At 48.6% G+C, this 121896-nt stretch overlaps 3 protein-coding genes across 6 annotated transcripts; 2 read left to right on the forward strand and 1 right to left on the reverse strand.

The window, feature by feature from the left end:
* Positions 1-26257: 26257 nt before the first annotated feature.
* Positions 26258-70531, forward strand: SCHIP1 (schwannomin interacting protein 1). Of its 4 annotated transcripts, XM_064457893.1 has the most exons (8): positions 26258-26329; positions 26449-26991; positions 60073-60191; positions 63357-63474; positions 64128-64325; positions 64889-65012; positions 66540-66633; positions 68104-70531. In XM_064457893.1, exons 2-8 carry the CDS (start codon positions 26467-26469, stop codon positions 68153-68155), a joined length of 1230 nt encoding a protein of 409 aa, XP_064313963.1. In that variant the 5' UTR covers positions 26258-26329; positions 26449-26466; the 3' UTR covers positions 68156-70531. The 4 variants fall into 4 exon arrangements, with proteins under 4 accessions (XP_064313963.1, XP_064313967.1, XP_064313964.1 ...); XM_064457897.1 differs by lacking the exon at positions 26258-26329 and having other exon boundaries at positions 26537-26991; positions 60073-60195; XM_064457894.1 differs by lacking the exons at positions 26258-26329; positions 26449-26991 and adding an exon at positions 32555-32900.
* A 13504-nt stretch (positions 70532-84035) lies between these two features.
* On the forward strand, positions 84036-87205 carry IL12A (interleukin 12A). Its single transcript, XM_064455885.1, has 4 exons — positions 84036-84293; positions 85742-85849; positions 86096-86200; positions 87038-87205. Exons 1-4 carry the CDS (start codon positions 84036-84038, stop codon positions 87203-87205), a joined length of 639 nt encoding a protein of 212 aa, XP_064311955.1.
* Positions 87206-87462: 257 nt separating this feature from the next.
* On the reverse strand, positions 87463-101105 carry LOC104042902 (caspase recruitment domain-containing protein 8). The gene is made up of 16 exons (XM_064457898.1): positions 101011-101105; positions 98440-98471; positions 98121-98174; positions 97494-97544; positions 96985-97014; positions 95797-95844; positions 95667-95710; positions 95481-95530; positions 94486-94706; positions 94148-94398; positions 93357-93491; positions 92945-93083; positions 92422-92475; positions 92228-92311; positions 90849-91118; positions 87463-90053 (listed from the first exon to the last, which is right to left on the reverse strand). Exons 1-16 carry the CDS (start codon positions 101037-101039, stop codon positions 90034-90036), a joined length of 1512 nt encoding a protein of 503 aa, XP_064313968.1. The 5' UTR covers positions 101040-101105; the 3' UTR covers positions 87463-90033.
* Positions 101106-121896: the final 20791 nt, after the last annotated feature.

Genomic DNA, 121896 nt, shown 5'->3' on the forward strand with positions numbered 1-121896 from the left:
GCGCTAAAAACAACATGCTACTGTGAACCACAGTCAACCAAAATTAAATGGAAGCATATAAACAGAGCTTGCAGTAAATGTTAATGCGTTTTAATCTGCTCTACTACCTACCTGCCAATTAAATTTCACAATACGCTTGTAATAATGAAATAAAACATGACAATAAGTATACAGCAGAGTTAACCCTTGAATGTCTGACAGACAGAGGTATGGGAAGAGCATGCCCTCTACCACTGACCCAGAAAACGTTTAACAGGGTTGACCCCATGGCTGTGCAAGGAGACAGCCATGCTGAACTGAACATTCTGAGCAAATTATATCTTTTTATTTACAAAATTATTATTACTGGTTTCTAAAAGCCTAAAATGGATGAAAAAATCTGCCAACTTTGAAAATTTGGGGGAGCTGCATAGTCACTGGTGCTAATTACATAGTTACAACATGAGCAGAGTGAGCAGACTGAGAAGGCAAAATTTTAAGTAAACAAAAATGACAGTGGGATTTAATTAAAACACAAGGAACTGCATGAAACCTGTGAACTTCATGTAGCTGCTAGTTCTTGCCAATACCATGGGTGATGGAGAGAGGCTGAAAAGGCAGCAATAGCAAGAGATGAGTTTTTGTCTGTCTTCTGTCCCCCCTTCCCTTAAACTTGAGCAGCAAAGGCTGAGAAGTGACTTCAGCTGGCGCCTGGCTGGCAGGACAGCAGGGTCTGCTCCTCTGTATGGGACCCGAAAGGCTCAGTTTGGGGAGGCTGCTAGTGGGAACCCTGGAGCAGATGCTGCTGCCCATAGCAGAGCTGCTGTTGCCCAGGTCCTTGGCAGTGGTATGGGAGTGGATGATGTTGCTGGAGGTGTCATGGCTTCACCCATCCATCTTTAACCTGGTTGCACTGTGGGATGGGGAAAACAGCCCGTGTCCCCTCATTCAGGTGGGGACAACAGCGATTCAATCAGTTTCTAGCAAAAATCATTACTTATTTCTGGGTGACTTATTCGGCACAATTTGCAAACCTTTTAACTCTCCAACAGAAGGTTTCTGTAGCTCTGGGGATAACGCCATAAAATGCCCCTGGAGTAAATTCAATCCCAGCAGCCAGACTTCCTCATGGTTATCATCCCCTTGACACACAATCAATGTCCCCTGAGACAAGCCTGGGCTGCGCTGCCCTTCTGCCACTTGGGGGATGCCATGTGTGCCAGCCCCACAACAAAGGAGCCCAAAACATGGGTGCCCCCTTGCAGCCCTTCCCTCAGCCAGGCCAGCACCACCAGCTCAGCAGTTTTAAAAGTGACTTGCTGAAATATGCATGCAGATTACTTCAGGGCAAGTCAATTTATGCCAGGTTGACTTAGCGCAGCCCTTTGATTAAAGATACTGAAAGACGATGCAGGCTTCCTTCAGCAATAGTCCCCTGAATGAGGACATGGGGTTTGGGTGTATGTTGCCAGAGATGGCTGTGCTCATGCGGTGTGGGTGTGCATGGCCCCAGACCCTCAGTGCCTGGTCCTGGTGATAGCTCGATAGCCTGCACCTTTCTGCTGCCACCTACACCTCTGCCATGCCTTTTCCCCCCTTTCTGCACATGAAAGGTGAGGGATAGATGGCACAGGAGAGGGAAAGGCTCTTTAGAGCTGATGGTCTGTGTGTGGCTTTATATCCTTCAAGCTAACATCAGGAAACCTCTCTCTTCAGTGAAGAGCAGCAAGCACAGAGATGGCGAGAGGCAGTAACCACCCAAATACCACGCTACTGAGATGAGCAGCTTCTTGCAGAGGCCAAGCCAAATGTATTGCCCAGGTGTCTTCTAGATGACAGCCAGACCTTTTTCTTTGCCTTTCTCTGAAGCCTTGGTGACGGGTGAGAGCGAAGACCATAGCATCAGCTGCTTGCGACTATGGGTTGAGGTAAAATGGGGGAGTTTTGTGTTGTGTTTCAGATGGCATGAAGAAGGAAAAAAAATAGGAAAAGCTGTGGATCTAGGGCCCAGGGAAGATTATATCCTGGGTGAGATGGTGAGGACCACTGCGGGGAGAGGGGACCACAAGGAGGTGAAGCAGCACCTCCCTGGGCACGTGGCACAGCATCCTGGCATCTAACCCACCCTGCCAGCATTAACACAGGAGCCTTGGGGTGAAATGATTGCATTACAACTGCAGAAGTGAACATACATATCTCATGGTGGCCTTCAGTTCTCTGAAGAGATTTCCACCTCTCTCTTGCCCCATTCCCCATGTCCCTGAACCTTTCCAGCCCCAGGCACATGCCAGTGCTCCAGCAAAGGATGCTGCTGACTTTTCCCCAGTGTGTCTTGCCCAAGTTGCAGCTCTCCCAGCCCTAAAATATCTCCACGCCTGAACATTTTGCTGATGGGAAATTGTGTTGGTACAGCACTGTCTCACTCCCAAGAAGCAGCATCAGCTGTGAATGCAGCGCTTCCCAGCCAGGCGTAATCAGTGCATTCACAGCCTTTCTTTGGGTTACTTTCATCCTCTTCTGCTATTCCAAATTTTGCACAGGCTTCTCATTACCCTGGCGGTTAATAGCAGCTTCAAATGCAAATCCAACAACACAAGGGTGAAATTGTGGTACACAAAGAAGCTGGGCTCCTGTGCCTGCCTCAAGTGCCTCGTCCCACGGCTGTAGAGGCAGGAGCAGCCCCGGCAAAGCACAAGCACAGCCCTGCAGCTGCCAGCAAAAGGGAGAGGTAGGAAGTCTCTCTGTGGAGGAGCTACATTTCAGATATACACTGAAACCAAAACTCAGGCTTCCTTGCTTTGTTAGAAAACTCAACAAGAGTAGAAATGTTTACCTGTCGTCTTAATTTTTTTTCTTTGTAGTTATTGCCCAAAATAGGCTTATAAGTGAGGGGTTCCTGAGCACAGCAGCATTTTGGGTTTGCAGGCCCTGCTACACAGAGCCCAGCAGACATGGGAGATCCCCCGCACCTGAAGGGGAAAGAAGGGCTCCGGGGGGCTTCACGCTGCTGAATCTATGTGATCATCATGCTTTTTTTTTTTTTATTAATATTATTCAGTACCTTGAGTATCAACTTAGCCTCCAATCTATAGGTCACCCTCCTAAACCCTGGCTGCTCTGCTGTGCAGAACTGTGTGGCTGCAGGATGGAACTGGTGCTGCTGCTCTCCAGCGTGGCAGCTCCCTGACCATGCTTGATGGTTTCTTCAGGACTTGGGCTAAAAAACAATTTGTGATCTCCCACAAGGCAGTTGTATGTTATTTGTATTATGAGATTAGCTCAGGAGCCTGCAGCATCCCAGGGGAGGAGGATGCTATATTTTGGATGCAACAAGGAGTGCTGTACCCAGCACCAGGCTGGAAGGGATGCAGGGTGCTCATCCTCTCTGATGGGGGGCACCTAAACCTGGCAGGGAAGTGTACAAAAGCTGGGCTGGACTTCTGTACAGCCTCTTCCCCCGGCTACAGCTCTGCTGCCTGCAACCCATACCCAGCCCATCCCTCCCTCCTTGCTTTAGGCACTGTGATGGGCTTGCCGGCAGCATCTGTGCGGGTGGCTGGGAAGGCAACATGCTCACAGCTGCTTGAGTGATTACTTTGGGGAGTATGAGCACTGGCCAAGATGTATTCAAGGGATGGACCTGGGAAGAGAATGACAGCATCAGCATCAAGAAAAGCTTTTTAGCTGCAGAGATGTTTGTGCTCCACTCTCCTAAGGAATTAGTGGAAACCTATTATAGGAAGTCCTAATCCTGTATTGGAAAGGTGGGATTAAGCAACCCAAAGAATTGCTGCCGTTCGGGGTGGTCATGCCCATTGCCCTGATGGGGCCATGGCTGCTGCCGGACCCTGCATGGGAAGGAGCAGCCCCAGCAGCTCTGCACCTCGGCTGCAGGCATGGTGTCTTTGGTTTGTACCCCGACCCTGCCTCTCCCCACCACCATGGCAGCCGCCAGCCCAGGGAAGGGCCTTGCTATCACTTTACTTGTCGGTCACTAACTTGTTGGGACCATTCAGTGAAAGTTATTAGGTGCATGCTAGAAAATACTGAAATATGTAATATCTTAGTAGACCTGGTGACAGAGAGAGAAATGAGCCAGCGCAACTACTGCTCAAATTTAGATGGAGGATTCAGGTTTAAAACCCTTTAGCTGGGGGAACAAGCTTTGCTGTTTTTAGGTGCCTAACACTTGAAACTCTGTCATTTCTACCTCAAGTCCAAATATAGTAGGTTATGCACCAAAATGCTTTGTATTTTATAGTATCTTATGTTTTGAACTCATAGCACATTATGAACAATTCATTAATTACCTCTCACAGCACTGAGCGAGTCGGACAAACTGGTCCTGTCTAAAGGGATGGGAGATCTGAAGCAAGGGAAACATTTTTATGAAAGCATGTAGGCAGCCAACAAAAGACAAGGTCCTCCTCCCCACATCCCACCTTTAATCACCTTCAGTAAAATTAGGGCGCAGCTCCCAGCCATGCTGGTTAGAAATTACCTCTCGGTTCACAATCATTGATTTCAAAAATGCCAGTAAAATCTGAGAAATATTTTCCTGAAGTTTTGGACCCCAGGGCCGGCTCCTGCTTGAGCCAAGGACAGCTTGTCCTAAAGTGCAGCTTCACACTTTCAGCCATAGTAAAAGTCAGTGTAAACATTTACAGTAGTCACGTCACAAGAAAACCCACAATAATTTAGCTGTTGGGAAATGTGAAGTAATTTGCCAGATAACTATGGGCTGGAGCAGGCAGCCACTGCTTGCATAGCTTAAGTAAATTGTGAAATGCCAGTATTGGCATGGTGAAGAACAGTCCCAGCTAGAGGTCAGGCATGGTCCTGCAGGGAACATGGGTGCTCGCCCGGCCCCAGCCACGTGCCTGGCTACCATCACACCGCTGCCTCTGGCTGCACAAAATCAGCTGTTGGCTGGTTATCAGCTAGAGAATAAGACATGCTTGCAATAAACTGGGGGTGTAGAAAAGCTCCACAGAGTCGTCTGTGGGGCAAGAGGCTGCAAGGATACAAGTGTCCATCTGTCCTGGGCATCATGATGCTGAACAGTTCAGGTTCTCAATGCATTTCTGTTATAAAACCAGTTTGGGTTCCTATGTAAAATCCACAAATGAGGGAATCTTGCTGAACTTGGTGGGTTATATCTGTTCCTATTTCAGCTAGATTGGAGCTGCAGCACCCTGTGCATCTCACACCCAGGGTGCTGGGGTGCCTGGGGCCGAGGCAGCAGCCAGGTGCCCTTTGCTGAACTGAGCCCCCATCTCCCTTCATATACTTAGCAATGAGTCCATCTCAAGTACAGAAAATAATTTAAGGGATGATGAGAGCAATGAGTTCAGGCTGTGATTTTATTGGCAGAAGTTCCCTGCTGCTGAAATGTCATTTCCCTCTTCAGATAACATGACAGAAATTTCAGCCCTTCCAGCCTTGAGTCAAGCAGCAGGAGCCGAGAGAAGCATCAGCCTCCCGGCAACCAGCTAATTGCTCTACCCAACTTTCAGTTAATAAGTATTGTCCATGGGAGAGAGAGGACCCAAGGGAGCCAGGGGCTCAGCTGCTGTGCCCGGGGTCCTAGCTGGGCTCCATGCAGAAGGAGTAAGGATCCTCTGGGCTGTTTAATTCATTTGCAGACCCCAGGGCAAGTCTGGGATCATTGCAGACTGCATCACTGGGCAAAGCTCCAAGGACAGATCCTGGTGTGAGCTGGAGGGATGCACCCACCAGGCAGCACTGCAGGGGGCAGAACCTGGCCTGGCCACCATCATCAAGAATGCCACAATTTGCCATCAGCTTTACTTAAAAGGGATGAAAACAAGCTCTTTTATAGAGTTCACAGCATGATTACCTTCCTCGGGTTTTTTTCTTATGATGCTGGAATTCTACCCTGCCTTCCGTCACCAGCCAGGCTTGCAAGCTGTGAAATACTGCCAAAAGTGTGAGCTCCAAACATGGTTTGCACTGCTTTAGCTAGAACCAGCCGGCACTATCCCTGTTCCTGGAGCTGTTAAAGTGGTATTTCCCACCAGGAAGGGCGTGTATTAGGATGAAGACATTTTTTTTTTATTTAGTAAATCAGATGAATGCTAATTAATATAGTCACAACCGCATTATTTTGAAAGCGGCAAGTCATGTAGGAGAAAAGATAGAAGTCCAAAAGATAAAAAGTCATGACATATTAATGATTGAAAATGTATGCTGGAGCTGGCAGAACAGAAACTATTATGAATAATTCAAATGAGACAGGATTTCCCTTGCAAGGTCGAGGCATGTAAAAGGGAAGGCTTTTGGAAAGAGCAGCTTCGTATTCTCCTGGCGTTGCCGACATATCTCCATCCATCTGGAGGGTTAAGACAAGTTCAAGCATCGTCCAGTCGTTCGGAGGGGAGATTATATTGGAAACAATTGGCACCACGGCTCCTTTGGTGGGACATGACAGCTGCTGGGAAGAGTTAAGCCAGAATCTTTGATGCCAAATGAATTAAAAGTCTATTTTTCAACTCAACTGGCAAGTCCCGGAGGAATGGCCAACGGCAGGCAGGGGAAGGAGGGAGCGGAGCTCTAGGCAGCAAGCACAGGGCTCTGCCTGGCCCGACAAGTGCTGGGATCTCTCACAAAATGGCTTGAAAGAGGAGCCCAGGGAGGAAGATGAATGTGAGTATGCTGCAATCGAATGCTTTCAGGCTGCACTCTGTTTTCACACTGGCCGGTCTCTTTTTTTTTTTTTTTTCCCTTTAGCCATCTCTGTAGAAACACAGTTAGCGAGACAGATCCTTTAAATAATGTCCAATCTGAATGCCTCCGAGTGCGACTGCCCATCTGGCTCACCACCTCACAGATAGTGTCGTAAACTGTAATGCAGTTAGGACAATCAGGACTTCACCCGTTTTGATATAATGTAGGTACAAGTGAAAATTATCCTGTACCTTGTCTGAATGAGCTGAGACACAACAGGATTTCTATAAGCACTAGGAGAAAACTAAAGGACAGTGAAGATCTCAGCGTTTCTGATTTCAGAGCCCCAGCACAGCCCGAGCCTATCTCTTGCTGCTTTTCAGCAACTTGCAAAGACATTAGGGGATACGCAGGAAAATGTATTAGCTAGTGCTTTGCGTAATCAAATGTATCGCAACTTCCAGTCTGAAGCGTTTGTGGGTGCATCTTCTATTAACCAGCAATAGCAACAGCTACAATGTAGATGTACTTCAGGCAAACCTACTGGATCCTTGAGAGAGATCCTAATTCACCCTAAGTCAATATTTTTAACCTTAACTTGATTTATGTGATGAATTGTACAAGGACTGTTTCTTAAATAGTGTATAAAGGGTAGTTGACGGCTTTCTTGGTGTGACTTTAAGCTAGCAAGGGTGTCTGGAAATTTTAAAGAAAATTATTCCAGCACCATTTTTAAGCTGTGGTCGTTTGTGGGTATAAATGAGACCCTGCAAGCATCTAATTGCCTCATAGGAACCTTTTTGGACTTGGATATCTCATTGCAACACATTGTGCTCAGACAGGCAAAAATCTACCTGCAATTCCAAAGTGCAAGGGGCTGCAGATATTGCAGTTATTTTTGGTATTTGGCTGTGTTTGTGACTCAGCATCTTGAAACAAGCAGCTGCCCAAAAGCAGGCATGCAGAGAGAGGTGGGAGGCAGGCGGGAGGCCACGGTCAGGTCTGTGGGGCTCCCTGGGGACTGGTGGGGCATGCAGACCCTCCATGGCACAGCCTGGCTCCGGGCATCCCTCCCTGTGCCTCTTGTGGGGGGCTCTGGCTTCAGATGCTGCCCTGCACTCTGGGGAAACCCCCATTTCCCCACCAAGGGAGGGACTGAGCCGTTCGGTGTGTATGCTGCATCTCACAGATATGCTCCATCTGTACGGTGTCAATGGCAAGGGGCTGACAGCAGAGAAACCACCTGGGGATGGGCAGAGCAACGAGATCTGCCTGGGAGAATGGGTGTCCACCCCAGGGATTTGGGGGGTGCTGGGCAGACAGTCCCATCCCCCATCCCCTGTCCCACCCCTACTCTTCTTTGCGTCTGCTTTAAACAGGTTTTGACAAGGTGTGTATTTGACTCCTTTCAGCAGGGTATTAATGCTCAGGGCTCTTAACAATAAGTAAATTGGGTCTTAAGTGTCTCAGGGGGACCACAGCTTCAGATCAGCTGAGGTACTGTGGGAAAATCCCACATATTGATACTGCTCGCCACTCTGCCAAGAGCCATAGGAGTGATATTTAAGTCGTTTTAATGATTCAGACAAGACATGTTCACATAATCACGCTCTTGGTAACAGCTGGACCATTTTGAGCTAAATTCGTGATTGGAAAACATGGCTCCAACCTTACTCATGGCAAAAATGATCCTGCCTGTGCTGTGCACCACTGACCACTGCCCAGCATGGGGAAGCCAGCGGGAACCTCACAAGCAGGGAAAATTAGAGTAACTCTTGTGGGGAGGGGAGGAAACAATCTCAAAGGGCTGAGCCCTGGCAAGTCTGTGCATGGAGAACTGATGCTGGAGCTGTGCATGGAGGAGAAGTGATGCTGCAATTACCTGCTGCCTGGAATAACCATGTGTACCCTCAGGAAGCAGCCTGCACGTCACTCCTCTCTGCATGTGATCCCTGGAAAGCTGTGCACACACAACCTGCAGAAACACGTGGGCTTCTGGGCTGTATTTGGGCAAAAACCTGAGGGGTGGAGGCTGCAAAGCTGAGCTCTGGTCCTGAGTCTCTGCAAACCTGCTACATACTCTGGGGAAATGGCATTTCTTGGGCTCCTGACAGCACAGCTTGTCCCTGCTCCTGCTTTGTCCCCTTTTTTGGAGATAGGGACACAGAGGAACCGATGTTTGTCAAGCATTTTCTACAGCAGAACAGCTGCAGAAAGGGAGACTGTTGCTCCTCAGCTGTGGTTAGCATCCCTTGCCAGCGTGCTGGAGGTCCCCTGGGCGGAACATGGATGCCATTGCCAAGGCTATCATGCCTAGGGTGGAGAGGGAGAAGGTGTGATGCTCCCTCTGCCCAAGCCCAGAGCCAGCCCCAGCAAAGGGAGCAGGTCCCCCCGGCTCAGCATGGCTCTGGCTCCCCGTCATGAGGCAGGAGATGCTCCTCCATCCACCCCAGCCATGAAGACCAGGTCTGTCCAGAGGCATTAATAACTACGGCAAAAATGAAAAGGAGCTGGCTGTGAAAGTTGTTCCTAATTGGATCTGTAGGCAGCTATAGAATCATAGAATCATTTAGATTGGACCTTATGATCTTAAAGGTCTTTTCCAACCACTTACCTAGCACTGCCAAGTCCACCACTAAACAATGGCCCTAAGCACCACATCTACATGCCTTTTAAATATCTCCAGGGATGGTGATTCAACCACTTCCCTTGGCAGCCTGTTCCAGTGCTTGACAACCCTTGAGGTGAATAAATTTTTCCTAACATCCAATCTAAACATCCCCTGACACAGCTTGAAGCCATTTCCTCTTGTCCTATTGCTTGTTACTAGGGAGAAGAGACTGACACCCACCTTACTGCAACTGCCTTTCAGGTAATTGTTGACAACAATAAGCCTCCTTTTCTCCAGGCTAAACAACCCCAGTTCCCTCAGCTGCTCCTCATCACACTTGGTCTCCAGACCCTTCACCAGCTTTGTTGCCCTTCTCTGGACACGCTCCAGCACCTCAATGTCCTTCTTGTCCTGCAGGGCCCAAAACTTAACCCAGGATTTGAGGTGCAGCCTCACCAGTGCTGAGTACAGGGGCAAAATCACTGCCTTACTCCTGCTGGCCACACTATTGCTGATACAAGCCAGGATGCTGTTGGCCTTCTTGGCCACCTGGGCACACTGCTGGCTCATGTTCAGCCGGCTGTTGACCAACAGCCTCAGGTCCCTTTCCGCCGGGCAGCTCTCCAGCCACTCTTGCCCAAGGCTGTAGCATTGCATGGGGTTGTTGTGACCAAAGTGATACAGCACTTGGCCTTGTTAAACTTCATACAATTGGCCTTGGCCCATCGATCTGGCCTGTCCAGATCCCCCTGCAGAGCCTTCCTACCCTCAAGCAGATCAACACTCCCATCCAACTTAGTGTCACCTGCAAACTTACTGAGGGTGCACTCGATCTTCTCATCCAGATCATTGATAAAGATATTAAACAGAACCAGTCCCCCGCTGAGCCCTGGGGAACACCACTTGTGACTGGCTGCCAGTTGGATTTAGCTCCATTCACCACAACATTCTGGGCTCGGCCATCCAGCCAGTTTTTTACGCATCGAAGAGTACACCTGTCCAAGCCATGAGCCGCCAGCTTCTCTAGGAGGATGCTGAGGGAGAGAGTGTCAAAGGCTTTACCAAAGTAGGTCAGGTTGGTCAGGCAGGGCCTGCATTTCATGAACCCATGCTGGCTGGGCCTGATCCCCTGGTTGTCCCGCACATGCCATGTGACGGCACTCAAGGTGATCATCTCCAGCAGAACCTTCCCCAGCACCAAGGTCAGAATGACAGGTCTGTAGTTCCCTGGATCCTCTTTCCCGCCCTTCTTGTAGATGGGTGTCCATCTGCTAACCTCCAGTCAACTGGGACCTCCCCAGTTAGCCAGGACTGCTGATAAAGGAAAGAAAGTGACTTGGTGAGCACCTCTGCCAGCTCCCTCGGTACTCTCAGGTGGATCCCATCCAGCCCCCTGGACTTGCGTGTGTCTATGTGATGTTGCAGGTCACTAAACGTTTCCCCTTGAATTATGGGGACTTCATTCTGCTCCCTGTCCTCCAGCTCAGGGGGCTGGGTACCCACAGAACAACGGGTCCTACTACTAAAGACTGAGGCAAGGAAGGCATTAAGTACCTCAGCCTTTTCCTCATTCTTTGTCACTATGTTTTCCCCCACATCCAATAAAGGATGGAAAGTCTCCTTAGCCCTCCTTTTGTTGCTACTCTATTTATAGAAACATTTTTTAATTCTCTTTTACGGCCGTAGACAGACTAAGTTCTAGTTGGGATTTGGCCCTTCTAATTTTATTCCCGCATAATTTCATTATATCCTTGCAGTCCTCCTGAGTTGCCTGCCCCTTCTTCCAGAGGTCAGAAAGTCTCCTTTTTTTCCCCGATTTCCAGCCAAATCTCTCTGTTTAGCCAGGCCAGTCTTCCCTGCTGGCCTGTCTCTCAGCGCATGGGGACGGCCTGCTTCTGCACCTTTAAGATTTCCTTCTTGAAGAATGTCCAGCGTTCCTGGACTTCCTATCACGGTCCACCTCTACCTCTGACCTCCTTAAAGGGGGTCCCTAGGAGCACTGCACAGGTAATGACATTAATAAGCTTATACTCAAAATGGGAAGAGCCTGGTGTCATGTGCTGTCCATCTGTCCATCCTGCCTCAGCCTTAGAAGGGTTTTTCCTCCCCACCCTGCAACAGTTACTTTCATTTCCTCCAGCCCCCAGCATCCAAGCGCTGCGTACTTCTTAATTCCCATCCAATTAATAGCACCCAATCTCATTCCGAGGCTAATCTCTTTCCAATTGTATTGCAACATAAGAATTACACGCTTTTTGTTTCGACAGCTGTGATAAGGGGAGGAAGCTGCCTGTGCAAGGAGCTGCAGGCGGACGTGCCCCAGGCATGTGCACCTGCCTGTGTCCCTGCATCCGTCCAGTTTTTGTTGCAAAGCCTCCGGGTGTATGAAATATGGGAAAAGCAGCTTCTGGAAAAAAGTGCTGTCTTCAGCCATCCTCACAGGATGTGTCACCTGAGCTGGGCAGCCTGGAGCCATCCTCTTCACCACAGCAAACCCTGGGCTGTCAGAATTGCACTTTCTTGGGTGCCAGCAATATTCCCATTTACGTCTGCCCAAGGAGCTGCAAAATACCTAAAGCAGAAAGAGAAAAATCTCTTCCTATGGTGTGCAACAATCTTGGGTTCCCTTAAAAAGCATTTGGGACAAAGCAGACTATTTTTAAGCATTATGTCCCTTTAGAGAGACACGCAGTTTTATGCAGCAGTCCAGTGGAAAGCATTGGTTTGCACCTACGGAAGCAATTCCCTATTAGCCAGCTCCTTTTATCTTAAGCATGTTCTCATTACTTACAGGTTTTCACTGTTAAATGGAAAAGCTATCAAGTGTGCTAAAGTTTATAAATGAGTTATTCAAGAAGCACAATGGTAAGAGCACCTGGGGTGCAGGGCAGGGTGAGACCAGCTGGCTGGCATCTGGGGTGGGTGCAATGGGTCCCTCTCCCTGGCTGAGCTACAGGGAGGGAGCAGAGGATGTTATGGCTCCAGTCCCGTCTCATCTTGTGCATGTTTGGAGGGCAGTTCTTGCTTTTTCTCAGAAGGAAAATCATTGAAAACTACTGTGTGAATTCTGTGTTTAAAATAAGAAAACAAGATTTTTCTGTGAGAGCAGTGCAACTTTGAGACCCCAGAAATCGCACTCACACAAACCAAGGTACTCTGCAACCCTCTGTCTGAAAGAATAACTGTAGATTAAATATCATCTTGGAAAAGTGATAAGGGTTAGTTTACAATTTAAAAAAAAACCTGTCAAAGTAGAAGCAATGCTTGGGCTGTATTTTGTGGAGGATTTGTTGCTATGAATAGGAAAGGGACTCGGTTTGGAGGGCAAAGCTAAAGCTGAGCTCAAGTCACACTGCTGGCTCTTGGGGCCATTTCCAGACGTGCCAGCCCCAGGAAAAAGCAGCTTTTGGCTTTCAGGAGCATGTCCCAGGCCCTGGTTTATGGGGCTGTCTGTGGTGGGCCCCAGCACAAGCAGAGGCATTGGGAACCAGTCCCCACCATGCTGGGGTGGCTGGGGGCATCCATCCTCCATTGCAGGGACAGTGTTGTTTCAGTGCTGATTTCAAGGCATTAATTTTTTTTCCCCGTGAGTTATTTTAGGACATCTCCTTTCTCCCAGCCCAAGCAGCCATGCACTAAGCATGCTCAATTCTCCTTCCCTCCCATAATTAATAACAAAACCTCCGGCAAGGCTTAGCCGCTGGTGTTAATTGGAGCACAGCACGGGCGATGGCAGCCGGCACCAGCCCTGCTAAGAGGATTATTCACTTTCTGTTTCACCAACTTCCAGTTCCAGTGGGAAAACCAGTGGCACGAGGCTGTTGCTGAAGCCCAGGCTGCAGTTTGAGCTATGGGGACATAAACATTCACCGCAGCAACGTGCTACACTGTCCTACCCTTTATATAGTCTGGGTTGGTCTTGGGAGTTAACGTCAGGTTTTTACTTCCATAAAATGTAGGATCAGGCTTTATGTTGCTGAAAGGTACTTCTGTTCCTTCGCTCTGCTACCCGGCTTTCTTGCAGAGGAATGCAAATGTTGGTCCCACGCTTTCTTGCAGCACAGTCAGAAATATCCAACCCACCCACTTTGCAGTTTAGGAATAGCTGAAGATGGAGTTTCTGCCTTGCAAGGGTCCTGTAAAATAAACAGATGAAGCTCTCAAGAGCTGGATTAAATCTACCACTTCTTCTGAACTCCTGCACTCGGTATGTTGACTATTAAGGCATTTAAATAGACACAGTTGGTTTATTCAAGATATTATCCTGGAATGACTGTAGGGAACTGAATCTGCCGTCTGTTTGGGAGCCAGCCTCTCCCATTAGACAGAGCAAAAGCCTAATGCCAATTGCTGAGCCAAAATATCAGCACCTGTATCTTGGTTTTCAGTATACACCTTGAAGCCTTGCTGGGAATAGGAGTAGGGAGAGCTGCCTTCAGCAATAACATCTCTCTCCATCATACTGACAACTTTTCTTCTTCAGTGCATCACAGGGCTTGGGTCAGGGAACACCGAGAGCTTATGTCAGTGATGAGCCTCTTCATGGATGCATGCAGGAGACCACCTCTTGCCCCATGGACACAGATGAAGTTAAAGGACTATATTGCCTGTCACTGTACCTTACGCAGGAGGCAGCATGCTGTTGGGTGTACACAGCATGCATGGTGGTGTCCCCTGCACATCTTCTTGCAGCCTCCCGCTCCCTGTCCCCAGGACTGGAGAGGATCTGCTTTCCCATCCCAGCACAGGCAAGCTCAGAGGTCATGGTAATGATCCACAGCCTGCCAGAGCTGCAGTGTAAAGACCTGGAAATTATCCCTGTGCACCAATAATCTAGACTTTTAATATGTACCGTGTTGTTCCCTCTGTGATAACGTAGAGCAGTCTTGTTCTGTCCTGCTGCATTGTGCCAGTGTGTCACTGGTGAATAAGCAGCCAGGAGCTGGCAATGATGTTGCTTTATGCCTGAAGCTTTGCCTAAAGTGAGTTACAGCCTAAGACTCACTAGCAATACGTCTGTTTAAATAGTGCATGTATCAGAAATAGATCTTTTCTCTAAAGTAATAGGTCATTGCAATTTGCTTTCTATTTTTGATGTCCTACCCTGGCATTTGTGCACTGAGTTCAGCAGCATCCCTCTGACCTGCTGCTCTGTAATGAGAGCTTTCAGAAGCAAAGCTTTCTGATTCTTGCTCTTCCATGGGGGTGGGGCGGGCGGGGGAAGGCATGTTTCTCTGTCCATGCAAACAGTGGGGGCCTTTCTGCCATGGAAATGGCTTTGGCCTGACACCACACACAAGGGGAGAGGTTGGAAAGATGCCCTGTCTGGGCAGGGCAGCTGAGCCACAAGCACCTGGGACCCTCCAAAACCCCCCAGCCTTCAGCTCTGCCTGCAAAAGCTTACCATTCCTTAGCCTGATTTAAACCCCCTTTGGCAAGAGTTTCTGTACCCATCCTCTGCAAGGAAAAATTGCTTTACAGGATCAGAGGGAGGGGGGGACTGTCGGTACCAACATCCTCTCTGCTGTCGCCACTGCCAGTGACTTCCCGGCACACTTTCTCACGCCCCATAACCACTCGTAGGCAATGCTTCCACCCTGTAAAAAGGGCAAAGGTTTGCTTCAGTTGTGAGATTCAGCCTCAAAGCCATCCCTCATTTCACCTGGCTTTTACCCATGTGCCCACCCGGCAAGTCCTCAGCAGGGATGGAGCTGCCTTCCTCCCCACCAGCACCAGTAAAGGAGGTTAACTCTGAGCCTGCCCAGGGGAGGGGCCAGGCTCCAGGACAGCAGGAGCTGCTTAGACTGCAAAGCATAGGTGGGATCTTGGGAAGGAGCAAAACAAGCAAGGCTCTTGCCTACGAGGGTAAGGTTGCTCACCGTGGCTGTAGGACAAGGCTGCTCCCATTAATGATACACTGCAGTAATTGTTTACTTGCTTCATTGCTTCAATTTCCAGTGCACAGATATTAAATAAGACTCCTTAGAGGAGAGGGGAAAAAAATCTCTTGGAGAATTATGTTCTGGGAAATCCTATAGAGAAAACCATAAATTCATCAGATGCATTTTGTAAAAACAATTAAAAGTAATTTAACTTGACACCAATAGTGTTAAACAAGATTATGAAAAGCTGAAAAAATGGGCTTGCCATTTAATAAGATAATTATATTTTGTAACTATCCTTTTTATATTTTCCAGCTGCTATTGCAGAATATTCCTCCCATCACCTGCACCCCATGCATGCGCCCACTTCTAGGTTTCTTGAGGAATAAGGCTCCTGGAGCAAACCTATTGCCCATCACCCTGGGGATTTGCTGCCAGCCATGCTGCACACCAACACGATCTTCACCAGCCACCCCAGCTCCAGGGAAGCCTGTCCAGCTGGCATCAAGCAATAAGTTATAGATGATATAAATCAAGTAGCAGAGCAAGACTGTGGCTCTCACAACAGCTCCTGTCTCTGGCACGAGGTCATGCAGGCACAGCACCCACCCTGGCGTGTCCCTCCCTGTTTACTTGGGTGCTATAAGCCCTAGGGCTCTGCCTGTTGCTCAGGGCTGGGGAGATGCCGTCCCCATCAGCAGGAACTGGTGGCCAAGGGCAGAAGAGAGGTCACAAGCTCCACCATGCATGCAGCAAAGTCACTACGTGGTCAATGTCCACCCACGCCCTTGTCGCGTTTTGGGGGCTGGAAAAGCCACAAAATGGGGCCGTTTGCCAGAGCAAAGCTGTTCTCGGAGGCCCCAGCCCCGCACTTGAAGGCAATCAGCTGAAAAGAGCAGTGAGTGATGGAACCAAGGAAAGACAAAGCACATACAGTTGCTTTCAGGCTAATATGTAGATTTATGCAGAAAACAAATATAGAGAGATGCATCTGTTGCAAGCAAAGTATAATTCATCATCAGGGAATAGGACTTGTTTCCTCACAGCTACATTTGCTGCAGTTACTTACTTTATTTTCCCCGGTTTTGCATGTCATGTGGATTTTGGTTTGGTGTTTTGGTTGGTTTTTTTTAAAGTTACATTTCTTACTTTGAATACAAATGAGTACCAAAATACTCCCCAGTGCCAGGTGACCAGATTCCTAATGTGGTACTTTAGAAATCTATGGCCATCAGCTCTTCGGTATGTTTTGCAAAACCAAGTGGGTAAAAAGCCAGCAATCGGTCTTTGAATGAGTGCAGAGCTGTTAGGTGTGATAACAGACACGGCTTTCCTGGCCTTTTTGTATTTGCAGTCTGTTTAGTCTTCTGCAACCCAAGGGATGATGGAGGAAAAGCTTTCTAACTGAAAGTTGCCCTCTAACAGGCAGCTGTTATGCATACACATGTATTTTGGAAAGTAGTTCCCCTTTGGTGCTTGAAAGGAAGCTGTGACTACACAGCTGCGGGTTCTGACAGCCTTTACTGCCTCTTTGGGCCCCTTTGCTGCTATGGGGCTGCTCCACGGGCACAGCACCCCGAGCCAGGTTTCAGGGATAACTGCAGGGAGATGCTCAGGGAGGCTGCTGGCTCTGCCCAAGGCCACAAGAAATGGGTCGGTGGTCTCAGTGATACCCTTGTAAATAAAGGTTTCAATAACCAAAGCAGAAAGGAGAGCAAAGCAGGGGCATACCACGGACAAGCCCGCACTGCCCAGCACTGTGCTTTCTCTAGCAAAATAAATAACAGGAAAAGATGTGGAGGAGAAGGCAGTGCAGCGAGTTCAGTGTCGTCCCTGAAATTTAGAAGGAAAAAAAAAACCCAACAAACTGCAAACAATTCATTCTTAGACTGTTTATTGAGCTGTTATGTTAATATTGCATTGCTGCGAACAGCTGTATTAAGCATATCATAAATCATTAGAGAAAAGCAAAGCAGCAGTATGTAGTCCTGTAAACCTGAACTGCATCTAAATGTATATGGGCTTGTAAAGGTGCAGAGACAAAGAAATAACAAAAGATAATTGCCCTTGACTGGAAACTGGGAATCAGCAAGAGTTGTAGACTCAAAATTAAATGGTAATTGAGCAGATTGATGGAACCTGATCCAACCCTTTGAAGGGCAACTGCAGAAATATCTCTTTCAGCAGTAACTGCACCTTTTCCTCTCCCAGTTCATAGGTTCCCTCTGCGTCCCAAGCTCTGGCTTTAGGCTGGGTCTATTTATATGTGATCTGAATCTACCTCTGAGCTGAACTGAACTAAAAGAGTGGTGAAAGGATGGTAAAACTTCTTGGGAAACATTATGCATGGGAAGAGATTGTCTAACTGCATAAGGAATATCCTAACGTTATTTTCCAAACCACTTTCTGTGACTCTCATTTAATAGGTTGGGCAAGAAAAGATTCACTCTAAGATATTTATGATCCCAGAAAAAAAATCTCAGCCCTAAATCAGGCACTGGGCTGGATCACCTGGGGTGCAAAAAGAAGTTGGGAGAAATCCCTGAATGTTGGTTCTTGCTTTAAACATTACCAGCTTCAGCTCAGCCAGCCAGGACAAGACCTGCTGGGACAGCGATGGAGCCGAGTGCTGTCCTCCCTGTTTTTGTTAATAGTTATCTTCAAACTCCAGCTATGATAACCAGAGGCCCCTGAGGCAGATATCACTGTCCTCGTTGAAACTTAATTATGGGGCCAATTCCTCCCCCATTCACACAGCCCTCACCCCACACCTCTTCAGGGCAGCAGTGGTTATGTGCAAAGAATCACGAGCAGGAGGGGTTTCTGAGCAGAAACACTGCATAGCCTTCTCTGCACATGTTGAAATTTGTGAGTTAATGCATTCAGAGTAACCAACATAAATATTAAGATGTGGCAGTGCCATTGTGGACTCTTGCATTTGAAATATTTCAGCTATTTCCTACTTGCATTCCTTACCCACATGCCTTCAAAACCAGTTTATAAAAGGGAATTTTTTTTTTCCACAGCCTTGATGATTACACTGAATTCCAGTGGCCTTTTGACAGATAAGGAGGATCCTTATTGACCTTGCTTTTTGTTTACCCTAAGTGTTTTACTGGCTCTCCTGTGCCTGCCAGACATAACTGCCACAGGGAAAGCCCCATTAGGACGGAGAGCAGAAGGAAAGGAATTCACAGCCTCACCAAGTGTCAATCAACCCCAGCAATGTGTCCTTGCTGGAGAAATATGGGATAGCAGGCTTATTTCTGGCTTGGCTGAGAGGAGGAGGAGGGATGATTATCAGGTTTCCTAAGGTACCAAGCACATCTGCATCAACCCATCTCAGCTTCCCAGTCCTGGTCCTCAAGATGACATGTGTCACCCCCGAGGACAATGGGATGTGTTGGGTGGTGGTGTGCTGGGCATGGCCAGGGTGGGGTGGAAGAGATGGACATCCACATCAGGAGTGAAAGGAGAAGGAATAAGCAGAACTCTTCACCTGGAGATAACCATTTCCTGAGCAGTCCTTGGGGAGTGCTGGCGCCGGACTGCTAATAACTTAATTGCAAGCCATTTACTTCTTGAAGGGTATTTTTTGGCAATTGCCTTTAATGCACCTTTGTTAAAGCAATGAGGCAGTATTCACTTCCTACTGATTTCAGCATCATTTGAGTTTACATATATTCAGGTGGTAATCCCTGCCTTGCCGAAGCAGTGATAAAACTTCTGGTGTGTATATCAGCACATTTCACAGTGTTTGGGAATAAAATTAGTTATCCTGGCTGGCTAGTTTGGTCTCCTGAACAACAGATGTCAAGATATTTCAGCAGTTTTCTCTCCTACTCTATTAAAATGGCCAAGAAATGGTTTTAATTTAAGGGATTTTTTTCCTTCCTTGTTTTCCCCTTCATAATCCACTGAGAAGCAGAAAGGTGTGGTGAGTGCTTCTGAAAACAGACATGTGCCCTCTCTTCTTCCTTCCTCCCCGTTACCTTCTTGAGTATTCCCCAGATGTCAGGATGTGAATTTGTCATTTAGTTTGGTCAGAGATGCATATAAAAAGAGTTAAATAAGATATGTAAGGGAGGTTGTTTTAAAAGCTTGCCCCTTTTCGTCTGCTCGGTTCATGTGATGTTGCCCTTCCATTCATCCTCCAGCCCACAGCCAATTATTTAGAGGAAAAGCAGTTTGGACAGGGACTTTTTTTTATTATTCTTTAAGTTGTACAAAGGATAGGAGACAAAGTGGTCTTCGCAAGTGTGTGTTAGGATACCAGTAATGGCTATTTTTGTAGCCTCTGTATAGCTGCAGGGGTATTGACTTGGCCAACATACACAGCAGCATCAGTCCCCATGCTGTGACCCCGCTGGTGCGGGGAAGACCTGTGGGAGGTTTGTGCTCCTCTGAGCCTCAGCAAGGGAGCTCGGGAAGCCCTGGCAGGGGATGAGCCACCCAAGCTTTTCTTGCTGTAAAAATTGCATCTCAGCATGGGGAACTGGGGCCTACCAGAGCCAAAAAGATGAACATGACCTGAGAGGGGATTAGTGTTGAGATTGTGCCATTATTCCTCTGTTACCACCTCTGTTACCTCCTCTGCCAGCAGAAGAGCTTTAATGAGAGCATAATCACTCAGACTCTTGGTGCCTCGTGCAATTTCCCTCCTCCCTTATCCTCTCTCTAAATTAAGCAAAGGATTAATTTGCTAAATTTGAATAGTTAAACCTGCAAATCCAAATAGTAACGTACAAAAGCAATTCCCACAAAGCTTTTGCTTGCAGCCACGGAAGCTGCTCTGTGCCATGCCCTCCAGCTCCCCCGAGGGAGGTCACAGCTGCCCAGGGAGGGGTGCAGCCGGCCAGACCCTGTGCCTGTGCTCCGCCAGGCTGCAGGTGAGTGCCCCACCCTGTTAATTTTCAAATGAAATGGCATTACTTTGTGCGTTTCAGGGGTGGTGTGTGTTTGGTTTCTTGCTGTAGTCTCAGTTCCAGGGATGCACAGGACTGGTTTGGAAACATGGAGCAATGCAGCATCCTTGGGCTTCTAACTCCTGAAGCCAAACCATCGGGGTTGTGGCATGTGATAGGGCTAACATGAGCATGCAGGGACTGCAGGGTGTTATTTGTGATTTTTAGGGAGGATATGACCTTTTATCTATGAATAAGCAGCAGTAAGTAAAAAAAAAAAAATTCAAATACCAGATGCAATGCAAGTTTATACTGAATGAAGCAAGTCGGCAGCATGCAAGGGCATTTGGCTGCTCAAACTTTTAAGAGTTTGTGAAGGTGTTGAGAACCACACTGCATGGGGCTGGTGCCAGGGCTGCATCAGTGGTCTGAACATGCACCTGCTCTTCTGAAATATTTACCCCTTTGAAGGGATCACAGAATTTGTGTTCTGATCTGTGGACAGTTTTGAAGGATTTTCATCATGATGCCCTTCCCCTGCTACTCTGAAGCCAAAGTAATCTTGTTTTCTTCCTTTTCTAGTATTATTTACTGGGCGGGGATATAAATGGGGTCACACAGCACTTCAATGGGGCTCCAACACTCCCTGAAAACAAAGCACTGAGCAAAATCCCATCACGTCACCCAGGTGTGGGGGAGTGCAGCCACCTCTTCTTCACTTGGGACAAAATGATGCAAGAAGCCCCAGTTGGGTGTGATCACAGCTACTCCCAGAACAGCAGAAATCCCATGAGGTGGGAAAATCTTACACTTGCGACCTTGTGGTCAGTATAAGAAAACTTAGTGCAGGGAAAAAATAAACCAAAGCATCAGTGCCCAGCTGCACGGGTGAGCAGGAGACGGCAGAGACGTGGGTATAGCCTGTGGCACATAGCACCAAGACAGCTGATGGAGGGAATAGCACCTCTTACATGGGTATATTTGTAAATGTATTATAGTCATCACTTCTGCATGAGTGATACATTCCTCTTCCCAGCAGCATTTGAGCTTAAATTTGACCTTTTTTCATTCCTCTGCCTACTCTAATGTATTTTAAAGGCACCAATGTGCCAGCTCGGTTGTATCTGGTACTCTGAGCATCACCTGGGAAAACAGCTGAATAACACCAACTGCAGCTGAACATGACACTGAGGATACCCCAATGTCCCCAAGTTGTGGCTCAATCCTCCCGCAGTTGCCCACAGCCCTCCAGTAGCTGGCAGTGGGACCATGGCGGGGCTTGCCCGGCTCTCTCCCATGCGCTGCAAGATGTGTGTGGGAGGCTGGCATGGCTCGGCGTGGCTCAGGCAGGCAGCAGGCCAGGGCTGCCTTGCACAGGCATTTGTTAAATCTCTCCAATAGAGCCTAGAAAGCATGAGCAGTACCTCCCGGCACTAGCTTGGGATTCGGCTGGCAGCGGGGGATTAATCAAGCAAAGGGTACTAATAGGAAACAGCGACAGATGTCAAGCGTGTGGTGCTCCTATATATAATTTGGCCTTAAAACACAAATTCATGAGTTCCTGTTTGCTTTTGTAATGTTGGAAGGTGTCTGTCACCATGGTATCTGCGTGCTGCAGGCAGGACAGAACCAGGCTCTCCTCCACACCAAAAAAAGCAGGTTTTTCCTTGGAAATGGTGTAACACCCATCCTGAGCTGTGGGGAGAAGCTGGGGGTGTGCATGGTGCATGGGATGGTACTGCTGCGAGACTCCCTGGATGGAGGCAGCTTGTGGGCTCTCTTCCCTCCTCCTCCTCCCCAGATGGTGCCGGAGCGGGGCCATGGCACGCTGGGGACAGCTGTGGTTGGGGACAGCTGTAGTTCCTGGGATGGGGAGTATTTACCAAAGCGGATATTTTGAAGATGCCTCAGAATTAAGGCAGTGATGTGAATGAAGCCAGGGACCCTTCTGGCTCCTGCAGGCTTAGGAAGAAGAAACCACAGCTATTGCACTTGGCTTACACTTTATGCAAAAGCTGGCAGATGCATTATTTGTAATGAAAGATTAGAATACATCCACAGCAAGTTCAGCAAGACAGACCCACAAAATGTGTGGCAGAAAACATTTGTGGAAGGGGAATGGGTGAAAAAAATCTCCTGAATAAAAATGGCCAGTTTAGGGGCCAGAGAGTATATTGTCCATCCAATGTTTGGAGGCCCATGCTCACTTGTGTGTGTGTTGGGATCCAACGCAGATTCCAGGCAAATGCTGACAGCCTTTCTCCCGCCCATGGGATGACAAAAACCAGAAATACTTACAGAAGTCTTGTACTGGGAAAAGGAGATGTGCATTGATCTCAGAGCAGTGCTTTTCCTTTCTAGGGTAGTGGGAAGCACAAATTCTTTGCGTTCGGAGGAAACCGCACATTCCTGTACTATCTCAGGGCATGTAGGTCAGCATCATTTCCCTGGCAAGTCCCCACCTGTATAATGACGGTGCCCAACTCTGCGTGGAAGTCAATTAATGAGTAATCCTCCCAGAAACCCCAGCCAGACTCTTAAGGTAAATGCACAGTTTCCTTGGACCATTTGTGGGTCTAATCTGGGGTTCTAAGTGGGCTCCAGGCTGCACAGGTAAAAGCAGCAAACCCGTTTGCTATAAGGAACACAGTCCCGTTTCAACCGAAAGTACCCATAGGATGCAGTTTTGTCCTCACCCCTTACAGCTCAGCCCAAACTGAACTAGCCCACCTGCAGATCCTCTGGTTAGGTTTCTCTCCAGAGAAAGCACTCTGGAGAGACTAAATCAATGAGCCTGGCAGGAAAGAGAGGCTTTCAAAGCTGGGAAAAAATCCAAACTTTTTAAAAAGTCACAATCCAAAAGCATTCTGTTAAAAAATATCAGATCAAATGTCAGCATTAGCTACTGAGTGTGCTTAAAGCCATCACTAGCTGCTGCCTTGAGTAATTATCTGAGGACTGACTGATGCCAGGAACTCAACAGTGTTCTGGAGCAGATGGTCTACGTGGTCTTCTACTCATTTCTCATCACCTGCATCAGTCAGCATGTCCTGTGCGGGGGTGCCTTAGGTTTGGGAGCTCAGGGTGGAAATGAGGGTGCTGAATGGTAGGTGAGATGAAGACCCAGCTGGCGGAGATGTTCTTGTACTTGCATATTTGGATGATGTCTGTGGAGGCCAGAAGGAGGCAGCCTGAGGGTGGTTGCGACTTCCCTGCTTCCCTGTCTTTCTCCTTCCCCACCCCAAAAGCTTCAGCAATTTCACAGGAGAGAGAGCATTCACGTGGAACACATTTTAGAATGGGGTTAGAGTAGTACCAAAATGAAATAAATTTAATAGCTTACGATAATAAGCAAACTGGCTTTTTAAACAGCCCTGCATTCATCCAATGAAAGTAGTATCTTATTTTTAGGATATATTTCTGTTTCAGAATAAACTCAACATGCCTTGTTTGTATTAAAGCCTCCTTTGCACTGAATAAAATAACTGTAAAGCACTTACTTTCATCTACAAGGGCTTGTGTTCACACTCTTCACCCTCTAAAATTCATACGAATTTCAAGTTTTTCATTGCGTTGGAGAAGCAACCTATTTGATGTAGGCTTGTAAAAGAGAGAAATTACATATGTGTTTTGAATAACAATATCTGGTTTCTTCTTAGAAAGGGTCGAGTGGAAATATACTCTCCATATATAATTAGAAATGTAGAGGGCTTACTTCAAGATTAAAAATTATTGCATCTGTTTGCAATGAAAAAAAAGGAATAAAAAAAAGATAAAATTAGAAAATCATCAAACGTGTATTCTTGTTAACCTCATGAAGAATGCCATTGTTTGAAGACAGGGTGGCAGGCTGGCATTTGCAAACTGTGGCAGTATGGAAAAACAGTGCTGGGGAGTCAACTCTGTTGGGCTGAATGATGATCACAGCGGCTGAAATAACCTTATTCCACCCAGAACAGGCAAATTTGCAATGGGAGGTGACCACCACCCATATCACACCCCTCTGGACACCGCAGACTGGCGCTGCACTGGGAAATTCAATGTGCTACGCAGGAGGGGAGCTCTCTCATCTTCCACAAGATGTTATCAATGCACTCATCGCATCGAAGAAAAGAAATCGTCCTAATCAATCAGGCACACCATGAAATCCTATAAATAAAGCCTTCCGCAGCCTGGGACTGCCAGAGTGGAACCAATCAGGCAGCTGCTCCGCTTTGCTCAGCAGATATTCACTTCTTAGGGTGATGGTGATATTAAAATACACTCAAATAAAGAATTAGACCCTGGAAAGTACGTCAAATGCCATCCCCCTCCTAATCTTACAGGTGTGCAACTGGTAAAAGCTTTTGCCAATATAATCCATTTCCAGGATCAAGGCTTAACTCTTGCTCCCTCCTATTATTTGCTGGAATGACTTTTAAAACTGCATTTTGCACAGCTACTAATTTTATGAGTGCCAACCACAAGTGCCAGCAGCCTGGGAGGCAAGCAGGGCCTGAGCAGGGAGGAGGGATGCAGCCTTGAACATGGCTGCTCTTGGTTAACATGAGAATAATTTGGGTTAATCTGTGCCAGTCACCTGGAGAGCACCTGACAGAGACACTTAAGCAGAGAGTTTAGTATCACCTTGGCCAAATAAGCCGCATTTTGCCATGTATCATAGTCCCATTTTATCCCTCCCAAGCTGTGGCTAGGAGCCAGGGTCTCCCACCCCATGGGGCACCCTTACATGGGAGAAAAGCAGGTGTCTCCATGACACCTAAAATGTTTCAGCCCAAGTCTGTGCCCTGGCTCCCGACAGGTTACACCAATCTCTTTACTTTCTGCCTCATGTTGTTGGTTTCTTGGTACCTGGCATGAGTTCCTGGGACTGAAACCATGATCCTCCATGGCACTTGGTCACTGCTGCCAGAGAGAGGAACGTCGAGTAACACTCATCACCACAGTCAGCGTCATCAGCATGGGCATATCCTCTCCCTGCTCCTCCGGTGCAGGTCTGTCATCTCCGCGGGATGAACAGCTGCATAGCAATGAGATCAAAAGTCCCAGCAGTTAACCGGCTGCAGATGTTTCCCTCCTTCCCCTCCTCCCTTTACCCTGTTTGGAAGAACTGACAAGCCCAGGCTGGACTGCCTGATGCAGGCAGGGCACCAGCTACCAGAGCAGGGAACCCTGGAGGACAGATCCCCCCAGCGCTGCCACCCTAGGCCAGTACACACACACACTGGGTGTCTGTGCTATGTGCATGCTCCGGTGCGCGTTGGAGCTTGGCATCGCCCTCACCATCACACCAGCAGGATATTTTTAAACCCCACACAACCTTACAGATGTGTTTCTTACACTTCTTTCCCTATTTCTGCCAAAAAATAAACTCTCAATCCAATTAAATGTTTGAACTTAATTATAATTAAGACCAGTTCCTGGCTCTCCCTCTGCCAGACCCCAGGGCTGTAAGAAGTTTACCATCCCCTATATTCTCCCCCACTGCATGTGCTGGGTTGGGTCTCTGTAGGTATCTGCCACCCGAGGCTCAGAAGCCAGCCGGGTGCTGCCGCGTCTCCCAAAGACCGCACTGAAGGTGCTTTTCAGTTTGATTAATGCTCTCGATTTCGGCCACGCAACATTAAAAGGTCTTCTTTAAATGAATTTTGGAGTGGGAACGTTTGCATGTTGAAGGTGGCTTCAGTGACCCAGAATGTATAAATTAAATTACGTTTGTTAGTAGAGTTATTCATGGGCCTTTCTTAAGTAGTTATTTTAAAATACTACCAAAGAAAGGAAAGAAATTGATGCGAGCGAGAGGTGGTCATCTGTAACGGGCGCCTGTCGGCCCGCGGGGGTGCGGGGTGCAGGACGCCGCTCGCGTGGTAAATCACAGCCGAGCCTCCCCGCACACGCGGGCACCCTGAGCCTGACGCAAAGCGGTGCCGGGAGGTGCCGACACCACCCCCCCTTGCCAAGCGATTTTTCGCCCCCGGGAGCTGTATCCCCACGGCACAGGCGCCTTTCCCGCTGGGAGGCGAGGCCCCGCGCTGCCCGCCCCGCAGCCAGCCCAGCCTGCGGAGGGGGCCGGCCCGGGGGCAGCCGCCGCCGTGGCGCCCGGAGCCGGCTCCCCCCGCGGCGGCAGCGGGGAGCGCCGCCCCCTCCCCTCCCACCGCCCCCCGCTTCTCCCGGCTCCGCCCGCGGGGGGCGCTGCGAGCCGGGGGCCACCGCCTCCCGCCCGCCCGACCCGGGGCCGCCCCGCGGCGGCGGCAGCGGCGGCTCCGGTGCGCGGGGGCGGCCCCGGCGAGGCGGGCGGCCCGCCCCGGGCCGGCGGTTCCCCTGCCCGGCGGGCAGGGCCGGTCCCGGTTTCTCTGACGCGGCACCTCTCGCTTCTCTCCGGCAGGACTCCCGGGAGGATGGGATGGATTTAGGGAGCGACGCCGGCAGCAGCCGCTCCAGCTCGGAGTCCAACTCCAGCAAAGCCACGCCGTGCTCGGAGGGCAAGTCCTCGCCGTCCCCCAGCAGCCTGGACCTGGCGGCGCTGGAGGACTCGGAGGAGGAGGAGGAGGAGGACGGGGGCTACCTGCCTTCCCCGCCGGCGCGCCGGGAGCCGCCGCGCTGCCCCGCCGGCGATGCCCGCTGCCGCGCCGCGCCCGCCCGCCGGAGCGGCTCTCCCTCCGCCGCCGCCGCCGCCGCCGCGCCCCGCCGCCCCGCCGCCGCCCGCCCGCGGCCGCACCAGCACCAGCGCCCGCCGCCGCTGCCCCCGCAGGAGCGTCGGCGCGGCGGGGCGGCGGGGCCGGGCGGGCGGCGGGCGCGGCGGGGCGGCGGGGCGCAGCCCCCGCGAGAACCGCAGCCACCGGCCATGGACTGGGCGGCCCTGGAGAGGCACCTGGCGGGGCTGCAGTGCCGGGAGCAGGAGCGCGGCCAGCGGGCCAACCCCGCCTCGGTGAGTCGGGCCGGGAGGGCGGGCGGCGGGCGCGGCTCGCCCTGCGGCCGTGGGGGGCTCCGCCGGGGGAGCTGGATTTGGCGGGCAGCGGGGGGACCGAGTTGGGGGATGCCCTCGCCCGGGACCGGCAGCCGGTGGCGCTGGGGGCGGCGTGGGGTCGCGCTTGGGGGGGTGGGGGGTGTAAGCGCCCCCCACGCCGGCACGGCCGTGACTCCCGGGAAGCGGGGGGCTGGAGGAGGTAACTTTCCGGAGCATCTTCGGGCAGCGGCGGCTGCCCTGCCGTCGCCCCCGTGGCTCCGGGGATGGGGCAGCAGCTGGTGCCGGTGCCCGGCGGGAGCGAGGTGCCTCCGTACGGCTGGGCCGCCTCGGAGGCGGCGTTCCCGGGAGAGGCTGAGGAATAGCACCGTTCTTGCTGGCGGGGGGCAGCGGCAGACTAGGGGTGTACCTCCCCTTTCGTAAGGGATGGTGATGAGAACCTGGTGTTAGCCAAGATGACACCCCCAAACGTGTTTTTACAGGAAACCCTGTAAATTGTTACGCGGTCGTGTTATTTACAGAGTGTTTTAGAAATTGTATGTAACTTCTGAGACGCAGCGATGGTTAGATGAACAAGCACTGCACACGCGCTTGTGACACCGCACCGGTTGAGACTCTTCCATAATGTATGAATTAAAAGGAATCTACAAAATCTCCTGAAACCGCTGCAGGAGCCCTCGGATGTTGATGACACACGTGATGAGAGATGTGTGCCTCACCACCCACGCCCTGCAGCCTCGCCGCTGGCATGCTTGATTTTTTTTTATCCTTTTTTTTTTTTTTAAGGCATTCTATCCCCTTACTTCCTGTGAAGTCATCTGGCTCGGGGAGGTGGGGATTTCCCCCGAAATCCTTGAATTACAACTAATTGGTGAGAAATATGGGTGGGTGCTGGTTATGATAAATAAGCTGATAGAGGAGCGGGACAGCTGCTGCGCAGGATACTTTTTCCAAAGCCCGAACATTGTAGCCGCAGTGCCCTGAGGAACTGACAGGTAACATCCTTAATTACAGTCATTTGTGCAGAAGCTCACCCTAAAAAAAAAAAAAAAAGGCTCATTTTTGTGGTTTGGGAGCTTATTTCTGCAGCGTTATCTGATAAACTCTTGCTGCCTTGAGCTGCTGGCAGCATCAGCAGTGCTGGAAACTCTTTGCCTCTGGGTATGTGCTTAACCAGGTGAGGTGTCACCTAAGGAATTTTGCCTGTTCACCTCTGTAAGGATTTTCCTCCTCCATCCTTCCGGAGCACAAAGGCACTATAAGGCATTCACGGCTGCCTCACGCCCAGACTTGTCCTGCCCCAGAGTTGGGGTTTACAGGTTGTGCCGTGCAGCACAAGCACCCAGGTGCTCCTCAGCAGTGCATGGAGCCAGGCTGAGCCACAATGAGTGCCTGGCTTCGGGCATCGAGCAGCCCAGCACCTTGAGAACGCCCCCCATGGGTAGGGCTGAGCTCAGTCCTCTTAGACTCACAAGCAACTGGAGCTTCCTGCTGTGCAGGCATCAGTTTTTCACTGTATGTGGCCCTGGAGAGACTCCTTCCTTAACCCTCCACCCAACCAGCAGTTCTGGAGGCACCTGAACAAGGCGGCTTTCGGTTTGCTTTCGTCTTCACTCCTGTGATGACAGGATTCCCCTTCCCCTGGTGCACTAGGAAGAGGAGGGGGTATTCCGTTTCTCACCTGGGGGGAAGGGAAGGAGCTGTTGACAGCAGCCCAGACCCTGCTGGGAAGACGCATTTTGCCTCCTGGCCAGCTCAGAGGTGTGTGATGCTCCCCGTGGTACCACTGTCCCCTATTGCGTGGTTTGGGCTTTCTGTAGCACTCAGACCTATGCCCCACAAGCTGCAGAGACTCAGTACCTTCAAGCCTCACTAAAACCAGACTGAAGAGAAAAATCTCTGGGTTTGTTTTTCTTTTTCTTTTTTTTTTTTAATCTTGCCCCTGACATTTTCCTGTGGTTCAGTATCTTGCTATTTATAACAAAACCTTGCCTTGCCCTGCTGGAAGCCCAAGTGTTTGTAAACATGAAAATCATGAAGTGAAATCAGCCAGGAAGCAACTACAGAGAAGATGGACTAGCTTGCTCCAACTGCTAGCAGAGGAGAATATTAGGAAAAGGGAAATTTCAGTATTATTAGGCCTTGGCTGGTATATATTAAAATGATCTTGTCACTAGGGATGTGATGTGAAAGCAGCTGTTGCTCTGAGTGGAAGTGTTTCTTGGGCTGCTTTATGTTACCAGGAATCCAGCATAGATGTTCTATTAAGAAAAATAAAGTCCTGAGCAACTCCTATGAAATTAGAGGAACAGAGAGCTCTTTCCACTGTCAGTACCTATATTTAATTGCTGTTTATCTTGCTCCAACAGAAGGCAGGGCAGAGGCTACCGCACTGGGATAGGAGTAATCTGTCCTGGCTCCGTCTGGCCTCAGCTTTGCAGCCTGGCTGGTGCTGCACTCCTCACCATCATGTCAGACGTGGTGCTGGGAGAGCAGCCCTGCTTGCTCTTGCCGCTGCCTCCTGTCCCTCGCTGGCAGTGTCTGAAGCTGGTTTCGGGAGTTTCTGGTGACCAGCAAGCTGCAGTGACCTGTGCTGAGTCCTTGCAAGCCTTCAGTGACCTGCACTGAATCCTTGCTGAGGGGTGTTGGTCAGGCTGGAGTCACAGGAAAAGGAAATTCAGACTTCTAAGGAAACGCTAACATGGTTTTAGGAGGTCTTCTAGGCAAGGAAGATCTGGGCTGAAATGCAAGGAGGGATTGGGAGGGCTGCAGCTGGACTAGATAAAGCATTTAAGCTGAAGAGGGACCTTTGGTCACATCTGTACATGCCGAGATCTGCCCAAAGTCGCTGGGAAGGTCAGAGGAAGTGAATATTCATTCCGTGGGAATGGTTGTTTAGCTTCCAGATGCAATCATGCAACACAGACGAGACATGAGGACCAAGGCTGATTCCTCAGCTCACAGACAGGATAACGGTGGCTGAGAAGCTCCTACCAGGAGCATTTGGGAAGAGGATGGCAACTTCTGCTTGGTGTCAGCAGCCCTGTTAAATGATGCTGGTGAGAGAACCACAGGAGCAGCCGTGCTGGAGATGCTGGGCTGCAGGTCTGTCTATCCTGGCCATGCCACGTCCATGGGCAGGTTGTTCTCAAGATGTGGGCTTGCTGTAGTACCACCCAAGTCCCTAATGCTGCATGGGTCTGGTGGCTTTGGGAGGGTTCATGTGGATCAGGTACCTATGGGAAGAGGATGTCTAGAAATGGAGGATGTTTCCTTCTTCCTCCCCGAGTACGGGCGAAATGACTGTTTCTGGAGCTGCAGTTGGGCAGATAAGCTGCCTGCAAGCCCAGTGGATTGTGTTAGATGGCTCTTGAGTCTGCTGGACATCTACCTAAGAGAGCAAATGACATCTTTTCTGGAGGCAGTTTGTGCTTATAAGGTCTGTCAAAAAGATGCTTGGACAAATCTCATCACCCAGCTGTGGGAAGACTGCCTCCCACATTTTTTTCCCTTTGCTCAACTCCTGGCTGCATCTGAAGTGGTAACAAATGTGCCATGAGATGATTTATGGTGCTTAGGAGTTGTCGAGGTGCTTAGGAAGCAACGGCGCTCTGCTTGCTGTTTCACTAATGGCTCTAATAAAATCCAAATCAGTGTTAATGGTTCTAATATTCTTTCCATTGCATCTCTGAGGATGGAAATTACAATCAATAGGATGTATTTGCTGAAAATAATATCTGGAAATTCCACAGTCGATTAAAAAAACACTTGCAGGAGAGGAAATGGCTCAGCCAGCCGACTCATCCCTGTAAAGACACTCGGGTGCTTGTGACAGTCAGTAGATGGATGACACTACTGAATGAATTTTGCTGCCCACAAAGTAGGCTTATTGCAGGCAGTGGCGATAAAAGCTCATCCCTGCAGCCTCCAGGTCTTCTGCAGAAGCCTCCTATATAGGTAAGAGTGCACTGGAGCCTGTGTTTTCCCTTTTCATCACTAAAATATTCCTACATACACTGTCAAGACAGATAGATGCCCATTATCTGGTACCTTTGGCAGTACATAGATAGCACAGAAGCACCGTCTGCCCAGACACATAACTTACCCTCTGGCATGGGGGCTCGTGCATTTGCAGTGTGTTAGGAAGTTAAGTTTCTTTCCTTCTGACTCGTTTGGTCCTTGAGGCTGTCTTGAGTTAGTAGAGGTGGGCACGGTTCTCCTGCTTCACTCAGAGCTGTGTTTGGTCAGTGGCCGGCTGCCCGCGGAGGTTTGCCAACTGCTTTGAGGAAGACCGTGAAAGGCAGCAAAGAGCAACGAGAGCTGTCAGTGGCAATCTTAAATTCTCTATCTGTAGGTTGGAAAAGTTTTAGGTTTGCATTTTAAAACAGTTGGAGACCTCTGCGAAAGGCTTTAAGGGCTCACACAGGAGGTGCCAAAAGCTAGTAGGATGGAAGTTATGGACCATGTAAATACCTTCGTCTGCTGGTGGCTTTATTGGTGTCTCCTCTCATGGCTGCTGAAATTTGAGATTAATTCAAAGTATATATTACAGTGCAGGATTAAATCTTTAAATAATTGGCCATGGGCAGGGGTCTGTTTTTGATGAGGGCAGCTCTGAAGGGAGAGCTGGGTCAGAGCAGCCATGGTGGAAGGAGAAATGGCAGACCACGTAGGTGAGGGGGAATAGAGGAACGGAGCAAGCAACGATGCTTCTGTGCCTGACAGGTGCTGATTAAAGCCCTGCGAGAGTATCAGTGTAGTAGGGCTGTTGGGAACGCAGGCCAGGATCAAGCGCAGAGCCTTGGTGTTGCATGTTGCAAAGCTTTGGTCTACCTCAATGTGTTGTCCCTAGCATTTAGAGAGCAAATATTTACTTGAAGATTTGCAGTGAATTTGTTCTCACTTAAAATAAGTAATAATTGCTTGACTGAGCTTGCTTAAAGTGTTAGGTTCTTTATCCCTAGATGATGTTTGATGTTGTCTTGGCTGCAAGTGTTGGGAGCGGGGAGTATCAGCCAGGGCTTTAATGCCTGAAATCAATTTTCCCCAGACAAGAACTGTCGGTGCATTAACTTCTGACACACTTGATTTTCAAAATCAAACTTCCGGCTTGCAGGAAATTGCATTTCTGTCATTCCTACAGTGTAGAGGCCCGGCAAGAGCTTCTCTCTTCACCTGATGGCTCTTTCACCTGTTCAATATGACCATTTAACTCTGCATCGGGCAACTGAAGAAAGTCAAAGTAGTGATGAGAGAGGTTCTTTGGGGCAGTTTGTTTTAAGGCTTAGCTGATATGAAAAACAAACCTTTTAGCTGTGGAAAATACTGTCATTTCCGTCAAACCAGAGGTTTGTGTTTGCTTTGTGCCAGCGTGCCTCCAGTGTCCCTGGGCACGTGGGACCTGCGGGGGTGTATCACAGTGAGCGATGTACCGCTGCTGTGTTCTCCTGTGGATGGATCAAAGCAGCACTGTACTTTGGCCACTTTCCACCCAGCTCAAAGGTTAGATGAGGCTGGCGAGATATTAATGATTCTGCCAAAGTGTGCAATGTTGTTAAGCTAAGAAAACATCTATAGGTACTCTAAAATGCTTGTTGCTTGGAGAGCATTGGTAATTACATAGATGGGAAAGATGTATGTTTGCTGCTTCTGAAACTGGGCCAGGCAAAATGCCCGTGATTAATAATCTTGAGCAAAAACTTTATCTCCATTGCTGCTGCAGAGCCTTTCATTAAAGAAAGTGCTAAATACATGGGGTGACAGCATACGGATTCTTTCTTGATGAATGATTCTCCTTTACCTGGGTATTACTATTATGCGAATTCCTCTGTGTGATGGACCCCAGCAAGCTGGCAGTGCTTCCCAGTCGATTGGTAAGTGAATGGTTCATACGGGATATGGAAACCACCAAAAAAACCTGAGAAAGTTGGGTTGCTCTACTGCTAATTGCATTGCAGGCAATGGTAAATCTCCCTTCAAAGTGCTTGTACGCAATACCGGAGAGTGCTATTTGTGCTGCTGGCTATATAAGGCCAGTGAGTATATTTTAAGAGAGTATTTTTGGTATTGGATATAGTAAGTAGCAAATGCTAAAGATTTCCAAAGAGAGAAGTGAGCCTTTATGCAAGTCGCAATTTTGATCGTCTCAGAACATAATTTTGTTGGTGTAATCTTGAAATTGAGGAATTGTGCAGTCTGGAGCTCTGTACCTCTCCCCTTCTGCGCCTTCACTAATACTTTCAAATTCCCACTTAAACCTAAATGAGTATCTTGGGTTGAAATCGCAGTGGGCAGCAGTAACACTTATTTGATAGGATAATAATTATGTACTTACGCATCTGTTTCTTGCATATTGGGTGTGATAAATGCAAGGGTCGTGGTTGTTAATTCTCAGAATTGACCTGTGCTGTGTAAAACCTGTTATTTTTACTACTGAAGGACAGCAGTTACTGCGGTTGCGCTCTGCCTGGCAGTGGAGTAGGATGGGGTGTCTGTAACACCTGGCACTAGGGAAAATAATGCTGTATGTGGAGAGAGAAATTATAGGCAAGAGGGTATTTAAAAACCATCTGAAGAGAAACTGCAACTCAAACTACATTGCAGATCTACCAAGGAGTACTCGAAAGCCAGGCTAGCTCCATCCCAGCACTGACTGCCAGAGCTGCTGCTGACAAAGCCTTTCAGGAACAAGTATTAAACTCACCAGGCCCTCAAACTCTCACGGGCACACAGAAAAGGTAATAAAATAAACGTAACAAGCAGAAAGTGATAGGGTTGAAGTCTGACCAGGCAGAGATTGCTGAGGGAGCTGGAATGGCAAGCGGTGATTTGCTGAGCACAGAGCAGCCCCTCCTGCCCCACCGGCATCGGCCCCGCACAGTGGGTAGGCGGGCAGGCAGGCAAGTGGTCCTGGGTCTGTCACGGAGAAGTCTCTGCCCCTTTCGTGATCCTGCATCTGTAGGGCAGGACCATCTTCAACTCCAAAGCTAATGGTCGTAGTTGTTGCACAGGGGCCTCAGGCATGTCTGCTGAAACTCCGTATTTAAATATTTTAAATAATACTCCAAATACCCCCAAAACCTTACCAAGTGTGTTTGTATGAACAGCAGGATTGGCTTAGCAGTGATACGGACAGCAAGAATTGTTGTGATTTATTTCCTTATTTCTCTCTTCCTGGATTTAGGGCGGTTTTGCATTAACTGGCTGCTGGTTGCAAAATCAAGTGCAACACTTGGTTATTCTTCAAATAATTCTGTGGCATAAGAGCTGTAAAGAAAGTCAGAGATGGGTTCTGGCTGCATTCAGGGTGTCATTTCTCCTACTCCTAACAGCAAAAAGACCAGTAAAATTAATTTTGGTGGTGTAAAGCTGGGTCCCCGTCTCCTGCAAAGGTAGGTACGCTTGGAGACCTGAGCCAAGCAACATTCCTGTGATTATCTAGTATTGTAAACAGCATCTAGAGAGAGATTTTCTGGGCAGAACCAATCCATACTGCTTCATGGTGTGCCTCAGATAGCTCCTTGATGTTGTTCGTGTAGCATTGATATGAGTTGCTCCAGAGTGGAGATGCCACCTAAAGCTTGTGTGCCTGCTGTGTGCACCAGAGCCCAGTCCTCTGCTCCCTGCGTGTTTCTGACACTGCTGCCTCTCCTCTTCTAGTGAACATGGGCGTCCTGTTCTCCAGCATAACTTCTGTTATCAGGGGAAGGAGCACCTCGACTTTCAGTGCCTGTAGGACAGGGAGCAATAGCAGTGAGCGTGCACTGCCCGTGTGCAGGCAGGGCTGGAAGGGCGGCATGATGCGTCGCTGTGATGGGCAGGCAGAGCCATGGCACGCTCTCACGCTACTTACTCGCTGTGCCCATGCATGGGCAGGCAGCTCGGCGCACAGACGTCTGTGCACAAACATGGAAAGTGGGTTTGCAAGGCATACTTGAGAATTGTTCTCTCATCTTAAGAAAGCAAAGGATACACAGAAAGCCAAAGTGAACTTCCCTGCACTGTGTGATCTAGTTTGAATATACTTTTATGTGAAATAAACCATTTGCCAATATTTTGGCTAAGCTGCCTTTGAGAAGGTAAAATAAGCTTTCTGACCCCAAAACCAGTTTGTGTTTGGATGCTGTACAACTTCCCCTAGTGAAATAAAACATTAACTTTCTTGTGTCAGGAGACTTCAGTTTGGTAACTATTTTAACAAATAAACTTATACTCTTAGCGGTACAAATTACTGAACTTATCACATGGCCAGGATGCAGCAGTGCAGCCCAAAGGTTTAAAAAGAGCACCATTTTGTATTTGGTGGGGAAAATGGACTTTTATGATACTTTTTGAGGGGAAAGCCTGTTGGGAGTGTGTATACAATTCCTAAGTGAAGCTACGGAAGTTGGGGTAACCACCACTGGAAGGGAATCTGATTTCCCAGTTTCTCCCAATGTCTCACTATAGGTATTTCTTTTTTGAAGCAAATAGCTGTTTAAAATAATCACATCATCTGATCAGTTTAGTGTTGTTCAAGGCTGGCCACCTCGGACCGTGAGTCACTGTGGCTATGGGCTGCTCCCCCAGAAAGGCATCCCCCAGCCTTCACATTGCAGGTGCAGGGCAGAATAACACTGCTGAGGAGCGGCTGTAACTTCTCCAGCAGCGGGGTTTGGTCTATTTTGGCTGTTAAATCTGCAAATAATTCCACCTTTGCATGAGAAGTTTCCTTAGCTATAACTAAATGATTTGAAAATACTTCCTTCAGCTCGCTCTCTAACCTGGGTCTGCAATCAATCCCGCTTCTGTAAGCAAAGCGCTGATGGCTTCGGTGGAAAATGAGTTTCACTCTTGCAATTATCTGCAGTTGTTGCCTTAGACGTGAGATGCTACATAATCGCTCTTCTCCTCAAGGGTTTCCAGCTTTTTCAAGTACTTGTATCATTTTGGGGCACTCCGTCTTTCCCTGTCGCGCCTATGGAGTCATTTGCGTCACAGAAGTGGTAGATCTTACTTATGGCACCAGTCTGAGTTTCCTGCTCAGTGATCTACAGATCTCCTTTAAATGAGAAAATCGTGCTAAGGCCATTTATTTCAGCTTGTCCATGCTTTGTTAAAATGAAATCCGAGTGCTAGGCTGGGCTGGAGGAAATAGCTGCAGTTCAGAAGGGTTGGGGAGGAAAGGGAAGTGCCGGGCTGAGATTTAATCTTCTCTCAGCTGGTAGACGGCAACGCAAAAAAAAAGAACTATATTACAGTGCTTAATTCTTTATGCATACAAAAGCTGCTAGTCTGTACAGTCCATAGGGAATTGAAATGCTTTTAGTGAGTTATTAAAAATTTAATCTAAACTTTTTATTTAATGTAATTCCTATATTGAATTTATTAAAGAGGGACTTGGGGAAATATCAGAATTCTGTACCTGAGTCATGTGTGGCCATCCTCTTCTGTCTCCATTGCCTGATAGGAGGTTGATGATAAACCGTTCTTAGTGGTTTAAAAAAAAATTAATTTGTGAATCATTTTTCCTTACTGAATTCTCTATGCTGTGCATTTGCATTAATGCATAATACCCAATAGCTTAGCATATATCCTGGCACAATCAAGCTGGCCTTTTCTTTCTTCTGCTTTCTCATCTGTTATTTCTCAGGTTGAAAATCATAAAGTCAGCTTCTGGCTGTGCCTTGCAAAGATGAAAGAGGCCTTTTCTTAGGAGGAAGACTCCCAGCTTGTTACTTCTGTAGGGTGACGTGGGAGCTGTTGGGAGCAGCAGGGAAACATCCTGTAGCCTTGAAAAAACACCTCCGGGACCATTATCGGTTGTCTGCTTCTGGGAAGGGCAAAGTACATGAAAATCAGGGCCTGTGCCTGCAGACCAGACCTTTGTACAGCCTTGTCCGCCTCTTCTCATGGAAGTCTTCTAAAATGCATCCTCAAATGACCAAAATGGCTAATATTTCCATAGTTTAATAATTTTTAAATTGCACAAAAAGGTTGCTCAGGAGCTTATCCAGTCCTCTTCCCTGCACAAAGCCTGGATGAACTATAGGGAGGTGATTCTGTCCCTCTGCTCTGGTGAGACTCCCCCCCTGCAGTGCTGCGCCCAGCTCTGGGGTCCTCAGCACAGGAAAGATGTGGAATTGTTGGAGCGGGTCCAGAGGAGGCCACAAAAACGATGAGAGAGGGCTGCAGCACCGCTGCTACGAAGAAAGGCTGAGAGAGGTCACTTATTGCAGCCTTTCAGTACTTAAAGGGAGCTTGTAAGAAAGATGGGGACAAACTTTTTAGCAGGGCCTGTTGCAATAGGACAAGGGGTAATGGTTTTAAACTAAAAGAGGGTAGTTTAGATACAAGGAAGAAATTTTTTACAGTGAGGGTGGTGGCACACTGGCACAGGTTGCCCGGAGAGGTGGTTGATGCCCCATCCCTGGAAACACCCAAGGCCAGGCTGGACGGGGCTCTGAGCAGCCTGATCTAGTTGAAGACGTCCCTGCTCATGGCTGGGGGGTTGGGCTAGATGGGCTTGAAAGGTCCCTTCCAACCCACACCATTCTATGGTTCTATAACTGTTTCCCCCAAAATATCAGTCCAGGCTGTCCATAAGACATGTGGATGAAGGTTTCCCACATTTTACAGATAGTACCATCATACATACGTATGTGTGTGTGTATATATATATATTTTACTTGCCATTCCACATCCCAGCCCTCTGCACGGCTTGGTCTGACACGAAGCAGAAAGCTGTGTTGTCTCTAGGGAGCTGCGCTGCCGTTTCAGGATGACTCTGAACTCCCATCCTCTCCGGCAGTTCGTTCACAGTCCCTCCTACCTTGTTATCTGTACGCTTTCGTACTGATGAAATTATTTGGATATAGAATTAGCTGAAGGTTAATATCATTGAAACTGCTGATACTAATAATAGATGCTGGAGAGCTGCTACAGTATCCAAAAACTCTTCCGAGGGCTTCAGCGGCTGGGCAGGGCTGAGCCTTTAGGAAGCCACGTGTGAACGAGTCCAGAGCCTGCCGCCAGCGTTGCCTGTAGAATATAACACACTGCTTAAGGTATACGTGTTCATTAGTCTTATTTTTGTGTTTTGCACTGGACCAAACAGAACTGGAATCAAGGCTGGAGTAGTTTGAGGTCTGGATCCAACCCTGCAGATGTCCCTGCCTTGAGCCCCAAGGGACAGCATTTCATCCCAGAGATAAAGCACCAGCTAGCTTGAAGTAGTAACTGTAGCTTTATGAAAAGTATTTTTGCTTGTTAAAGTAATGTATTTGGAGGAAAGCTAGTAAACAAATAACATAGCACATGTCTGGTGGAGAAATAACAGCTTCTGGTAAAGTAAACTTTCCACGGTGAAGGCCACCAGAAATATCCCAGTACCCTGGACATGTTGCTGCTGTTTCCAGTGCGGTGATGAGTATTCCTTGGAGAATACCCAGCTGCGGCAAAGGAAAGGGCTCCTCTGCCCCCAAAGCAGTACCCTGAGACCCGGGGTAATTTATTTTATAACTTTAAGCTGTAATTGATTTGCTGTAGCAGCTAGCATTCTCATTGCCATCTCTTTTTCCTCCCATGCTCAGGTGTTTGGTATCTCCCGTTCCCTTTCTCCTTTGTCCCCTGAAAATCAAGCTGTGCCGGGGCCTTTGGGCCAAACCTGGGCTCTGCTCCCTAAATGGGGTGCCGATGCAAGCTCCAGCACAGCCTGTGCCACCCCAGACATGCAGAAGCACCACCCCAAGCAAGGGCAAACAAAATGCCAAATAATTGCATTTATTGTAAACCGCTCTGCTTTGCATTCTCCGGGTTGGTGCATCAGTGGCTCTGCGCAAAGGGTGACCTGCCAGGTGCCAAAGCCAACTTCTCTGGAGCAGCTGGCCACCGTGAAGAGCGAGGACAGACCATGCAGTTTTTCTGACCTACAGCAGTAGCTCTTTGGGCCAAAAGGCATTTTACCTTTGTGTAGTAGAGAGCTGATTGAGAGGAGAACCACAGCCAGCCCAGGGGAAGGTGAGCAGGGAGGCCATGCAAGCTGCTTTCTCCAGAGATGCTCCTTGGCATGGAGATGCTGGCGAAGGGATGACTATGATTCCTTGGTTTACAAACTAGGACTCCTACCTGGCTGTTGCTCTGGTTTCATGTTAAAATGCCATTTATTAGCCCTCTGGTCTGGATTTGCAGCTCCCAGAGGAGGTGATGGAGAGAGATGATGTGCAGCAGAAAGAAAACGCCTTCCCTGAGCATTTTCTTTCTGTATTTTTTTCCCCAGCTTCTTTCAGACTGATAGTTTTGTAAAGTCCAAAAATATAAACCATAATTTCTCTGTAGAGGGAGTCTGAGGCCCAGAAACAGCTTCTGCTTAATGGCATATTGAGAGGTTGTGCTGATACCTCATTGCTGGGGAGTTCCTGAAGCTTTGCAAAAACCTCACTGGGTTTGTTTGCAAAAGGTAGGGCTTAGTCCTAGAGCCGCCTCAGCCTACCCTGGCAGTTCAGGCGTGTGATGGTGGATTTAATGTCCCTGACATTAAATGCAGAAGTTCAATATACCATTAAATGCAGAGGTGTGGTAGGGCATGGGTTGGCGTGGGTACCCCAATTCCCCCGGCCAGCTGCAGGGGCTGAAATTGGGCCAAGGCAGGGGTTTTATCTGCAGTGCTGTTCTCTTTTCCTCATCATATTTGACTTCTTGTTTGTCTTCACAAGTGTTGAAGTACTAAAACCTTTTTTTCACTGCTTAATTATCTTTATTCCGTTCAAAACTGAAAATGATATTAGAATAGTACACGGAGCCTGAACGCATTGTGTGTGCATTAGTTCTGCTGGAAAAGGGGCTTGGAGAGATGAATGCTGTTTTGGATGAATGTGATGCTTGGAGAAGCTCAGAAGGCAGCCCCTATCATGAGAACAAATGGTAATTCTCTGCATTTTGGCCTCAGGAACAAGGAGCCAGTGTGTGCAAATGCAGCCCCACTGTGCAGAGATGATGTGCTGCTCCCTGCTCCCCCCTCCCAGGTGTTTTGAGCACTCCCAGGAATTTTCACATTTGAGGTGCAGGAAAGCTGCAGGCGGTCGCTTTGCTGGGCTGGGGTGTCCAGGTGGACAAGCCATGCAAAGGTATGACTTTGGGTGAGGTGGCCCTGAGACGTACCCTCAGCACCCACCGGCCTGCAGCAGAGCATGGGTACAGAGCTGCTACACATCTGCTACACATCTGCTGGGCTGAGGGACTGGACGATGTCGCTTGTATCCCCTTGGCAAGGCGATGGCCCTGCTTGTTTTGGTGCTGACTGGGTGAAGCGTGGCAGAACCAGTGTGAAGCTGTAATTACAATTAACACCAAGGGAGAAGATGGGGGGAATGGGGTCGGTGAGGCTGGTACAGCCAAATGCTGCTAGAGCAGCCTTGGAGGGGGTTCCCACCAGTCTGAGCTGAGTTTGGTTATTGATCCTTCTGTTGTCCTGTGCCTTCATCCCAAGATTAAACACTGCACGTTGCACCTTACCCTTTCTGCTCATCCAAATTAATCTTCCCAGGAGCAAGCATTGCCTTTGCTGCATGCTTCCACCATCAGTGATTTCATCATCACTCAACTCAAAGGCCTAATTTTGACACAAAGGTGGTGTAAGTAAAAAAAAAAACAAAACCCTATAATAAACCCCTCACATGCCTGTCTGTCAATATTGGTCCAATTCCAGCAGACACCCTAAAATGAATCACCCATGATCTTTATTCTGTTTAAAGAGTTGTAGAAAACAATATTCCGTATTATTAGTAGAAGCTGGAGGCTGCCAGAGCAACTCTGCTCAGAGGAAAAGAGTGCCTGAGGCAGAACAGGAGAGGGGAAAAACCTGATTTAAGAGACAAGAGTCTTTCTCTTGCTCATATATGGTGCTGCTCTGCCACCAGGCAGCAGCCCTGCGTGGCTCCCTCGCTCCATGACTAATAAGGCTCAGCTGGGATCCACCCTTGCTTATCCTGTTATTTTTAGCTTTTTCCAGCCTCATGCTCAGTGTGCCTGCCCTACCGAGGGGTATAACTTCATGTCTTATTTTAAATACTGGTTTTGCAGCCTGGCAGTCTCTTGTGGAGGGCTGTGGTGTCAGGAACAGGCAGGGATGGGGTGTCTTATCGCCGATGGTGTTGTTTTTGGAGCTTGTAACTGATATCCATTGCAAACTGTGCCATGTCCATTAAGTGTAATCAGCTTTCTGACCTACAGACTGCTGCAGCACAAGAGGATTGTTTTTTTTCCTTTCTCAAGTAACAGTGGGGTTGGGAGTCAAACTCAGAAAATCATCTTTGCATCCATTTTCTTAAAGGCTGAAAATTTACAACAAACCTAAAGCAAGAGCCAGGCTTTACTCACATAGACCTGGGTTTGTTCCCACACAGTAATCTCATCCTTCCAAAAACCCCTGATCTTGACAAGGCAGGGGTTTGAACCTCTCTGAAGGCTTATTGACTTCTGGAGAGTTGCGTGCATGGTATAAGTAGACCCCAAAACCAGGAGTGTATTTCTGCCAGGCTGTGTCAGTAAGCTTGGAGTTACGGACATCAGACTTCAGAGCTGTGTGAAAAATCCCCTTCTGCCTATTTTTATCCTGACCATGACTTAGAGGGAGGTTTGTCTCTGTAAACTCATGCTTTTGTTGAGCAAGCATTTAAAGGACACTGCTGTTACCTGTTTGTATTAGTACATTCGTATTTATGGTATTTGGCTCTGACTGAAAGAGAAAATATATTTCATTTTGAGTTTGTACTATGGCTTGTTTACTTCTTTAGCCTGTGAGTCCCTGTTCTGTGCTTTTACCATCCATTTTGCAATTAAAATGAGTTGCAAAATAAAGCCAGCTCATAAATAAACCCTCTCAGCCATTCGCTGCTGGAAAGCACGAGGGGAATGGAAAGGGATGGAGGGGCTCAAGGTGACCAGTAGCAGGATAATCCTGTCCCTACCCACAGATGCTGCCTTCTGACTCCCATGGGGTCAGTGGCTTAACTAGAGTCGATAACTTGGCACCTAATTTTTGCGATCAGATGACCATCGATGCAGCCTGTTGGTACGCACCGTGCTAAAGGCAAATTAATCGCCCGTATTGAAATGCTGGTCATACTGCTGTCTGCCTGCCTGCGTGGCCGGACTGGAGTTTCAGGGACTTCGCCACAATTAAAAGGGCTTAATATTTCATCCAGAAATTGCTTTTGGCCCCAGACCAGTAGCTTAATGGTTGCTAAGTGTTGAGCGTGGGACATGGGATTTCTGTGCATGCTTCCAACTCATCAACATTTCCACATAATTCCTGCTCTCCCCAGTCTGAGGAAGCTAAAGGCCACCCTGTCCTTCATCCTCTCAGGGAACATCTCTCTTCCCCTTCCCCCTCTTCTCGTATCATTATCTTAGCTCTCCTCTGATCTTCTTCAGAAAATGCATCAACTCCTCTCCCTGCCTGTTGTTAGAATTCAAGGGTGTGTAACAGGGGCCCAATGCAATTTTGGTTTTTTTTCAAATATAACAAATTTCTAGTTGAAAAATGAAAATGAAAGAAATAAATGGGGGAGGAGGGATTAGGAAAGCCTGCCTGCAAGCTGTACACAGCAAGCCTGAATGTGCTGCACAGTGAGGGGAATTTGAAAATGCATAACTGCATTATTAGCTCCGTTAAAAACATCTACCAGATTTGTATCAAAGAGATCTGATGAAGATGTTATTCAGAGCTCACTCATCAGAAGAAATAGCTTTAATGATTTTGAGTTATTATCTATCAATATTTATACAGCTGCAGATTTGGAAATCTTTTATGCAAGATCTCAAATGTTTTGGGGAGCCGCTGGGTGCCTCCCGCTGGTGCCAGCATCCCCTCACCCAGACGTGGCTTGGAGCAGAAAATGGGCTTTTGAGCTGAAGTTGGGGGGCGGGGGCTGTTGGCGGGTCCCCCTTGTATTTCAGCTGGTGGCGTGCCGTGCCAGGCACGATGCCCCGGCTGCCGGTGCCTGGCTGCTCTTGGTGAAGGCAGGAGGATGAGGTCGGGCGCAGCTGGTCTGGGCAGCGCTGGTGGGTCATGTCTTGGTCCTTTGGCCAGCTGGGGATGCTGCTGGGGGTCAGCTATCCCTGGGGCTGGTTTGCACGTCAGCCGTGGGGAGAGCTGGTGTGCAGGGTTTGATTTTGGTTTGGTTGAGGTGATGTAAAAATAATAGGCTGTGACTGAGAGACTTATTATTTATGCCAGCTAACCCCAACCCCCCTGCTTGCATTGAACATCGGGTCTCCTGTATGGCACTGTCTGTCTGTACAGGCCAAAAATGCTGAAAATTGTTTGCAGCTGATGGAATTTGCTGTAAATCCGCTCCCAAATGGACAGACATAGCGCTGGAGCGAGGTGGATTGTAACATTTTGGTTTACTGATGCTAATACAAAAACTTACAGGTTAACATTGTCCTGCTGAAAAGCACGTGTTCTCCATAGCATTTTGCATACCATGAATATTGCCTTTCAAAAGGACAGCTTATTCTTAAGAATATAAATAAAATTGCAAGGAGGTGGCTGTAGCTCTTCTGTTGCCATCTCCCTACCCTCCTTAGGAGCTGGTAGTTGAAATGGTTCTCCATTCATTAGCAGTAAATACTTGGTGGGCTATCATAGCTACTCATCATCAGACCGCTTGGAAATTCTCTATTAAGCATATGTGATCCAGCTTAAAAATTGTACAATTGAAAATTAAGCCCGTGCAACTGTATCAGTGAGTCTTTCTAGATGAGCTCCATGGAAAAGTCTCGTTGTTTACCTTATGTGTTGTCACTTTCATATCACCAGAAAGTTATAAATACTTGGGTGACTTAAATTATTCACTCCAATTCCCTGTAAAGTGTTTGACATCCTGTGCATCAGAGGTATCAGAATGTGAAATTACTGTAACCTTCTGTTCCATGTTTTGAGGGAAGAGAAAATCGTGGTTTGATTATGTAATGGCAAGGATGCCGTCTGTGGGGCGTGTAGAAAATTGACATTTTTGGATCAGTCTCTTACCACTAAAAATGGAGCATGAGACTGTTAAAAGTGCAAGATGTGCACTTCAGCAACAAAATAAAAATGCAACGGGTACCTTTCACAGTGCTCCTTAATTCCTTGGCCACATACGAGTTCCAAAATAATAGAAATTCACTATCATGTGGGTTTTCCCCTGCATTTCCCTGATAATGTCATATTTGGTCCTTGGAGGAACAAGAAGAGTTTTATTCCAACATTTCAGCAGACAGGTTTTTATCCTAAAAATTGATCAGTTGGTATCCCCGTGCTTCAGGAGGGTTTTGTAACGCCACTGCTAGTAAAGGACTCCAGAAACCTCCATGGAAGTAAAAGCGTCATGGAAGAGGGAAGGGCACTGTTTGGATTCTTAAACCATCAGAGGTTTATCCCCTTGTAGAGAAGAGTTGCACATCCAAAATGATGGAAAACACCTCAGCATCATCCTCCTTAAATAAAAAATTAATAGTCTGAAGCATTATATGTGTATGTAATCCAAACAAATATTCCCCTTTCCAAGCAGATGTCTAGTATTAACTTATTAAAAAATAATATTTTTCTTTTTTTTCCTGCTAGATTTAAACCTGGAAAAGCTTTAGCTTGGCTTAAAGAGGAGCTAAATCCATCACTCCTAGTAAATCATCAGCAAATAAAGCTGAAATCCCATGATGCCATATATAATTCCCGCTTCCCTGCAAGCTTGCTGTGCCTGGGCAAGCCCACAGACTTGGGGTCAGCGGGAGCATCCCAGAGAGGCCGGTGGGGCTTGCTCAGGGTGGGCTCCCTGCCTCTCCCTCCGCTGTGCCCAAGTCATGTGGTGTTCATCTTCTTCCTTATTTTTACCTGGTACATGATCCAGCTACATATTTATTTTGAGGTTTGAAGGAAAAAGCATATTAATTTAGACTAGCTTTTTGTATCAACCAAATGGGTTGGCCAATACCAACCTGAAAAATAAACTTCCCAGCTCAACCTGATAAGGTCCCCCGAGGAAGGACTGTGGGCAGGAAAATGTTTCTGGCGTTTTCTTTGGCATTAAGGAAACCCATCACTAGCCTGCCTTGTTGAAGGAACGAACGCTGCTCCCACTACCCTTTGCTTTCCCCTTACATAGTTTTTGGGCTGAAGGGCTGTGCGAGTCCTTGCAGCTGGTGGGGTTTAGGAACACAGCATGAGACACGTCTGTGTAAAAACAAATGTGTGGGACAGTGAGAAATTACAAACTCATAAGGAAAAGGGCTGTCTGTGGCTTCCGTGTGAGTAATACGTCCGGGCTCCTTCCCTTCCCTCCCACGGCGGTGAGAACGTGCCCCGCTTGGCTGCCCTCTGCTCCGAGGCAGCATGAATGGGAGGGTTTGGCGTTACTGCAGAGCTTTATTTTTTTTCAAGGAGTGTTTTCCCTGAGTACGAGTGATGATGGGAGGGTTGATAACCTCCACGTATAACCCCCTCTCCCTTGTTAATGATTTCCTTGGTCCTGGGGCAGAGGCTCAGCAGCCCGGGAAAGCACAAATGGTTGCGATGGGGTCAGGCAGGGCCAGCCTGCCTGGAGGAACGGTGCTGGCTGCATTTGCCACCTCGTGCTGTGAATATGGGTGGCGGAGAGGGCCAGGGTTTGGGATGCACTGTGGGACCCAGCCAGGGGGCTTTCTGTAAGTTTAAAAAAGAAAAAAAAAAAACAACCCACAACTAAAAGATGTGCACAGAATCAGAAATTACATATTTTCCCCTAGAACTGGAGATACCAGGTATTTTCTCCTTCTGTAGGTGGATAATTAATTAAATCCTGTTGTTTCACAAGAAGAATTTCAGTGTGTCTGGTAGAGCTCTATCTTTCTCTGCGGGGCAGCTGCCCCAGTGATGTGTCCGTGGGGAGTAAGTAGAGGAATGCTGCTGCCTGTGCCGTGGGATTGAATTTCTCATGCCCTCACCCCTATAGCCCTGCAAGCATCCAGCGCAGCAGGACTGGTTCGTTCCTGGTGGCCCACCATAACTGCAGTGCAGGTCCAGCCAAGAGGGACCGCAGCAGGTCTCCTGCCCTTAAGAAGCATCTCCACAGACCCTCTGGAGGAGACCTGGGGTGGGGATTTGAAGGGAAACGTTTCATGCTAGTGTCCCCAGCTTGGTGTTAGGCCCCCAGAGATGTTCTCCAGAGCTTTCTGAACCACACGTTTCTAGTTCAGAGCTGGTTTTGAGGAAAGCTTCAGGAAAAATTGTCAAAATCGTCTCATTAAGTGGTATAGGACACCCTAAATTAGCGGATGCCTCAATAAGAAAGGCAAAAGGAGGCAGTGCAGGTACTCCCTGTGTTTCTCTTCCCAGCTGTGAGGGGCTGTTAGGGGACGCCGGAGGTTTCCTGGGGCTTCCCGCTGGGTTGTGCCTGTACAGAGAGCAGCAGCGCTCGTTCACCGCCTTCATCCAGGAGCATCATTTCCCATTGACCCACCTGGATGACTGCCAGAAGCCTTTCACTCAATTTAATCACTCATTGCTTTAATTATTACCTGCCTGCCCGCCTCATTTCTGAACGGGTAAATGCAAATGGATACAGAACGGAGGAGCAAATTTGAGAGGTTGAGGGCCTTTTCCACCTGCATCACAGGTGCATGTGGGGCTCCCTGCCCTGGAGGGAAGAGCCTTGATGCAAACGGGTGGCTTTTCTGCTGCAGGTGACAGGCTAAGCCAAAGATAGTGCGCTCTTGGGTCATTTTGCAAGAGGAATAAGCTGCTAAATAGGTTGAGGGGGATTTGCCCGGTGCCGCACCACACCTGGGTGCGGGGAGGTTGGTGCTCCCTGCTGGAGATCTGCGGCACACAGAGCGGCTCTGAGTCACTGCTGTTATAGATAGACCTGCACGTGGGAAGTGGGGGGTAATTTCAGGAGTTCTCCTTGTGATGCACATAATAAACGGCATTAGAGATTACGTAATGTGTGGAGCTGCTTTTAGCTTGCCACAGATACTTCTCTAAAGCAAGCCCAAGATTCGGGCAGTATATTGAAAAGTGGGGATTTTTTATTTTGATGTTTGGAAATAGCTGCCAAGCTGAATTTGATTCTTTGCAGATGCAGCAAAAAACAGGCACGATTTCATCCTCTCTTAAAAACTTATGCAAAATATAGGGGGTTTTTTTCATTTTAAACTAAAGCGCTTTTTTTTTTTTTTTTTTTCAATGCTCTACTCCTGTAGGGGAGAGGGCATCGGGGAGGAGGGTTGGAGCTGAGGTGGGTCTGGAGGTTTCTGCCCAGCCATGCAACCCAGCTGCACGGGGACTCAAGGGATTCTCCATCCGCCCACAGCTGCTCCAGCCTGTTTGCAGGGGTGAGAAGCTGGGAAAGCTGGGGCAGAGCGGTAATCCTACAAAGGCCTTTTTTTCTAGAGGCACATCTGGTGCAGGGAATCAAACCTGAGATGCCCTGTGAGCAAGTGTTTCTGGGTTTCAGTCATGTGCGTTTCTGAACTTAGCCACAGCTGGCTGCGACTGGGAGCACAATAAAGCCCTTTTTGATGAATGAAGGAAGGCGAGGCATGGAGTTTCTTTTAGTTGCAAGCAAAAGTGCTATTGCCTGCCTGGGTAAGAGTTCCCAGTGCATGGTGTGAGCCCAGCCTGCAGCACCGCCGTCGCTCTCTAGGTGTTTTGGTGCCCAGATGGGTGGTGTCCAGCCAAAATCAGGGCTTGAACTTGACACTTGCTGCATCCTCACACCCTGTGCGCCAGGGCCAGCCTGACCCCAGGCTCTTCCAAATGAGGGTATTGGGGTACATGTATCCCCTGGAGAATGAGTGGTGAAGTTGAACTGAGCTGACTTGAGCTGAGAACCCAGCACTCAACAGGTTGCAAATGCAGAGAATTGGAAACTCATTCTTTCCAGTCTCTCCTATTAGGGACTTTCAAAATAGAAAGCACAATTAGGGTTCGGTTCCCTCCACGTGTCAGGCCACCAGCCTGAGCTTGCAAACAGGGAAGTTTTTGCAATTTTGGGGTAGCAATGGGGTGTTCTGCAAATGGTGAATTCCTGCAGGGTGTGTAATGATGGAGGGTGCTGCAGAGGGGCTTCCCAGCCCCAGGACGGGGGGGCTTCACTTCCCTTAGGCTGCAAGCGCCATCTAAGCCCACCCAGCCATCGTCCTGCAGAAAGACTCTGCAGAGCCAACACTGCATATTTGCTTCATCTTCACAGGCCTTTTCTTCAGAGAAATTAGAGAAGAGACTGTTGAGGGGGGAGAAGGGCATTGGGGCGAGAGCAAGCGTTGCCTCCCTCCAGCCCCAGCACAACACTTCCCTGTGCCCAAAACCAGGTCACATCTGTGGTCGGAGTGCCCAAGCAGGTGCTATGGGAGAGGGCTCCGCGTTCACCCTCGCTGCGGGGTGGAGGTATAATTAGCTGGAAATGTAGGGCAGAGCGCTTTCCAGAAGCGATTGTGCTGTATTTCTGCAGCAGAGGGTAAAAGAAAGGTATCTTTCAGCTCTTATTTAACGGCTCGGTGTCTCTCGGTGTTTTGAGGAGGTGACACAGGCAGCTGCCTGCCTTGGAGCCGCGATCCATCGCCGGGCCGGAGCCGGGTCAGCTGCGGAGCGGGCCCGTTCCCAGGGCCGGGGGGGGAGGGCCGCAACTGCGGCGGCCGCTGCATCGCCCCGGGGCTGCCCTGGGGGGACGGGGACGGGCCGGGGCTTCCCCGCCATAGTGTCTGCGCGGGGAGAGCACCGACCTGGGGGGGAAGTTATTTGTTGTACCCCCCCCCGGCTCTTTGTGCCGCCAGTGCAGCTGGCGGCGGGGGCGGGACCGTCCCCCCCCCCCCACCCAGCCCCGCCGGGGCCGCCGCTGCGCAGGCGGAGCAGCGCGGCAGCATCCATCTTACCGGCGGGCGGCTGGCCTGGGCTCCCATCCTCCTCCTCCCCATCCTCCTCCCCCTCCCCCGCCGGGACCGGAGACCCCGCGGGGCGGCGCGGCGGCTGCAGAGCGCTGCCGGCTGGGCGGCAGCGGCGGATGATGCTCGGAGATGGTACACCAGGAAAACTGCTCCTACCAGGTAAGGGATGAGCGCGGCCTGCCCCCCCTGCCCTCCCCCAAACCCGAGCTGGCCCCGGGGGGTGCGGGCAGCCCGGGTCCAGCCTGCTCGGGTTTAAACCGTGGGCTCCTGCCACCGAGGCATCCCGGGGCTCGCAACGCAGCGGGATCAAAGCAGCGGCGGCGGGGAGAAGCCGGCTGCCCCCGGGGCTTTTGTGCTCGCCATGTGATGCTCGCAGGCGCGGCGGCCGCCGGGGATGCGCTCGCCCGGCGGAGGGCGGGTTTGTCAGGGGGCTGCCCGCACCCCGCTCGCTGTGCTCCGCTGCCCGCACCCCCCTGCCCGCACCCCGCTCCCTGTGCTCCGCTGCCTGCACCCTGCTCGCTGCCCGCCCGCCTGGATGAAACTGCTCCGTGTAAGTGAGCGAGCCGCGGTTTTGCACTTCTGGAGTTGCGGTAGGAAAGCGGTGTAAATCTGAGACTAGAATAAATAGAATATTTCACTGCGCTTTCCAGATTTATTGGAAGCGTGAGAGCTGACCTGCAAGATAATTGTTCTCAGATGCGGTCTCGTCGTGGTTCATGCCGTTCTGCTCAATAATCCATGCAAGAACTGGTGATGGGTTTGGGGATGAGTGTTTCCCTCTCTGAGCATCCACCACAGCCACCCCCATCCCTGGGGGGGCTCTGGGGCCTGGCAGCAGCACGAGAGGAGGCAGCACCGATACCAGTGTTGGCTGAGCAACGTCAGGATTATTTTAGTGCGGCAAGTGGGAGCTCTTATTGTGGGGTGGGGTGGGCTCTTATTGTGGCTTCATTTCCCTCTAAAGAGAGGGTGGATGCTCTTGGGTGCACCTGCATGGGAAATGGCATGTTTAGGGCTTGATGGTACAGCAGATTATTAAATGCACAAATGCCTGTCCATCTGCTATGGTGATGCTGAGAAACGTGTTTGCGTACGTGCGGTGGAGTGTGTTTTGCAAAATAGCTAACAGGCATTCCCAGCGGTGGAGCTGGACCCTTGAGAGATGTGGCTTTGCTCAGGACAGTGGCTCATCCTTGTTTTCCCTGCCACTGCATTTAAGTCAAACTTCAATCTGGATTTTAAGACAAAATATGTCATATTGCAAAATATATCATGAAGGGAAAAGATACCAAAGCATACGTATGTACAGAGAGAGAGAAGAGTTCAAAAGATTTTTCACTGAATGTTTTCAAACTAGCAAATGGTTCTGGAATTGAATTGCCATTTTTAGCTCCTGTGCAAGAAAAATCATGGGGGTTTTCAGCCTCTGTTTTAGGGGATCTGGTTTTTCTGCAGCTCCGAGCCTGTTGCTTTCTAGTGCCTTAATAAATGGTGCCATTGTTTCTGCGCAGCGGATGTTTTCCCAGCATACTCGTAGGAACGCAAGGGTTAAAGGTTGCGCATTGTTTCCCGGGTGGAAGCTGGTCCGTGGTGGTGGGCGAGCAATGAGCGATGCCGAGTGCTGCTGCGGCTGCAGCGCAGGCCTGGCCAGCATCCCTGCATGTTAATGTGCTGGGCTTGCTGCGATGGCAGCGCTGCTGCCTTTTATCTGCTTTAATCTGCTTGCTTGTTTATGAATTGGTTTCTCCTCTCCAAACCAATAAATATTAGAGTGAAAACAGCCAGAAAGCATGCAAATTGCAGAAGAAAGTCCAGAGAAAGTGTCTTTCAAATGAAATCTGTTTCAAAACCTTCCTGCAACACTGCAAAGATTAGGAGCAACCCCAACCCCCTCCCAAACAAATTAACCTAAAGGCCAAGTTTTAATCCTTTTGTGGCCAGCAGTCCTGTGTTTCAGATCAGACTGGAAGCCAGAAATGATAGGATTTTGGCGGCTGCCTGGAGTGCCCCGGGGGAGAAGGGTGGCAGCGTGTAACTCTGCTTTCCTCCCTCCTCGCACCCCTTTTTTCTGAAGCTACTAAATAAACTAAAAATAAACCAAATAGAGGAACAAGCCAATGCATGAGAAAGGCTTGTGTTTGTTTTGGAGAAATGCAGCAGAAAAGCTCTGACATGACCACGTCACGTCTGGGACGTAAGCTCCGCGTCAGGGAGGGCGCTGGGGACGGGGCGCAGTGCAGGTGGGTACTGAGGGAGGGGAGGGTACTTCTGTCGTATGCTGTGCCTTGCCTCGAAAGTCCTGTTTCACATCATAAATGAGCGGGCACTGCTGCTCTCTGAAATTCGGGTGGCCATAAGTCCTCCTGGGGTTTTGGATGTGGTTAAGTCAGGTTCATCACTTTGAATTTAGGCCAGGACCTCGATGGTCAGGAGGACCCAGCACCTGACATCTTTCCGTGGCTTCATCCTGGAGTCATGCAGGCTGCTGCCACTCTTTGTGCTGTGTATTTTTCTTTTAGTTATTTCTCTTTTCTTATTTTATACTGATTTATTTTCCTGTGCCAAACATTTTGTTTCAGGCTTCATATTTCTTCTACCGTTTGACAAGCAAAATGTCAGCTCTTGCACAGTGGGTAATGTTTTGGGAGGTCCTGAGCTCACACAGAATAAAAGGCCAGCATGCAAATCCAGGCCTTAACACAGAAATAAAGGTTTTATTCTAATGTGTGTATTAGCAGTGCTTTACTGGCCTGCAGCCTTAGCCAGTATTTCAGTTTGCTTTGTAAATGTGTATTTTCAGCATTGCCCGACAGGCCCACCTTTTCATGGAGGAAAACAGGATTCTTCGGGCTGTTGCCGGCTTTGTCTATGTTTCTTTGCCACTGCCATACAAGTGGATAATATGTCTAGATTTATATCATCTCCTTGGGTTGATTTCTAATGTGCCTTTAAAAGTGGAGAACCCCCCTGGCAACCGGTGCCCCTGCCTAAGGCAGGAGTCTCCAAACAGGCAGTTGCCTGTGGGAACCAGTTTTGGCTCCGTGCGCTGGCATCAGTCACGGTCTGAGCTATCTGTTGGCGGGAGGGTCGCTCTGGAGATGTTACTGGGCTTTACACGTGCAAAGAAAATAAATAGGAAAAAAATCTGATGTAAAAAATGAGATTTTATTTGCTTAAAAATATTTTCTTAGGCAGGTCAGGTTGTGTGGTGCATCCTGCTCAGCCCTTTGCTTGGGACCTGCTCAGGGTGCGTGCATCAGGGTCGACTCTGCTGCTCTGGTGATGCCAGGTTTGTGTGTGGTTCCTATGGGGGGGTCTGTTAGAGAGACCCCTATAGTGGGGAGGTGCTGCTGTCACTGCGGGTCAGGCTGGCTGCCCAGGGGATGGACCAGGCAAGGCTGGCCAGCACCCGCCGCTCACAGGGTCTCACCAAGCACTGAACCATAGAAGTAGTCTGTAAACGTCACAAGATTAAAATATGAAGTGCTCATAAAAGAAAAAAAAGATACATTCTATTAGGTTTATTTTGGTTTATATCTTTCGGGTTTTGTAGGCTTTCATGGTGCGTAGAAATACCAGACTGTCACCATCTTTCCTTTAAAGTGAATACAAATTCTCATGGCAGATAAACCCCAAGACAGGCCTTGGAGAAAACCTCAAATGGCATGAAAGCCACCGCGGAGCGCTGGCAGAGTTGGAGAGCTGCTGGCCTGGCCTCTCCCCTGTGGCTGCCACGCTGGAGGGAGGCTGCGGCATGGTAGCACAGAGGAACTTCAGTTCGTGTGGCCAAGCACACTGACCCTGCACCCCAAACCACTTGCAGTAAATTAAAGTAAAGCCTGCATTATAGAGGGCTGAGGGTGAAGGCCTTCTTGTTTAGACAGAGATCAAAAAAAAGCTCTGCAAAGTAGGTGGGAAGCACTTGGTGTGCTAAAGCTGAGGGAAGCATCCTCAGAGGGAGGACATGGTCCATCTCATCCCTAAATTTGGAGGGACTTACTGTAAATGCCTTGTACTGGCTGCTCTGCGCTGGAAGCGTGTTGTGTTGTGAAGGGACTCTTCTGAAGAGATTTATTCCAGCCTTTACAATAAAATAAATGTTTTATAATAATTCTAGCAACTCGAGACTTCTACGAATCTGGAATTCACCTTGATATCCTGGCCTGAGCGCCCCATGGCGGTGAACACCACTTTGGCAGGGAGGGTGCTCAGAGTGCTTTCACTGAACTTTGCTGGGAGTTTTGGGGTTTTGTGTACCAGTTCAGTAACCAGTGGGGTGTGGGGGCTGATCCACTACAGAAAGGGGGCAGGGGTGGTTTCCTCCCCTAATGGAATATGCCCCAACAGCACTGAGGGTGTTTTTCATTGACTCAAGCAAATGTTACATGTGCACAGTAGAGTTAAATTTAGCTGCTTGCTTGTCCATAAGCACTCCATGCGTGTTTAAAGCACACAAAATTCAATGTACCCTATTTTCTTACCTTGCTTAAGAAGGACTTGAGCACTGCTGTCTCCGGCCGGGGTGTTCCCTGCAGCACTGTGTCTGTGGCCGTGTGTTCCTGCCATAGGGACACCCCAGCTGACCTGCTTCAGATACGCCCATTCTGAGCTTTCCCTTCATGCTATAAAAAGAAAAGCAGGCTCTCTCTCCCCTCTGCCAGTGTTGGTGTTGGCTGCTGGAGGATCCGCCTCAGCGGCTGTGGCTGTGGAGGCTGGTTTCCTTCTGATGCGATCTGACATGAGGGGAGTCCTTGGCCAGTGATGCCAACGTGGAGTGGACCTGACAACATAGCCCTGTGATTGCTTTTCTGTTTGTTTAAGCCCTGTACATACAATAGATGATGTGTGTGTGTTTCAAGTGGAGGCTGGTTGCCAGAGGGACGGTTGTGGGTGTTTGTTGGGCAGGCTGTGCAGGCAGCCCATGGTGGCCTCTTAGATCATGTGGAGAAGGGGCTGTACATCAAAGGGTTTAGTCCCTGCACTGAGACAACCACGAAATTAATTTGTCTTGTGTTTTTGATATCCAGAGTCTAAATTGGCCTTTTCTGTGCTAACAGGGAGATGTCCCACAGAGGGGTGCAGGGTTGGGTCTGGTCCTGGCCACCAAGAAGGGCACCCAAAATATGCCTTCAGCAATGGTTACAGGGGTGCAGGGGCTCCAGCCGTGCTTCTTAACCAGGCTTGGTTTTCTCCTGTTGCCTTGAATGGGGTGGCTGCTGGAAGCAGCGTTTTCACTGGAGACTGGGACCAGCTCTATGGGATCCACTCAGGGGATGCCCCTCCATGAGGCCGGTTCTGGAGCATCCCAGCTCAGAGGGCAGGGCAGAAATGAGCTGGCCTGAAACCTGGAATGGAGAATAAAACATTTTTTTAAAATGTGGGTGAAAAGTGCTAAATATATTTCCATTAGGCCATGTCACTTCCTACCTTTAGGGTTGACTTTGATGTCAGTTTGCAGAGGGGTGGCTTGCACGTAGCATAGGTTCACGCAGCATCCCCCCTCTGCATTGGGTACTACAGGCACAGCGGGACCGGTCTGGGGCTCACTCACTGTCTCAGGCGGCTGGGGAGCAGGTGTGGGGACATACCCTCCGGCAGACAAGGGCAGAGTGATGCGGGGACTTGTCCCAAACTGGGGGGGAAGCATGTCGCAAATTGTAGGCTCAGCGCCCAGTGCCAGCCCCATGCTCCTGGCCACCACATCCTTCCTCTTGGGCTACGGGATACTTTTTTTCAGATTTATTGTGTGAGGATCTATCCCCAGGCCTGGGAGAGGAAGTTAATTTAGCAATGGCAGGAAAGGACACAATGAGTCAGCGGTGGAGGGGAACTAAAAATAATGAAATATCCAGAGAACAACTTTGTTTCATTTGGGAATTATAGTTACAAAGCAGCATCCTGGGACAGGAATGGAATTAAACAATCCTGTTAGTGCTGTTTTTTCCTGAAACTTCAGATTAGAGTAGTGTTGTGATGCATAATTTGTATGTTGTTAGAGCCAGTAATCTGACTATAATATGCATTTTAGCTGAAATGGTGTCAGCATGACTTGGACAAACCATTTAGACATGTAAGCTTTGTAGGGCTATTAAAATTATTCATCTAGCATGCAGTATAACTGTGTCACACCAGAAATCAGTGCTTTTGTTGCTGGTGTGCCACGTTTTGAGGATCACTGAGAGACTGTGGCATAAATTCTATCTTTCTAAGGATTCCCTATAGAAATGCCTGCCCTGAGCATGTGATCTCAGCCTCTCGCTGCCTACCTAGAGCTGATCTGGAGCAAATGTTGTGCATAGTGATGGGTGCGACAGAGATGAGATCTCGGCAAGGACTGAGCAGGATTTGTGGGGGTTTGGGAGACAGCGGCTGTGTTGTGAAGCCTGATCCTCTGGGCAGGACTGCTGGAGGCACAAGATGGAGCTGTAAGCAGTGCAGGTTTGGGGGCTGCTGAGCCCGCAGAGCCCCTTGGGAGCTGGGAACTGGGATGGTCAGCCACCACCCAGGCAGTGTGGTGGTCCCCAGGCTCTGCAAGCCTGTGGGATGGGTGGTAGGTTAAGGCTGGACACCTTTTTGAGCTATATTGGTTAATTCCTAGAAACTTTTTTTTGCACCTCAAAGAGCTGGTTTAGCCAAGAAATAGCATCCTGGGGTCCTTTCTGGTGTTTTTTTGTGTAAAGACTGAAAACTGCATCTTGTGGTTGACATTGCTGTGACTGTCCATCCTCGAGTGTCTGTGCGACGGCTCAGGACTGTTCCAGCTCTGCCCGGCTTCACAGCCCTGGCCGTGGGCAGCTCCTCTGACCGCTGGGGTTTCATTAGGATAACTTTCACAGTGAAAACCCCAGGAAAAAGCCCCTTCCTCCTGCCCCCTCTGGCCGTGACTACACTGTCAGGCTTGGATTTTGACATTAGACACCGGGTTTTTTCCTGCCCTTGTGTAGCCAGCGAGGACTCGGGGCTATTTTTATCTGGCGCTGGCAGTGGCTGGAGGAGGACGCGGCTTCCCTGGCCCGTGCAGCCCTCGCCTCCCTCTCATCAGCTGGCCAAGGCTCCAGCACTGCCGTTGACTTTATTAGGGAAAAGCAAGGTGCTTCGGAGTGGCCAGGAGGCTGGAGGGGCTGGGGAAGCATCCCGGCCAGGGGACGGTGGGCTGCCGCAGGTCTTGGCTCCGGAAGAGAGCACTTGATCGCATGGTGCCGACTGAAGAGCAGAGGAAGGACTGAGATGCCCCAGCAGGAGTGTTTCACCGGCCACGTGAGGACCCGGGAGCAAAGGAGATGAGTCGGGAGGGTGATAGCATGGGTGACGTCATCAGGAAAGCAGCCTTGCCAGCTGGGGAGGGGAGTTATAAAAAGGTAAGGGACAAAAAGGAGCCTTTTGTCTGACAACAGTCGCCCTCTCAGCAGGAGGGGGACCTGTCAAAATGCTGCCCAGCACCCTCCCAGGGCACTGGGTTTCGGGTGCTGGAGCAGGGAAGTGCTTGGCAGTATTTAATGCACCAGTGCAGGGCAGCAAACCTTCCTCCCTCTGCATTTCCATAGCACTTTATGATAAAGAAAATGTAAAGAGATGTCTCCAAATGCATTCTCGTACCTCGAGACCCCTGGGTTTTAAGGCAACTTGCCACGTGGCTTGAGATATACAATTTTGACTTGGTTTTGCATTTACCAGTAAATCCGCCGTGAAGAAAAAGGAGATCTTTGTAAATCTAAGAATAGCCCTTGTACTTTACAGAGATAAAATAAGGCACTGCCTATGGGTCTGGAACTTTAAATATAGTAATTGTCCGTGGCTGGTAATGACAGACCCTGGCAAAAAATGGCTGTGGTGGCCCAGCTGTGTCCTGGCACTCCTGGATGGGGTCAAGTACGGGCTGTGCACCCTGTTTGGTGCCTGTGGATGGCCCCGGCATCCAGCCTCCCCTGGCATCCAGCCTCTGCCGGCCTCGCTGCATTTTAACCCCTCACATCACAGTGACACTGCCCAGCTGGGACGGGCCCTGCTGAAGTGTTGCTGGCACCCGTTAATCTGTTATTCACTGGGTAACTAGACTCTTCCCTCTCCAAAAAGGCAGCACCTTAGCAAAGCACGCCTGGTATTCAGTCCGGGTTTGGTACCCAATCAGTACAACTCCAGAAGTGCTGTCAGCAGCTGTTACTAGATGCTGGCTGCTCTGCCCAAGGTGGGGAGTCTCAGAGCACAACAAGGAACCTGGCAAATCACTGCTACATCTCAATGCCAAATAAATCTTCCATGTGCAATTTTATGTGCTGTTTCGGGTGCTGTCTGTAATGAGTAAAGGCTGCTAGTACAGGTGCCTGCATGCTAAATAGCGTAGAGTGGTACATGGTGAAAGAGCAGTCCAGCTACTACTTAAGGGACAGAAATAACACAGTACGGACTATGATTGGTTTCCCAGAAAACTGCAGAGATCTTGTGCCCGCTGCCGTGGGTGTCCACTCTCCTTCCTGCATCAGATCGGTCAGGGACAGCCTCTGGCATCAGTGGTACCTCTGTGCAACCCCAGGGATGGGGTTGTGTGGGAAGAAGGCATATATTGCTTAAATTCAGGCTTTCTCAACCAAAAATTTGGCATTTTTTGGTGTTGAGGTGCCGCAGCGTGTTGGGGATGGGCTGGGTGTCGGCACGTGTTGGAAGTGGGTGACAAAGAGCACAAATGGTTTTGTCTGCAAACACCAGCAAGGTGATTATTGCAATAGATTTGTAAACAGCAACAATTATAGCAGGCAATGGGGCTGGGAAACAGTGTGCTGAGTCCGCTGTGGGGAAAGGCTGAACCTCTCCTGGCAATTTGCCTTTACTGGAACAGTTGTGTAAAGCGTTTTACGTGTAGGCAGTCACAGCCACAATCTGACATTGTGTTTTTATTCATGTACTTAAACAAAAGTAGCTACTGACCCTTCTGAATTGGAAGGTCAACGGTAAGAAGGAAAATATCTGCCTAAAACTGTTTTGTCTTAAAAATAAAAAGCCGTCTTTTGTTTAAAATAATTGTCTGAATCAGACTTCAGCTCTACACCAGACCCCTCTTTCAGAAATACATACATTTTTTAAAATTCAGTGTCAAAATACACGTTTAAATAACATGGGGTTTTGGGTTTTTTTGCTAGTACCTTTGCATTTTGAGTATTTGATCCATTATTTTTTATATACCAAGTAAGTATATTTGATAGTCAAAAAAACACTTGCAATTTTCCATTGCAGTTTATAGTTTTCAGTACCCAATTCAGGATGTATACTGCAGCTGTTGGGTAATTTATCTAAAGCCTAAAGTCCAGTTCCCTTAGGTATATTATATTTCTTAGTAACTGTTCCGTATTTTATAATAACAAATAGGACTCCTGATTTCTTTATGTTCATTAGCCTGTGTCTGGTTTATAGAATGGGATATTCTGAGCTCAGTCCTGGGGGAGCAGTGTTACTTAGTATCCTCAGTAATGACCTGGTGGAGAAAACAAATTGCACATTGATTAAATGTACAGATGTCAAACCAGGAGCGGTTGCCATCTTGGTGGGAAATGGAGCAAAATCTAAAAAGATCTGGAGACACAGCCCCATCTGAAAGGGGTAAATATGTGAAAGTGTATTTATGTGTATTTTAATGCAAAGAGTAGTAGGTTTTGGCACATACAGAGTAGGAGGGTATGCTGCTGAGGGAGGGAGTGGTCCCAGCCAGTGTGGAGGGTGGGATGTGCTGTCCTGGCCAGGCAGGAGGGGGTAGAGCTGCACTTTAGGTTCCTGATTTCTGTTGGAACACAAATAAAATCAGAAGTAGATGGGAAAATGTGGGAGAGGATCGTTTGAGTAGAAAAAACGGGGAGGCTAAGTATCCATGGCTTCATGAAATATTGATGCACTGAGGGATGCAGCTGGCACTCACAGGGGAGACACCTATATGCATCGTGAGATGGGCAGCACAAGGAACTGGCACAGGCAACCCTTTCTCTGCTCTCAGTCCATTAAAAAACCATTTCTCACTCATTTTTACTTTTTTTTCACTGTGCTGCCATCACGGGCAGGGCTGGCTGTCTTTTCTTCTAAATCCATCTGCCTTCACGTGACTGAGGCATCAATTATTGAAACCTGAAAAAACAAAGTAGAAAAACATAGCTGGGTGGTCTGGGTAGAACATCAGAAACTGGGAGCTGAACCTGAAAACTCAATATCACTTGATGCCATGGGGGTTATTTTTAGTATTTTAAATATTTTAAATGAAAGAAGTTAGGTTACAAATTAAGTATGTATTTTGGTAAGGAACTGACAACATAATGGGCAGTGTGAAAATGTAATGTATGTACTCAGCGCTGGAGCTGGAATTAAATTATTAACTATTTTAAGTTAATAATTTGCATTTTGTTATATCTCACTTCCTTGTATCAAAAAAGGTGCTTTAGTTAGACAGGTAAAATATGGGGAGCACAGTTATATTAACTAACACTGTGGAAGTAGCCCATGCTTCCCTGCTGTGTTTTCTTTTGTTGTGTATTCTTGGTAGGGTATTTTGTGTTATTTTAAAATGAAACGTTTGAGGCTTCAGAATGTTCCTTCTATCAATAACTTGCTGCCTTGTATGAATTTATTGTCAGTGTTGGCACATAATCCATTAGTGACAGAATCAGGATAGTATTGGTACTAATTTTGAATCTAGATCTGTGATTTTCATTTATTGCACATTGATTACAGTCATTTCTGTAATCATTGATCGGTCCTACATTTCAATTCACTTTGTAGATTGCCCTTATTCAAAAACCCGTATATATAAAAATACATTTTTAAAACTGCGGATAATTTGATGGCAATGGTTAAAAATACAGCTCTAAGTATGTTGGCAGAAGAATTTTGTAGTTTTGGAGGCTCCTCAGGGGGTTGGAAGATATTAATGGTGCAAGTGTGGTCTTGGTAGCTGTAATGTATATATTAGGTATATATCAGATGTTTGTGTGTATAGATACATATAGATATATATCTCTCAATATGTGGAGGGAGAGAGATGCAGATGGGCTTTTCCGTTGGGATGGGCCGTGTGGCCCACCCAGTTGGGCATCGTGAGTGCACAGGTGGGGCTGGTGGGACAGCTGTCCTTCCTGCACGCTGGTGGGACTGGCAGCTTCATCCTTTCTTGTCGCCCTTCCCTTTCAGGCCCAGAAGAATGAGCGTGAGTCCATCAGGCAGAAGTTGGCTCTGGGCAGTTTCTTCGACGATGGCCCGGGACTTTATACCAGCTGCAGCAAGAGCGGCAAGCCAAGCCTCTCCTCCCGGTAAGCCAGCCGGCCTCGCAGCCCAAAACCTCTTTGGAGGCTGAAAAGTGTGAGATGCCTCCAGTGGGACATCCTGAGGCCCTTTCTTTCAGAGGATCCCTCAGTTTTTACTTGCAGCCATATTCTTGAATTTTCCTTGTTTTAGAACAGCATCTTATGCCCCAAACACCATCGGTATATGTTATGTAAATAATTGTAAATAACAAGCTAAAATATTAGGTTAAAACTGTATAGAATAGATATTTGGACGCTCAGCATGTAATCCAAATGAGATGTATCTTCCTGAGTTAGGTTTCCTTCAGGTTTTCATCTAGGATCTCTGTCCTGAGCAGAGCATTGCCTTCAGAGTTGGGCAGACCAAGAACAGCGGTGGAAGTACCACGAATGTACAGCTGGAGTTATTGTTGTGAAAATAGTTGATTAATTTTGTTTTCCAAGGGGTTCTTTGCATTCAGTTGCAAAATATTGAGAACGTTGATGTCTGAATGCCTGCTTTTAATGCCAGACCTGTATGTCCAAAGCAGAGCAGGGCTCGAGGATGGTCCCACAGTCCCGCTAGTCCTGGGTCAGGCAGCATGGTGATGGTGAAAAACCACCGGTTTGGGAAAGTATATCTTCCTTTAGTGTCTTGGGAGGTGGCAGCTCATTGGAAACAGATGTGATGCTGCTAGCTAGCCCTGGTGACAGCAGGGCAATGGAGAGCACTCAGGGCTGCAGTTAATCTTGCACACAGAAAGCACCAGAGAAGGGGAAAAAGTGAGCTTTAACGTGGCTCACTGCCTCCCCCCCACATCCACATGCTGCACACAGGTGCTGCTCACTGGGGCTGGGACATTGCAGAGCACAGATACCTCACTTATTCTGATTTTTAACATTTCTACATCAAATATAGTCCAGAAAGGCTTGTTTATATATGCTGCTGCTGGGAGTAACCCGTGGCACTTGGAAAGCATCAAATGCTTCCCATGTTGGGAGTGGAGATCTACCTGTTGCCATGGTGTGGGGGGAGAAAAAAAACCTTAGAGAGGCATAAAACCAGGAGGAATACTGTTATTACACCAGAGAGGTACAATTGTGAAATTAAATTGAACTGCAAGTCATTTGAAAGGGAAAACAGTTTTGCTCTGTGTAGTTACAGCTAAACCAGGAGCTGCTATCTTGTAATTATAGCGCAGGTCTAATTAACGCTGCGTGGCAGGGTTTGGCAGCTGTGCCACGAGAAATGACCAGCTGTGCCTGAACGCTTCGATGTTTCATTAATATTTATAGTCCAGGCGAAGCATTAGTATTGCACACTGCCTGTTACAGGACCTACAGGAACCTTTGGAGAACGACTGCTCTAATTTTTGTGCTCACATATGAAATAAAAGAGCATAAATTGCTGCGTTTCAGGCATTGGGGTCATGCTCTCAAGAGGCACATGAGTCACAGACCCACATTTTGCACTTGCTCTGCCCTTTCTGTGTGATGTAAGTTGAAGCTGAGCCAAGGGTGCATCCTGCTCCCTGGCCAGAGTACCCGTGTCTGTCCACCATGGCTCAAAAGCTTGTGCGGAACGATAGAACAGAATCATGGAATGGTGTGGGTTGGACGGGACCTTTAGAGCCCATCTAGCCCAACCCCCCAGCCGTGAGCAGGGACATCTTCAACTAGATCAGGCTGCTCAGAGCCCCGTCCAGCCTGGCCTTGGGTGTTTCCAGGGATGGGGCCTCCACAGCCTCTCTGGGAAACCTGTGCCAGTGTTACACCACCCTCATCGTAAAAAATTTCAGTTATTAATGCTATCTATTTTATGGTAATAATGAACAGAAATTCCACTAAAATAAACGGAAAATAAGAGTTTTCTACCTGTAAGTACTGATATAAGCCCCCCGTGTTGGGAATGAGGAATAACAGGCAGCAGAACATGTGTGGGGTCTTGCCCCATCTTCAGCAAGTAGTGGTTGATCATGGTGCTCCAAGGAGGCTGACAGAGGTGACCCCAGTAATATCTAGTTTCTGGGGTTAAGTTTTCATTAATTTGGAAGATGAGCAAAGCCTGAGCACATTTTGTAGGAGGCGGATGAGCCTGATCCTGGTGGCAGGTGCGTGAATTGTCCTGGAGAGCCTGGGACACATGAGTGCGGCTGGTGGCTGTGGAGCTGCTCTGCAATGTGAGCATCAGTGGGGGCTTTCACGGACATCCTCTTGTCCAAAAAATCCATTCCCGTGTTTGCTCTCGGAGGCTGGTCTGAGCAGAGGGAACCGTGGGGTCCACCTGGATCTTGGTGTGCCATGCTTTTCCGTTGGCATCAGCTGGTAAAGCGTGTGTTACATGGCTGACGACCTGCTCCGCGGTGGCTTTGGGGCATAATGTTATGTGAGCGAAAGCTGGGATGCTCTCAGCTGTAGAAGTGCTTTTCCCTCTCCCAGCCTGCGCTGGGATCCCCCTACCCTGAGCCACTGCATCCGGAGAAAAACAATCCTGGGGAGCTGAATTTGGGTGATCTTAACTTGCCCAAACTAGGCAATGAAGCAGAGGGTCCGGAAAACACAGTAATAATCTCTTGCAGTACAGTGGTGCCTGTTGGCCACAAACAGATTTACTACCTTTCTGAATAAATAGTTCCAATCATTAACACATTATTTTATATAATAGAATAATATTATAGTTAATGTAGTATTCATCTATATAACTTATTCTGTATATTTTATATATTAATATAAGATATATGTTTTATATTTACTTTACATACAATATTTTATTTAATGTAATAATATAGCCATCCGTGATGAGAAAAGCCCTGCAGTATCTCAGCAATTCTGAAGTTCATCAATAGATGGTGGTAGAAGCATTATCATTACCATGCCACTGAGTTTCCAGTCCCACGTAGAGCTCCCACTCAGAAATGGCAGCGCTGGGCGGCAACAGGAGCTTGCCCATGTCCTGCCGCCACAGGCTGGTGGTCATGGCTCAGCTTCTGGGTGGGAGACAACCATCATCTTAGAAAAATGTGAAAATGGTTATATTTTCCTGAGGCCAATACATTAGGACAACAGCATCCTTTCAAAAGCTCAGAGACTCGCTGCTGACAGTGCTCCAGCATCTCACCCGTGCAACCCATCAGCACGGTGGGGAGAGCGGCGCGAGGGGGCTGCGGTGTCACCTCTCCTTTTCCCCTGCAGATTACAAAGTGGGATGAACCTGCAGATTTGCTTCGTGAACGACAGCGGCAGCGATAAGGACAGCGATGCTGATGACAGCAAGACAGAAACCAGCCTGGACACACCATTGTCGCCCATGGTAGGTCCGAGAACCCATCCCACAGAGGCTCCAGAGCATGGAAACCATGAAGCCATCCGTAACGGAAGCTGATAAAGAGCTGATCCTATTAAAACAGCAATGCTAAACCCCAGAGCAGCATCTTTATCCATCAATTAAAGAAATGCCAAGATGCTGAGAGGGAGATAGCAAATTGCCCCTGGCTTGCACAGAGCTGCTGTAGAGCAGATGCCTTTGTGTGAAGGTGTTCCTACTTCCTTCCTCCCTTTCTTTTTGGCTCTGATAACTATCAGGGCAGTAATGGATATGACGCAGTATCAGCTCCCATCAGCTTTCCTCTCCTCTCTTTTCCATTGTGTGTATAACACCGCAGCCCCAGATGTTTTCTTCCAGCTTAACCATTCTATCCCTTCACCACCTATTGATCTGGTTGGCTCCTCTTTCCATTTGAAGTGTTCAAGTTGCTGTTAATAGTCAAGGGAGCCTATCTGGGAATTACTCTGATTTTTAAAGATAATGTCGTGGATTAAAATTTTTAAAAAATCTGTGCTCTTCACCTTTTCTGTAGAAATGATGCCACTTGTAAGTGTGCAAAAATATGTTAACAGCGACCTCCTTTGCTGTGGCACCGTTGGGGTGATGGTGCTGTAATGGCTGTGTGTTTACTTCTCTAGAGCAAGCAGAGCTCATCCTACTCCGATAGAGACACGACGGAGGAAGAGTCTGAGTCCCTCGATGACATGGACTTCCTCACCAGGCAAAAGAAACTCCAAGCTGAAGCCAAAATGGCCTTGGCTATGGCAAAGCCCATGGCCAAAATGCAGGTCGAGGTCGAAAAGCAAAACAGGAAGAAATCGCCGGTAGCGGATCTTGTAAGTGGGGGCCATGGGACAGTGCAGGGGGGTAACACCAGCCCTTTTGCTGTTTGCTTTTGCTTATTGAGATGCACACAGTGGCCAGCAGTGCTTGTGCATGGTGCTTGCAGCCATGCAGAGAGGAGCAGTGGAGACAGGGACTGGCTGTCAGGAGTTGAAGGGTCAACACAAGTTGTCTTATCAGGGCGTTATGGGAGTGGGATGGATGCAGGGAATGAGATGATGAAGCTTGGAGGTTGTTACTGCCTGGAGGTTGGCAATGACATGATGCCTAAGGCGTAGTCTGCGTAGCCCATCTTGGCCCGAGCTGGAGCACTCCTGCCTTGGTACAACGCTGCTTGCAATAGCCCTCACCTCCCCTTGCATCAATCCACTCCTGATGCTGGTAGATCTGAAGATTTGGGTCAAATGTCATGTGGATGTTTCAGCTCGTTTTGGTGCTCTCAGTGTGGTCCTTGAGGCAGGCTTGTGAGAGGGTCATGCCTGCAACGCAAACTGCCGCTGTTCAGGTATATAAGTAATTAGAAGAAAACAGTAAAAAATTGAAAATGTCTTTTCAGCTGCCACATATGCCTCATATAAGTGAATGCCTGATGAAGAGAAGTTTAAAACCCACTGATCTAAGAGACATGACTATCGGGCAGCTACAAGTGATAGTCAATGATCTCCACTCACAGATAGAAAGTAAGTGATACTTATTTAATTATTCTTTGGTATGTCCTGTTTAATTAAGAACAGTTCTCCAGGATACACATAGAAATGTTAATAAATGTATAATAACATGAATATATGGAAGAGGGGCACCACATGTCATGGTTTAAGCCCAGCCAGCAACCAAGAACCACACAGCAACAGAAGCTGGAGATGGAGTCCTCTCCAGATTTGGCTCCTTCAGCCTTTTTCTTTCTTTTTTTCAGTCTCTCCTAAAGCTTGGCTCCCTAAGAGAGGAGGGTTGTTGCATTGTGCCAGTACTTAACACCCAACTTGTAACTGAAAACCTGGTCGGGTAAAAATAGTCTTGGGAAGTCTGCCTGTCCAGGAAGCATCTGCCATTTGTGGCTTTATGGCTATGTCTTCATGTGACGCTATGCCATGGCATTAAAACCATCCGTAAGTGGAGAAGCCCTCCAGTTTAGCAAGCATCCCGGGGTAAATCCACTCTTGCAGCGCTTCAACACAATTCATGGGTCCTTGCGTTTGCTCACAGGAACAGTGAGTGCCCTGCTGCCTCACCTGTCTTTGCTCCATCCAAAAGTTCCAGGGGTTTTTTCCCCCAAGGGATCTCCATCTTCCAATTAATTAACAATTTTGGGAGTAGACTTCTCTGGCAGCTGTAGGTCAAAAAAAAGGTTGGTTGGGAGCTGCTGTGCTGCTCCTTCCCGACTTGTGTTGGTTAATTGGCATCCCTTCTGGAAGCAGCCCTGCTGAGGCTGCAGAGCTGCGCCGTTGAGTCGTGATCTGCTATTTTGTGCTGCAAAGGCAAAAAAAAAAAGTGCTCATTAATTAGCCTCATTTTAGACAGCACCCAAGTATGGGAGCGTAAGTGTTAACGTCATTAACACTGAGCTTGCTTCCCAAACTGAAAAGGTGTTAAACCAGTATAGCTGTGTTTAAGCAGTCTAAACACCAGCTCTGGCAGCGAGTGATGGGCAGGTACAGCCTTCAGGGGAGCCTGTGCTGGCAGGTTAATTTTTCACATGGTCCTTTCTGTTTTCTTCTTCTTCCCCACTCTTTGACACAACCCAGAGCAAGAATCCAATGTCACGAACACCCCTCTTGAGCAGAGGGAGCAGGTTGGACAGTAACCCCAAACCAGGACAGGTGGGCAGCATTCCCTGCATTGCCACAGGGAATTAAAAAGCTAAATCTGAGGTTGCCTGGGTGAGTGGCTCGGCAGCTTTCTGCAGTGTGTTTCTTGCTCAGGGTTATTACCCAGAAGTGAGTGAAAGCTGAACCAGCAGGACCCCAAGCACTGAGAAATTCGTCTTTATTTTTGCTGCCGCATTAAGCTATTTCAAGAGAAGGACCTGCTTGCATGCAGTGGCAAGGGGCTTACAGTTTATCCTAGAAAACATGCATCCTTTGGGGAGGTCCCTCCTGATTCTCCACACCAGTTTGTGTGTGATGCGGTGGGGAAGGATGATGTACAGGTCCCAAACCGGGGTTCCCTGGGCCATCACAAACTCTCATCCCCTTTTTCCCTGGCACCAGGCTTGAACGAGGAGCTGGTGCAGCTGCTGCTCATTCGGGATGAGCTGCACACGGAGCAGGACGCCATGCTGGTGGACATCGAGGACCTGACCAGGTGAAGGAGGCTTCTCGGGGTATTTCTCTCTCCTCACAGGTCCCAGCTCACTGTCAGCAGTGTGTAGGGTTTTTCTTTTAGCAGACTATCAGTAGGAAGGCCTTTGCCATCAAAGGTAGGTAGAAGGTGACACTGCTGGCTGCAAGGCACACGTTCCTCTGCCGAGCACTGTATGTGAAGAGGGAAGCAGGGCTGAGCAGGACACTGCTTTCTCCTGCAAAACAAGAAGTCAAGGCACTTGTTCTGGAGACCAGCAGCAGCTTCCAGGAGCTCCCCAAACACAGGTGTTGGTGCATGCTCTTGAATTGGCGCTTCCCTTTCCGAAGCTTGAGAAGAGCCTGGGAAAGAGCAATGCTGCAAACCCCCAGTGCGTCCAAGGAAAATCCAGGCAGCTCCCCGTGTCATCCCACCCCTCTCGCTGGGGTGAGCAACAGCCAGTCTGCCTCCACCATCAGGAGGATTTGACTGACAGGAGAATTTCTGAGTCTTTTAAATATTAATGTTCAATAGCTGATAAAATGGAAAGCCTTACAGGATATAGGCAGGTCTCCTAACGGACTCCATCTCCTGGGCAGCAAGGCTAAAAAGGCATTTTCCTTTGAGATAACTAATGATGTGCTGCAGAAACACTAAGTAGTATTGAAAGCTTTGGGGGAAAAAAGCTGAAAAAGGTGATACTGGTTATTGTCAGCGCACAAGGACTGCAGTTTCAGAATTGAGCTTGCAAAAAATGCAGCCTAAATTTGTTTCTAGTTTACAATATCGTGGTGCTGCATAGCAGCTGGTTGAGATTTGATGGTGGTCTGCCTGGAAAAAGTTTCTGCCAACTGGGGTGGCCATGAGGGGTTTGGGGAGCGCTTCTTGTGCTGCCCACGGGGATGATGGCCCAAGGGACAAGCAGGCAGGTTATCACTTCTGAGTCTTGCAAGACATCGTCACCGCTTTTCTTAACGAAGAGCAAGTGCTAAAAGGGGGGGGGATTTGGGATGGGGGATGGAGCTGGGTCAGTAGACAAATGCCAAAGCCACCTCACATCTCTTTCTTCTTCTGTGCTTCGGGAAACACTTTGCTTCCTAGGTGTAATTAACGGCAGTTTAGTAAATAAAATTGTTTGGAAGGCTGGTCAGCATGGTGGGGGCTTTGGTTCTTCCCATCCCAGTATTGTTAGGGGGGAGAGTATGCCAGGCATCCCTGCAGGAGAGGAGGAAGTGATCCCAACTGACCTGAAACTGCTCCGGAGAAGGGTTTCCTCTCCCCTTCGCCCACCTCCTAGTCTCCTCCTGTCAGGAAGGAGCCCAGGCAGAGACCACACATCCCTCACCCACTGCTTGTATTTTCCTTGAGAAAATGTTGGTTTTGGTTGGCTGCCAGAGCAGCACGAATGCTGGCTTGGAGCACAGCCCTGCATGTGGTTTGGGTTTCCACCTCCCCACAGCACAGTGAATAACGCAGCATCTTTCCTCCCCCCAGACACGCCGAAAGTCAGCAGAAGCACATGGCAGAGAAGATGCCGGCAAAATGAACCCCGGAGCCCCGGGAGCAGAGCTCGAGCGAGACTTCATTTTGCTTCTGTGTGTGTCCAAGCGCTGATGTCCACGGTGGCGCACAAGAAAACCAGTGTTAGTCATTGACCATGTCTGAAGCTTTATGTCCAGTGATTGGCCTCTGCTTCTTAATTTATTTTAATTTTTTTACTTGTGCCACTAAATATCAGGCATTTTAATAATATTATTACAAAAAAGTGTACAGTACTTATAACATTATAAATCATGGGTGAGAAGAGAGGGTAGTTTAACTTTATTTTTGTTTGTTTAGAGATTTTCAGTTGAACGATATTTTACCATTGACTACTTTTTTATTCTTCACTGTAGTTTTAAAATAAAGAAACTGTACTTGACGGTGCTATACAAGTCAAAAAAATACATGCCTGCCTCGTAGTGAAGTTGTAGCTTTCAGTAATATGTATATTTTAATCAGTTTTCAACATTTTGTGAATGTTGACTACCTGACATTCATTTTTAGATGTGCTATTAACATTCAGTTGGATTCAGAGAGTTACCTTGAAAGTTTTATGTATAAATATGTAAAATAAAAATTTAAAAAATTGTTTCATATGATACGTCTTTTTGTTGCCTAGTGGTTGACTTTGGTGATGCACCAGTAATGTATTCCTCAAACTAAATGTGCAATTCCTAATTTGTCATCACCAGAAAGAGCCTTTTTTTTTTGCCTATCACATGAAATTACAGAGAGAAGACAGGATTTTTGTAGAGTTATTTATTTGTAAGTTCATAATGTATGTATGACCTGGACTTCAGAGATTCTATAATAACATTCACTGGGCCCTAATATTGTGACTATTGTTAGAATCAGCAGGCACATACTGTAGATGGGTTTTTTTTTTTTAATATATTTTATTGTCTGGGCTAAATATTTAAATGACTCACCAATGTCAGAAATAAAAAAAAATCTATGTTAAAAACCTAAGCAGCATATTAAATGTATTACATACGGTAATTACTCACCTCTCTGCCTTTGGGCTAAGTTCCCCGTTAGCAGCTGTGTTCATCAGCTGAGTGCTGGATGTGTCGTCCTCTGCGCGTACAGGAGGAGGGACACTGGGAGATTAATAGATCTGTCTTCATCCCTCATTTATTTGATTTAATGCTGAAACATCTGGGCCATCCCCTTCCTAAGGCTGCCTGGCTGTAGCCAGCAGCAGACACACATCACGCGCACCAGCTTTTTACATTTTAATTCTTTTTTCCTCGGCAGCAAATTCATCTTAGCGAAGGGGCTGGCTAATGACTTATTCAGGGTGTTTTCAGGAAAGCATGAGCTGCATTAAAATTTCATCCCCCGCCAAGAATGTATTTTACAAAATTACTTTTTTTTTCCCCCCTGTTTTTGCAGAAAGTACAGGTTACGGAAGCGCCAGCCCTCGGTGGGGTTTGGTGGGGCTGGGGTGGTGGGGGCGGTTGGTTTAATTTAGGGTTGTTTTTTCTTTTGCCGGGAGTTGCTCCACGGGGCTTCCAGTGGACAGTCCCTGGCCCAGAGCCCCCGTGGGGGAACCACGTCCCTGCTGGGCAGTGTACCCGAGCAGGAAGCTGCACTTGCCCCCAGCTTTTGGAGAAAGATGCTGGCATGGGTTAGGCTGCAGAGCCCTTCCCTGCAGACCAGATGATATAAATTCCTCTTATTTTGCTTTTTTTCAATCTATGCAGAAAAAAATAAGTAGGTTGGGGTAGTTAGTTTCCTTATATATAGCTCTTGGCTGGCTTGATGCTGTTGCCTGCATGTTGGGAGACCTGGATTTTATATTTCTGCTCTGTAAAATGCTGTGTTTGCAGCGCTCTGAGACCAAAATCATCCCCACGGGCACAGAACGGGTACCTCCATCAGAAACTGCTGTTCAGCTGTCGGTGAGGAGGTGCCTGCCACTGGATTTAAAGCATGAACAGCAAAAGCCCCAAATACAAAAAGGTTGCTCTCAGCTTTAAAAAAAAAAAAAAGCAAGCAAGCCCCCGGGTGCTCCTGGGGAACCCCGTGCCCTCCACAGCCACCCCTACAGCCACCCCCACAGCCACCCCCGGCACCGTGCTCGGCATCGCCCCTGCCAGCATCCAGCTTGTGGGGCACAGGGGTGAGGCAGTCTGGTCAGGCTGGAGTTTCGTTCCCTTGCTAAGTGCCTTTAACTTGCTGAAGAGACTAGTTATTCCGGTCACCTATCACTGGTTTTCCCCCTTACATCCTTAGGGGACAGGTTTGTTTTAAGAAATAAGTGTGTTTCTGGGTAACTGCATCTCCTTGGCTCTGCGTCCCATGTACCGAGGTGTCGTGCTGGTGTGTATGATGGCAATGCTGTGGAATTAATGGATTAAATGACATTTTTAAAAGAGATGGGTGTTCTGTGGTTTCTGAGTGGCAGCTGCTGCCCTGTCACAGGCAATATGTATTTTGTCACCAATTTCTTTCTGGGTATTAGTCCCACTTTGTAAGTCTCTTGTATCTTCCTTACTGGAATTTTGGTTCCTCCTCCCCTCGTCCCCACAAAACATAAACCATCATGCACAGCACTCTGTGTGCAATGGGAAAAGTACCTCCCAAGACTAGAAGTCACCAAAAATACCTGATGCAGTCAGCAAAAACACCTACCCGCCCTGCATATGCACAGGGCTATGGGGCTGGGGGTCCCGCAAACTACTCGCATGGCCCAGCCTGCTGCCCACCGTGCATCAGCCACACTTGGCTGTAGCTAATTATGTACATCCATGGGGAATAGCTGCTCCTCCAGCATGGGATTTTTGGGTGTTCCATCTTTGGGGAGAATTTGGGGGGTTTGTGCTGCCTTGCTTTTTTTTTCTTTTCTTTTTTTTTTTTTTTTTTGGTTACTTTTTTCTTCCATGAATGGGGGCATTTACGCGGTTCCACTTGGGACTCCCAGTATCAGTACTGTAACCATGGAGCCGAATTCCCCAAAGGAGATTCAAAGGGCTTTCAGTCAGAAGGTTGCTTTCAGGGAGTGAGCTCAGCAGGGACAGTAATAAGCAGCTTCTGTTATGACAGTGGCCACTGCTCCACCCCGGGGGACCAGGCTTCAGCATCTGACCAGTGGGTGCCTGAAGCAGCCCTCATGCCTGGTGCCCATAACTGGGGAGTGGGGTGTAGAGTATATTCATTTGGAGAAAACATTCAAATGACTAAAAAGCCAAAGGATCACACAGGGGTATGTTGGACAGACTGGGGCAGGCAAACGTCCACCAGCATTAGCTGCTGACTGCAGTGATGCTGCCTCCAGAGATCAGCGGGCCTTCAGCAAACACATATATAACCCATAGCATGGGGGAAAGAATCATAGACTTAGTAAGGTTGGAAAAGACCTCTAAGATATTCAAGTCCAACCATCCACCCAATACCACCATGACTCCTAAACCATGTCCTGAATTGCCATGCCTACACATTAATTCTTTTTAACACCTCCAGGGATGGTGACTCCACCACCTCTCTGGGCAGCCTGTTCCAATGCCTGACCACTCCTTCAGTAAAGAATTTTTTTCTAATATCCAATCTAAACCTCCACTGGTGTAGCTTGAGTCCGTTTCCTCTTGTCCTATCACTAGTGAGTTGGGAGAAGAGACCAACACCCACCTCACTACAGCCTCCTCTCAGGCAGCTGCAGAGAGCGAGAAGGGCTCCCCTCAGCCTCCTCTTCTCCAGGCTAAACCACCCCAGTTCCCTCAGCTGCTCCTCATCACCCTTGGTCTCCAGACCCTTCCTCAGCTCCGTTGCCCTTCTCTGGACACGCTCCAGCACCTCAATGTCCTCCTTGTCCCGAGGGGCCCAAACCTGAATGCAGGATTTGAGGTGCGGCCTCACCAGTGCCGAGCACAGGGGCACCGTCACTGCCCGGCTCCTGCTGGCCACACCAGTGCTGACACAAGCCCAGGTGCTGTTGGCCTTCTTGGCCACCTGGGCACACTGCTGGCTCGTGTTCAGCCGGCTGTCAACAAGCACCCCCCAGATCCTTTTTCCTCTGGGCAGCTCTCCAGCCACTCCTCCCCAAGGCTGTAGCGTTGCCTGGGGTTGTTGTGACCAAACGCAGGACCCGGTAATTGGCCTTGTTAACCCTCATACAGCTGGCCTTGGCCCATCGAGCCAGCCTGTCCAGCTCCCTCTGCAGGGACCTCAATCAGGTCGACACCTCTGCCCAGTTTGGTGTCATCTGCAAACTTACTGAGGGTGTGCTCAATCCCCTCATCCAGGTCACTGATAAAGATATTACACAAGGCTGGCCTCAACACTGAGCCCTGGGGAATGCTGCTTGTGACCGGCTGCCAACTGGATTTAGCTCTGATCACCACAACTCTCTGGGCTCAGCCATCCAGTCAGGTTTTTACCCATCGAGGAGTACAGCCGTCTAAGCCATGAGCCGCCAGCTTCTCTAGGAGGATGCTGTGGGAGACTGTCCAAGTATCAAAGCGCCAATGACAGTGTCAAAGGCTTTACAAAAGTCCAGGTAGACAACATCCACAGCCTTTCCCTCATCTACCAGGTGGGTCACCTGGTCAGAGAATGAGATCAGGTTGGTCGGGCAGGGCCTGCCTTTCATGAACCCATGCTGGCTGGGCCTGATCTGATGGTTGTCCTGCACTTGCCTGGTGAGCTCATTCAAGGTGAAAGAAAAGGAGGCTGGAGAGCTGTGAAAAATGGTTGCAAAAGTGTGTTGTCTCCCCTGGCTGGCATCACCAGCTGAGACCGAGAGAGCATGGGGTAACATGTGGATGAAATCTGTATCACCCCCTTCTCCCTGCCGGGCCCTGGGACTTGCATGGCCCCATCACACACAGCCTGCGCCACCAGCACAGAGCATTGCCAGGGTCTGGGCAGGGGTGTCAAAACCACAGGGTGCTGCCAGGCTCACCATCTGCACATCACCCACAATCTTACTGGCCAGTGGAGCAAGGGAGAGATGCAGAGCTTTGTACATCTTGGAAACAGTTTTGGAGCTTGTTTTGGAGGTTTGGGGGTTTTTTTAGCAGCTGTTGCAACTTTTTTTTTTTTTCTTTTTGCATGCTGCCTGATTAGCTGGGCAGGAAAGGACCTGCTCCTCAGCATGCCATGCCCTGTCTTGATCGAACTCCCCTCCACCACCACTTTCCTCAGCCAGTCCCACCCATCCAGGGGAAATTCTGCTTGCTCTTCCTTGCCTTCCACCAGCTTGTCTCACAACATAATGTTTCTTTTTTTTTTTTAAGGCTGTCTCTTGGTCCTAAACTCACCTGTGCTTGAAAAGCATGAACTGTTGCATTAAAAAAAAAAAAGAAAAAAGAAAAAATAACATTCTGATGTCTGAGGTAACATCCTGCTGATGTTAAAGCAGATGTGCTTTATGAGCCAGATGCTACCTTTCAAACAAACCTTGTGGCTTGCATTCCCCTTTTATTTTTTTCCTCCCTTTTTTGTGAACCTACCTAGTAGCTCTCTGCCATGGAGGAGCAGCGCTCACTGTGCATGGGGCATGCTGCACATCATCTCACTGGGCACGTGGGTACCACCACAGAGTGTGAGCATGTAAAACCACGGCAGAGCATGCACACAGTCTTTTACTTTCTATTTCAGCCATCAAAAGACAAGCACTAACAAACTTAGGAGAATTGTCATGCGCGGATTCAGATGAGAAGGATTGGCGCGGTGGGACACAACCCTGTGCGTGCTGCCTGCAGTGTCCCTGCTTCCAGCCCGTTCGAGGATGTGCCCTGTTGGTTTGCACTGCTGCCGGGGAAGGTGATTAGCACAAAGGAGCTGATTTTTTTACCTCTTTAAAGCAAACCTGTCCTTGCACAGCCCCGAGGGAGGATCAGCTTTGCAAAGGGCATCCCCAAGGAAAAGCCATCAGGTTGGGGACGCTTACGGTCCGACTAGTTTCCCTGCAGAAGCCTACACCCGCTCCCGGGGAGTTTCTCTTCCTTCTTATTGTAAAGCAAAGTGAAACCCATGTGTGGGACCCTTCATCCTCCACCCGCTGCTCCAGAGGTGACCGGGGACATCCTGCACACTGACAGCAAAGTCACTGGGTTCTTTGCCACCAAGTACCCGGTCTTGTGCTAAAGCAGCATTCCTTGGTCACATGTGGTAGGGTTAGACCTCCCCTCATCTCTTACATCAACCATCAGCTCCTTTTTAGTGGTAAAATATTATTTAAATTTTTTCATCTCTTGACTATGGGGGGAAAAAGGATCTATGCAAAATAAATTATCTTAGTTCTCAATGGTGCATAAGGCTCTGACCCATCACAGCCTCTTCATGACTTAGTATTCCATGCCAAATTGGGATGTTGGCTTTATTGCTGATGGAGCAATTGCTAAAGACTGACGGCAGAACCTGGCCACCATGCTGGTCATTGCCGTACCCACTTACCCCTCAGCTTCCTAACAACAGCACATTTGGGGAAGAAACATGCCTTCAAAAGAAAAGTGAAATAGTTATGGCTGTATGAAAAAAGGGAATTGCAGGGTTTCATGTGGATCTCCTGAGCTCACAGCCTGTGGGCAGCAGCCGTTTCCAGGCAGCTGCCCCAGCACTCCTCCGCTGCTCAACAGTGAAACTGCCGGCAGAGCTGTGGGAGGAGGAATTTTCCCAGGTGTTGGCCTCAGCCCACCCTGGAGGTAGGGCTGACACCCTCAAGCAGGCACTAGTTCAGAAAACTCCCATCAGATACTCAGGGAGTTTTGCTGGAGTAACCAGTGTCACAGCTGCAGAGGACCGAAGCCCCCAGAGCAAGAATAAGAGCTGGCAAGGGGGTCTGCAGAGCTCTGCTGATCCAAAACCACCCAGAGATCTATTTTTGGGAGCAGAGAAGAGATCCACATCACTGTGTCAGACCACTTGTCCTGTACCTTCCTGCTGCCTTGGAACATGAGGTCTGGGGAGAAAAGGGACACCAGCCCCCACATCTCTGCACAGGTCAAGAGCCTGAAGCAAATGTTTTGGGTTGGAAGCTGTGGCTAGAGGTTGTGCATTCATATGTGGGGTGGTTTTGAGTTCAACATCAGGCCAGCAGCCTGCAGCTTAGCACAGCCCACTTGGAAATGGTTTAGGTCTCGTGCAAAGCCCTTGCAGGGCCAAGCAGCTGGAGGTAACCATGAGCAAAATGAAGCCTCTGGGCTCTCGGTGCCTTCGCCAAGGGAAGGACAGCATCTGAAAGTGCCGCAGGCCCCATCCATGTAGAAGACAAAGGGTTTCTTCCTCCTCAGGTTGGAATTTGCTTCTTGTAGTGAACACCCAGCCACAGCCTGGGGAAACAAGACTGACTTTGTCACGGTTCCCAACACATGTTTTCAAGTGACACCCCACCCCCCACCCCACCCCATTTAATTTTCTGTTCGCTGTATAAAATCCAATATTGCAATTTTTTTTCTTAACCAAAACCTGGAGACAGCTGAAGACTCTTTTGTAGTGCTACCATACATTTTCTCCTCTCCATACTCTGTCTCCTCTATGCTAGCAGTAACAAGCTAGTTGACAAGCAGGGCCTGCCCTGGTGCTGGGACATACAGAGCAGTTGATGCTGCCTTGGCCTGGGAGGAAAATACCCAACCTGAAAGTACCAGCTCTTCTGCCAGTCCTTGCCCAGCCTTGCAGCACCCAGTCATCTCCGCTCCTCCCTGCCCAAGCCCCCTTCTCCACAGGAGCTGCTTTACCTTATACCTCAGCTGTGACCCTGACCCCAGCACACCAATTCCTCTCTGCAGGATGTCTTTAGGGTGACGTCCCAGACCAGTCCCAGGGCTGCCCCGCTGTGCGTCTCAGGGCTGTCCCCACACTCATGTGCTCAGCAAGTTTCTTTACGGGCAGCAACTTCCTCTTCCAGCACAGGAGGACCCAGATGTCAGCCGTCATGGGGCGAGCCGCGAGCCCAGTCGTGGATGAGAGACTGACCCCTGCAGTGCCCTGGAGGTCCTCACAATGCCATAAATACATGAACAGCAGCTTCTTTGGATTAGCTACAAAGCCTTTGTTCCCTGACAGTTAGGGCTTCATAGCATGTACTGCCTAGCTAGCTGTGCACAATAGGTGACATGTATGTGCCAGGCTATGGTGAGAGATAAAAGAGGTTCAAATATGTATGAGATGACCTCAAGGGAAGAATCATTACACACACAAGGAAAAAAATGAAATCTGACATGCATGAGCATAGCTCACAGCTCTCCAAATTGCTCTTTCTGATTTCAGAGGGCTGCTCCTCCCGCATGTGGGGCACCACAACTGCTGCCTCTCTTGGCTGTTGAGAGAGAGGGCTCTGTGTGCTACCCTGCCTCAGCGCCCTTGTTAATGGGGCTGTGATGAACAAAGCCTCTTCACTGCCGAGGTAAAGCCAAACATAGCCAGGGAAACCTCCTGGGGCAGCAGCTCTCCCGTGACTCACGGTAGATCCTCGTGAAGGGCTCTTGGTGATGTGTGTCAGGGTGCCAGGCATCCCCACCACCACCCACAGCTGGTTTCTGCACCCCCTCTTACAACAGGCACCTACGACAGCACAACCACCACAGCACCTGGTGTCCCCAATCACACCCAGGTAGATGCGCATCCTTGGGCTCTGCGGTGGAGCCAGCCACGCCACGCTTGCCCTAGCTCATGGAAATGAGGGATTATTCTGCCTAACAGAACAACACAGCCCAACCTGCCCCACAGCTGTCACTGGGGCTTCTTTTGCTTTCTCTGCACATGGGCAAAATGCAGCTCTCCACACTTGCTGGCAGGAGTGGGCCAACACATGCAGTTCCTGGGACCCGATGGGGAATCTCCTCCTTTGAGCAATCACACGGGCTTTGGGAAAACCTTACATATAATTATACATCTTCAAACAGTTTAAATGTGCTGTTTCTTTCATGCTCTAACCAAAGCAAATCCAGAAATTTCTGGTTTGAGTATTTTGAAATTAGAACAAAATTTGTTGCATTTACATTAAAAATAATTTCACAGGTTAAATCTCTTAAGACTTTGTCACGTGACCCATATTTTGCCCATTGACCACTTGCAGTGAGCAGAGCTATAGCCACAGCCCAGCCTCACACACAGCACATACGCGGTGAGAAGGTCTGAGCACGCAAAGGCAGGTGCTGGACTCTGTACCGTCAGCTTTCCTTTGCCGATGCTGAAGCATGCAGCCAGATGTGAAATGAGTCATTAACCCACCGCAGAGCCCCTCATTCATATTTAGTGTAAGCCAGCTAAAGAAAAGCAGTGCTCACCCCTGCAGAGCTTCAGTCGCCCAGCCTGCGTCAGGAGCTCGCATCAGCTGGCTCCCCAAACCCACAGCGGATTAAAGCTCTGCCAGGAGAGATGTACATCCCAATTGGTGGCAGTTAACTAAAATCAGGTTTGTGGTAGCGAGCAAATATTTGTGGTATTGAAAGTTGGAAGTCAAATGGCACTTGCTCACACATGTAATCCGTACTTTACTCACACATGTAATCCTTACTCCTGCAAGCACATCAGCTGCTCCCTCCTAGCAACCATTGCAGGACCCAGGATGTCCCTCCAGCCCATGCTGCCTGTGCCTGGCAGACAAAATACTGCCCTGTGATGCCACAAGTCCTGGGTTCTGCCCATTGAGAGACATTATTTTATTCTAATAATTGCTTTAGTGGAAAGGACCGGTCCCTTTTCCACCTTTCCCACAAACACCTAGGGGATACAATCTGCCTTCGGTCAGGGCTTTATTTCTCTGAGACTGCATTACTACATTTTTTTTTATGCTTACCAAGGTATTACAAAAAAATTAAACATGTCCCTGTATAGAAACTATCTGCCAGAGGAGCACTCAACCTGGAGGAGGAGTGGCATGGGAAGCCAGCAATGCACTCCCTCCCACCCATACAGCACATCACAGCGTGCTTCACCCCGGCGCAAAAACCTGGGCAGAGCATTTCCCAGGGGGTTGGATGCTCGAAGAACTCTTACCAAATAAGTGTTCTTGGGACTGGAGCTCAGTTCCCTCTCTCGATGGGGAATGCTCTAACCATGAGTCATGCCAGCAGCTTTCTGGGTATCCCCAGGCACTCAAGACCTGTGCATCTAAGTAGTCTTGGGTATTGAATCATCGGCTGGCTCAGCACCAGTGAATGCTTTCCCCATCCTGCTTCTTTAGGGTGGGGTGAAGGGTTGAATCCATCACTAATGTGATTCAGACAATCATGTTGCATCAAAGAAATGTAAAAAAAAAGCTGTCCTGATGCATTTCCTCGTCAACCAAGATCAACGCTCCTGTTTCTTTCCTGAGTGCATTACCACTGCCAGGTGAAATGGTGAATACAAAACCAGCAAGAAGAGATCAAAACTACAGTCACCCCTTGCTCCCATCACAGTTATCCTCCTGCCTGCCCATCAGGTCAGAGCCACAGCAGCTGAACCCATGACAGTTTTTGCACTCCCAGACAGGAGATAAAAGGGACAGATGAAAGAACAATAAAAAACCACCCAGAGATGAGAAATGTTGCAGTGGGCGGAAACAGAAAGCAAGAGCAAAAGAAGGACCATTGAAAGTGCCGGCAGCCCGGCAGTGCTGCATTCAGCAGAGGCTAGACCTCCCTCCCCGCACACAAAACCACAGGCACCGGTAGCACCAGTCACATTACTCAGCGGGTGTTTTCAGGGCTATGGGAGCAGAGAGGACAAAGAGACACGGGAGGCTCCTATGGGGCTCCTGAGGTCCCAGGGTGATGGGCAGGAGGGGCACCACTGCTCCATACTCTGATAGAGGGACCAGGGGACTGATGTGGTGCCCCAGCCCTCGTCAAGCACCCCTCCGCACTGCAGCACCATCCAGCCCCGTGAAGGTACTCACAGGAGGTTTTTATTTCTGTTAGTGTCATAAAACTTTAAAAAAACCCAGAGGGCTGATGAAAAGTTTTACCTGCATCACCAACCCCGTGTCTGTGGGTAAGGGTTCCTGGATCTTGCCCACATCTTTTCTTTCCTGAAAGTATTGTAAGCAATCCCTTAGAGTGACAATGCTGAGTTGGGTGCTGACGGTCCCTTAATAGACAGCTTTGCAGTTAACCTTGCAGTAAACACAGCCAGTTTATGATGAGGGGGAAAAAAATCAGCTCCTACATCCAATTAAAAAAGCTGCTGGAAAAAAATTGGGATACAAAAACGTACCTCTTGTCTTATCTTAGGCATATGTCGATTCAAAAAAACCCTTCCTTTCTCCCCATGTTCTAGGATGCTTTTCAGACAATCCTCCCATTTCAACATGAGAAGTTACCTATCCAAAACTTAACCATTCAAAATACCTGCATGCCTTTTTGGGAGCTACAGCACTTACTTAGCAGTCACCACCAGTTCCATCCCTTTCCTGGAAAAGGTTGTACCCTGCCATGTGGATTCGAGTTTTGGAGCAGAGTCTGCAAATAACACCTGAATTTGGGGGTCCCCAGTCTGGCTGGCCACGTAAGGACACAAAGATGCCAGTCTGTCACCTGAGACCCAGCAGCCAGAAACCCAAGTGAAGACCAAAGATGCTGCAGTACATGGCAGGGTCACGGGGGAAACCGCACCAACCCCGGCAATGGCTGGAAGAATGAAAAGCCAAGAGATGCAGGTGATCAATACCCAGGATCTTACGGGTTTCAGTGTGGTGACTGCGGGTTCAGGAAAGCCACTTTGACTCAGAAATAGCATTTAATTATGTGACTTAGCTTTTGAATCAATGACAATTCAGTGCATGCTTAGGATTATGTATTTCAGGGGATTCCTCAGTGAATAAGCACCAACAGTCAAAAAACCACCAGGCGAGTTTCAAGTCTTTGCTTTCCCATTTTATGGAGCTGTTGGTTCCCAACATAAATCAGAAGCAATGCTTCTGTCAGTGAGGCCATTTTGGTGAGGTATCTGACCGTGGATCTTCCAAAAAAATTATCCAGGAGCAAATAAATGATCCATGATCAATCCTCCATATGTTCTGAGAGCGGCAAATGGTATAAAAATTAATTTTATTTACTGACGCATCCAGAAATCTTATTCCACACAACATTTTGCTGTTCTCTTTATGTAGCAACTATCTACAATTAACTGTCAGCCTAGCTGTGATAGAATCATACTGCCACTTTGATTTTTTTATATATATAATCATTGTGTAATTATATATATCTATACAACTATTGCGTAATTATACATCCTTATAATTATGGGGAACAGGACTCTCCTACAAATAACACATCTCTTCCCATTGAAGATATGTTACAAGTTGCTACATGACCTTCACGAAGGGCTTGGGAGCTGGCCTGCTAATGAAGAAAAGTCATGTAATTTGCCAGGTTACAGAAGTAACACCACAAAAATGGAGACCTGGTTAGGAAATACACCTCACCACTCATTTCACTGCAGCACACAGCTGACGACGGAGAGGATGGTTTGTGATGTTCATGGCTCTTCATACGTAGCTTACTCTGAAAGTGAGTTGGTCTTCATTTAGCTTGGACTTTGAGAGCAACCCTGAAGACAAAAATTACATTGCTAATCATAAGAGGGGAGAGAGGCAAGCCAAGACTGAAACAAAAGGTTAAAAGGCACCACAGTGCCTTGTGTCAGCACACATTTCCAGGAACCTCCCAGTTTTTTAGAACAGTGTGGCTGGAGAAGATCCTATTTCTCATCACTCGCCTATACGGTCCTCAAAACTGAACTGAACTGAGGGGTTTGGGGGTTTTGTTTTTTTTTTCTAATTGGGTTTCTTTATTATTATTGTTTTTTCCTTTCTTTTTCAAATAGGATTTTTAAGTAATGTTTTGGTTGAGTGCAGCGTAGGCAAGAACATAGTTTCATCCAGTTTTGACTACAACAATGTTACAGTTTTATAGCTAGACCCAGAATGGTTCTTATTTTTCTCTGGAGGTTAATTTCAGCAAGAGCAATTTATGGTTGAAATAAAGCCAGTGGAATTACATTTCCTCATGTAAAATCACACGTCTTCTAACAGTTTTAGTAGGCTATGGTATGCAATTACTGCACTGTATCTCTAAATGCGTACGTGATATATCCCTATCTTTGTTGCTTTAATAAGAAATGCATCGCTCCCCCTTCATCATCCTTCATTTGACTGATGAGATGGGTACCTCAGATCAAGACACAATATGCAATAAAAAGGACATGGATTTCTCCATTTCAAAAGAACTTGCTTTTCACTTTTGGATGGTGCTGACATAGAAAGTATTTTTGTCTAACTCCCCAAAATAATATTAATATTAAATGTTAGGCTGTACGTAATCACTAAGGAACATCAAAACCCAGCCCATAGATCTACAGTTATTCCCATTTTGCAGCTAAGGGAGAAAGACCATTACAGCCTGGGACCAGACCAGCCTGGGGACCGCAGCACCAGCCTTGATGCTGAGGTTTGTTGCTTCCCCTTCCTCCGGGCTGGCCATGAGCCCATGCTTGCCCCGATCAAAGGAGGCAGACACAGAGATGCTCAAAGAGCAGATCATGCACAGTAATTATTGAGATGCTTCATTCAGACTCAAGGCTGGTCAAATACAGGATGCTTTGAGATGACGGAGGCAGACAGATGGATGAGGCTAGGAATGAAAAACAGACATAACATCTGCCCAAAATAAACATATCATTAAGACTTTATTACCTCATTGCTAGGACCCAGCAGTTAATATCTTTGAGACAAATCTCAGTAAAAAGTGCACTTGCATTCAGTCTGGGACCAAAATGCAGCTGCAGTCAGGCAGAGAATACAGATATGGTACAAATTGGGCAAAAGGAGCAGAAACTGGCCAGGCTCAACTCACCACCTATCCGAACTAGCACAGCCACCATGTTAACATCGTGTTCAGCATCTGCCTGGGGACTGTCACCACAATACCTGTGGGATTGCTGCGCCGGGGGGATTTGGGTCTGCAGAGTGTGATTACAAGCACTAGAGCTTTGGTGGGTCTCTGGATTTATCACCTCTGATCCTGCAACAGGTGTACAAGGATCTCCAGCAGCCCGGCATGGCAAGGACTTAATTTTCAGATGCTATCAGGAGAATAAATGAGTGGCGACAATGGTATCATTCAGGCATGGCTCTTTATAGATAATTGAGGAAAAACCTTCCTATTTGTAAAACAGCAAATGTAGCGACATTCAATTATTTCTTCTTCTATCCAGGAAAAAATTCACTCACCAGTATTAGGATATATTCAATTTTTATCAGCAAACTAAACCCATCTCGTGTTTCAGTAATACGTTACCTAACCGTTGGGCTGAGGGAGCACCGACCAAGAAAGTATTTCTGCTTTGGAAACACCTGTGCAACAATGGGACATTCCTTGCAAATTATTTGTGAACCATATATGATGAGACATTACACGAAGAAAGCAAACTACAGCTCAAGCTTTTGCGTAAAAGGGAATCTGAAGTGTCCTACTTGCGTGGCTGTCCTACTTGTGTAGCCTGCATTTTTCAGTCCCCCTCGGCTGGGAGCTGCCGGGGGGCTCTTTGGAGGTGAAGTCATCTGGGGAGATGCTCTTGCCACCCCAGCCAGCTTTCAGCAGAACATATTGGACACCTTCTAGCCCCAGTTCACACCCCCCACCCCACCCCACCCCCCCGCCTTGGGTCACAAAGAAATCCCTCTAGGAGCTGGGACTCAGCAAGAGGAAGGAAAGTCCTCTTTCCTGGCCCATGAGACCACTGAGAAGAGGCACCTCCACACACAGCTTCCCCTGGGATAACTGTTCTGTGCACAATGCCCATTCAACAGCAGCTGCCTCCAGAGACCTCTGAAGGTATCTCAGATAAATATCCCCCCTTTCAGACCAAGAGTCTAACTAATATGCCAGTACATGCCTAAGCACAGCACAGGAATGCCATGAACAGGAAGGTATTGTCCAAATTGTGTGTCAGTGCCCACCTGAAGAGAAACCTATTGCCCTGCTGCCAAGGGTAATGCTGTGACTGAGCGTTGGGCAAAGAAACCTGGAAAGCCAAACTGATGCCTTTTCAAGAACATGAATGCAAGCATATGCCGAAGGTCTCTTTCACTTCTGTGTCAGGGAAAAAAAAAGTCTCCTACACAAGATTAAAACCACAGCCCACAGGCTAATGACTAGTGCAGCAATGGAAAACACACACTGAAATTGGAAAATTATGCAGTGCTGATATTCTAGCAAAGTAAGTCTCTAGACACACCAGAACCTTCTTATGGGAAACAAGATGTCAATTAAAATAAAGAGAATCTGAAAATGCAATATAAAACAGTTGATTCATCCTGCTCCCTCCCAAACCAATAGTGAAAATCCCGCTGACTTCAAGGCAGACCCGACAGCTAGAAAAGTTTTCTACAGCCTTTTGCCCAGGCTAAGAATGGCCACTTGCAATATGAACTAATATTGGAATAGTTGGCGATTATACCAAGCGTATCAGCAAAAAGCAAGCTTCCAGGCAGGTTTTCATGAATATTCATTAATGACATCTCATCATTGTAGTTCTTCGTAATGAAGAATGAAGATGGAAAAGCTTATCTTTGTGTCATACAGAGTCTTGAAGTAATTCTTATTGTTCTATAAGCCCGCTGCACGCTGCGTGCAAAGGGAACAGCCCTGAACGAAGGACTTCCAGCCCCCACGAGTGCCCAGAGCTGCCCCGCAGCATCCTCGGCCGGGCTCAGGCGGCAGCAGCGACCCCGGGAGGCCGAGCCCCCGCCGCCCCCGCCCCGCCGTGCCGGGATTCCCGGCCCCGCCGCTCTCGGGATGAGTGAGGGCTGCCCCCGGCCCGGCCCCGCGCCCGCCGGCGCCCACCGAGCCGCTGCTGGGACGGAAAGGAGAAGAGGGGGAACTCCCGCTCCCGCCGCTCTATAAGAGCCGGCGCGGCTCCGCCAGCACCGGTACGGCTCCTTCGGCAGCAGCATGGAGCAGCGCGGCGCGGCGGGCGGCGGCAGCGGCGGGGCGGGCGGCGGCGGGCGGGCAGCGCCGCGTAGCGCCGCGCTCCGGCGCTGCAGGCAGCGGGCAGGGCCGCGGGTGCTGCTGCCCGCGCTCTGCCTGGCGCTGGCCCTGCTGCCCCCCGCCCGGGCGCTGCCCACGTCCCCCCAGCACGGCCTGGCCGAGAGGCTGAGCCGCTCCCGGGAGCTGCTGGAGGCCGCCAACGCCTCCCTCCACCGGCTGAAGGTATGCGGGGGTCGGGGAGGGGACCTGGGCAGGAAGGGGTGGCAGCCAGGAGGGCAGCGGTGGGTGGGTGAGGGTACCCAGACAGGAGGAGATGGCACCCAGGAGGGCAGCGGTGGGTGGGTGAGGGTACCCAGACAGGAGGCGATGGTACCCAGGAGGGTGGCGATGGGTGGGTGAAGGTACCCAGGAGGGTGGTGATGGGTGGGTGAAGGTACCCAGGAGGGTGGTGATGGGTGGGCGAGGGTACCCAGACAGAAGAGGTTGGGTGGGTGAGGGTACCCAAGCAGGAGCGGATGGGTGGGTGAGGGTACCCAGACAGGAGGAGATGGCACCCAGGAGGGTGGCGATGGGTGGGTGAGGGTACCCAGGAGGGTGGTGATGGGTGGGCGAGGGTACCCAGACAGAAGAGGTTGGGTGGGTGAGGGTACCCAGACAGGAGAGGATGGCACCCAGGAGGGTGGTGATGGGTGGGCGAGGGTACCCAGACAGAAGAGGTTGGGTGGGTGAGGGTACCCAGACAGGAGAGGATGGCACCCAGGAGGGTGGTGATGGGTGGGTGAGGGCGCCCAGGCAGGCGGAAGGTCTCTATAGACTCCCTTTAAGACTCTGTATCTGGTCTTTGCTTTCACGCCTCCCCTGACCAGCAAATGGGGATTTGCTCAGGTGTCTTTCTCAGCCCTTATTCGCTGCAGCCCCACAGAAACACACACAGCGTTAGTGGTGCCAGTGGTGCATTGACAGCTGATTTGAGTGCTCTCAGTTTTGAACATGCTTTTTCTCTAAGGGCCTTGCAGAGTTGGCTCAGGAAATATTTGCTTCTGATTTTGTCGTTTCATTTGCATGTTGTTGCTGGTGTCGTTGGTTTGGTGCTATAGCAACTTACCACACTAAAGCCTCCTGGCAATAGTGCCAAGAGGATTTTTTTTAATTTAATTTTTTTTTTTTTTTGCTAAAATTCCCTGCTATTGTTGCAAGCTTCATCTCGGACAACCACAAAATCCCCCACCACTAAATAGGGGCACTGTTCCCACACCTGCGGTGGGTCAGTGAGCACTGTTAAAAGTCTGCAGATGGTATTTATTAATTCTTTTTCACTTTCGAAGAGGCACTTTACATTTGAGACTCTAGTGGCATAAAGTTCTCAATAGATTCAATGTCTGATAAAATAATTTAAAGTGATGGAGGTAGTGTAATTTGCAACAACATATAGAACAAATCAGTACAAAGCCTGAGTGTATTCCCATTAAACATGCATGCATTTCAGTCTCAGTCTATTTGCTAGCTTTCATATTTAACCATTGCCCTCACACAGCCTCATTCCTAGGATTCAGCCAAGTGCAGACAGCTGTGATGCATCGCTTATAATTGTGTGTATTTACATATATATATACACAAACAGTACTGTGAAGCTGAGTCAATGACCCTTTTTTATTCCCTTTTTAATACAGGAGCTTGGCACGCTGGGATTTGAATGTACCCTTGAAGAGGTTGATCTTGAAGATATCACTAAGAATCAAATCAACACGATAAAAGCTTGCACATCTGAGGATCATGGGGTAAAAAAAAAATATATCAAGTTTCAGCATCGTATTTTCATGGAACAGCTGTATAATTCACAATTCCACAAAATCACCATGTCTCACTTCTTCAATTTGCAGACTGGAAACTGTCCAGCACTGGAAAGATCTACTTTTGATACGGTAAATTGCAAGTTTCCCGAAAGAACCCCTTCTTTTGCTTGTTGTATGTTTAAAGCATTTAACAAAAGATTCCTGCATTTCCTAATAATTCTGACTTTTCAGAGTAAATGCCTGCAGGGCATCTATGAGGATCTGAATGCCTACAAGGCAGAGCTGAAGAACTTCAATGATCAAAAGGTGCTGGCAGCTATTGATGAACTGATGAAAGTAGGTATTTCTGCCTTAAACCAGAGTTTTTGATCCAGTGTGCTCCATTCTGTAGTCAGTCAAATAGTGACCTTCCTTTAATCTGGTAATTTAAAGAGTCGTCTGTTACCTTTTTTCCTGGAAGGGACTTGATTCTTATGAATTACATGTCTCACTTTGTGTTTTTGCCTTGGGTCTATGGTCAACACATCAGGACTCAGAGGAATGGCTCCTTAGAGGCCCCCCTTCTTTCACACAGCTCTGCTCTTGCAAGGAGACGGGGTACAGGATTTTCTGCCAGTTCCTCAGAGAACTCAAAAATAGGGTAAAAGGATACAGGGACATCGCTCTATTTCTCTTCCAAATACTGAAATATGATACACCTGGTATACTGGATATGAAATAAGGAGTATGAATTTTGATAAATAGTATTAGTGAGTACAGGGAATAGATATTAAAAGCTTGCTTGTTTGTTTGCTTAACGAAAGCTACTTTAAAAAAAACAAAAGTTAATTGCCTTTGTATTGACACAGCATCTCCCAACAGCCTGGAGAGTCTAGCCACGGGCAGATGAGCCTAGTCTAAGGGGTGGCTAGGCAAGGCATTATTAAATAAGCGTCTTTATTCTTGGGCAGAAAGAGCCTTTGCGCACAAATGGACGCTTTTGTCTCAAGGAAAGTACAGCTGCACATCCTAAGTCTATTAAGTATATCATGAAATACTTGAAATTTTTCATTTATGAGAAGACATTCTTACTCCTAAGTTTTGTCAATTATCTCTCAGGGGGTGAAAAAACTTAGAGCTTCCTGTTTCAGCCACTTTCTGGTGCCAGTTTTTAATGCCCCTACCTCTCCCCAGGCCCTGAAGACCAGCAGCAGGAGTGTGTCGCAGCCACCAGCAGGCACAGGGCTGACCTCCTTCAAGGAAAGGATGAGGCTCTGCAGCATCCTTCACGCCTTCCAAATCCGCACAGTCACCATCAACAGGATGATGAACTACCTGACCTCTCCAGAGAGCTTGCTGTAAGCGCCCAGCCCTCCAGCACTTTGGGTATAAATTTGACTTAAGGAAGTTTTGGAGAAAAAATAGTAGGGTCAATATCCTGCAAGGTGGCTAGGGGCTTTCTAGGAACCAAGCACATAAAATTTCACAGAATTTCTTATATATCATGTTTTAGCAAGCTGTTGTCAGTGCCTTATAAGCCATCATGGTAAACTTCTGGATTTCTAGAAAATAAGCTACATCGTAGTACCAAAATGTTCTCAAACCACCAAACACTCAACTGTGATTTGTCTTATTTATTCAGCTGTAATTTTCAGAAATTGAAACATATTTATAATAATCAACTTATTTATGATGATATTCCTTATTTATTCTATTTATTGCCTAATAAAACTAAAGTTTGCATAAAAAAGTGGTGTGGTTTTTTTTCCTTCCTTGACCTATAGCATTAATACTTTTGAAATACTTTAAATATTGCTGGCATAGTATACCATAGTAACATTCAGCACTGGTATCATATTTTAAAATCCTCTTTCTGTCTTGTTACTTACATTAGCTGTGTTTCTTGTGGATTTTTTTCTCAGAGTGAACACTCAAAGCAACCCACTCTATTTCATCCTTATTTACAGTGATTTTTCCAGCCAGTTACATAGTTTCTGTGGTGCAATCCTGGCCCCTCTGAAATCAATGGCTAAATTGTTTGTTTTGGTGAGGCAAGGATTTATGCATAGCTTTGAAGGCCAGGAGGGATGCTGGGATGATTATCTTCCCCATTCCTCCCTGCGGCAGGTAAGCCAGCCCAGACGAAGGTGTCCCTCTTTGGCGGGTCTGTCCTTGGCCATGACTTTGACCATGTATGTCCCAGCCAGCTCCCCTGCTGCCTCCGCTGCTCCTCAGCGACAGGGCCTTGCTCTTTAGCGCTCTTCCCCTTGCTTGGTTTCTCCAAGCTCGGCCCTCCCCTCTCTTTGGGGAGCCCCCAAGCAGCTCCCTTTGATGCTGAGGGGCCAGTGGGACCCCCTGCTCTTCCAAATGCCGAGGGGACAGTTGCTGTCCTCACCCTCCCCCCTCTTCCCCACGCGTTGACGTCACCTGCACACCACACCAGCTCTTAAAATGTAATCTTATACATTCCCAGAGCTTTCTAACGGAACCAGAGCCGTGGTCCCTGCTCCCACAGACCACCCGCCACTCAGACCGACGTGTGAGGGAAGAGCAACCTCGTGCAACTGTAATGTTTTACTTCCTTCTGCCTGCAAGAACTGGACAAAGCCAAACTGAAGACTACGCAATATAATTTTTTTTTAAAAGGTTCTTGATTTTGATTTAAAGATCCTGAGGGTTGAAGACCTTATCTCTTTTGACCATCGGCCACGCAAGCCAGTTACGCTCACTGTTACAACCAACCATCTTATTTCCAGCTTAGATTTACTGATTTCTGCTTCTCACCAGAGGGTCCTATTAGCGCTTTGTTTGCATTGGGTATCTTCATGGTCCCCCTGCTGGCAACTTACCCCTGCTTGTCCCAGAGAGAAGAGCCAAGGGCAGCTCTGCCTGGGGATGGAGAGCCCCACACGAGCCTCCCTGCCTCCCACAAGCTTTTTTCCCCTAAAAGCCCCACTGGCAGAAAAGCCCACAAGGTCCTGGGCACCCACACAGCCCTTTTACTCGGCCACCCCCTGGGATGTATGTAGCGGTAGAGCACCAAGGGTTGGAAAGATGGTCCACAACATACACAACCTTGCAACATTTCATCCAATAGCTAAAATGTAAAAAAAGGATTAAAAAGGAAACATTTATGCTATTTACATATGATTTTTCTTTTTTTTAAGTATGCTTTTTCTTTCATAAACATACACAGAGGAACATTCTCAAAAGAATCCCATGTCTTTAAAAACATGACAATCTCCCATATGGGGTTGCCCCTCTTTTCCACAAATAACATTATTTTCATATCATTCACAACTCTGTAGTATATGCATTACCAACAGAATAAAAGCCTTTGCAGAGATTTTGGCTTCCTCCATTTTAGCTTGAGCACCTAATTGTATTCAAGTTAATCAAGTAAAAAAAAAAGTACAAAAAGTCTCTAAAAGTTTAAAAAAGTATAGAACATTTAAAAAATCATAAAAATTTAGACAAGGCTATACAGAAAAGAGTGAAGAAGAAATTCCCAGAGAAAATTCAAAGCTGCCTGGAGTTGATAGTGGTATTCCTGCGAAACTAGTCTTCAGCTTTTTAGAAAACAGAACAGCTTAACAAGGACTGAATGTACATGAGTATACACAGTAATTATGTATACATATAGTGATTATGCAAAAGAATTTATCTGCAAGTTTAGGGTTATTCTTCCCTGATCTTGGTCTTCTGTGAGAAATACAACATACCTCATGATTTCAGCAGTTCAATTTTTTTTTTTTAAAGGGGACAAAAGTTTCTGCATAAATTTTGTCCGTCTTTACCTGATGTAAATAAAAACGTTTCTAGGTAACGATCATATACCTGAACAAAGTAAACTCATTTCTTCCAGTGTTCATGTCTTTTAGGACTGGCTCAAATGAGACAAAGCTGGGTGGCAGTGTTGGGATTCCCTGTCCATGATGCCCAGCACTCCCAGCTGCAGTGCTGGGATCCATGAGTAGTGGTAGTCTCTGTAAAGTCTTACGTGAGCTTATATCTGCACAAAATTTCATTCACATTCCTTGTGAAGATCCTACCTAAGCTTTCCACTGAGTGATGATGCCTTGCATCTTCCTTCCCAAATCCCAGCAAGATCCCAGGGAAGCGGCCGGAGAAGCGTAACGGCTGGCTGGGGAAGCTCCCGCCGCACTCCTCCTAGCTGCGGCTTCACCAGCTCAGCACTGAGCCAAGAAATCTGAGGAGAGGAACACGCACAAACACACACAGATTATCTGATCTCTACAAGTTACCGCAATATTCAAGTTGAAAAATAAACATATTAAAAGCCTATGAAACAGCGCAAGGCTATGGGGCAGACAGGTTTGTGAGGGTCAGGTGAGCAAGGGAGCACGAGCAGCTCTCCATGCCTGGAAACCAGGCTGCTTTTAGAGAGAGTTAAGAAAGAGCAAAGCTTTGCTTCTTTCAAAAAAAAAATTATATATCTATTTCATCTTTAAGAAAGATTCCCCTTGGCTGGTTGAGTTCTCAGCCCACTGAACAACTCTGGTACGCGCAGGATGAACTGAACATAAAGGAGCCCCGCCAAATCAGTGGGAGAACCCATGGACAGTAAGGAAATACATATACACATATATCTGCAGGACCGAACTGCTAAGTCATCCGTCAGAGGAAAGTGTTAATTAACCCTTCCTAAAATACATAAAAGACCCAAACATCTCTTCTTTGGACTTTCTGAGAAAACCAAGAATTGGTTTGGGTATATAACATTGACTGGTTTGGCCGTGACAGCTAGGTCATGCTGGAGTACTCTCAACACAGTCAATGCAAAAATATTATTCATTTTATATCAGTTTCTGAAGGGAAGTATAAAAAATGCCACAAGAAAGTCATTACTAATATGAGAAGGGAGACAATTTTGACCTACGTAGTAAAACTTTTACTAGGTATTCAGCAAACCTCTGATGCAAATTCTTAAAATACATCTGAAACATGCTGATGTAATTAAATAAATATAATGGGAAGGCGATACCTTCTAGGGTTTCCAGTATCTTATAGGACACTTTATCATGGAGACTTCTGTACAAAGCTTCTGCAGTTCCATTGCCTTGCTCTCTGTCTCTCCACTTGCTTAACACCCGAAATTTTTGCATATTAACTCCTTCCTCTGTTGCCTGAATCTGCTCAATGTCTTTCATTTCCACCTGAAGACACTCAATGGCAATTTCTTTCCACTCTTTCCCAAACAACTTTGCAATCACCATCAGCTGTTTATCAGTTAAGCTTTTTTTTTCTATTTCATCTGAAAAGATATAGAACAAAAATCAGATTTAACATTGCTTTTCTCATTAAACTTGTCACTAAATGACACTACTAGTTCTCTGCGCGGCTGGGGACATACGATGAAGGTGATCTTATTAATCAGACTACCCAGCAAGGTCAGGGCCAAGTGCTGGAGAAAAGCACCTGAAGGACTAAGAAGCCTGCCTCATGAAGATGACAACATCTGACTGCATGCTGGCTGCCATAAAGGACTTTTTTTCCATTTAGAAGCAGCTGTTCATCTAGTAGAATAACGGTACAAACTGTACATTAGCTCACCAAGCACCTAGAGATTTTGAGACGTGTAACATCAAGGCCATGTTAAACACTTGCTACCTCCTGGCAAGTTCAGATGCCAGTTTTTCTGAAACCTACAGCTGCTCCAGATGTCTCTTTTTCCTTTAATTACATCAGCTCAGAAGTCTCAGCCCGCAGGGTTACAGGGACTGAGCTGCTTCCCTTCTTGGTGTCACCAATCACACATAAAACTGAGGCTTGGATGAAAGCTCTCCCTCTGGTGGCTACATGCACCCATAAACACCTACATGGCTACTTTTGCTGATTTTTTTTTTTCCATTATTTATTGAACTAACATTATTGCTTCTGTATTTTTTCCAAGTAACTATTAGTAAATGCATAGTTTCTGGGTGGGAGCTCCCAGACACCAGGCATTTCTGACCATCAGAACATCACATGTCAACAATAAACAGGAGGGGACTTTTTCAATAAGAATCAGCCTATTATGGCTCAGGAGGTATCCCAAACACAAAATCCGAGACATGTAGTGGAAACGCCTTTCAAAAGGAGCCACTATTTCCCAGACTTAGAAGACAATACCATTTTAGCTGACCCTTATAAAGCAAATTTCCTAAGCTGCTTCTCCCTGTTTACTTACCGAATGAATGGCAAAGCGTACCGAGGTATACAAATGTAGGTACAAATCCTGCATCTACAAAAGCAGTACTTTCTCCTGCTATATTTCATGCTCACATTCATGGAAGTCTTTAAAAAAGTGAGCTCAGGTTCAGTTCAGGGGATACAAAAAAAACCCACAAATCCGTTATCTTAAACGACACAGAAATGCTCTACCTGCAGCATTGCCAATCTTTTGCTTTTTGCTAGAGAGCTCATCATCTTCTTTTGAAACATTGATGGCTGTCCGTTTTTTGACACCTAAGAAGCAAGTGAGAGGTGATGTTACTTCTTTCACACCACCCAATCTACAACAGCAAGCAAGGTACGCAGAAAATAAGCAACCCCGACTTATCTTCAAAATGACTTACCGCCTGTGCTTCTCTTCTGCTCATTTTTGTTCTCATCGTAATGTATCCAGTCACCTGGTAAACAGTTTTCAGAGGAAACAAAAGGTGAGGTAGGATTTCCCATTGGTATGCCCTATATCCAACAGCTCTCAAGCACAAAACCAAGCTGTTGGGTGGATTCTGGCTGCTGAGCTACAACTTTATACAACGAGATGATTTTTCCCCTTTTACCCAATGTGCTGCAGCACACCATCTATAATATGCACCAGAGATTGCATATTACTCCTAAGAACTAAAACTAAAGTGGAGCGTCCTCCTGCACACCCCACAGCCCTGATGCCTTTGCCTGTTTGCTCACAAGGGATTCTGCAGGTTACTGCAACATCCATTACGTGACCTCCCAGAGCTTTGTGTTTTAGCACTTCCAGCTCCAAACCTCACAATTAACAGCGGGAATTTTGGTGCATCTAAGGGCTGACTTATACCCCAACCTCTGCATCTTTTCAACAGGAACAAACTAGTCGTGGGAAGACCAAAGACTCACACTCTCTTAGTTTTGCTGTCCATACAGTTGCATCAGACTCCAGCTCAACCAAACGCAGGGTGATGTCATCAGGTTTCTCCAAATAGACTTCAATGTAATTTTTTAGTTTCAGGAGAGATTCATCAAAAAATTCAATTTCCTATACAATGTAAATATGTTAAAAATAAACATTTATCCGAACATAAACTAAAGAGGTGTATTTGGCTGTTGGCACAGATCTGAGCCCAACTGTAATCTCCCCAGAGTTTTGCTGTTGACTTTGTCGTCAGGATTTCATCCCAAAATTTTAGGGCTGTAAGAGGCAAATGTTTTCTGCAGCGATGGCAAATGAATGTGAAAAATGCCCTTAATTTTGTACCACATTTCTAATCCAGCTGCAATGCACGAAATGAAGGTTGTGTAAAGGACTTACCTCTGGAGTTATTTCAGCTTCTGGCTCACAAACTAATCTGTATCTCTTTCCTTTCTGTAGTAATTTCTGGCATGCAGGGGGCTTGTCAATTTTAATGACTTTCGGCTTTGAAGATTTTACAGCTTTTGAGATATCCTAAAATTTAAAAACACAATGTAAAGGTTATTCACCTCAGTAAAAAAATTAACATTTTAAACCGGTGCTCATGGGGCTCCTTGGGCTCTTCTCTCCCCAGCTCTATGAAATGGCCACGACCTGTTCCACACAGCAAACTTTACAGAAAGCTGTGCACTAAACACCATGCTCAAAAAACATCAGATAAACTTCTTCAGCTATTATGCTACATGGGCAAAATTAGATAGAAGAGTTTGCTACCTGAATAAAAGGAAGGTTATTTGTTGCTGTCCTCTCCTAGTGCTTGCCTACATATTGTAGGGGGGAATGGGTGAGAGGACAAGAAGCTCTTTCAGATAGAAACCCTAAGCTCCATGGATTTTGGTGGAAAACAGGTTTCTGATGTATTTCTTTTCTATAGCAGCTTGTGAGTGACTGTGTGGGCCAGTATAATTCCTTAAATATCATATCCTAACTTAGCAGACCTTTTCAGTATGAAAGTCTTATTTTTTATATATATATTTTTTTTTTAACACATATATTATTTTTGCATGCAAACATTGGGGCAAGAGAACAGCATCTCTTCACCATACCCCATCCTCAACATAGCACCCCCATAACCCACCCTGCCAGTATTTCTACATCACACCACCCTACATCACCAACACGAGCCATACCTTTATAACAGAGTCATTGTTTGTAGCCACGTAGACCCGAAAAGATAAAGAGGGATGCTTGTCGACAACTTTGTAGAGGATGACAACGCCGTAGTACTGCACTGGCTCCTGGCTCTGGATGACTGGTCCCACCGGCGAGAGCGAGCTCACCAGCCACTTCACGTGCGAGGCTGAGTAGTCAGCGGAGGGCTCAATGTCTACACCCTTGTCTTTGATGTGCAAAACCTTGAAGGCCATGCCAGCACCATGATCTGTGGGGACACGAGGCCATCTCAGCGCCTCCTGTGCCGAGGAGCCGGCAGCACCCCGTGCCCGCTGGGCCGGTAGCCAGCACTCACCACTGAGGCAGAGAGAGTGGGGAAACTGGATGGAGGTGAGAGCGAGAGGCGAATCACAGTGCACGTCGAAGAGGGGGCCACCCACGATCCACGGCTTTTCCACGAGGTGGGCATATTTGCTCCAGGATAAGAGGGAATACGTGATTTTGACAGCACCCGTTACTTCAAAAATCAAGCCTGTGAGGCTGCACTGGTAAGTACCCTCTGCGTCCAGCTGCACCCTGCCATGGGCAAGAGTGACCCAGTTAGTTTAGTTTCCACTGCCTAGTAAACACCGTAACAATGTGGTTTGTGAGGAATAACAGAGAAACTCCCATCCCAAGAAGCACAGAGCACTTTATCTGAATAGCACAGAAGCCACAACGATTTTTTTCCTCCAGTCTCTATGTTTAAACCATCACTGGAGTGTTAAAAACTGGCTGGGAGGACCCAGCCAGTGCATGCAAAATAGCTGCAATGAACGTTTTGCATGTTTCCTGCAAATGAGGCAGCTGCTTTTACACGAAGGGCTCAGCCCAGCTCCCATCGACGTCAGAGCCAACATTGTACACTGACAAGACCAATATTATACATGGACACCACCAACATCACACACTGATGACAACTTCCAAGCCAGAGAGAGCAAGCACAAGGCTGGTGTCCAACAAAAAATGCAAGGTCAGTGCAAACGGGAAGGACAAGTATTCCTGTGAAGCAGGGCAAGACCCCTCATGTGCGTCCAGACTGAAAAAGCAGCATGTAAAAATGCGCCTGATGTTAAAGACCGCAGCGAGACGAGGCAGACAGGAAGCCGCCCTAAGAGCTTTCTTGGACCACAACCTGCAGGCAGCACAGGCAGCTACTCTAAATTGTTTATTTTTAAGGATTTGGGGGTATCCGTTATAACTCCAAATGTATTTGTGCAGCAAATTCATCTTTTCCCCACTTAAACTGAAGACAGAAGTATCTTGATGAGAACAATATAAACATATACCCATTATATTAAAAAACCATACACAAGTTGTTCTCTAGAAAGTCTCCTGGGGGTCACTTGCTCCCTCTGGTCCTAAGGAAATAGATAAAAGAAAAATACATATTTAAAAAGGTGATGAGAGAGCAGAATTACAATTTGCAGATTATCTCATGCAAAATAAGTGTTGGGGTTTTTTGGGTTGTTGGGTTTTTTTTTTTAATAAACATACATTTTCATTTCTGCAGTGCTCACAGGGTGGCAGACAGTTCACTCCTAGTGAGAAAACAGGAAGACCAGCTCATTAAGAGCAAAGTAATACTTAGATAAAAAACACCAACCCTCAAGAGACCTGTTACTACCTGATTCATTGCAGTGCCATAGCGATTCCTTCTTCTCTTGTTCTTCATCTACAAAAAAGAAGTTTGTAATAAATACCTCAGCCTCCAGCAGGTTTCTGCTCCCATATTCAGCAAGGACAACCCACTAGTTTAATTTGCTTATATTAAAAAATACCCAAGGAGAATATTCCTAAAACTAAGTTCCTACAGGCACACTTGCACGCCCACATGTGCAGGCTTCGGCACACCGTGGGGATGAAGCTGAACATCACGACACAACATTGGTCAAGAGCTTGTAACTTGCTCAAACTACTGGAAATTTTCACAGGGGTTAAAAACAGACTCGTCCCCAGGATGAGTCTCATCCTGCCAAGTACAAAGTTTAACCACCCGGCACAGAAGCTGGCAACAGCGCTTCGCAGTGAGCAGGTAACCACACTATTTGCAGTGTATTTGTTCCTGAAGTGATTTAGAAGTGCCTGAATCCTCCTCGCTAGTGCCCAACAAAACAGAAAGCAAGCAGAGCTGACACATCAGGCAAAAGCTTTTAGCCCGAAGGGTGGATTTTGCAGAAGCTGAGCAGCCGAGCTATTGTGACAAGGTGTGAGGATAGGCTGGCTGCCAGTGTGCAGGGGCGCGGGCGCTGTGCTGCTCGCTCCTGCTCCCCGTCCCACCAACAGCCCTCCTGGCAAGCAGGGACTCCAGACAGGCTGTCCCAAAGTCATCCTGGGACATCAACACCCTCCTGGGAAAGGCAGCTGTGGGAAAACGTATTGCTGCAGCGAACAGCCTGGAAAGCATCAGGCAAACACCCGCCAGCGTGTTGGCTCCCTTCCCGCAGCGATGCTATTTCAGTCGCCAAGCTGCAGCGGGTTTGCAGTGACCTGGGGCCACCAGCAGCACATGGGTGAGGAAGGGTGTCTCAGCTCTGTCTGGCATCTCCCTGCATGCACAGCTCTGTGCTGAGCTCCATTTGCAAACAGAAGCAGCAAGCGTGCACTGTGCATGCACACACCCCCCACACACCCCCTGCTTTCTCGGGTGCGCTCTCTAGCAAAGAGTTGCCCCAAAAGACATGGGAGGCGATGGCTGGGCTAGCCCTAAATCACTCTCTTGCCACCACATGACATTACCCTCGTGCATCCCTTAACCATGCTGCCCTCACACCTTGCAAGGCAGATATAAAGAACAAAATAAAAGCACACTCACCCGACCTTCTTCCATCTGACGACTCCGCATCTAATGAGAAAAAGCTTTGTAATTACTTAACTAAAGACTATCAATCTTGCATGAAACCAGAATAAACTGCTGGTGGTGTAACCCGTGTAAGCGCAAACCCACAGGCTTTTCATCAACAGCAAACGCTTCCTTTAATTTTTTTCCTGTCCATCCTGTTTTGCCACTTTTGCTGCCAAATTCTAAGCTGATTTATAGTCTCTTGGTGTTTGGACAACTACTGTGGTGCAAAAAACTCTGCATGTATTGTGTCTATGAGGCTAAAGCAACGTTAGCTGCTGCTCCTCTGTTATTGCTCAGCTCAAAACAGAGCAGCTAGGAAATCATTGGCTCACAAAATATCATTCTGCTTTTCAGCATACAATCACTGAACTAAAAGTCTCATACATAACCCTGAGACTATTCCCATGAAAAGCAGCTGGTTTAAACTGAACATGCATTTTAAAAAGGGAGAAAATAGATAATCGCAACGCGATGCTCACCTGACTCCTCTTCCGAGCTACTGCTCAAGCTGTTTTCGGAACTGTCCTCTCCTTAACAAAATGACACCCCATTAGTCACAGGCAGAATGAAATAAAGCAATGCCACAGGTAAGTAAAAGGTGACATCTAGAAGTTTAAATGCATCAGCTTGGTCAGCAAGTTAGATAATATAACAAGGCAGAAAAAATACTTAGGCAGGGAGGAGCATCAAATACCAGCATCAGAGGAGACTTGGGCATCACCCAGGCCCTTCTGAAAGGTACGTGTGATGTTCAAGATGTTGAATTTTAATGTTTTATACAACCTGGGACTATTTTGGAGCTTCACCCATAGCACATCCCAGTTCACCCAGCTAAATTATGGTTTTCCGTGACACACACGTGAGGTGGGAGAAGGTGGGAGCTGGCATGTCCCACCAGCGACATGACTCATGGGGATGCGCCTTACACAGCTTTAATAAATTATTCTTAGAAGTTGAAGAGAAACCAGTATTGCACAACAAGTGACTTGAGGAGTTGCAGCAGTGCCTACACTGTGGGTTTTATCACAGCACAGGGAAATGGTGGGTGCACGGCCAGCCATGCCATCCCACGCGTAGGGAAAGCCCTCAGCCACACGTGTGCTCACCCGCGGGGTGCTCCTCGGCCAAGCCCTCTCCCTCCACACCGCTGGCTGCCACCTCTGCAAGAGAAAAGCAGTTGAGGGATATCAGCTTGAAAAAGATTTAACTCTTCTCTTGGTGTTTTTGTACTATGCAGGTCAGAGGAAGGGGATAAATAGCAAAAGAATATGAACTTTAAAAATCAGTATAAAAAAATCAAAACTCTTATCCATTAAACTAAGGCATTACACCATGCCAGTTACACAATGACACAATGACAGTTATAAAATTGCCATTTCCATTCCACAGGATGGGCACTTCTCATAACAAACCCATTTATCGTACCTTGTTCATCTGAAGAAAGGGATTCAGCTCCACTGGAAGGCAAAACGGGAAACACATGAGCAGATCTGTCAGTCCTTCGCCACACCTACACACAAGCAGGCATTTACCCACCTTCCTGCCCGCTGGCATTGCTCCCTGGCTTTGGCCAGGGAACCAGAGGTTATAATGTAACTTAGGATGGGAGGCTGGGGGTTAGAAATTAATTTCCCCTAACACCACCCATGGCCCTGGCTCTTGCCCTGGCCCTGCCGCGGACGCCTGGCTCCCCTGCACGGCTCCCACCGGCGCTAGTCCTTGACCCTGGCCCCTTCTGCAAAGTACCCAGAATTTGCATGCCAGGCGCCTGTTGGTTTTGGTAGCAATCCAAAGGGTCTTCTTCAGCAAGTCTCGAAGCTCAGATAAATGCAGTGGCTCAGATGTGGCAGGTGACTCCCATTTGTGCCCGTGGCAATTTTGTGGCCCGTGCCAAATTCAGACCAACCTTCAGTGTCCGTGTGCTCTTGAAAAGGGGAAATGTGCTGGTTTTGTCATTTACAGATAAAGATCAGGTCTGGAAACCCTTCCACGGAGCTCTACAACATCCTACTTGCAGCCCCACCAAATAACCACCATAAAAGCTGCTGCTGCAGAAAGGAATTGCCCTGGGCGCAGTTACCATAAACCAGCAGGTGACATCCAGCTCTCCATCATTTCGGTGGCATGAGCAAATATCCCAGCCCCTCTGCCCTGCCAGCGCCCAGCTGGACCAGCAGCTGTACACCATGCGGGCAGGGAAAAATCAAATATTGCCTCACTCTTCGGAGGTAGGTGAGGGATTTCGGTGCTGCCCGGGTGACACCAAGGAACGCTAGCAATGGTGAAGCCAAGCTGCGGCAGTTGCTCAGCAGCAGCTCAGCTCAGGAGGCCGATTGTGACCAACCCGAGCCGCTGCCGTGCATCCACAGCCCACCCGCTCTGGGCCCCAGCTCCCCGGGGCGCACCTGGCAGCAGGGGAGTGCTACCAGGGTGAGTGGGCATCACCACGGGGGTCGGAGCCTCGGCCGCTGCCACACTGGGGCAGCTCGAACACAAAATGAAAAAATAAAAAATGAATAGGTGGTAACAGTAGAGGCAGGAAAATAAATCCCTTAACATATGGCTTGAGGCACTAGGTGAAGCGATGCAAGCAAGGCAGGTCCTGGGCGAAGCACAGCAGAGTAGGTGGCTGTATGGGGATGGTCCCACACCGCCTGGAGCTGTAAGAGTTTGTCAGCCAAGCGCAGAGAAGACAGTGCTGTGGCCAGTTAGACATGCAGGAGAAACTGGGTAGGGGTTCCACAGCTGGCTGAATGGGAAATTATGCAATGGGGTTTGCGCTTCCAAATTGTATAAAACAAACAAACAAAAAAATGTAATGACACAGAATCTGCAAGATTTGGACAAAGCCTCGATATACCCCAGAGACGGCGCCTGAGCCAAGCGCCGCTTTTCCACCAAGTGCTGGCTTGCTAAATACAGTTTGCCTGCAGCAGGCTTATCCCGCCTCCCAGTTATATTTCCCTCCTCCTAAGCTAAAAAAACATGCTCTGGAAGACAGAAGCGGGGAGAAAAAAAAAAAAAACAAACAAAACCAACAGCCCTGCTCAGTATAAGAAATTATCGCCCGCAGTTAATTACAATGGGGAGGACGGGCATTGCCAGCTCCATCCCCTGCCCTGCCAGCGCTGCGGGGCCGCGGTGCTGTTTCCCAGCCCCCGCCGAAGCAAAACCAAAGCGGGGTGACCCCGCCGGCCGTTAGAGCTTCAGAGGGAAACGATAAACGGCCCCAGCTGCCGCCTCTGATGGCGGCATCCGGGGTGCGGCGGGAGCGGTGCGGGGCGCCGGAGGGGAGCGGGGCCCGGGGCTGGTGCGGGGCCGGTGGAGCGGGACCCGGGGCGGGATGGGGCGGTGCGAAGCCGGTGCGGGGCCGGCTCTCCCAGAGCTTTTGTCTGCCGGAGGATGATGAGCGGGGCCGGGCGGCGGGCAGGGGGGTGTGTCGGGGAGCCCCCGCTGCAGGTGCAAGGCTGGGCCTTGTACCCCAAAACCGCTGTGGCTTCTTTTCTTTTTTTTTTTTTGGGGGGGGGGGGTAGGAGGGGGCAGGAAGGAACCCCTTGGCTCTGCGCCAACGCTGGGGTCTGGCAAGGTGGGGGATACGGGACGGCGGGGGGGGGGGTGTGTGTGCTGCCGGGGGGCGGGAGGCGAGGGATGGAGGAGACACGAGGATGCTGGGGGATGGGGACGGTGCGGGAAGGATACTGAGGGGATGGGGAGAGGATGGGGAGGGGCTGGGAGGGCGGGGGGGAATGGGGAGGGGGCGGGAGGGCGAGGGGGCAGGGCGAGAAGGGCTGCGGGCGCAGGGTGGCATCATCGGGCGGGCCCGGAGGTGCAGGGGGGCATCGGGAGGATGCGGGGAGGGGGAAGGCCTGTTACCGGGGGTTAGCGGGGCGGGGGCAGGCCCGGGGGGGTCCCGGGGACGCTGAGGAGGGCCCCGGGAGGCGGGAGGCGCATCGCGGGGGGGCAGCCGAGACCCCCGGTCCCCCAGTCCCCGCTCACCTGTCGGGCACCTGCCCGCGGCGGGACATCGCGGCGGGAGACGGCCCGCAACGGCGCGGCGGGAGCTCGCGGGCAAGCACCGGGGCGGCCCTGGCCACGGCCACGCCCCGCGGCTTCGGCCACGCCCCTGCTGCCGTCGTCCCCCCCAAAACCCGGCTGCGTGGGGTACAGGGGCCGCCCACGCACGTCCGTGGCTTACCGAGACACGCACAGCCGCGGAGCCAGCGCGCAGCGACGTGCTGAGGTGTGCTGTGTCCGCTTCGCTATGCGGCTATGTATACACACACCCCCAGGTACATACACGTACTAGATATACTGGTATATTGGGTATATACTATATAGATATGTATGTATGCATGCTATATATGTGTTCTAGGTACGCTAGTATACTCATGTACTAGGTATATGCTATATAGATACATACCTATATATACACATGTGTGTGTCGGTGTCACACACGGGCTTTCTCAGTATAGATACAGGTATATATGGTATACCTTCATAAATATATATATAGACTACTGATATACTGGACATATTAGGTATTATATATTAGAATAGAATAGAAGAATAGAGTAGAATAGAATAGAGGTATCATAGAATCATGGAATGGTGTGGGTTGGAAGGGGCCTTTAGAGCCCATCTAGCCCAACCCCCCAGCCGTGAGCAGGGACATCTTCAACTAGATCAGGCTGCTCAGAGCCCCGTCCAGCCTGGCCTTGGGTGTTTCCAGGGATGGGGCGCAACCTCTCCGGGCAACCTGGGCTGATGCTTCATCACCTTCATAGTAAAAAATGTTTTCCTTATATCCAGTCTAAGTCTACCCTCCTTTAGTTTAAAGCCATGACCCCTTGCTAAAGATGTTACCCCCATCCTTCCTATAGTCCCCCTTCAGGTACTGAAAGGCTGCAATAAGGTGTCCCTGCAGCTTTCTCTTCTCCAGGCTGAACAGCCCCCACTCTCAGCCTGTCCTTGTAGCAGAGGTGCTCCAGCCCTTGGATCATTTTTGTGGCCTCCTCTGGACCCGCTCCAACAGGTCCACGTCCTTCTTGTGTTGGGAGCTCCAGAGCTGGACGCAGCACTGCAGGGGGGTCTCTCGCCAGAGCAGAGCAGAGGGGCAGAATCCCCTCCCTCGACCTGCTGGCCGTGCTGCTTTTGATGCAGCCCAGGATATGGTTGGCCTTTATGGCTGTGAGTGCACATTGTTGGCTCAGTTGTGTGTGTATTCATATATATACACACATGATTATATACACACACACTATATATATATGTGTGTGTAAATATAAAAATATATTGTGTGTATACATACTAGGTATATGGTGTCTATAGTTATATGTGATTATACGCAGTAAAATACCTCACCTCTGTGCACACACAGCGCCTGGATACACCAAGCTGCCAGCCCAGACACAAGGGCTGCCGGCTCACATACTGGAGGCAGCAGGGACGGAGTCCACGCTGCCAGGGGACGGCAGGTTGTGCCCCAACACAGCCACACTGGCACATAGGCTGGCACCGCTACCAGTTTCCTGGCTGGTGCCATATGGGAACCCAGGCACCAAACACAGGGTAGGAAAGTGTTGCCTGTGCCGCTGCTGCCTGTGCTGCTCGCATTTCCCCTTTGCTAGCCCTGTGGGCAGGCAGGGCGCGAGGACTGCCAGTGCCCAGCACCACCCCAGCATCACCCACCTTGCTCCGCTGGCTGGCAACACCATTGATATCCCTAAGAAAATGGAATTTTTGGAACTGTTCACTAAAGACATAACAATGAATTGTGCGAGCCTGGCAAAGCAGAAGTTGCGGGCCAGAGAGAGAAACTGAGAGACAGAGAAGCACTTATTTTACAACTATATCCTTGAGGAGAGCTGAGAGACTGATCAAAGCAACCATCCTGCCTCAGAAGCCACTGAGAACAGGGTGATAAAGTATATAGTCAAGCAGAACAATTGGGATGTAGATAAGAACTAAAACAAAGTGCCCAGGAGGGGATATATCCTCATTATAGTACTAAAAATCAGACCCATAGGCCAGGAACTGCACCACCTCTAGTACATCCCTTAATCTATTACCATGCGTGGTAAATTAAAAGTGAGCTGTACTGTTACATCCAAACAAGAAAGAAATTAACCAATTATTAGCTGAGACATGTGAATATTAGACGTGATTGACACGTTTAACTATATAAATGCCTTGTAGTTTCTCGGTTCGGAATGCTAGCTTTGTGGGTTACCACCTAGCACCAATCTTTGCACAAAAATGACTTATATAAAATACCTCCACTCTGTGTGTAGTTTGGGATTTTGCACACCAGGCAAACAAACCTGCTTTTTGGTTTAACACCGAAAAGTCGCTACCAGCGACTTCGGGACGGCAGAATGCCACATGCCACCCTCGCATGCGGCTTGTCAGGATCTGCCTTTGAGATGCTGGCAGAACTGCTTATAAAAAAAGAAACAAAAATAAAAGAAAGAAAAAAGCCAGCCCAAACCTGCAGCAGCACATGGGTTGTTTGTTTGTTTTTTTAAAAAAGAAAAAGGGAATATAAGCTACTCCACCAGAAGCATTTTGGGAGTAAAGTACTTCTGGAGCATCTAAGGTGCCCCTAGAGTTGCTGCAAACCTTGCAGAGCCAGCAGGCCCTCTGCCCTGTGAGTGCCAGCGGACAGTGCTCACCTCTGCAGGGCAATAAAACATCCCTGCGAGAGCCTCCCACACCCAGGCAAGGGCCAACTGCCCTGCAGGAACGGGGATTTCCAGTCCTCCAGATGGGCTCTGGACAAGGAAACCCTTGCACATCCTTCCACACCCTCACTTCCCCCCTCACTGCTCCTCTGCCTCCCAGCCAAGAGCACCTGGCTGGAAATACCCAAAGCCTTCTTGATTTGTGCCAGGACAAGCTAAGCCCTTTGGGAAGAGGATGTATCAGATATTTGTTTTACAGCTTACTTGTTTAAAGCTCTTACACAAAAAGCCCATCCAGCCCCAGCACAGCTCTCAGCATCGCCCTCTTCCCCTTGTGTTACCTTTTGTGTGTCTGCCCAGGGCACATATGAGAAAAAAAAGATAAGTTCTATGAACAAGTGTAAGTATATAAGTAAACATAGTCTCAAAATGCTGTTCCAGGTGCCTTTGAAGTGCTCAGCTCCCACCTCTTTCTGCGCTGGGTATGAACGAGCTGGATGTGGCATCAGGAGCCCCCCCAGCGCTGTCCCTCTCCCCCCTGCATCCAGCCAGAGCCCCCAGCTGCCGCCACATCCTGCCAGCCCTGTGCTGCCAAACAATTCTGGAAACCCACAGCCCCAGGGAAAATATATGCTCAGAGCTCTTGGGAACAAGCTATAATGCTCGGGCTGCAAAGGGTGTTTGTAAAACTGTGATTAAACCTGACCAAATTAAAAAAAAAAAAAAATTTAATGTGAAATCCTGGAAAAGCAACAGGTAGGGTCAGTTTAGGCAGAGGTGAAAATGCCAGCAAAGTCGCCGAAGGAAATCCCTTTGTAAACAATACCCTGCTGGCAGGCCGGGCACTGGGACGTCCAGCCTGGAATAAAATAAAGGAGGTGGAAAAAGCTCGTGGAACAATGACAAGAGTCTGAAAGTGAAAATAAGTGCCCACAATAGGACACAATGGAGAGTAAATAAGAAAAAAAAAAAAAGCAAGGCAGAAATGAAATGAGAAACGGAAGATGGCTCTGTGATGCAGAGGGTTTGAGCTGGTGGTTTTGCTTTTCCCCGCCCCATCCCTTGACAGCCACTCAGAGCTTCCTAAGGCGGCTGTCCTGAACCATTATGTTCCTGACTTTTTCCAGACATCCTTACACTGAGGTGAAGAAATATATTAATGCAATAAACGTCCTGATAACTTTGCCCACACAAAGTATTCATAAATTATCCCAAGGCAGGCCCAACCCGGCACACATTGTGGAGTCTCACAGCAGCTGTATCGCTTGGTCTAAAATACTCTAAGTCTTTTCCTTCAAGGGCCTGGGTCACCACCAGCAAATACTGTTCCAGTTTTGTATCAGCAACCCTTTACCAGTGTAAACTGGAGTCATGCAGGGGTAAAGCAAGGCTTTAATTCAGTTTCCTGAGGCATAAATGCCGTAGTTTAGCCGCCGTCAGCAACTGAGCCCCACACAGACGCTCACTCACTCCCTTAGTGGGATGGGGGAGAGAATTGGAAAAGCAAAAGTAAGAAAACTCATGGGTTAAGATAAGAACAGTTTAATAATTAAAATAAATCATTAATAGTAATAATAGTAATAATAGCAATAATAATATGAAGAAAAGGAAAATAATGAGAGAGATATGAAACCTGGGGAGGGGGGAAAAAACCAAAGAAGTGATGCAGCCGCTCACCACCTGCCAACTGACGCAGCTAGCCCCTGAGCTGCAATCACTGCTTCCCCCCAGCCAGCTCCCCCCAGCTAACATACTGGGCGTGACATCATATGGTATGGCATATCCCTTTGGCCGGTTTGGATCAGCTGTCCTGGCCGTGCCCCCCCCTCCCAGCTTCTTGTGCACCTGGCAGAGCATGGGAAGCTGGAACAGTCCTTGACTAGTACCAGCACTACTTAGCAACAACCAAAACATCAGTGTGTTATCAACATTATTTTCATACTAAATCCAAAGCACAGCACTGTACCAGTGTGGAATAGTCACTGGAGGTGACTTAGAAATTAAACTTATGTTCTTAGAAAAAGTACAGCATTGAAGAAGCTGTCAGGGTGAAGCGCAGCTCATATGAGAGGAATCCATTCCACAGAAGTTCCCTAGTAACCACAGGTGTCGGCAATGCCAGGAGAACTTGGCATCCTGACTCTAAGAGGTGTTGTCTGGAGGGTGGAGCGGTGTGGAGGCATCGCAGCCAGGCTCTGTGATGAATGGGACCTCGAGGTACCATGGAGCTGGTACGCTGCATATTTGCTACCCTGGGCCAACAGTCCATCATACTTTTGACAAAATGCTGTTCTTTTGGTGAACTTTGCTCATTATAATACCAAAACAGATCTCCATCCCAAAAGTTACCCACCTCTAAGGTGCAACTACCCCTCACTGGGCATGCGCTTTGAATTTCTAGTCTACTTTTTAAAGTAAAGCAAGGAAATTTTACATCAATCATAATAAAGGTATGTATGACTAGAGTCACTCAAGCTCCACCTGAAAGATAAAAAATGGTGTGAAGAGGGTGTTAGGGAAGATACCATCGCGTATCACTCCAACTTCTGGGAGCAGTCGACGGGCTGAGCCTCTCTTCCCCCCCCACTGGGACACCTTTGGGTAAGATTGGAAACCTCTATAGAGTCACTTTAAAACCCTAATGTATTAGAGTTGCTTTGCTTCATATTAGAGTCACTTCATATTTGTTTTGCATGCTTGTAGCCTAGCAGTGTGCTCATATCTTTGGCATTTATATGTGTCTTGTAACCAGCAATCTTATCACCGGTAATCCAAAGAACCTGTTATCTGTTGGTTTAATAAATTGTACTATTCATTAACCCAGCCGTGATCGTTCTCATTGAATGCAGCCAGACTGGGCAGCTGCCAAATTAGTTACAACAAATACTCTGATGAGTCGTTGCTCCTACAACCCTTAGAAAATAAACCGTTGACCAAGTCTGAGACTAAGACTGGACTTAGCCGCACCTAGACTCTTCTCAGAGGAGGAGTTTAGAAAGCAAGGGGGTCCTGTCTGAACCTCATGACTCAACGGTAGGGTCTCTCCCTAGCCACTCCTCAGACTCCTACCATTAATGCAACAACCAGCTACAGTGAAGAAAATTAACTCCAGCCCAGCTAAAACCATGACAATAAATAATCTTTCTTTCAAGGAGAGGGACAGAACTGATAGCAATTTACAGGTAGCTTTAATGGCACTCGATAAGCTGGTCCGTGCCACGGAAGGAGAAAGCTGAACTCTTAACTGAACCCTGGAACAAGTTCTTGCAGGCAGCACCACAGGGATTTCCTGCCTCTCCACTCCGAGAGGAGATACGTGAGTTCCCCATTGCTGAGGTGCACTGGTGGAAACCACTGCGGGCAGCCATCCAAGCCTCCACAGAGGACTCAGGATGCAGAGTCCAAGATGCCTTCAGATTTCTCCTAGGGTGCCAGGCACTTGTCACCTAAAAATAAGGCTCTGCTTGAGCCAGTCAGGTGGGGCACCGTGAACGCAGCCACCCAGAGCCATCCAGAGCATTTTCACCCTCCTATGACTCCCCCGCGATTGCAGATACATCCCCCAAACCCCACATCTGTCCCAACCGTCAGGTGGGGAATAAGCAATGCCACCTCCACAAGAAACTACCCAATTTTACAAATGGGGAAAAATCATATCAACACAGTACCTGTACCAAATACATGGAGGGTAGTAGTTTGTCTAAGGAGTGAGATGAGGAGAAGAGCCACCTCTTCTTTCTCCCTCGGCAGATTTGACCAGGGTATTCAGAAGCAGATTATGCAGCACAGAGTTAATAATGACTATTATTATTATTATTACTACTACTACTACTACTGCTGCTGCTGCTGCTACTGCTACTATTATTTAGAACAGTCTACACATTTGATTTTTGGGTATTATTTGAGTAACTAATGTATTTACCAGAATGCTTCCAGAAAACAAGAAGGAGACATTAAAAAACCTGATGTAAACACTCCCAAATAGTCCACATTGTGGTCCAAGATATTTTTCTGCCCAAGCCAGCCATGACTACACTAAGACACAAGGCTGCAGGATTTTCAGTGCTTGAACTGATTGTTTACCTCCTGAGTGGACTCATGTCCACTGAGCTTTAAGGAAAGCTCAATCAGCAATCAATTGTACTTGCTGTTTTCAGTTGGCCGTACACGGTCCCAGTACAACAGTGCATGTGTTCCAGCCATGTATGGGATCATTAAAATGTATGCAAAGCAAGAGAATTTGTTTGAATGTATTCAAAGAGTAGCTATTCACATATTCATACAGGAATTTGTGGGAGTACCCTGTGCCAAACTTAAAATGTGGGCTGTAATTGTTAGGTTAGGACAGTACGTTACACTGTACAGTTAAATCCCCTTTGTCAGGAAATTGAGAGGTTTTCATTCAAATGACAAACGAGTCACATACTTTGCATGTGATCCCTTTGCAATTAGCTTAAGCGTGGAATTGGCCGTGTTCAAATTGCAGAGGCAGCATCTGGTCAGCCTTCCGAAGCCTGGCACTTCTCCTTATTCATGTGTCCCTCATGCCCCTGCTAAACAGCTCGCCTTGGAATCGCATTGCCAGCTTCGCCTGAGCACGGGCCAGGTTGTTACTCATTGTTATGAAATTAGATTTTTCCTCTCCAGCTCCTGCTCTGTCCTTAAGTTAAACAAGCTCTTCCTGCAGCTGCAGGACCATTACTTATTGATAGCTGCAGAATTAAGTCCTCCCCCTGAAAGGAAGGGATCAATTTTAATACTGTAAGTTTCCAATTGCTTCAGCTTCCTCCTTGGTACCATTATATATTGCAGCAACACATCTTGATTCAAGGCAAAACCATCCCCTAAATATTTTCCAGTAGCTTGCCGCTATTACATTTACTTACCTGGCACCTACAGTCGCCCTTCCGCAGGCGGTAGGGTCACGGGTTTTTGTACAGCTCCAGCAGTTAGCAGCTGGTAGGGGGTGAGGAAGGGGAACACAGCCCACCAGTGCCTGCATGTGGAATAGTCGCTGGGGGTGACTTAGAAATTAAACTTATGTTTTTAGAAAAGGTACAGCATGGAAGAAGCTTGCAGGGTAGGGTGCGGCTGACAGGTGAGAAATCCATTCCATGGAAGTCCCCTAGGCTCGTAACCTTAGATGACAGCAACACCAGGAGAACTTGGTGTGCTGACTCTGTACTGACTCTGACTACTGAAGAGGATTTGTCCGGAGGGTGGAGCGGTGTGGAGACACCATGGCCAGGCTCTGTGACCATGGAGCTGGTACACTGCATGTTTGGGCCAGGCTCTGTGACCATGGAGCTGGTACACTGCACATTTGCTACCCTGAGCCAACAGTCTGTCATGCTTTTGACAAAATGCTGTCATTATTATAATACCAAAACACACCTCCATCCCAAAAGCTACCTGCCTCTAAGGTGCAACCACCCTTCACTGGGCAAAGCAAGGAAATTTTACACCAATCATAATAAAGGTGTGTATGACCAGAGTCACTCAAGCTCCACCTGAGAGGTAAAAAATAGTATAAATCAGGTTAAAAGAAAAGGCGTGCTGGGGAAGATACCATCGCACGCCTTGGACCTGCCTCTAGAGAAACACGGTGGTGCTGCCGTTCCCTGCGGCAGCTCTGCGAGCCCAGCACGGCCGGAGCCAGGCATGCTGCCAGCCCGTGCCCCAAACGGGGAGCTGCACCTGCGCCCCGTGTAGCCCCTGTCCCGGGCCTGGGACAGACAGTAAATAAAATGATTTGTGCTCGCAGGATCCCCAGACTATCATACCCCAGGCTCTTACACCAACTTATTTCCATCCCAGAAGCGGCTGGCCAACCCCCAGTGTCTGCCTTGGAGGGACTGGGATGTGGGGAGCAGCACTGGGAAAGGGGGAGCTGATGAAGAGGAGGAAGTAGAGGGGGCTCCCCCCTTGCCTGGTCATTAGGGTAGCAGGATTAATTAGGGAAGGTGCTTTGGTTGGCGAGCAGCTGGCTTGAAATGGGTGCTGCCCAGGGCTGGGTGCCCCTGGCCCCCGAAACCCCTTCACCGCGGACTTTCCCCCCAGGACACACCAGCGTCTTTCTGGCCGCCTTTAAAATGACCAGCACCAGCACCAACGCCAAGCAGCCTGCAGATGGCAACAGCTCCTCGGCCCCGGCAGCCCGGCCCGGCGCCGCCGCTCCCCGCGCAGCGCCGGCCCGCACCCGCGCAGCGCCGGCCCGCACCCGCGCAGCGCCGCCCCGCACCCGCGCAGCGCCGCCCCGCACCCGCGCAGCGCCGGCCCGCACCCGCGCAGCGCCGCCCGCCTCTGCCGCCGGCTCCTCTGCAAGAGTAACAGCTCGTTTTGGGGGGGAAAGGGCTCACTTCCTCCAAAAAAAAAAAAAAAATTAACTTTTTGCTGTGGGGGCGATAGCATTGGGGTGAAGTCGGTGCCCGGCTACTTCTGGATTGGGGGTGCGGGGCTGCTTAATCATATCCTAAAGGTACGAATGGGCTCGTTGAAAAGCCCTCTGGGCACCTACTGCATCGCTCAGGCGATCCCAAATGCGTTATATTGTAAAGCAGAAATAGGTGGGTTTTGCAGATACAGGTATCGTGGCACTTCGGGACATGGTTTAGGAGGCACGGGGGTGTTGGACTTGGTAATCTTAGATGTCTTTTCCAACCTTAATGATTCTATGATTTTATTCCATTCCCAACACTTAATTTTTCTATTTAGTAATTTCTCTGGCCAGATCTGCTACAGCGTGCATAAAGCATACAGACACAGTCCCATATATGCCCTAGCATTTGATAAATCAATCTCACACTCACTTTTTTGACAGATGGATAGTCAGGAAGTTGGGGTGGGGTTTTTTACTTTAAAAACATTTAAGTTAAAAACCACAATTCCCAGTGACCTGGCTCTCAAAGCACCATGGTGCTGTGTCACTCCAACACTGCCAACACAGGCTCAGGTCCCTACACCGTCTCCCAGTGCAGCAGATGCTAGCTGGTATTTCAGCTGGAAATAAACCCAGATGCATTAAGAGGCCTTTTTGCTACTTTTGGTGTAGGTTTTGGGTTGGGTTTTTTTTAATAAAAGGCAGGGACTGACTGCTCCTTGCAGTAAAAGATCAAGTAAGGAGAGATGAAGACTCTGAGCCAGGGAAGGAGAGGAAGGAAACAAGAGGGAATTGCTGGTTGCAGCGGAAAGGACAGACAAAACCCCTGGCTGCGGCCGGCGGCAGACGGGAAGCACGGCGGAAAGGCAGGTCAGCTGAGCATGGGGGGAAACGAAAATGAAGAGAGGAAAAATGGAGTTTTAGCCTCAGACACACGTTAGCCTGTTCAGTAAAATATGTGTAAAGGGGCACCGCGTGGTTTGAGGAGGCGGTGGTCAGAAAATCAGTGTTTTTCCTCAAAATAATAACCAGAGACCCCCAGGAGAGGTGACCCGTCACATCCATGACAAATATTCCTGGAGTTCAGCTCAAAAAATAGAACCATAATCACCGGGAGATGAATCCCAACGCCTCCACTGCATCCTGCTTCATTTCTGATTTCATAATTGTGTACAGGCCTTTGTATAATATACGGGCATTAGCTGGTTTTAATTTCAACTGACTTCTCTGCAGACAGGCTTTTGTCTGGAAGCTGTGAATGAAAGCATCACATATGTATCACCACTTGTGATGTGGTGTCGTCACTTAGAGAAGTAATTACAAACAGCCATCTTCTTCGAGGTGAAAAGGCCAGAAATATGTTGCTAGGGTTCCTGCGACACAGAAATCGGTGAACACCTGTGTCTCGTAATTATGCCATGCGTATTTACTGGATATTCACTGTATTTAGTGCATTCTGCGCCACATCGTGTCCTCATCCTGGAACCCCAAGAGATGACAGAAGTTGCAGGAGGCCTCATAGCATCTGCACTGAAGCATTTGCTGAGACACAAAGCATGGCACAGGGAGGGAGGAGGATGCTCTGGGCTCAGAGTCTCACATTTTGAATCTCTTTTTTTAATCATATTAATTTGCAAAAAGTCCTGCACTGACAGACGCATGCTGCACAAGAACTGGAAGCTTTGAACTTTCCATCTGCTTAGAAAAAAACTATTTGGGGGTGGCACATGATAATCTTCATATCCCAAATGATACCCCAGCACTCCTGAGTGCTCTGTTCTCCTCTACCTTCAAATCACCCTGCAGCTCATTTTGTTAAAATTCAATCAATGCCATTTAATTGTCAAAAACACTTTAAACCACTGGTATTTTGGAAAGTTACTCAGTGTGGTCAGAATTAAGAGCTTTCCATGTGCCATCACCTGAGCAGATGACAGTTGGGGTGTCCATGCAGCAAAGCTGTTGGCACAGGAGGAATCCAAAATGAGCGGCTTTGCCAAGCGAGGACCAAACCTGTAACACAGGGCCAGAAAACCCCTTCCTCTGCACCAAAATAATAAAAGCAATCCCAGCCTATGTTGAGACCATCAAACACATTTTATACTAAATTTTATTATGTGCTGAAAACCTTTTTCCTTACATCTATTTGTGTCCATTTATGAAAAAATAAATCTGTTGTGCCGCCTGGATGTGAGGCAGTGCCGGGCCAGTTTTCCACCCCAAACCCTCAGGAGGGAAACCTGAGATCCAGGTTACCTGCCTATATTTTCGTAAACCACAAGTCAAACAAGAAACAGCCCACAATCCCTTGGAGATGCTCTCAGCAGGTTCCGCATTAACAGGGCTTCAGCTTGCCGACTGCTGGGCACCCCGATAGTTTGAGCCACCTTGGAAATGTTAGCACAGATGGGAACTGGGGTCACCAGTGCCGTTCAGCACATCCAAACGGGTGAGGCACCCATTAGCATCACCAGGCAAGACAGGGCTGAAAGGGTGGCATACCAGTCAGCAAATCGATAGCAGTCTCATTAAATAATGGCTTTAAAAAGGCAATGAGATAATTATATAGCAAATAGACAGTGGTAACCCCACCAACAGCAGAGGGTACAACTAGTAAATCCCATTACGTAGGAGCTGACAAGGTGCACCCAGACCCACGGCTCCAGGCAGGTAGAGGGTAGATTGGCACTGGGGATGGTAGAAATCACCCAAGACCTTTACCTGTAGCAACCCAGCTGCTGGCGGGACTAATACGTTTGTGCTGATTTATTGTTCTGGAAATGATGAAAGAAGAAAAAGCAATTTAACTAATTAAGTCCTTGGAGAATTAGTCAGCAATGTAACCTCACTGGTATCGGTTAGCTCTGGTGTCTCTTCCCGGAGACCCTGGTACCCACAGCCCTGGGCTCCACCAAGAGTCACTTCAGATTTTCTTTATTTTGCTTTTTTTTTGTTTTGGTTGATTTCTGTGGAAATGGAGGTCTGAGGCCATGTTCCACCCCCAGCCCAGTTCTGCAGCCCCACTCCGCATCCATGCCTGAGCTCAGCATCCCTCATGTTGCTCCCTTCCCTGTGCCTCCCAGCCTTGGTGGGGCTCTGGTTTCACAGCAGCCACCCTGGCACACAGCATGGCGGGGCTTTCTTCTCTCAACAGCAAAACTGTGATACATTTTCTGTATTTTAATCCTGACTTTCAGTATTTAAATATCAGCTCCCTCAGATGCAACCGAACTAATAAATCCAGCCTGTGCAGAAAGCCAGGGCTGGCTCACTGGTGGGGAGGACACAGCAAATCTGCTATTACAACTTCACAGGACCCACGCACCTAATTTCCCAACACAGAATATTTACATTAGGCCCACCAGTATGTGGTCTGCTGAAAAGGGACCCACCAAAGCCCAGCTGCTCGGTGGCCAGCAGGGCCCCCCAGGCCCAAGGCGCAGATCCGGGGGGAGCCATGCCAGAGCCTTTCCTGTTTGCTGCGCCGCCTCCGAGGCCACCACGGTTACTTCTGGTGTATAAACGCCACGGTTAAAAATAGCAGGATCAAACCTCCCCTGTCCTTTCATCCTCCCCCTGCGGCTGCCGCCTCCACGCTGCCCCCCCAACCGCAGCATCCTTATCCCTCCCTCTTACGCTTCTCCTACGAGATGTGCGCGGGGCTGCACCGCTTCGTGCTGACAGCGCAGGCAGGGTGCTTCCCTGCCGAGCACGCAGCCCCTCGTCTGCCCTGGCACAGCTATCACCCCCCTCCCGGCAAAACAGCTGGCAGGTTTTTTTCCCCTTTTTTATTTTTTGACAAGTTACTGACCTGCTGCTTAGGCGATGCCCTGACTGGCCTCGTTTGGGGTGGCTGTTGGATTTATCCACAGCAAAAACCCTCCGGCCACAGCGTGTCGCCTGTGCATGGCGGGGATTTGGGGAATTTGGGCTTGTTCTGGCAAACCTGGGGTGGGAAATGTTCAGTTTAGTAGAAATAAAGCATCTTCAGACAGAAGGGAAGAGTGAGAGGGGAAGAGGAGAGGGTTTTCAGCAGAAATGTGCTCACTCCCCTTGCCCGGGGCATTGCCTTGCTCTTAGTGACCCCTGATCCTTGGGGTGGGTGGCACAAAATCTGGGGCCAACTGAAACCCCTGTGTGGGATGGCAGAAACGCAGCTGGGTGACCCTGCTTGGGATGCGGGAGCTGACGGAGGGGAGGAACATCCCAGTGCATCCCCGGGGCATGGGGCGAGAGCCACTGGCTGCACCCCAGTTGTGAGCAGACAGACATTATTTCACCTCCGATGCTCAGGGTGAGCTCGGGATGGGCGAAGGCAGCCAGCGAGGGCCCGGCCAGCTGGGAACTGCTTCTTCGTGTGCCTTCTGACTCATGCGATTCGTGTGGGTGGCAGAAAAACTGCTCCGCGAGAAAAAGGAATGGGAAAGAATCTGTTGCTATATTTAACCACAAATAATAGGAAGAGGCTGAGCTTTTGGGCTAAGTTGTAAATAACAGTGAGATGAAATCATCTCAGAAATTCATGGCTGGATCATGGCAGCCTCTTGAGAAATGGCATGACTAACGAGGACTGCAGCTTGGAAAAATGTTGCCCCCTGTAAAAAAAAAAAGGTTTTTTGGTTATTGCAGACCACTGCAGCAATCCTTCCAACTGCAACAAATTGTCCTTTATTGCTTTCCGGTTGCTACTACATTTTAATACATTTCAGCATTTATGCGTTCAGCTGCTAATACCTTCATCCACAGCACACGGGCCATCCAGCCTCCTCCCGCCTGCAGCCACCAACCGGTCTCCCAGGGGTCTCACTGCCATCGGGAGCCTTCAAATTAAGCATGTACTTAGGGATGGTGTTGATCAAGGTTATAACCCTGGAATAATTTCCATAAATTTATATAATTTGATTCAGGAGATAAACAGCCATTGGAGGAAATCATCCTCATTATATGAGCATTGTATGAAGAGATGCTCATTACTAGGAGGGTGTAGTGAGGTGGGTGTTGGTCTCTTCTCCCAGGTAACAAGCGATAGGATGAGAGGAAATGGCCTCAAGCTGCGTCAGGGAAGGTTTAGGTTGGATGTTAGGAAAAATGTCTTTACTGAAAGAGTGGTCAGGCACCGGAACAGTCTGCCCAGAGAGGTGGTGGAGTCACCATCCCTGGGGGTGTTCAAAAACTGTGTAGACGTGGCACTTCGGGACATGGTTTAGGAGGCCTGGGGGTGTTGGGCTGACAGTTGGACTCGAAGATCCTCGAGGTCTTTTCCAACCTTAATAATTCTATGATTCTATACTTGCAATGCTAAAAGCCTCAGCCAAAACTCACTGCATGAATGGGAGCCTTTCCACAGAGACAAAGGATTCAAGTCCGAACGGCAAGGAATTATTGCAAGGGGAGAACTAGTATGATCCAACCTTTCTAATGCTTACTTTTAGTAGAAGGAATAAAACAGAATACATTAACTGTGACATGGAGTCTGGGAAGCCTGACAACACACTTGGTATCGATATCATTGCCCTGTGATATTTCCACCTTTTATTTAGTTGAAGAAAATACATTCATTTTTTGGACATCATCCAAAATTGTTAACAGAAGAACCGACCTAGCCCAGGAAGGAATCAAAGTCATGCAGGAGTGTTTCGGCCTCTCTCACTCACTTTCTCTGTTTTTTAGTAGTCCAACAGCAAATATTTGCTGGCAGTAGAGATTTCTGAGCTGTGAGGTAATGGCCTTTTTTTTTTTACATATGCAGAGTCATCTTCTTGTTCCTTAAGCCTTATTGCAGTTACAGATGTGCTTGAAATATGTGAAGCAATAGATCTCAGCTTTGTGTGTTTAATTCAAGCAACATAGACCTTTCCCTGAGCATTGCTCCAAGCTTGCTGCCGATGGCTTTCTTAAGAGCTTCTCTAGCAGTTTTTCCAGAAATGTTAAGAACTACGTATTCTTTATTTTGGCAGACCGTTGTGAAGACGGCCACACGGACAGCATGACCGCTGCTGGTGCAACAACCGCTGCAGCGCCCTGCCCGCCGGGAAGCCCTCAGTCCCCGCACTGCCAGCTGCTGATCCAGGGGGAGCTTTTACCCCACTTGGACTGAAAGCAAACGCCCCGCAGCTACAGCCTCACCCACCCAGCACCCCAAAACACCACCTTCATGGCACCACATTTACTGATTCAGGGACCAGGGAGAGGAACACTTGCAGAAGGGCTGTAACAGAATGAAATGCAATGTGGAGTGCCTGCACATCCTCCAAAGCAGCGTCAGTTTGCTCCATAATTCCTATAAAAGCCTCAACTACCGCAAGGTTTGGGTCTACTAGGTTTTATTATATCATTGAAGCTGTGAGGGCTGAGCTTGTTTCTGTCTACAGTCTAGATGGTCATCCAAAGCTGTGCTTCCCTCCATCAATCCGCGGGGTTATTCCTGCTACCAAATACTGCTCACCACACGTGAGGCTTTCAGAGTCTTGCTCAAAAAGAGAAACCCCAGCTTTGTTATGTTTTTGCAGTTAGTTTTCCCATATTTGAGGGAAAACATATAAGAGAAGAAGAAATGCAGATGTGAAGCATCATTGTACAAAGAGCATTTTAGGTAGCAGGCTCCCATGAAGGCGAGGTCAGAGTTACACGAATGCTAATGGTCACAGGGACAATTACGTACACTATAAAATAATTATTTTGCCAGGTCAGCTCTTTGGCACCATTTGAAAGATCTAGAAGTCAAGTATTTAATGATCCACTGCTCCAAAGGGATCGATGTATTTCTGCAGGGGTCATTTGCAGGATCAATAATTGTGCATCCCCTGCAAAACTGGAGAAAATTAACTTCTAAACCTCCTTCCCAGAAACTGCTCCAGCAACCCTAGAGTTTGCCCAAAAGCCCAGGCAGCAGTAAAGCAGGTTTCTCACAGCTTGTAAAAAGAGCAGATTTCGGGATGGGGGAGGCACAATGCGGCTGCTAACAATGATTTATTCATGCTCGGTGACTCCTGGTGCTGCCCCAGTGCTCTGTCATGCTTGGGGAGCAGAAAGAAGCTCCTCACAGGCCTGAGGACAGCACTGCCCATGAGCCTGGACCACCCCAGGCTGCCACAAAGGTCCTCAGCAGCATCTGGAGGAGGAGGAGGAGAAGGAAGCATGAGCAGGAGAGCAGTTTGGATGGGCAAGATCTTCCATATTCACCTGTATTTGGGTTGGCTGCGTGGGGAGAAATGCTTCCCCTTTCCTCATATTCTGCTTTAGCATTTAAAAATATAAATAAATACATTTATATTTGTTTATATATATGTTAATAAAATAAAAATCATGCAGGAGTTCTCACATCAAAACTTATGCCATCCTTTTTGCTGGGAAATTAATACTTGTGACAATGTGCCCTGCATTTTTGGCTCCCCACCTTCAGGTAGTTTCCCAGAAAACTGTTTCTTTTCTTCTGCCATTGCCCATGGGGTTTGTCCCCTGGCCATGACCCTTCCCAGCTCAGATGAGTGCAAGCAGCCGCATCCCAGCCACGGCACAGTGGCGGCAGGGGGACGGTGATGGGATGACCATGATGTGGATGGCGGGGCAAGGAGCGCCGGGGGTATGCCACAGTGCCTGCATCTGCTTTGTAGGTCTCACTCCCAAGTGCATTAACCAGGGTCTTACTTTGTTTTTTGAGATCTAAAGAGGCCAAGGTTGCAAATGGTTAAGCATTAGAGGCATTTGTAGATGGAACATTTAAAAGAATGTATGTTACAACATCCTGATGATTTTCAGGACTAAATCTGACAAATATTTGGGCCATCTCACCCTTAATTTCATTTATCTCTCATTAATGAGAAAGGTCATGGTGATATGGAAAGCATCTTGAACTGCCTACGAGTGATGCTGCTGCTAATAGAAACAATGCTTTGCTTTATTATTGCACTCCCATCCCTGCCAAAAACACTTGCAGGATGATGCACAAGCCCCACATTCAAAGAGTCAGTTGTCTGGAAAAAAAGGCAGCTAAGTTTCGGTCACTCGCCACACTTCGGCTGCTGATCGCATTGATTTGCCAGAAGCTTTCGGTGCTATGGATCGGTATGAAGGTTCAAACTGTTGAATTTGAGCTTTAATATAGCTGTAATTAACTGGTTGTAGGCTCATTTAAGGGAATTACAAGGCAAATTATGACATTTGCACCCCAGACTCTCCTGGCTGCTTCAATGCGCCAAGCCTGAGCATCATCTCCAAAACATGCACCCCTGGTCAGCAGGCAGAGAGCTGCCCCTGTGCTGTGGGCTGCGCCTGGGGGACCCTGGAATGTCCGCCCATCACCAGCACCGCCTGGCCTACAGCATCTCTTCCCCCAGATGTGGCGAATCACCACATCTGGTCCCCACGCTCAGCACATCTCGTGGGAGCCTCTGCCGTCTCCACCCTCACCTCGAGTGAGTCAGGGAACTCTTCACACCCCGCAGCTGGGCCATCGCCTCTGAGTGAGCTGGGCTGCAGGTGGGTGTTTACTGCCCTGTTTCAAGGTCCTGCATGCAGAGGAGGAGAGGTGAGGGCTCCTCCCCCAGGCACTGAGTGGGGGGCTGTGGCATCCAGGTTTTCACTGCACTGGTGCTGCTGCCTCTCCAGCCAGGCCAGCTTGTTGGTCCCGCTCCCTGCCTGTTGACGGGGCTACCTGGGGTCCCAAGGTGGCTGCAGCCCCCCCACCCCCTCTCTCACCAGTTACTATCCCAGGTAAGGAGCTGGCAAGAATTCCCTACACTATGCTGGCCCTTAGCAGAGCAGCCACACTTCTAAAAACCACCTATCCTTCATCCCCATTAGCAGCTGCAGCTGCCTACAGCTTCATTACTCCCACTGGTGACACCAATTACTCCTGATGGAATCAGTTACCCCTGCCTGCCCACCATACCCACACAGGAACCCACAACCTGGCAGCAGACACTCTCCATACATTTACCAAAACCCAACCAGCAGCTGACCCACGTCCCCCGACGCACCATCCTGGATTCCCCCAAACCCACAGAGGATGCAGCATCTGTACCCATAGCTGCTCCGGGATGGCTGCAGGCATCCCCACACAGCCGCCAAGCCAGCAGGAATGAGTCTCCTTGCCCTAACCCCCTCACTGAGAGCCTGTATCTCTGCATTTTTTCAAGCCAAGCTGAGGGAGCTGGAGCTGCTGGAGCTAGTGTAGCTGCATACCAGGATTTTAATTCTTATTTCTTCTTGCTATCACAAGCACCCTGTTCCCTCCAGCCACTGTTTTCCTCATCCAATGGGGCCCAGAGCCGATCCTCAGCCACTTCTGCAGGCTGAGCAGTGAAGCCTGGCCCGCGGTACACGCTGGAGGGCCAGCCAAAATGTTAGCTTTAATGAGCTATCAACCAGTTTTAATATTTCATAGCACTCTGATTGTGGAGTTACAGCTTATCAGAAATGTTGTTAAAATGCAGCACTTTATTAATGGATAAGTAGGCTTTGCCTGGCGCCCTGCTGTTTACTCACCATTGTATTTGCCTTGGAAAAATCACATTGGTTATTACTAGGAGTCTGAAGTAAATGCAGCCCCAGGCACGGTAGGGAGCTGCTGCTGGTGCTCAGCATCCCTGATCCTGCTGGCCACAGGCCAGGACATGTTCCCAAGGCAGAGGGCTGGCCTCACCACAGCCACCCCCTCGTGTGGGGTGGCAGAGCCGGCACTGCCTGGGCAGGTCGGTCCTAAAGCAGCTGGAGCCAGGGCTGTGCCCCCTTGCTGCCACCCTCCTGCCTCAGCTCTGTGCCCAAAGCACGCCTTTCCTGCAGTTCCCAGCTTCAGTGCCCTTCTACAAAGAGAAAAGCCCACAAAGTGAGGAAATGCATGCAGAATAAACCCCTGAAGATACAGAAAGAAACCGTGGTTTGTCATTGTTTGCCAGAAACCCAGCACCATTGACCCCTCCTTCCTTTCACATTATTTTTATGCAAACTCTGCCCAATGCTGTATCGCTGCTGAGAACCTTTTCTTCCCATCTTTGTTCCTGAGCGCCTCAAAATCTGTAATAGATATGATAGGCATGAATTACCCAAATATGGGGATGATGGCAGGAGTATCAGTTACAGATACCAGCAATGAAATCATCTCAGGTCGAGTAAACAGGACAAAGGAAATGAACGTGTTACACGTGATAGTCACGTAGGTGGGTTAGCTGCTGTATATCAGACTTGGCGTGATCACCTAAAAGGAAACCAAGCAGAAAAGTACTGGTCATTTTTTTGGCGTGTTTTGTATTAGTAAGTTTTTCCATTACTAGATTAGACCTCCCTCTCTTCTCCCAGTTGCGTGAGGAGTTTTGTAATTGAGCTGAGGGTAATCAGCAAACAAAGTAGCCGAGAGTCTGCAGTTATGGCAGCTGAATAAAGTGATGGACTGGGTCCCCAGACTTGTGGGCAATGGTCACTGCTGCGTGACATGGGGACCCCTGGCCTTGCCAACAGGTGAAGAGCTGTGAAACCTGAATGGTAGGAATAAAAACCAACAGAATGGAAGAATGAATCTCATCTGTGCCTTGCACAGGCATCAGGGACCCAGCCTGTCACTGCCTGCTCTGGCACTGCAGTTTTCCTTTTTAAGTGGCAAAATCAGTGGTAGGCTCTGCAGCTTGCATTTCGCTTCCACAGGTCGATCAGGGCTCGGGTGTCACTTTATCCTCATGTCCTTGGGTACCGCTCATCGCCACGCCCCTGGGTACCACACATCCCTGTGTTCTTGGGTACCACTCATCCCTGCATCCTTGGGTTCATCCCACATCCCTGGGTATTGCTCACCCCCGCACCCTTGGGTACCACGCATCCCCGCATCCTGGAGCACAGATTACCCTTAGCAGGGATCCTGTCCGCACTCAGGGGAAGATACATTTCGGCTCAGGGGTGTTTTGGGGCACTTTCAGCGTGAAGCTCGGGTGGCAGAGAGGCCCCGTTGGTGACCCCGCTGGGAGAGGCTGGGTTGGGGTGTGGGGCTGCCGGACCCCCCGCCGCCCCAGCGCGGAGGCCGAGCCTGGCCCGCTGCCCCATCCCGCACCACCGCCGCCCCATTAGCCCGTGAACCGCCGCCAAATGGCCCCATCAATTTTTCATCAGGGATAAAACCCGACCCGGTATGGATAAAACCCAGCGCTGCCGGCGGGAGGGGGGCGCGGGGTGCCAGCCCGTACCCGGGGAGCGCCGCCGGCTCCGCGGAAGGTGCGCGCCGGGACGGGGACCGGGACCGGGACCGGGACCGGGGGCGGGTTGCGCGGGGCGCGGAGGATGGCGGGCGGGCGGGGGCCGGCGCCGTGCGGCCGGGATGGCTGCGGCGGGGCCGTGGCGGGGCCCGGGGCCGGGGCCGGGCGGGCGGCGGGTCGCGCTTGGCTCCCGCGGGCGCGGTGGCTGGCGCGGAGGCTGGCGGCGCTGCTCGTCCTCCTGGCGCTGGTGGCCGCCGGCTGCGTCCTCCGCCGCCGCGCCTGCCCCGCGCCCCGCCGCCGCCCCCCGCCCGCCCGCCGCCGCCCCCCGCCCGGCCCCGGCCCCGCCGCCCCGCCGGGAGCGCTGCCGGAGGCCGGGGGTCCCGCTGCCCCGCCGGGCCCGGGGCTAGAGCTGCCGCCGCTGCCCCGCTACGAGAAGGTGAAGCACCTGCCCAGCTACGAGGAGGCACAGAGGTGTCCCCGCCGCCCCCCCGGGGACGGGCAGGGGGACGGGGGGGTCTGCGGCTGAGCCCCCGCCCCGCTGCGGACCCGCCGCCGGACAGCGGGGTCCCCGGAGGGACACAGCGGGCGCCGCCGGACGGGATGCCCCGGGGAGACGGGATGCCCCGGGGAGACGGGCTGCCGC

This window comes from Phalacrocorax carbo, chromosome 7, assembly GCF_963921805.1.
Source record: "Phalacrocorax carbo chromosome 7, bPhaCar2.1, whole genome shotgun sequence".
Taxonomy (NCBI): Eukaryota; Metazoa; Chordata; class Aves; order Suliformes; family Phalacrocoracidae; genus Phalacrocorax; species Phalacrocorax carbo.

Coding starts and splice junctions, on each gene's coding strand:
- IL12A (XM_064455885.1), top strand. CDS start 84,036: ATGGAGCAGCGCGGCGCGGCGGGCGGCGGCAGCGGCGGGGCGGGCGGC. Junction 84,294..85,741: donor CCTCCCTCCACCGGCTGAAG/GTATGCGGGGGT, acceptor TTTTTAATACAG/GAGCTTGGCACGCTGGGATT. Junction 86,201..87,037: donor CTATTGATGAACTGATGAAA/GTAGGTATTTCT, acceptor ACCTCTCCCCAG/GCCCTGAAGACCAGCAGCAG.
- LOC104042902 (XM_064457898.1), bottom strand. CDS start 101,039: ATGTCCCGCCGCGGGCAGGTGCCCGACAG. Junction 97,545..98,120: donor GGCCGAGGAGCACCCCGCGG/GTGAGCACACGT, acceptor CATTTTGTTAAG/GAGAGGACAGTTCCGAAAAC. Junction 94,707..95,480: donor CTTTCTAGAGAACAACTTGT/GTATGGTTTTTT, acceptor TGCCCATGGCAG/GGTGCAGCTGGACGCAGAGG.
- SCHIP1 (XM_064457893.1), top strand. CDS start 26,467: ATGGATTTAGGGAGCGACGCCGGCAGCAGCCGCTCCAGCTCGGAGTCC. Junction 64,326..64,888: donor AATCGCCGGTAGCGGATCTT/GTAAGTGGGGGC, acceptor ATGTCTTTTCAG/CTGCCACATATGCCTCATAT. Junction 66,634..68,103: donor GACATCGAGGACCTGACCAG/GTGAAGGAGGCT, acceptor TCCTCCCCCCAG/ACACGCCGAAAGTCAGCAGA.